At 48.3% G+C, this 104,274-nt stretch overlaps 2 protein-coding genes across 4 annotated transcripts in view; one reads left to right on the top strand and one right to left on the bottom strand.

Annotated features, from left to right (window-relative positions):
* Positions 1-2,551: 2,551 nt before the first annotated feature.
* Positions 2,552-62,113, bottom strand: LOC134983734 (oocyte zinc finger protein XlCOF6-like). Of its 2 annotated transcripts, none has more exons than XM_063949381.1 (3): positions 61,923-62,113; positions 38,541-38,847; positions 2,552-5,802 (listed from the first exon to the last, which is right to left on the bottom strand). In XM_063949381.1, the coding sequence occupies exons 2-3, from the start codon at positions 38,827-38,829 to the stop codon at positions 4,157-4,159; spliced, it is 1,935 nt and encodes a 644-aa protein (XP_063805451.1). In that variant the 5' UTR covers positions 38,830-38,847; positions 61,923-62,113; the 3' UTR covers positions 2,552-4,156. The 2 variants fall into 2 exon arrangements, with proteins under 2 accessions (XP_063805451.1, XP_063805450.1); XM_063949380.1 differs by having other exon boundaries at positions 2,552-5,805.
* Positions 62,114-97,747: 35,634 nt separating this feature from the next.
* Positions 97,748-104,274, top strand: part of LOC134983726 (zinc finger protein 605-like) — a 52,043-nt gene continuing 45,516 nt past the window's right edge. For both annotated transcript variants that reach the window (XM_063949372.1, XM_063949373.1), the window contains exon 1: positions 97,748-97,851. In XM_063949372.1, the coding sequence (XP_063805442.1) occupies positions 97,754-97,851 (98 nt within the window). In that variant the 5' untranslated portion in view covers positions 97,748-97,753. The remainder of the gene's footprint in view (positions 97,852-104,274) is intronic.

Consider the following 104,274-nt stretch of genomic DNA (forward strand, 5'->3'; position numbering starts at 1 on the left):
GACGTCTCGAATTCCAATCTGTACCCCTGGGAAACTACCTGTAGGATCCAGGGGTCCACTTGCGAGTGAGCCCACTGCGCGCTGAAACTCTTGAGACGACCCCCCACCGCACCTGAGTCCGCTTGTAAGGCCCCAGCGTCATGCTGAGGACGTGGAGGGCTTCTGTTCCTGGGAAGGGGCTGCCTGCTGCAGTCTTTTTCCCTTTCCTCTACCCCAGGGCAGATATGACTGTCCTTTTGCCCGCTTGCCCTTATGGGGACGAAAGGACTGAGGCTGAAAAGACGGTGTCTTTTTCTGCTGAGAGGTGACTTGGGGTAAAAAGGTGGATTTTCCAGCTGTTGCCGTGGCCACCAGGTCCGATAGACCGACCCCAAATAACTCCTCCCCTTTATACGGCAATACTTCCATGTGCCGTTTGGAATCCGCATCACCTGACTACTGTCGTGTCCATAAACATCTTCTAGCAGAAATGGACATCGCACTTACTCTTGATGCCAGAGTGCAAATATCCCTCTGTGCATCTCGCATATATAGAAATGCATCCTTTAAATGCTCTATAGTCAATAAAATACTGTCCCTGTCAAGGGTATCAATATTTTCAGTCAGGGACTCCGACCAAGCCACCCCAGCGCTGCACATCCAGGCTGAGGCGATTGCTGGTCGCAGTATAACACCAGTATGTGTGTATATACTTTTTAGGATATTTTCCAGCTTCCTATCAGCTGGCTCCTTGAGGGCGGCCGTATCTGGAGACGGTAACGCCACTTGTTTTGATAAGCGTATGAGCGCCTTATCCACCCTGGGGGGTGTTTCCCAACGCGCCCTAACTTCTGGCGGGAAAGGGTATAATGCCAATAATTTCTTAGATATTAGCAATTTTTTATCGGGGGAAACCCACGCATCATCACACACTTCATTTAATTCATCTGATTCAGGAAAAACTACGGGTAGTTTTTTCACACCCCACATAATACCCTTTTTTGTGGTACTTGTAGTATCAGAAATATGCAACTACTGGAAAATACGTTTGTTTCTTCACCGTCGACACTGGAGTCGGTGTCCGTGTCGACCGACTGAGGTAATGGGCGCTTTAGAGCCCCTGACGGTGTTTGAGACGCCTGGACAGGCACTAACTGATTTGCCGGCTGTCTCATGTCGTCAACAGTTTTTTGTAAAGTGCTGACACTATCATGTAATTCCTTAAATAAGACCATCCAGTCAGGTGTCGACTCCCTAGGGGGTGACATCACTAATACAGGCAATTGCTCCGCCTCCACACCATTTTCCTCCTCATACATGTCGACACACGAGTACCGACACACAGCACACACACAGGGAATGCTCTGATAGAGGACAGGACCCCACTAGCCCTTTGGGGAGACAGAGGGAGAGTTTGCCAGCACACACCCAGCGCTATATATGTATAGGGACAACCTTATAATAAGTGTTTCTCCCTTTATAGCTGCTATTGTAGTTTATCTAGCCAAATTAGTGCCCCCCCCTCTCTTTTTTACCCTGTTTCTGTAGTGCAGGACTGCAGGGAAGAGTTAGGGAGACGTCCTTCCAGCGGAGCTGTGAGGGAAAATGGCGCTTGTGTGCTGAGGAGATAGGCTCCGCCCCCTTCACGGCTGCCTTTCTCCCGCTTTTTATGAGGAAAAATGGCAGGGGTTAAATACATCCATATAGCCCAGGAGCTATATGTGATGTATTTTTAGCCACAGATAGTGTTTACATTGCGTCTCAGGGCGCCCCCCCCAGCGCCCTGCACCCTCAGTGACCGGAGTGTGAAGTGTGCTGAGAGCAATGGCGCACAGCTGCAGTGCTGTGCGCTACCTTTATTGAAGACAGGATGTCTTCTGCCGCTGATTTCTGGACCTCTTCACTCTTCTGGCTCTGTAAGGGGGCCGGCGGCGCGGCTCCGGGACCCATCCATGGCTGGGCCTGTGATCGTCCCTCTGGAGCTAATGTCCAGTAGCCAAGAAGCCCAATCCACTCTGCACGCAGGTGAGTTCGCTTCTTCTCCCCTTAGTCCCTCGCTGCAGTGAGCCTGTTGCCAGCAGGACTCACTGAAAATAAAAAACCTAAGTCTAACTTTTACTCTAAGCAGCTCAGGAGAGCCACCTAGATTGCACCCTTCTCGGCCGGGCACAAAACCCTAACTGAGGCATGGAGGAGGGTCATAGGGGGAGGAGCAAGTGCACACCACCAAGTCCTAAAGCTTTTACTTTTGTGCCCTGTCTCCTGCGGAGCCGCTAATCCCCATGGTCCTGACGGAGTCCCCAGCATCCACTTAGGACGTCAGAGAAAACCTATCTAAAATACTTTTCTCACAAACTCAGGAGAGCTCCTGTAATTGCACCCATCTCCTCTGGGCACAGTAATAAACTGAGGTCTGGAGGAGGGGCTTAGAGGGAGGAGCCAGTGCACACCCATAGTCTAAAGTCTTTTCTTAGTGCCCATGTCTCCTGCAGAGCCCGTCTATCCCCATGGTCCTTACGGAGTCCCCAGCATCCTCTAGGACTTTAGTGAAATAAAAGCTATAAAGCAATAATAAGCTGCAAACAAAAGCTTTTATTATGAAATCATACAGGGGAGTATCTGCACCATATAGATGTAACATACAACAAACCACTGCAGATGGAACCCGGGTGACTCTAATGCAAATGGTAATGTATATATGGATAGGATCTTGTATCCATCAACACTCATCATCAAGATGATCAGATAAGAATGGGAAATTAGAAGTGGAAACACGTTCCTATGGCCGCCATATTGTCATGCTGCAATATAGATAGTACAGACTGGCATTACACATCACACAAAGCACAAGATACAAAATAAACAACTGACCAAAGGACTAAGCATGTGGGATATATGTAAGAACTAGAGGTGCATTAATGAAATGAGTAACAGGCCAGTCATCAGCCTGTTTGTGAAAGTCTCCATCGAGTGGAGGTCTCTTGGACTGTGTGAGGCAGCAAGTTCTATGGTCAGGGCTACAAAGCTAAAAGTTTGACCCCCAACTGCATTATGGGAGTTTCCTGGTACTGCTGGTAACAGTCCTTTATCTGCAGAAATAAACAAGCGAGGCAGTAAGGAGGCAGAAGCTGCTTCTGGTACCTTGGACCATTTCATGTTGGGCTGGGAAAGTCAATAAGCCAATTATGAAATAGATTTCCCATCTTACAGGCAGTCAGTGGAGGGAGTAGAGAATGGGTGAACAGCCTGGCTGCTGCATTCTGTACAAGCCACAAGTGGTGCAATTCTTTTGCTGGGAGACCCAGGTAGAGGACATTGCAGTAGTCTATGTGTGATGATACAAGTGCATGTATGACTGTAGGCAGATCTTCTGAGGGAATCAAGTGCTGGAGTCTGGCTATGTTCCTCAGATGAAAGAACGAGGATTTGAATGTGGCGGATACCTGATGTCTGTGTCAGCCACAATCCAGGACAACACAAAGATTCCACACATGATCAGCATTTTGTAACTCTGAAGACCAAAGCTTAAGTCCAGATGGTTGGCAAAGCTGTAGTCTTGTCCTTTGTTGGTGAGCTTCTATTATGTTTCACTAAGACTGAGTCACAGCCAACTAGCATCATCCACCCCTGGAGCTTAGCTAGACAACCATTTAGGGTGGGATGTAGTTAATATCCTGGCGTTCTGGATCCCGACGCTGAAATCCCAACAGCCGGGAATGTCGACAGCACTCGCCTGTTATTCTCACTTGTAAGTGTCCACAACAGCCATAGAGTGGGCATAAAACCTGTGGTGAGCGCAGCAAGGGACTGCGCCGGCAGCGTGGCCAGCTCAGGGAGCCCGCAAGGGAACTCTTTGCGCTTGCCCCTCTGCCAGTAGGAATGCCGCTGTTGGTATATGTACAGCCGGCATTCCGTCCACTGGGATATCATTACCATCCCATTTAGGATTAGTGTTGGGTTCTCAGTAGATGGAGCAAAAGACAAGTCATATGCATAGCAGTGGAAGGCCAGTGGTAGCATGTAGATTGCAAAAAGTATAGGAGATAGGACAGCACCTTGAGGAACAATGCATGACAATGATGATTATACTCCAGAAGATTAAAATGGTTCCTCACTTGAGTAATGTCTAATCTGTTCAACAAGAGCGGATTTATTTCTCACACTCTGGGGATGGAAATTACTTTGCACCTGTGTGAGTTCTCTGATGTGTAACAAGATGTGCTTTACGTAAAAAACATTTCCCACACTCAGAACATGGAAATGGCCTCTCACCTGTGTGACTTCTCTGATGTCTAACAAGATGTGCTTTACTTAAAAAACACTTCCCACACTCAGAACAAGGAAATGGCTTCTCACCTGTGTGACTTCTCTGATGTGTAACAAGATTTGATTTACTTACAAAACATTTCCCGCACTCACAACAGCAAAATGGCTTCTCACCTGTGTGAGTTCTCTGATGTGTAACTAGATGTCCTTTATTTAAAAAACATTTCCCACACTCAGAACAGGAAAATAGCTTCTCACCTGTGTGACTTCTCTGATGTCTAACAAGATCTGATTTCTGAAAAAAACATTTCCCACACTCGGAGCATGGGAATGGCTTTTCACCTGTGTGACTTCTCTGATGTGTAACAAGATTTGATTTACTTAAGAAACATTTCCCACACTCAGAACAGGAAAATAGTTTTTCACCTGTGTGATTTCTCTGATGTCTAACAAGATCTGATTTCTGTAAAAAACATTTCCCACACTCCGAGCATGAAAACGACTTTTCACCTGTGTGACTTCTCTGATGTCTAACAAGACAGACTTTACTTAAAAAACATTTTCCACACTCAGAACAGGAAAATGGCTTCTCACCTGTGTGTGTTCTCTGATGTCTAATCATATTTGATCTCTGTGTGAAACATTTCCCACACTCAGAACAGGAAAATGGCCTCTCACCTGTATGACTTCTCTGATGTGCAACAAGATCTGATTTCTGTGCAAAACTTTTCCCACACTCAGAACATGGAAATAGCCCCTCACCTGTGTGACTTCTCTGATGAATAACAAGAGCTGATTTCTGGGTATAACATTTCCTACACTCAGAACATGAAAATGGTGATGCACCTGTGTGACCCCTCTCATGTGCATCAAGAGTTGATTTATACGCAAACCATTCCCCACACTCAGAACAGGAATATGGTTTCTCACCTGTGTGACTTCTCTCATGTACAACAAGTTTTGATTTCTCTGTAAAACATTTCACACACTCAGAACATGAAAATGGCTTCTCACCTACGTGACTTCTCTGATGTCTAAAAAGATATGATTTCCGTGTAAAACATTTCCCACGTTCAGAACATGGATATGGCCTCTCACCTGTGTGACTTCTCTGATGTATAACAAGATACGACTTGTATGTAAAACATCTCCCACACTCAGAACATGAATATGGTTTCTCAACTGTGTGACATCTCTGATGTGTAAAAAGATTTGATTTCCGTGTAAAACATTTCCCACACTCAGAACATGGAAATGGCCTCTCGTCTGCCGTAGCTGGCTGATGGGTAATACGCTTTGTGTTCTGTGTAAAACATGTGGCATCTATAGAACAGGGAAACTCTGTATCTACTGTCGGAGCTGGAACAGATGCACCAATATCAGAGTGATCAGGAGAACATTCCCCAGGATCAGAGGGATCAACGGATAGAGCTGGATGTATAACTGGGGTAATGGGATTATCTCCTGGAGAATCCTGTCTACTGTCATTATCTTTTATGTCACAGTCCGGGGATAACATTAGATGTCCTTCTGAGATATTCCTGCTTGTGTGTCCATCTGCTGGAAATAAAATACATTATGGAAATACAAATTGGCAAATAACTATAAAATGAGTAGAAAAGATCCAGGATGGTATAGGGTACAATTTATAAATCTAGAACGGACATTGTAATCCTTACTATAGTTCTGGCTTTGTTTTTATGTTTAAAAAAAAAAACTAAAATGCTTGGACTGGAGTTTGATCAACGCTGAACGCTCATGTGGGTTTACTAAAGGTGACACGGACGCTCATGTGGGATTACTGGAGGTGACCTGAACGCTCATGTGGGATTACTAGAGGTGACCTGGACACTCATGTGGGATTACTAGAGGTGACGTGGACGCTCGTGTGGGATTACTAGAGGTGACCTGGGCTCTCATGTGGGATTACTAGAGGTGACACGGACGCTCATGTGGGATTACTAGAGGTGACACGGACGCTCATGTGGGATTACTAGAGGTGACACGGACGCTCATGTGGGATTACTAGAGGTGACATGGATGTTCATGTGGGATTACTAGAGGTGACATGGACGTTCATGTGGGAGGTGACCTGGGCTCTCATGTGGGATTACTAGAGGTGACACGGACGCTCATGTGGGATTACTAGAGGTGACACGGACGCTCATGTGGGATTACTAGAGGTGACACGGACGCTCATGTGGGATTACTAGAGGTGACATGGATGTTCATGTGGGATTACTAGAGGTGACATGGACGTTCATGTGGGATTACTGGAGGTGACATGGATGCGCATGCAAGATTACTATAGGTGACACGGACGCTCATGTGGGATTACTAGAGGTGAAATGGACACTCATGTGGGATTACTAGAAGTGACCTGGACGCTCATGTGGGATTACTAGAGGTGACCTGGACGCTCATGTGGGATTACTAGAGGTGACCTGGACGCTCATGTGGGATTACTAAAGGTGTCACGGACACTCATGTGGGATTACTAGAGGTGACACAGACGCTCATGTGGGATTACTAGAGGTGACACGGATGCTCATGTGGGATTAATAGAGGTGACATGGACGCTCATGTGGGATTACTAGAGGTGACATGGATGCGCATGCAAGATTACTATAGGTGAAACGGACGCTCATGTGGGATTACTGGAGGTGACCTGAACGCTCATGTGGGATTACTAGAGGTGACCTGGACACTCATGTGGGATTACTAGAGGTGACGTGGACGCTCATGTGGGATTACTAGAGGTGACCTGGGCTCTCATGTGGGATTACTAGAGGTGACACGGACGCTCATGTGGGATTACTAGAGGTGGCACGGACGCTCATGTGGGATTGCTAGAGGTGACACGGACGCTCATGTGGGATTACTAGAGGTGACACGGACGCTCATGTGGGATTACTAGAGGTGACACGGATGTTCATGTGGGATTACTAGAGGTGACATGGACGCTCATGTGGGATTACTAGAGGTGACATGGATGCGCATGCAAGATCACTATAGGTGACACGGACGCTCATGTGGGATTACTAGAGGTGAAATGGACACTCATGTGGGATTACTAGAAGTGACCTGGATGCTCATGTGGGATTACTAGAGGTGACCTGGACGCTCATGTGGGATTACTAGAGGTGACCTGGACGCTCATGTGGGATTACTAAAGGTGTCACGGACACTCATGTGGGATTACTAGAGGTGACACAGACGCTCATGTGGGATTACTAGAGGTGACACGGATGCTCATGTGGGATTAATAGAGGTGACATGGACGGTCATGTGGGATTACTAGAGGTGACATGGATGCGCATGCAAGATTACTATAGGTGAAACGGACGCTCATGTGGGATTACTGGAGGTGACCTGGACGCTCATGTGGGATTACTAGAGGTGACCTGGACGCTCATGTGGGATTACTAGAGGTGACCTGGACACTCATGTGGGATTACTAGAGGTGACGTGGATGCTCATGTGGGATTACTAGAGGTGACCTGGGCTCTCATGTGGGATTACTGGAGGTGACCTGGACGCTCATGTGGGATTACTAGAGGTGACCTGGACACTCATGTGGGATTACTAGAGGTGACATGGACGCTCATGTGGGATTACTAGAGGTGACATGGATGCGCATGCAAGATTACTATAGGTGACACGGACGCTCATGTGGGATTACTAGAGGTGAAATGGACACTCATGTGGGATTACTAGAGGTGACACGGACGCTCATGTGGGATTACTAGAGGTGACACGGATGCTCATGTGGGATTACTAGAGGTGACATGGACGCCCATGTGGGATTACTAGAGGTGACATGGATGCGCATGCAAGATTACTATAGGTGACACGGACGCTCATGTGGGATTACTAGAGGTGAAATGGACACTCATGTGGGATTACTAGAGGTGACACGGGCGCTCATGTAGGATTACTAGAGGTGACATGGGCGCTCATGTGGGATTACTAGAGGTGACACAGACGCTCATGTGGGATTACTAGAGGTGACATGGATGCGCATGCAAGATTACTATAGGTGACACGGACGCTCATGTGGGATTACTAGAGGTGAAATGGACCCTCATGTGGGATTACTAGAGGTGACATGGACGCTCATGTGGGATTACTAGAGGTGACATGGACGCTCATGTGGGATTACTAGAGGTGACATGGACGCTCATGTGTGATTACTAAAGGTGACATAGACGCTCATGTGGGATTACTAGAGGTGACATAGACGCTCATGTGGGATTACTAGAGGTGACATGGACGCTCATGTGGGATTACTAGAGGTGACATGGACACTCATGTGGGATTACTAGAGGTGACGTGGACACTCATGTGGGATTAATAGAGGTGACACGGACGCTCATGTGGGATTACTAGAGGTGACACGGATGCTCATGTGGGATTACTAGAGGTGACATGGACGCTCATGTGGGATTACTAGAGGTGACATGGATGCGCATGCAAGATTACTATAGGTGACACGGACGCTCATGTGGGATTACTAGAGGTGACATGGGCGCTCATGTGGGATTACTAGAGGTGACACGGACGCTCATGTGGGATTACTAGAGGTGAAATGGACCCTCATGTGGGATTACTAGAGGTGACATGGACGCTCATGTGGGATTACTAGAAGTGACCTGGACACTCATGTGGGATTACTAGAGGTGACCTGGACGCTCATGTGGGATTACTAGAGGTGACCTGGACGCTCATGTGGGATTACTAGAGGTGACCTGGACGCTCATGTGGGATTACTAGAGGTGACATGGACGCTCATGTGGGATTACTAGAGGTGACACGGACGCTCATGTGGGATTGCTAGAGGTGACACGGACGCTCATGTGGGATTACTAGAGGTGACACGGACGCTCATGTGGGATTACTAGAGGTGACACGGATGTTCATGTGGGATTACTAGAGGTGACATGGACGCTCATGTGGGATTACTAGAGGTGACATGGATGCGCATGCAAGATCACTATAGGTGACACGGACGCTTATGTGGGATTACTAGAGGTGAAATGGACACTCATGTGGGATTACTAGAAGTGACCTGGATGCTCATGTGGGATTACTAGAGGTGACCTGGACGCTCATGTGGGATTACTAGAGGTGACCTGGACGCTCATGTGGGATTACTAAAGGTGTCACGGACACTCATGTGGGATTACTAGAGGTGACACAGACGCTCATGTGGGATTACTAGAGGTGACACGGATGCTCATGTGGGATTAATAGAGGTGACATGGACGGTCATGTGGGATTACTAGAGGTGACATGGATGCGCATGCAAGATTACTATAGGTGAAACGGACGCTCATGTGGGATTACTGGAGGTGACCTGGACGCTCATGTGGGATTACTAGAGGTGACCTGGACGCTCATGTGGGATTACTAGAGGTGACCTGGACACTCATGTGGGATTACTAGAGGTGACGTGGATGCTCATGTGGGATTACTAGAGGTGACCTGGGCTCTCATGTGGGATTACTGGAGGTGACCTGGACGCTCATGTGGGATTACTAGAGGTGACCTGGACACTCATGTGGGATTACTAGAGGTGACATGGACGCTCATGTGGGATTACTAGAGGTGACATGGATGCGCATGCAAGATTACTATAGGTGACACGGACGCTCATGTGGGATTACTAGAGGTGAAATGGACACTCATGTGGGATTACTAGAGGTGACACGGACGCTCATGTGGGATTACTAGAGGTGACACGGATGCTCATGTGGGATTACTAGAGGTGACATGGACGCCCATGTGGGATTACTAGAGGTGACATGGATGCGCATGCAAGATTACTATAGGTGACACGGACGCTCATGTGGGATTACTAGAGGTGAAATGGACACTCATGTGGGATTACTAGAGGTGACACGGGCGCTCATGTAGGATTACTAGAGGTGACATGGGCGCTCATGTGGGATTACTAGAGGTGACACAGACGCTCATGTGGGATTACTAGAGGTGACATGGATGCGCATGCAAGATTACTATAGGTGACACGGACGCTCATGTGGGATTACTAGAGGTGAAATGGACCCTCATGTGGGATTACTAGAGGTGACATGGACGCTCATGTGGGATTACTAGAGGTGACATGGACGCTCATGTGGGATTACTAGAGGTGACATGGACGCTCATGTGTGATTACTAAAGGTGACATAGACGCTCATGTGGGATTACTAGAGGTGACATAGACGCTCATGTGGGATTACTAGAGGTGACATGGACGCTCATGTGGGATTACTAGAGGTGACATGGACACTCATGTGGGATTACTAGAGGTGACGTGGACACTCATGTGGGATTACTAGAGGTGACACGGACGCTCATGTGGGATTACTAGAGGTGACCTGGACGCTCATGTGGGATTACTAGAGGTGACACAGACACTCATGTGGGATTACTAGAGGTGACCTGGACGCTCATGTGGGATTACTAGAGGTGACACAGACACTCATGTGGGATTACTAGAGGTGACACGGATGCTCATGTGGGATTACTAGAGGTGACATGGACGCTCATGTGGGATTACTAGAGGTGACATGGACGCTCATGTGTGATTACTAAAGGTGACATGTACGCTCATGTGGGATTACTAGAGGTGACATAGACGCTCATGTGAGATTAGTGGAGGTGACATGGGCTTTGCAATATTAAAACACCAAAGAAGAGAAAGTGCTGTCCTGTGTGCGCACTAATAATCTATAACCTTTATTAAGTACAGTAAAGTATGTAAGATAAATCAGTGATATATTAAACGGAAAGGTAAGTGTATAGCAAGGTGAATAAAGTAATTTAAAAAAAGTGTGTTTATTTGTTGTTAATCAATGGCATGTATATTATATTGGTGTAAATTGATTCAGTGCTTGTAATCCAGTTCAGTAACAATATATTACACCCAATACATCTTATTATTCATACCAGGATGGGCTATATTACACGTTAAATTCTATTGTGGCAGATTTTCCTCCAGCGGTAATCGCAATGTAACGTCATATGTATAAACACTTTATGGGGGAATTCAGTTGTCACAAAAACTCCCTATTCAATTATCCGCAAAAAGTTATTAGTGATAATTCCTCAAAGGTTTTACTGCAAATGTCTGCGTACTGTGCAACTGTGTGGTGTTAGAGGGATCTCATTTGAAAGGGCTTTTAGATTGTTTCCTACTGTATTGTCTTACTGACCTATAGTTTCTTATTGTATTGTCTTACTGACCTATAGTTTCCTACTGTAGTCTTACTGACCTAGTTTCTTACTGTATTGTCTTACTGACCTATAGTTTCTTACTGTACTGTTTTACTGAGTCAGTGTCTTACTGACCTATAGTTTCTTACTGCATTGTCTTACTGACCTATAGTTTCCTACTGTATTGTCTTACTGACCTATAGTTTCTTACTGTATTGTCTTACTGACCTATAGTTTCCTACTGTATTGTCTTACTGACCTATAGTTTCCTACTGTATTGTCTTACTGACCTATAGTTTCTTACTGTATTGTTTTACTGACCTATAGTTTCTTACTGTATGGTCTTACTGACCTATAGTTTCCTACTGTATGGTCTAACTGACCTATAGTTTCTTACTGTATGGTCTTACTGACCTATAGTTTCCTACTGTATTGTCTTACTGACCTATAGTTTCCTACTGTATTGTCTTACTGACCTATAGTTTCTTACTGTATTGTCTTACTGACCTATAGTTTCCTACTGTATTGTCTTACTGACCTATAGTTTCTTATTGTATTGTCTTACTGACCTATAGTTTCCTACTGTAGTCTTACTGACCTAGATTCTTACTGTATTGTCTTACTGACCTATAGTTTCTTACTGTACTGTTTTACTGACCCAGTGTCTTACTGACCTATAGTTTCTAACTGCATTGTCTTACTGACCTATAGTTTCCTACTGTATTGTCTTACTGACCTATAGTTTCTTACTGTATTGTCTTACTGACCTATAGTTTCTTACTGTACTGTTTTACTGACCTATAGTTTCCTACTGTATTGTCTTACTGACCTATAGTTTCCTACTGTACTGTTTTACTGACCCAGTGTCTTACTGACCTATAGTTTCTAACTGCATTGTCTTACTGACCTATAGTTTCCTACTGTATTGTCTTACTGACCTATAGTTTCTAACTGCATTGTCTTACTGACCTATAGTTTCCTACTGTATTGTCTTACTGACCTATAGTTTCTTACTGTATTGTCTTACTGACCTATAGTTTCTTACTGTACTGTTTTACTGACCCAGTGTCTTACTGACCTATAGTTTCTAACTGCATTGTCTTACTGACCTATAGTTTCCTACTGTATTGTCTTACTGACCTATAGTTTCTTACTGTATTGTCTTACTGACCTATAGTTTCCTACTGTATTGTCTTACTGACCTATAGTTTCTTACTGTATTGTCTTACTGACCTACAGTTTCCTACTGTACTGTCTTACTGACCTAGTTTCTTACTGTATTGTCTTACTGACCTATAGTTTCTTACTGTACTGTCTTACTGACCTATAGTTTCTTACTGTATTGTCTTACAGACCTATAGTTTCTTACTGTACTGTCTTACTGACCTATAGTTTCTAACTGCATTGTCTTACTGACCTATAGTTCTACTGTATTGTCTTACTGACCTATAGTTTCTTACTGCATTGTCTTACTGACCTATAGTTTCCTACTGTATTGTCTAACTGACCTATAGTTTCTTACTGTATTGTTTTACTGACCTATAGTTTCTTATTGTATTGTCTTACTGACCTATAGTTTCCTACTGTATTGTCTAACTGACCTATAGTTTCTTACTGTATGGTCTTACTGACCTATAGTTTCCTACTGTATTGTCTTACTGACCTATAGTTTCCTACTGTATTGTCTTACTGACCTATAGTTTCTTACTGTATTGTCTTACTGACCTATAGTTTCCTACTGTATTGTCTTACTGACCTATAGTTTCCTACTGTATTGTCTTACTGACCTATAGTTTCTTACTGACCTATAGTTTCTTACTGTATTGTCTTACTGACCTATAGTTTTCTACTGTATGGTCTTACTGACCTATAGTTTCTTAATGTATTGTCTTAATGACCTATAGTTTCTTACCGTATTGTCTTACTGACCTATAGTTTCTTACTGTATTGTCTTACTGACCTATAGTTTCTAACTGTATTGTCTTACTGACCTATAGTTTCTTACTGTATTGTCTAACTGACCTATAGTTTCTTACTGTATTGTCTTACTGACCTATAGTTTCTTACTGCATTCTTACTGACCTATAGTTTCTTACTGTATTGTCTTACTGACCTATAGTTTCCTACTGTATTGTCTTACTGACCTATAGTTTCCTACTGTATAGTCTTACTGACCTATAGTTTCCTACTGTATTGTCTTACTGACGTATAGTTTCCTACTGTATTGTCTTACTGACCTATAGTTTCCTACTGTATGGTCTTACTGACCTATAGTTTCTTACTGTACTGTCTTACAGACCCATAGTGTCTTACTGACCTATAGTTTCTTACTGTATTGTCTTACTGACCTATAGTTTCTTACTGTATTGTCTTACTGACCTATAGTTTCTTACTGTACTGTCTTACTGACCCATAGTGTCTTACTGACCTATAGTTTCTAACTGCATTGTCTTACTGACCTATAGTTCTACTGTATTGTCTTACTGACCTATAGTTTCTTACTGCATTGTCTTACTGACCTATAGTTTCCTACTGTATTGTCTAACTGACCTATAGTTTCTTACTGTATTGTTTTACTGACCTATAGTTTCTTATTGTATTGTCTTACTGACCTATAGTTTCCTACTGTATTGTCTAACTGACCTATAGTTTCTTACTGTATGGTCTTACTGACCTATAGTTTCCTACTGTATTGTCTTACTGACCTATAGTTTCCTACTGTATTGTCTTACTGACCTATAGTTTCTTACTGTATTGTCTTACTGACCTATAGTTTCCTACTGTATTGTCTTACTGACCTATAGTTTCCTACTGTATTGTCTTACTGACCTATAGTTTCTTACTGTATTGTCTTACTGACCTATAGTTTCTTACTGTACTGTCTTACTGACCCATAGTGTCTTACTGACCTATAGTTTCTAACTGCATTGTCTTACTGACCTATAGTTCTACTGTATTGTCTTACTGACCTATAGTTTCTTACTGCATTGTCTTACTGACCTATAGTTTCCTACTGTATTGTCTAACTGACCTATAGTTTCTTACTGTATTGTTTTACTGACCTATAGTTTCTTATTGTATTGTCTTACTGACCTATAGTTTCCTACTGTATTGTCTAACTGACCTATAGTTTCTTACTGTATGGTCTTACTGACCTATAGTTTCCTACTGTATTGTCTTACTGACCTATAGTTTCCTACTGTATTGTCTTACTGACCTATAGTTTCCTACTGTATTGTCTTACTGACCTATAGTTTCCTACTGTATTGTCTTACTGACCTATAGTTTCTTACTGACCTATAGTTTCTTACTGTATTGTCTTACTGACCTATAGTTTTCTACTGTATGGTCTTACTGACCTATAGTTTCTTAATGTATTGTCTTAATGACCTATAGTTTCTTACCGTATTGTCTTACTGACCTATAGTTTCTTACTGCATTCTTACTGACCTATAGTTTCTTACTGTATTGTCTTACTGACCTATAGTTTCCTACTGTATTGTCTTACTGACCTATAGTTTCCTACTGTATAGTCTTACTGACCTATAGTTTCCTACTGTATTGTCTTACTGACGTATAGTTTCCTACTGTATTGTCTTACTGACCTATAGTTTCCTACTGTATGGTCTTACTGACCTATAGTTTCCTACTGTATTGTCTTACTGACCTATAGTTTCTTACTGTACTGTCTTACAGACCCATAGTGTCTAACTGACCTATAGTTTCTTACTGTATTGTCTTACTGACCTATAGTTTCTTACTGTACTGTTTTACTGACCCAGTGTCTTACTGACCTATAGTTTCTTACTGCATTGTCTTACTGACCTATAGTTTCCTACTGTATTGTCTTACTGACCAATAGTTTCTTACTGTACTGTCTTACTGACCTACAGTTTCCTACTGTATTGTCATACTGACCTATAGTTTCTTACTGTATGGTCTTACTGACCTATAGTTTCTAACTGCATTGTCTTACTGACCTATAATTCTACTGTATTGTCTTACTGACCTATAGTTTCTAACTGCATTGTCTTACTGACCTATAGTTCTATTGTACTGTCTTACTGACCTAGTTTCTTACTGTATTGTCTTACTGACCTATAGAGTTCTACTGTACTGTCTTACTGACCCATAGTGTCTTACTGACCTATGGTTTCTAACTGCATTGTCTTACTGACCTATAGTTCTACTGTATTGTCTTACTGACCTATAGTTTCTTACTGCATTGTCTTACTGACCTATAGTTTCCTACTGTATGGTCTTACTGACCTATAGTTTCCTACTGTATTGTCTAACTGACCTATAGTTTCTTACTGTATGGTCTTACTGACCTATAGTTTCCTACTGTATTGTCTAACTGACCTATAGTTTCTTACTATATGGTCTTACTGACCTATAGTTTCCTACTGTATTGTCTTACTGACCTATAGTTTCTTACTGTATTGTCTTACTGACCTATAGTTTCCTACTGTATTGTCTTACTGACCTATAGTTTCTTACTGCATTGTGTTACTGACCTATAGTTTCATACTGTATTGTCTTACTGACCTATAGTTTTCTACTGTATGGTCTTACTGACCTATAGTTTCTTAATGTATTGTCTTAATGACCTATAGTTTCTTACCGTATTGTCTTACTGACCTATAGTTTCTTACTGTATTGTCTAACTGACCTATAGTTTCTTACTGTATTGTCTTACTGACCTATAGTTTCTTACTGTATTGTCTTACTGACCTATAGTTTCTTACTGCATTCTTACTGACCTATAGTTTCTTACTGTATTGTCTTACTGACCTATAGTTTCCTACTGTATTGTCTTACTGACCTATAGTTTCCTACTGTATAGTCTTACTGACCTATAATTTCCTACTGTATTGTCTTACTGACGTATAGTTTCCTACTGTATAGTCTTACTGACCTATAGTTTCCTACTGTATTGTCTTACTGACCTATAGTTTCCTACTGTATGGTCTTACTGACCTATAGTTTCTTACTGTACTGTCTTACTGACCCATAGTGTCTAACTGACCTATAGTTTCTTACTGTATTGTCTTACTGACCTATAGTTTCTTACTGTACTGTTTTACTGACCCAGTGTCTTACTGACCTATAGTTTCTTATTGTATTGTCTTACTGACCTATAGTTTCTTACTGTACTGTTTTACTGACCCAGTGTCTTACTGACCTATAGTTTCCTACTGTATTGTCTTACTGACCTATAGTTTCTTACTGTACTGTCTTACTGACCCATAGTGTCTTACTGACCTATAGTTTCTAACTGCATTGTCTTACTGACCTATAGTTCTACTGTATTGTCTTACTGACCTATAGTTTCTAACTGCATTGTCTTACTGACCTATAGAGTTCTACTGTACTGTCTTACTGACCCATAGTGTCTTACTGACCTATAGTTTCTAACTGCATTGTCTTACTGACCTATAGTTCTACAGTATTGTCTTACTGACCTATAGTTTCTTACTGCATTGTCTTACTGACCTATAGTTTCCTACTGTATGGTCTTACTGACCTATAGTTTCCTACTGTATTGTCTAACTGACCTATATTTTCTTAATGTATTGTCTTAATGACCTATAGTTTCTTACCGTATTGTCTTACTGACCTATAGTTTCTTACTGTATTGTCTAACTGACCTATAGTTTCTTACTGTATTGTCTAACTGACCTATAGTTTCTTACTGTATTGTCTTACTGACCTATAGTTTCTTACTGTATTGTCTTACTGACCTATAGTTTCTTACTGCATTCTTACTGACCTATAGTTTCTTACTGTATTGTCTTACTGACCTATAGTTTCCTACTGTATTGTCTTACTGACGTAGTTTCCTACTGTATAGTCTTACTGACCTATAGTTTCCTACTGTATTGTCTTACTGACCTATAGTTTCCTACTGTACGGTCTTACTGACCTATAGTTTCTTACTGTACTGTCTTACTGGCCCATAGTGTCTAACTGACCTATAGTTTCTTACTGTATTGTCTTACTGACCTATAGTTTCTTACTGTACTGTTTTACTGACCCAGTGTCTTACTGACCTATAGTTTCTTACTGTACTGTCTTACTGGCCCATAGTGTCTAACTGACCTATAGTTTCCTACTGTATGGTCTTACTGACCTATAGTTTCTTACTGTACTGTCTTACTGGCCCATAGTGTCTAACTGACCTATAGTTTCTTACTGTATTGTCTTACTGACCTATAGTTTCTTACTGTACTGTTTTAGTGACCCAGTGTCTTACTGACCTATAGTTTCCTACTGTATTGTCTTACTGACCTATACTTTCTTACTGTACTGTCTTACTGACCCATAGTGTCTTATTGACCTATAGTTTCTAACTGCATTGTCTTACTGACCTATAGTTCTACTGTATTGTCTTACTGACCTATAGTTTCTAACTGCATTGTCTTACTGACCTATAGAGTTCTACTGTACTGTCTTACTGACCCATAGTGTCTTACTGACCTATAGTTTCTAACTGCATTGTCTTACTGACCTATAGTTCTACTGTATTGTCTTACTGACCTATAGTTTCTTACTGCATTGTCTTACTGACCTATAGTTTCCTACTGTATGGTCTTACTGACCTATAGTTTCCTACTGTATTGTCTAACTGACCTATAGTTTCTTACTGTATTGTTTTACTGACCTATAGTTTCTTACTGTATGGTCTTACTGACCTATAGTTTCCTACTGTATTGTCTAACTGACCTATAGTTTCTTACTGTATGGTCTTACTGACCTATAGTTTCCTACTGTATTGTCTTACTGACCTATAGTTTCCTACTGTATTGTCTTACTGACCTATAGTTTCTTACTGTATTGTCTTACTGACCTATAGTTTCCTACTGTATTGTCTTACTGACCTGTAGTTTCTTACTGTATTGTCTAACTGACCTATAGTTTCTTACTGTATTGTTTTACTGACCTATAGTTTCTTACTGTATGGTCTTACTGACCTATAGTTTCCTACTGTATTGTCTAACTGACCTATAGTTTCCTACTGTACTGTCTTACTGACGTATAGTTTCCTACTGTATTGTCTTACTGACCTATAGTTTCCTACTGTATTGTCTTACTGACCTATAGTTTCTTACTGTATTTTCTTACTGACCTATAGTTTCTTACTGTGCTGTCTTACTGACCCATAGTGTCTTACTGACCTATAGTTTCCTACTGTATTGTCTAACTGACCTATAGTTTCTTACTGTATTGTCTTACTGACGTATAGTGGCTTACTGTATTGTCTTACTGACCTATAGTTTCCTTCTGCATTGTCTTACTGACCTAGTTTCCTACTGTATTGTCTAACTGACCTATAGTTTCCTACTGTATTGTCTTACTGACCTATAGTTTTCTACTGTATGGTCTTACTGACCTATAGTTTCTTAATGTATTGTCTTAATGACCTATAGTTTCTTATTGTATTGTCTTACTGACCTATAGTTTCTTACTGTATTGTCTTACTGACCTATAGTTTCTTACTGTATTGTCTTGCTGACCTATAGTTTCTTACTGACCTATAGTTTCTTACTGTATTGTCTTACTGACCTATAGTTTCCTACTGTATTGTCTTACTGACCTATAGTTTCCTACGGTATTGTCTTACTGACCTATAGTTTCTTACTGTATTGTCTTACTGACCTATAGTTTCTTACTGTATTGTCTTACTGACCTATAGTTTCTTACTGTATTGTCTTGCTGACCTATAGTTTCTTACTGACCTATAGTTTCTTACTGTATTGTCTTACTGACCTATAGTTTCCTACTGTATTGTCTTACTGACCTATAGTTTCCTACGGTATTGTCTTACTGACCTATAGTTTAAGTCTTTCAAATACTGACGTTATGGAGAATGAGAATAATTACACCGTCCCATTCACCAGAGAATTTTAGTATCACCTAATTTGTCTCCAGAAGCTATTGCCCCTAATAAATGGGATATTAGCCAAGTATTTTATTTGACTAAGCATTTGCTGCCCAGGGGCCTATAGCCAGGTCGTTTCCGTAGCCCAGGGGCCTATAGCCAGGTCGTTTTCGTAGCCCAGGAGCCTATAGTCAGGTCGTTTCCCTAGCCCAGGTGCCTATAGCCAGGTCGTTTCCCTAGCCAAGGGGCCTATAGCCAGGTCGTTTCAATAGCCCAGGGGCCTATAGCCAGGTCGTTTCTGCAGCCCAAGGGCCTATAGCCAGGTCGTTTCTGCAGCCCAAGGGCCTATAGCCAGGTCGTTTTAGTAGCCCAGGAGCCTATAGCCAGGTCGTATCCGTAGCCCAGGGGCCTATAGCCAGGTCATTTTCGTAGCCCAGGGGACTATAGCCAGGTCGTTTCCCTAGCCCTGGGGCCTATAGCCAGGTCGTTTCCGCAGCCCAGGGGCCTATAGCCAGGTCATTTCCGTAGCCCAGAGGCCTATAGCCAGGCCCTTCCAGTAGCCACTCTAGCTGATGCTGTAGACCTGAAAATACAAGGTGCTCAAAGAAACCGCTAACAAGAATTCTCTCCCTCTTTACATGATCCCCACTCTGTACACAGGGACTGGATACCTTCTCCAGGACATCCGTACAGAATACCCATAATCATTGGTTTCCTCATGAATTATGAAGCAAATCTCTATCTATGAGGTCTGTATACTAACAATGCCAGTACCAACCTTACGGACCAATTTTGTATTTCTTCATCCTTAAACGTATACAGATGTTACATACAGGTGTTATGATTCCAGCACTCCTGGCCAGAGGAGATCTTATGACAATGACCAGAGCACTGGAATGGAATGTTGGTAACGGGAGCAGGAAAGAATAATTGCCCCTGGCGCCCTAACTCTGTTGTCTCACCCGTGCTATCGGAAATCCCTTGCGAGACTATGGTTTCTTGAGCCCCTGGCAGCCACGTTTGAAGGGCGGATTATGTCTGCCCAACTCCGGTGCCCCCCGGTCTTAATGAGAGACAAAGGGAAATCCGAGGCAGGATGATAACAAGAGGACCTCTGACTAACAAACAGGCCAGGGGCAACAAGCTAACTAACAAAACCTGAAGTATGCGCGGAAAAACCGCCAGGGAAAAGGACAACCAAAATCCACTTGTCCAATACTCCTACCCAGCACCGCCGGATACCAGAGTGGACCTGTGGAAGCGGAACCCTCCGCAAAATGCTCCAAAACACAAATAATAAAGGGTAAAGCGGCCAAGCCGCTACACATGGCAAAGCCGCGACTCACGAACACCACTGGATGTTAAACAGTGATCAGTCAGGACTCCAGGGACGAGATGACAACTCCCGAGTACAGGACTTTAGAAGACTGGAACGACCGGATACAGCAAAACTGTAAACAGACTCTTAGCAAACAAAGACAGCATGCAGGAAGCTATTACCGGCGTCTGTGAGAAGCCCTGAGAGTGCATATAAACAGGAGTCCTCCAATCAGCTGCTGACAGGGCTGATTACATAAATGCCGTGCAGCTGCCTTGCTGCACGGCCAGAGAACAGGTGCACTATAATTTTAAATGGACCCAGCAACGGGGAACGCGGTCCGCCAGTGGCGTCCCCGTTGCTAGGGTTCGTGCGGCTCAGTGCGCCCGGCGTTGCCAGGGAGCCGGCGGCTGTACGCGTACGGCGTCCCTAGTTGCTAGGCGCCGGGCCGCACAGCCGAGCGGACCCCGGCGCCTAACAGTACCCCCCCCTTGAGGAGGGGTCAAGGAACTCCTAAAGCCAGGTTTCCGAGGAAATTCCCGAAAAAATGCCCTCTTGAGCCTCGGGGCATGAAGATCCTTATCCAGGACCCAAGACCTTTCCTCTGGACCATAGCCTCTCCAGTGAACCAGAAAATAAAGCCGGCCCCGGGACAATTTGGAATCGAGAACCTTCTCCACCAAGAACTCCTGTTGTCCCTGTACATCCACCGGAGATCTACCCTGAGAGATCTTCCGAGGAAATCTACTGGAAGAAACGTATGGTTTCAACAGGGAGCAATGAAACGTATTTCCAATCCGGAGAGATCTTGGTAAACGTAACCGGAAAGCAAGGTGCACTTTTTTCCAAATGGCTCTGAGATGGGAGGTTAAGGTTAGCGAGGAAACTGAGGAATGTTGAAAAAAAGAATTAGCTCTGGGGTGAAAACCAAAAACTGAAAAGAATGGAGACACATTAGTGGAGGAATGACAAGAATTATTGTAAGCAAACTCCGCCAACGGAAGAAACTCGGACCAATCATTCTGGAGTTTGGCAGAGTACAAACGCAAATACTGTTTCAATGATTGGTTAACTCGCTCGGTTTGCCCGTTGGATTGTGGGTGGTAACCGGATGTTAATGACAATCTCATCTTTAATGAAGCACAAAAACACTTCCAGAATTGTGCAATGAATTGTGGACCCCGATCAGAAACAATATCAGTGGGCAACCCATGAAGTCTGAAAACATGGCGGAGAAACAAAACTGCCAATCCTTGGGCAGATGGCAGTCGGGGAAGAGCAATGAAATGAGCCATCTTGCTAAAACGGTCCACTACCACCCATATGACTCGGAATCCGGCTGAAAGGGGAAGGTCTACCACAAAATCCATGGAAATATGAGACCATGGCCTGAGAGGGACATTTAAGGGCATAAGTTGCCCGATAGGCAAGGAACGGGGAACCTTATGCTGTGCACAAACCTGACATGAAAAACCAAACTCCTTAACGTCTTTAGAAAGACCAGGCCACCATACTGAGCGGGAGACTAACTCCAAAGTCTTAGAGATCCCCGGATGCCCGGAAACTTTGTTATCATGGAACTCAGTCAAAACAGTAGCTCTCAAAAACTCAGGGACGTAAAGACGACCAGCAGGAGTATTTCCAGGAGCTTGGTGTTGAAGCTGTTTTAACTGGGTAAATAAATCTTGTTTGAGGCCTGCCCAAATGACTGAAGATGGAAGTATGGGAGTAACAGGACTGTTATTGTGAACCGGAAGAAAACTGCGTGACAGGGCATCCGCCTTGGTATTCTTGGAACCTGGCCTGAAAGTGATAATAAATTTGAAACGAGTAAAGAATAAAGCCCAACGAGCCTGCCGGGCATTCAGCCGCTTAGCTGATTCGATGTATTGCAGGTTTTTATGGTCAGTCAATACTGAAATAGTATGTGTTGCTCCCTCCAGCCAATGCCTCCACTCCTCGAAAGCCCATTTTATTGCCAGTAACTCCCGGTTACCAACGTCATAGTTGGATTCAGCAGAGGAGAACTTCCTGGACATAAAGGCACAAGGATGTAGTTCCAGAGACTCCGGATCCTTTTGAGATAGGATAGCCCCCACTCCAACCTCCGAGGCATCAACCTCCACAACGAAGGGCAATTCCGGATTGGGATGTCTGAGGACTGGAGCAGAGACAAAGGCTTGTTTCAAGGCCCGAAAGGACAACTCAGCTTCACGCGACCAGTTGGTAGGATCCGCTCCTTTCTTTGTCAGAGCTACAATGGGAGCAACCAGGTCAGAAAAAGAATGAATAAACCTCCTATAATAATTCGCGAACCCTAAAAAGCGCTGAATTGCTTTTAAATTGGTGGGTTGCGCCCAACTAAGGATGGCCTGGAGCTTCTTAGGTTCCATGAAAAATCCCAGAGGGGAAATAATGTACCCTAAAAAAGATACCTCCGTGACATGAAACTCACATTTCTCCAGCTTGGCATATATATATGATTCTCACGTAACTTTTGAAGAACCTGACGCACCTGGGTAACATGTTGTTCAATTGATTCAGAATAAATCAGGATGTCGTCTGTCACAACTGAGGGCCTGAGCTGACGGGAGGCAGCCTCAGTTGTAGGGGCTGAGATGTAACGGAACCTGGGAGGTTGTATCAGACCCCTAGACATGTAAGTAACATGTAGAATAACTGCCCGAAGGCGTGACCACGACAACCAGGATAAAAGTCAATGATGTTTATTATGACAAACTCCGTAACACAGCAGCAGTAAAGGAAACATAAAAGTCAACAGAGGATAAATACAATTCCTGGGTACTACAGGGTGGCAAGGGCCACAGGCACTGGTAGTGTGAGACAGTTCTTATAATCTTCTAGTTGGAAAGTCCTTACCAGACCTGACTGTAGCAATGGAGAGAACCCAGGATCGTACCAGCTGGTGTTCCAGGAAAGGCTGGGCTGCTGAAGATAAAACGGCTGCTGTGGATACTGGCTGGAACCAGACTGTTGTTGGTACGGAGTGGATACTGGCTGGAACCAGTTAAATAATAAACGAACTTGAGAGCGATGAAATAATAATGAAGTTTGGAGTTTGAGAGCGGTGAAATAATAATACCGGTGGAGAGTGGTAAACTGCAGAAAGGACACCGGCCCTTTAAGAGAAGCTGTACACTGTTGGAAGCTGGGCTGGAAGCAGGTGATTGATAATGAAGTTTGGAGTTTGAGAGCGGTGAAATAATAATACCGGTGGAGAGTGGTAAACTGCAGAAAGGACACCGGCCCTTTAAGAGAAGCTGTACACTGCTGGAAGCTGGGCTGGAAGCAGGTGATTGATAACTGGAAACAGGTGAGTCCAGAATGGATCGGAGAGTCAGGCTACACCGCAGATGGAATGCTGGTGCGGGTCTCTATAGCAGAAGTCTGGAGACAGGAGCTGGAACCTGGAAGACAACCACAGGAGAGAGACAAACTGGAACTAGGTTAGACAACCAAAGCACTGACGCCTTCCTTGCTCAGGCACAGCTTACTTATACCTGCAGCAAGGAAGGGGTTGGCTAGGCAATTATGCAAATCAACAATACAGACAGCAGATTGGTGGAAATGATCAGATGACAAAATCCAAGATGGCTGCGCCCATGCAGACACTTGGAGGGAAGTTTGGTTTGTAATCCATGTGAGAATTGAAACAGTAATGGCGACGCCGGCCACAGGAGACAGGAGACGCCAGACTGACAAGCGCACATTTAACCACGCGGGCACAGCGGAGGCCGCGGCTGATGAAATCACCACTCTGACATTCTGCATGTGGAAACTCAGGAACAGCGGGATCCGGTCCTGGAACGCTGAGCCAGCCTTAGGAGGCATCTGAAGGGTAAGTAATGGCGTCCAGATACCCGGATCGTGACAGCACCCCCCCCCCCTTTAGGAGTGGCCCCAGGACACTTCTTAGGCTTTAAAGGAAACTTTGCGTGGAAATTTCGGACCAAGGCAGGAGCATGGACGTCTGAGGCATTGGTCCAAGAGCGTTCTTCAGGACCATAGCCCTTCCAGTCAATGAGGTATTGTAACTGACCGTAACGGAAACGTGAGTCCAAAATCTTGGTCACCTCGTACTCGACTCCCCGTTGAGTCTGAACTTTGGGAGCTGGAGGAAGTGCGGAATGAAACCGATTCAGGATCAGCGGTTTCAACAAAGAAACATGAAATGTCCTGGGTATTTTCAAGAAGGATGGTAACTGTAACCTGTAGGCAACAGGATTGATGACTTGTTCAATCTTGAAGGGTCCGATGTAGCGAGGTGCAAATTTCATGCTGGGAACTCTCAACCTCAAATTCTTCGTGGACAGCCACACACGATCACCCACCTTGAGAGCAGGAACCGCTCTACGCTTCCTATCGGCAAACTTCTTATACCTGAATGAGGCTTTAAGCAGGGCTGCGCGGACGTTCCTCCAGTTATTTGAAAACTGACGCAAGGTGACATCCACTGCTGGAACAGAAGTTGCGGGAAGCGGTTGGAATTCTGGGACTTTAGGGTGGAATCCATAATTAATGAAGAATGGTGTAGAAGAAGATGAGGAATGGTATTGATTGTTGTGGCTGAACTCGGCCCAAGGAAGGAGTTGAACCCAGTCATCTTGAGAGGAAGACACATATATACGGAGGAAGGCCTCCAAGTCCTGATTCACCCTCTCGGTTTGACCATTGGTCTGAGGATGGTAAGCCGTGGAAAACTTTAACTTGACTTGGAGGGCTTGACACAAACTTCGCCAAAATTTGGCTACAAATTGTACTCCACGATCCGAGATGATCTCTTCAGGAAGACCGTGAAGTCGGAAGATCTCTTGTATAAACACTTGAGCCAACTTGGAAGCTGACGGAAGACCGGTGAGAGGGATGAAATGTGCCATCTTGGTGAACCGGTCAACTACCACCCAGATGGTATTAAACTTGTTGCAGATAGGTAGATTGGAAACAAAGTCCATCGACAAATGGGTCCAAGGTCGACGGGGAACAGATAATGGAACCAGTTGCCCCGCAGGCGACTGGCGGGAGACTTTGTGTTGGGCACACTTTGGGCAGGAGGCAATAAATTCCATAACGTCCTTCTTCAGAGTTGGCCACCAGTTGGACCTAGAAATAAATTCAAGGGTTTTCTGAATGCCTGTATGTCCAGCAAAACGGGAAGCATGGGCCCAATGCATGAGCTTCTTCCTTAGAACTGGCTTAACAAAACTTTTCCCTGGTGGAGGCGTAGAGTCCATCCCTACCGTGGAGAATGCCAACGGATTAATAATAGGATGCTTGTCTGCAGACTCGGACTCATTTTCTTGCTCCCATGAGCGGGAAAGGGCATCGGCCTTACGATTCTGAGAACCCGGACAGAACTGGAGTTTAAAGTCAAACCTAGAGAAGAAAAGTGCCCATCTGGCCTGACGAGGATTCAGACATTGTGCGCCTTTGAGATATAAAAGATTTTTGTGGTCGGTAAGAATGGTGATTGAGTGGGAAGCTCCCTCCAACAGGTATCTCCACTCCTCCAGAGCGAGCTTGATGGCTAGCAACTCCTGATCGCCAATGGCATAGTTGCGCTCAGCTGGGGAGAACTTCCGGGAGAAGAAACTGCAAGGATGTAGATGTCCATCTTTGGCCCTCTGGGATAACACTGCTCCTACTCCAACGGAGGAGGCATCTACCTCTAAGATAAAAGGAGAGTCGGTGCCGGGCTGTTTCAGAATTGGTGCAGAGATGAACCGTTGCTTCAGAAGGTGAAAGGCCTGTGTAGCTTCCTCGGACCACTTGGACGGATTAGCACCTTTCTTGGTTAATGCAGTGATAGGCGCCACAATGGTGGAAAAGTCTCGTATAAATTTTCTATAATAATTGGCGAACCCTAAGAACCTCTGGACCCCTTTGAGGCTTAAGGGTATAGGCCAATTCTGGATTGCTTGGAGTTTCTCAGGATCCATCTCTAGTCCGGAACCGGACACAATGTAACCTAGAAACGGAATGGTTTTAACTTCAAACACACACTTCTCCAATTTACAATAGAGGTGATTGACACGGAGACGGGAAAGAACCTCTTTTACCCAGAAACGATGATCTTCGAGATTATTAGCAAAGATGAGGATGTCGTCTAGATAAACCACGACATGGCGGTACAAGATGTCCCTGAAAATCTCATTCACGAAGTGCTGGAAGACTGCTGGAGCATTGCTCAATCCGAAGGGCATGACGAGGTACTCATAATGTCCGTCACGGGTGTTAAAGGCGGTCTTCCACTCGTCACCCTCACGGATTCGGATGAGATTGTAGGCACCCCTCAAGTCCAGCTTTGTGAAAATAGTTGCACCACTAACTCTATCAAAGAGCTCGGTAATCAGGGGTAAAGGGTATCGGTTCTTGACGGTAATGTCGTTCAGACCTCTGTAGTCGATGCACGGACGCAGACCACCGTCTTTCTTCTTAACGAAGAAGAAGCCTGCGCCGGCTGGAGAAGAAGATGGTCGGATGAAACCCTTCGCCAGGTTCTCTTTGATGTACTCTTCCATGGAGTGTGTCTCAGGCAGAGACAACGGATAAGTTCGGCCTCGCGGTGGAACCTTCCCTGGAATGAGGTCGATTGGGCAGTCCCATTCTCTATGAGGAGGAAGGATATCAGCAGAGGCTTTACTGAACACGTCCGTGAAGTCTTGATATGGAGGAGGCGGAACATCAGATGACCTGGGGAAGGAAGAACAAACAGGAAGAACTTTGGCTAAACAAGTCTCAGCACAGGAGGGACCCCATGCCAGTATTTGCGTAGTCGTCCAGTCAATTGATGGGTTGTGGAGACGGAGCCATGGAAGGCCTAAAACCACTGGATGTGTGGCTCTTGGAATCACTAAAAAAGAAATATACTCAGAATGAAGAACTCCCACTCTCAGACGAACTGGAAGAGTCCTTAAGGAAATGACTGCGTCAAAAATCTTGCTGCCATCCACGGCAGTTAAAGAGATGGACGAGGACAGTCTCTCGGTGGGTAGGGACCACCGTTTAACATAAGCTTCGGTTATGAAATTCCCAGCTGCTCCGGAATCAAGGAGGGCAATGACGTTCCTGTAACGTTGAGCAATTTGGAGCGACACTGGGAGGTTACAGTCATGAGGAGATGGAGAGGAGATCATTACTCCTAGCCGGCCCTCTCCTTGGCGAGCTAGGATCTGGAGTTTCCCGGACGTTTGGGACAGGCATTGATAGTGTGCGACGGAGCTGCACAGTAGAGACAGAGAGACTCAGAGAGACGTCTTCGGCGCTCAGCGGGAGATAGACGAGAACGACTAATTTGCATAGGCTCATCCTTGGATGGAGATGGTTGACGAGGAGGAGGAGCAGAAGATTTAGGAGTAGATGATCTTCCTCGCTCAGTTGCTCTCTCTCTGAAACGTAGATCAACCTTCGTGCAAAGAGAAATTAGCTCATCCAACTTAGAGGGCAAGTCTCTGGTAGCTAACTCATCCTTGATGCGTTCTGATAAGCCATGCCAGAATGCAGCATACAGGGCCTCGTCGTTCCATGCCAGTTCGGATGCCAGGATTTTAAACTGTATAAGATACTGTCCCACAGTACGTGTTCCCTGGCGTAAACGGAGAATCTCAGATGAAGCAGATGTTATCCGGCCTGGCTCGTCGAAGATGCGCCTGAATGTAGCTACAAAGTCAGTATAGGAGGATAGCAGGGGATCAGACTTCTCCCATAAAGGTGATGCCCAGTCAAGGGCTGAGCCACTGAGAAGGGAGATGATATAGGCAATTTTGGTACGGTCACTGAAGAAATTGCCAGGTAGAAGCTCAAAGTGGATTTCACATTGATTGAGAAATCCCCTGCAGAACCTTGGAGATCCATCAAATTTTGCTGGCGTTGGAAGATGAAGATGTGGACTGGAAATGGGTAAGGTGGGTGGGGTTACAGCTGGTGTCACTGTAGTGGACGCACCGGACGTGCCAGGTCCACGGAGGGTCGTTTGAATCCCATCCAGCCGTGTAGAGAGATCCTGGAGACAGCGGATGATGTGGCCCTGTGCAGCCTCCTGATGTTCAAGTCGGGCTGCCAGTTCTTGCATTGGCCTGGCCGCTTGATCCTGGTCTCCGGCTGGATTCATTAGGTCAGTGCTTACTGTCACAACTGAGGGCCTGAGCTGACGGGAGGCAGCCTCAGTTGTAGGGGCTGAGATGTAACGGAACCTGGGAGGTTGTATCAGACCCCTAGACATGTAAGTAACATGTAGAATAACTGCCCGAAGGCGTGACCACGACAACCAGGATAAAAGTCAATGATGTTTATTATGACAAACTCCGTAACACAGCAGCAGTAAAGGAAACATAAAAGTCAACAGAGGATAAATACAATTCCTGGGTACTACAGGGTGGCAAGGGCCACAGGCACTGGTAGTGTGAGACAGTTCTTATAATCTTCTAGTTGGAAAGTCCTTACCAGACCTGACTGTAGCAATGGAGAGAACCCAGGATCGTACCAGCTGGTGTTCCAGGAAAGGCTGGGCTGCTGAAGATAAAACGGCTGCTGTGGATACTGGCTGGAACCAGACTGTTGTTGGTACGGAGTGGATACTGGCTGGAACCAGTTAAATAATAAACGAACTTGAGAGCGATGAAATAATAATGAAGTTTGGAGTTTGAGAGCGGTGAAATAATAATACCGGTGGAGAGTGGTAAACTGCAGAAAGGACACCGGCCCTTTAAGAGAAGCTGTACACTGCTGGAAGCTGGGCTGGAAGCAGGTGATTGATAATGAAGTTTGGAGTTTGAGAGCGGTGAAATAATAATACCGGTGGAGAGTGGTAAACTGCAGAAAGGACACCGGCCCTTTAAGAGAAGCTGTACACTGCTGGAAGCTGGGCTGGAAGCAGGTGATTGATAACTGGAAACAGGTGAGTCCAGAATGGATCGGAGAGTCAGGCTACACCGCAGATGGAATGCTGGTGCGGGTCTCTATAGCAGAAGTCTGGAGACAGGAGCTGGAACCTGGAAGACAACCACAGGAGAGAGACAAACTGGAACTAGGTTAGACAACCAAAGCACTGACGCCTTCCTTGCTCAGGCACAGCTTACTTATACCTGCAGCAAGGAAGGGGTTGGCTAGGCAATTATGCAAATCAACAATACAGACAGCAGATTGGTGGAAATGATCAGATGACAAAATCCAAGATGGCTGCGCCCATGCAGACACTTGGAGGGAAGTTTGGTATGTAATCCATGTGAGAATTGAAACAGTAATGGCGACGCCGGCCACAGGAGACAGGAGACGCCAGACTGACAAGCGCACATTTAACCACGCGGGCACAGCGGAGGCCGCGGCTGATGAAATCACCACTCTGACATTCTGCATGTGGAAACTCAGGAACAGCGGGATCCGGTCCTGGAACGCTGAGCCAGCCTTAGGAGGCATCTGAAGGGTAAGTAATGGCGTCCAGATACCCGGATCGTGACAGTCGTCTAAGTAAACGACCACGAATTTCCCTAGGAAGTCACGGAGCACATCGTTAATGAGGTCCTGGAAAACTGCTGGAGCGTTAGACAAGCCGAACGGCATCACCAGGTACTCGTAGTGACCCGACTGAGTACTGAAGGCCGTCTTCCACTCATCTCCAGACTTGATTCGGATGAGGTTATACGCTCCTCTTAGGTCAATTTTAGAAAAAATCACAGCCGAACGTAACTGATCCAAGAGGACAGAAATCAGCGGCAGAGGATAAGTATTTTTAACTGAGATCTTATTCAGGGCTCTAAAGTCAATGCAAGGTCTAAGCGAGCCATCCTTTTTCTCCACAAAGAAGAAGCCTGCACTTAAAGGAGATTTTGATGGCCTAATAAATCCTTTCCCTAGGCTCTCCTTAACATAATCATTCATGGCCGCAGTTTCTGGCCCGGATAAAGCATATAACCTTCCCTTTGACAATGCGGCACCAGGAATTAGCTCAATAGCACAATCATAAGGCCGATGGGGAGGCAGAATGTCCGCATTGCCCTTGGAGAACACATCAGCAAACTCCTGGTATTCCACGGGAATGAGTTCAGGAATGGCAGCTGCTATTCTGACTGGAAACGTAATACATTCCTTATCACAGAAGGTACCCCATTGTGAAATCTCCCCCGACCGCCAATCAATGGTGGGATTATGAAAGGCCAGCCAAGGGTGACCCAGAACTACTGGAACTGCTGGGCAATGAGTAAGGAAGAACTCGATTTTTTCAGAATGAAGAGCTCCTACTGTAAGTAATACAGGGGGTGTACAGAGGGAAATAACCCCATTGGACAGTGGACTCCCATCTAAGCCATGCATGGTGACACACCTACCCAAAGATAACTGAGGAAGGCCTAAGGCCTCAGCCCAAGTTAAATCCATAAAGTTTCCTGCAGCTCCACTGTCAACAAAAGCCGACACCGAAGAACTGAGGCTGCCAAAGGAAACCTTAGCTGGGACTAAAAGGGAGTTATTTGAGGAGATAAGCTGCAGACCTAGGTGAACCCCCTCACAATTCACCTGGTCAAGGCGTTTCCCGACTTGTTCGGACAATTACGAGCAAAATGTCCCTTACCCCCACAGTACAGACAAAGACCAGAGTTTTGCCTTCTGGCTCTTTCTTCAGGAGACAGCCGGGAGAGACCCATCTGCATGGGCTCCTCTACGTCCTCAGGAATGGAATATACACATGGAGTTGACCTGACAGGTGCTCCTTTTTCAGCCCTCCGCTCTCTGAGACGACGATCAATCTTAATAGAAAGCTCCATGAGTTTATCGAGAGTCTCAGGAGCGGGATACTGAAGGAGACTGTCTTTTATAGACTCTGATAAGCCGAGGCGAAACTGACTGCGCAGGGCTGGGTCATTCCAGCCACAGTCGTTCGACCAACGGATTTCTACCCTGTCTGAGAGCGCGCAACTGACTTTCAGCGGATGCCTCTCTATCAGGGTCATCATACAACAGCCATAAACACCCCAAAAAAGCGTCCACTGACAACAACGCCGGATCCTCTGCTTTTAAACCAAATGCCCAGGTCTGAGGATCCCCCTGGAGCAAAGAAATAATAATCCGACCCGCTGAGATTCAGTACCCGAGGAGATCGGTCTTAAACGAAAATAAAGTTTACAGGATTCTTTAAAATTAAAAAACTCTTTCCTATCACCAGAAAAACGGTCAGGCAAATGCATCTTTGGTTCAGGGACTACCCTCGGGGAAGTTCGCAAAAGATCTTCCTGCGACTTCACCCGAAGAGAAAGATCCTGAACCATCTGAGTAAGTTCTTGAATCTGGCTGACTAAGAGCTGACCAGGATTTGGCCCTAAACCTGTTGGATTCATGAGGCCGATAAACTCTTACAACACTGAATGAGAAAAAAATGAAACCCCGTTTAATTTTAAGTTTTGGTATGCGCCGGTAATAATGTTATGATTCCAGCACTCCTGGCCAGAGGAGATCTTATGGCAATGACCAGAGCACTGGAATGGAATGCTGGTAACGGGAGCAGGAAAGAATAATTGCCCCTGGCGCCCTAACTCTGTTGTCTCACCCGTGCTATCGGAAATCCCTTGCGAGACTATGGTTTCTTGAGCCCCTGGCAGCCACGTTTGAAGGGCGGATTATGTCTGCCCAACTCCGGTGCCCCCCGGTCTTAATGAGAGACAAAGGGAAATCCGAGGCAGGATGATAACAAGAGGACCTCTGACTAACAAACAGGCCAGGGGCAACAAGCTAACTAACAAAACCTGAAGTATGCGCGGAAAAACCGCCAGGGAAAAGGACAACCAAAATCCACTTGTCCAATACTCCTACCCAGCACCGCCGGATACCAGAGTGGACCTGTGGAAGCGGAACCCTCCGCAAAATGCTCCAAAACACAAATAATAAAGGGTAAAGCGGCCAAGCCGCTACACATGGCAAAGCCGCGACTCACGAACACCACTGGATGTTAAACAGTGATCAGTCAGGACTCCAGGGACGAGATGACAACTCCCGAGTACAGGACTTCAGAAGACTGGAACGACCGGATACAGCAAGACTGGAAACAGACTCTCAGCAAACAAAGACAGCATGCAGGAAGCTATTACCGGCGTCTGTGAGAAGCCCTGAGAGTGCATATAAACAGGAGTCCTCCAATCAGCTGCTGACAGGGCTGATTACATAAATGCCGTGCAGCTGCCTTGCTGCACGGCCAGAGAACAGGTGCACTATAAATTTTAAATGGACCCAGCAATGGGGAACGCGGTCCGCCAGTGGCGTCCCCGTTGCTAGGGTCCGTGCGGCTCAGTGCGCCCGGCGTCTAGCGTTGCCAGGGAGCCGGCGGCTGTACGCGTATGGCGTCCCTGGTTGCTAGGCGCCGGGCTGCACAGACGAGCGGACCCCGGCGCCTAACAACAGGTCCCATTACTCTGCTTTAGAAACTGGTTACTATGAAGCGGTTCTGGGTCCTATCTACGGTATGGTACCCTAAAGCCAGTGACCTCCCATGGTGCATTGCACATGCATGCGTAGAATACCGTTGGCAACATCCAGGACTGATACAAAGAGCAGACTGGTGATCTCCGGTAGTGAGCTCAGTTCTCAGTTTGCCTTCATGTGGCTGAGAACCAACAAGTAAGCTACAGAGAGTTATTGTAATACTTACCTTTGTTAACTCTCTTTCTTCGAGGTCCATAGGGATTACAATGGTGAAGGACTTAGGCACAAACAGTTTGGTATCCCAAGATGCATTGGTCCTTCCCCCCTATACCACACCTCCATGCTCAGGCATGCTCAGTTTTTCCAACAAGCCCAAGGGAGGAGCAGGACATGAGAGAATGAAGATTGAGGCACACACAAGAACACACACTCTGACAAGAGTAGGGAACCGGTGACCAAGAAGGGTCACCTATAGAAGCCAGGTGCATCAGGATGAGCACCCTGTGGACCTGATCAGCCTCAAAGAAAGAGAGTTAACAAAGGTAAGTATTGCCATAACTCTTAATCTTCTTCTTTGGGTTCCATAGGACTCCACATGGATTACCATGGGGAGATCCCAAAGCAGTTATTTAAGGGAAGGGATGCTCCTCAGCGGATAGAAGAATCTGGTATCCAAATTAAGCATCTTGGGAAGTGATTGTATCAAAGGCATAGAACCTAAGAAAGGTGGGAAAAACCATGAAGCCACCTTGCACAGTTGTCCTGCAGACACGCCACGGTGTGCTGCCCACGAAGGACCCACAGAGTGAATAGAATGAGGTGAAACTGTACGCCGGGACAGGAAGGTCAGCCTGAGTGCACACTCGTGATATAGTCATACGAATCCATATGGCCAGAGTCTGTCTGCTGGTCACCCACTCTTTTTGAGGCCACAAAGGACAAAGAGGAAGTCTGATTTACGAAGGGAACTGGAACGATCCACATAACTCCTCAGAGCACCGACCACATCAAGGGAGGGCTCCCCAGTCGAAAGTTTGGAGAGAGGAAGGCCACTACCACAATTACCTCATTAATATGGAACTGGGACTAGTATGTAGAACAACCCTGTCCCTATAAAAAATTAGAAAGGGGAAGCGACAAGACAGCGCTCCCAAATCGGATATTCTGCGGAAGCAATAGCTAGCAGGAACACGGCTTTTGTTTTCGTTAACCACTTTAGATCCACTGATTCCGGAGGTTCAAATGGAGGCTCCTTAAGAGCTCTGAGGACCACTGATAAATCCCATGGAGCTACCACAGTTGCATATGGAGGTTGAACATGGAGTACACCTTGGAGAAAGGTACAAACATCCAGTAGGTAAGTCATTTTTTGTTGGAACCAGGTGGAGAGCGCCGAGATGTGCACTTTCAACTTTGCCAAGCAAAGTCCAGCTTGGAGGAAGGCGAGAATCCTAGATATTCAAAAAAAAACTGTTGGTTATAGGACATTGTAGAGTACCACAGAAGGTATGTATGCCACACCCGATAATAGATACGGGCAGATTCCCGGTTTCTCGCTTTAAGCATTGTCTGGACAACCGACCGTGAGAATCCCTTTGCCCTTAGTATTGCGATCCGGGTAACTGGACGTTATTTTTTTACCAGTTAGATGTCTCCTGAGATTGGCTCAGCGTGCCAGGGCTGGGTCATAACTATGTTTTGTTCTACAGTTCATTGTTGGGTTACCCGCAGCGCTGGCTCAGCGGCCTTCTTAGTGTGTTTCACTTAGCTTAGTTTCACTTAGCTTAGTGTGGCACTCTCAGCCCCGTCGCGGCCGTCACCGCCGCACCCGTGATCTTGCCGCCTGGAAGCTGTGTGGCGACCTCTGTGTACTGGTCTTAACTCAATTGGAATTCAGAGACACTCTTTGATGGTTATTGTCTTATCGCACCTTCTATGACTCTTATTATTTAATAAAAACCTTAAAGTCCCCTCCACTTGTCGTGGTCACGCCTTCGGGCAATGGTGCTACAGTTCCTGTGCATGTCTAGGAGTCCCATCTCACCTCCTAAATTCCGGTAACCGTCACCTCCTACAACAGAGGCTTCCCGCTACCAACACCAGCCCTCAGTTGTGACACTTAGGATGGACGACTCAAGAGCCACACCGTCAAATATAGATGAGCTAGGTCTGGATGTAGACAGGGACCCTGAGACAAAAAGTCTGGTCGTTGGGGAAGTGAAAAGGGAGCATCTATGGATAGGTACTGTAGATCGGAGAACCAATGACATCTGGGCCCTGTCAGGACTACCACTATGATGGCACCTCCTTCTTGTTTGAACTTCCAAAGACCCTCAGAAACGTGAAACCAGAAGGAAAACATAAGGCAGATGGAAGGTCCACTGCATTGCCAGGGCATCCATGAAGGCTTCTTCGGGAACTCTTGTCCTGGACACATATACTGGAACCTTGTTGTTGTATCTGAAGGTCATGAGATCCACATCTGGTTGGCCCACTTGTCAAACAGGAGCTGGAAAACCACTGGGTGTAGGGACCACTCTCCAATGTGTACATCGTAATGGCTGATGAAGTCTGCTTCCTAGTTTAGAACTCCTAGGTCATTTACGAGGGGACTGGAAATAACGTGGAGTCATTATGGGTTGAGATTTTGAGTTGGGGGTAAAGATACAAGAAAGCTTTTAATAGGGACATGCTTCAAACCGCCAGATATTAGTGTGTCTGATGAACTTACAGCAAATCAAAAAGGCGGCAGGAATGGGGGAGGTCATTATCATTGGGGACTTTAAATACCTGGACATAAATTGAAACACCGAAATAGTAAATACAGCAAAGGGTAACAGGTTCTTAAACATGCTAAAAGATCATTACTTGTCCCAGGTAATCGAGGATCCAAATAGGCATTGGACTATACGGGACCTAGTACTAATAATGAGGAGATAATATCAAATACTAAAGTGGTGGAGACTTTGGGAAATAGTGATCATAATATGATCACATTAGATCACATTAGATATCAGCTTCCAAAAACAACACTATAAGGGTCTAACTAAGACTTTAAACTTTAGAAAAGCTAATTTCAACTTGCTGAAACAAGCAATGAAGGACATCAGTTGGGAAATTGTATTTCATGGTAAGAATACGGCTGAAATGTGGGCTGTTTTTACAACTGTGCTCAATAAGTACACTTATTTGTTCATTCCCAAGGTCAACAAAAACTGGCTTAATAAGGTGGTCAAGGAACAAATGGTTAAAAAGAGGCGAGCTTTCAAAGCAGTTAAGTCTGATGGGAACGCGGAACCATTCCAGTTCTACAAGGAATGTAACAAACAATGCAAAAAATAATCAAAGCAGCAAAAAACAGAAAACAAAAAACAAATTGCAAAGGAGAGTAAAACAAGCCCCAAAAAGCTCCTTAAATATATAAACGGTAAAGGGTTAAAAAACGAGATTTATTGTAAGAACTTACTGTTGTTAAATCTATTTCTGCGAGGTACACTGGGCTCCACAAGGAATAACATCGGGGTGTAGTGTAGGATCTTGATCCGAGGCACCAACAGGCTCAAAGTTCTGACTGTTCCCAAGATGCACAGCGCCGCCTACGTACACAGGAGCTCAGTTTCGTTAACCAGCCCAATGCAGTAGCTGGTACTAGAGACGACAATCGCTCGTAGCCAATTACACCATACACTCACCACAGGAGAGGGTGTCAGCGGCTAATGCCACACCAACCCAAAGAAGCTAAGTACGTCAGGGTGGGCGCCTTGTGGAGCCCAGTGTACCTTGCAGAAAGATTTAACAACGGTAAGTTCTAACCATAAATCTAATTTTCTGCTGCTGGGTTGTTAGGGTCTCCTGCCCTGTGCTGCCACGTTGTCATGGCAACCGGGAGACAAGTGCTAGCGGAGTAACCTGAGCGCAGCTGATACTCCGGTTCGGGTCTTTTGCTGTGCAGTGGTTACAGGCTCTGTGCACGGCAGGGGATCCGGTGTTGGTTTTTGTGCTCACAGTCTGTGAGGTCTGAGTGGGGCGTGGACAGCACCTGCTTTATAAGGCCTCTTCTCAGGTTAAGCAGATGCTGCTGAATCTTTGTTGGTTAGTCAGTTCCTGAAAGTTAGCCAGTACTGTGTAGCTTTGTATTTGTTGTTGCTTACTGCAAATAGGCCTGGGGATTTGGTACTACACTCTGCCAATCCAGACCTAGCAGTAAGACTGGAGTCAGTCGTTTAACTTGCTGGGGTTCTTTTGCTACTCTGTGAACTTAGCAAGTTTGCGGCTGTATTCTCAGACTTGCCTGCCTAAATCCTGTCTCACTGTGCAAGGTGTTCAGGTATTCAGTTTAGTGGCAGTAAGCTGAAGCTGTGCACTGCAAGTGAGGATTAGGATTGTGGAGACTCTCCTTGTGTCTATCATTCCATCTCTGACCAAGGACTTTACTGCCACACCCGTTGGTAACCCTTTAGGGTTTTTCTGTTGCCCTTAGCAACAGCATTTCGGGTTCTCTACGTATTAAAACACAACATCTTGCTTTTTCCATCTGAGCATTACTAATACTAGGGAGACACCCAGTTTCTTAGCCTCTGGGCTTCTCTGTTCACTTTGTGTTTATTTTGTTACCCTATCACCTTCTGTGTACGTAATGTCATATTCCCCAGTCTGTCTGTGAGTTCATTTGTTTTGCATCCCTATCCGTTCAGACACCAGTACATTCCTGCAGGCACTGGTGTGCATAACAGTTCAAACACCAGTACATTCCTGCAGGCACTGGTGTGAATAACAGTTCAGACACCAGTACATTCCTGCAGGCACTGGTGTGCATAACAGAGGTACACTGGGCTCCACAAAGAATAACATTGGGGATGACCTAAAGCAGTTCCTTATGGGAGGGGACGCACTGTAGCGGGCACAAGAACCCGGCGTCCAAAGGAAGCATCCTGGGAGGCGGAAGTATCGAAGGCATAGAACATTATGAATGTGTTCACCGAGGACCACGTAACCGCCTTGCACAATTGCTTAAGGGTCTCACCACGATGGGCCGCCCAAGAAGGTCCAACAGGCCGAGTAGAATGGGCCTTGATAGTAGCTGGAAGACCAGCCTGTACATAAGCATGTGCAATCACCATTCTAATCCATCTGGCCAGGGTCTGCTTATTTTAAGAGATTTTGTCTTCGGATATATATTTCTCTACACGTGTGTGTTACACCGTTACCTGCGCACTTCTGCATCCGCTACTATATATAAACCTTAATAATAAACTTCTGCTTATTTTTTATAACATTATAGTGATGTGTGTAATAACTCTCTTCATGTGATATTCGTTATGGTTAACCTTCTGTTATAAACACCCAACTGAGAACAGGGCTGATGGCGGAGGAGGGTGTAGGATAAGAGATTGCTGTAGTGACTGCGCAAGGAGAATATGTGACTCTTTTCTGTAATAAGTGTTTATTACTCACCTGTGCTGATATCTGTAGGGATTTCCTCCTCCTTACACTGCTGATCACCCCTCACATACGTCTCCTCTTCTTCTCCCTCCGTATCTTCTGCCTTTATATCAGTCACACACGTCTCCTCTTCTCCCTCTATATCTTCTGCCTTTATATCAGTCACATACGTCTCTTCTTCTCCCTCTAGATCTTCTGCCTTCATATCAGTCACATATGTCTCTTCTTCTTCCTCTATATCTTCTGCCTTCATATCAGTCACATACGTCTCTTCTTCTCCAGATATATCTTCTGCCTCCATCTCAGACAGACGTTCTATCTTAATAACCCAAAACACAGTATCATGACATTTGCATAGTGTTACAGTGAGATGAAACAGTATAATATCAGTGTATAAGACACACAGCTCCTCTACAGATCATATAGTGACAGTCACTTTGGTATATTGGCGAGACCCTAAATCCCACCTACCTGATCCTCCAGTGGGGTCCTGTGATTCTCCTCCGTAAAATCCTGTACAAAGCCTCCCAATAAGCTGTTTCTGTTTCAGTTAATTACTGTGTTTCAACCAACATATGAAAATGATGATCATTTTCATTTGTTTGGTATGAATGGTTAATCATACACCTGACTATAAGCCTACAAAAGCTGACTTTGTGCAAGTGTACCTAGAGGAATTGATGCTGTTTTCAAGGCAAAAAGGTGGTCACACCAAATACTGATTTTAGCTGTCTCTTTTTGGTCATTCACTTTCCAGTTTATTAACTGATAAAAACAAACTATTTACACTAGTGTCACAGTGACGTCACATATCTATAGTAATAACACAGGGGACTTCCGGTGGGCGGTGCACATGAAAGTGGCTGCATTTTTGGAAAGGGCCAAGCTGTGTCATCTTTGAAGGTAGCAAGCCAAGGAATGCTACCACCAGCCTGACCCTGAAGTGGGGCTCGAGGAGGTAAATTGACCCGGAGCATGGTCCATGCAAGGACCGTCGACTACTACAAAGGGAGACCGAAGGTGAAGGGACTGTTGAAGTGGCTGCAGGTGATAAGCGAGCAGTTCCTCTCACAAAATCTGCCACGCTTCCTTAGTCTGCTTTATTCCCATGGCCCCGTACTGCCAGATGTCCATCGGGTACAGAGGTTGCAGTGGACGGTCAAGTGCAAGTGGATTCCCGTGGCGGAAAATGGTGTCCTGTGCAATAAAGAACACAAGGGCCTAGCTCAGGCATGCCCAACCGCGGTCCTCAAGGCACACCAACAGTGCAGGTTTTAGTGATATCCAGGCTTTAGCAGGGATGGTTAAATCAAAATAACTGAGGTACTAAATAAGTCACCTGTGTTCAAGCCTAGATATCACTAAAACCAGGACTGTTAGTGTGCCTTGAGGACCGAGGTTGGGAAACACTGGCCTAGCTACAAGTGGTGGCTTTAATGGCCCCTGTGAGAGGGGAGGAACATCTGTCCAGGAGAGCAAGGAAAGAACAATCCACGCGGCTGGCTGGAGAACAACGCTGCTTGGGGAGGAACATCTGTCCAGGAGAGCAAGATAAGAACAATCCACGCAGCTGGCTGGAGAACAATGCTGCTTGGAGAGGAACATCTGTCCAGGAGAGCAAGGAAAGAACAATCCACGCGGCTGGCTGGAGAACAACGCTGCTTGGGGAGGAACATCTGTCCAGGAGAGCAAGATAAGAACAATCCACGCAGCTGGCTGGAGAACAATGCTGCTTGGAGAGGAACATCTGTCCAGGAGAGCAAGATAAGAACAATCCATGCAGCTGGCTGGAGAACAACGCTGCTTGGAAAGGAACATCTGTCCAGGAGAGCAAGATAAGAACAATCCACGCGGCTGGCTGGAGAACAACGCTGCTTGGAGAGGAACATCTGTCCAGGAGAGCAAGATAAGAACAATCCACGCAGCTGGCTGGAGAACAACGCTGCTTGGAGAGGAACATCTGTCCAGGAGAGCAAGATAAGAACAATCCACGCGGCTGGCTGGAGAACAACGCTGCTTGGAGAGGAACATCTGTCCAGGAGAGCAAGATAAGAACAATCCACGCGGCTGGCTGGAGAACAACGCTGCTTGGAGAGGAACATCTGTCCAGGAGAGCAAGATAAGAACAATCCATGCAGCTGGCTGGAGAACAACGCTGCTTGGAAAGGAACATCTGTCCAGGAGAGCAAGATAAGAACAATCCACGCGGCTGGCTGGAGAACAACGCTGCTTGGAGAGGAACATCTGTCCAGGAGCGCAAGATAAGAACAATCCATGCAGCTGGCTGGAGAACAACGCTGCTTGGAGAGGAACATCCGTCCAGGAGAGCAAGATAAGAGCAATCCACGTGTCTAGCTGGAGAACAATGTTGTTTGGGGGAGAGCGGAACTGAGGTTATTCTCCAGGAAGTTAGGCCCAAGCCGGGTGTCGCTAATATTACAGGAGGGAGAGCCCAGGCAATGGTAAGAATCTCTGGCCATGACAGTCCCTGATCCCCTCGTTTGGTGGCTATAAATCACTGTGGTATAACGGGTCAGAGATGGAGGCTGTCCCCGATAACAAACCCTCGCAGGAGTGCAGCGATGGGCAGTGAGAGAAGTAAGCAGCAGATCCAGCAAGCCCACGGGGAGAAGGGAGGGCAGTGGCTGAATCGCCATAGTTCTGAAAGGGGCAGAAGATACAGTGACCCCTGAGAGTGGAGGAAGGTGATAATAACATTTTACTCACCGGTAAATCTATTTCTCGTAGTCCGTAGTGGATGCTGGGGACTCCGTAAGGACCATGGGGAATAGCGGCTCCGCAGGAGACTGGGCACATCTAAGAAAGCTTTAGGCTATGACCCTCCTCCAAGCCTCAGTTAGGATACTGTGCCCGGAAGAGCTGACACAATAGGGAAGGATTTTGAATCCCGGGTAAGACTCATACCAGCCACACCAATCACACCGTATAACTCGTGATATTATACCCAGTCAACAGTATGAACATAACAGAGCCTCTCAACAGATGGCTCAACAATAACGCTTTTAGTTAACAATAACTATATACAAGTAATGCAGACAAACCGCACTTGGGATGGGCGCCCAGCATCCACTACGGACTACGAGAAATAGTTTTACCGGTGAGTAAAATCTTATTTTCTCTGACGTCCTAGTGGATGCTGGGGACTCCGTAAGGACCATGGGGATTATACCAAAGCTCCCAAACGGGCGGGAGAGTGCGGATGACTCTGCAGCACCGAATGAGAGAACTCCAGGTCCTCCTCAGCCAGGGTATCAAATTTGTAGAATTTTGCAAACGTGTTTGCCCCTGACCAAGTAGCAGCTCGGCAAAGTTGTAAAGCCGAGACCCCTCGGGCAGCCGCCCAAGATGAGCCCACCTTCCTTGTGGAATGGGCATTTACAGATTTAGGCTGCGGTAATCCCACCGCAGAATGCGCCAGCTGAATTGTGCTACAAATCCAGCGAGCAATAGTCTGCTTTGAAGCAGGAGCACCCAACTTGCAGCTGTCCTGGAAACATACATTTTCAGGGCCCTGACTACGTCCAGTAACTTGGAATCCTCCAAGTCCCTAGTAGCCGCAGGTACTACAATAGGTTGGTTCAAGTGAAAAGCTGACACCACCTTAGGGAGAAACTGAGGACGAGTCCTCAATTCTGCCCTATCCATATGGAAAATCAAATAAGGGCTTTTACATGACAAAGCCGCCAACTCTGATACACGCCTGGCCGAAGCCAAGGCCAATAACATGACCACTTTACACGTGAGATATTTTAGATCCACGGTTTTCAGTGGTTCAAACCAATGTGATTTTAGGAAACTCAACACCACGTTGAGATCCCAGGGTGCCACTGGAGGCACAAAGGGGGGCTGAATATGCAGCACTCCTTTTACAAATGTCTGAATTTCAGGTAGTGAAGCTAGTTCCTTCTGGAAGAAAATCGACAGAGACGAGATCCGTACCTTAATGGAGCCTAATTTTAGGCCCATAGTCACTCCTGCCTGTAGGAAGTGTAGAAATCGACCCAGTTGAAATTCCTCTGTTGGGGCCTTTCTGGCCTCACACCAAGCCACATATTTTCGCCATATGCGGTGATAATGCTTAGCAGTTACATCTTTCCTGGCTTTAATCAGCGTAGGGATGACTTCTTCCGGAATGCCATTTTCCTTCAGGATCCGGCGTTCAACCGCCATGCCGTCAAACGCAGCCGCGGTAAGTCTTGGAACAGACAGGGCCCCTGCTGCAGCAGGTCCTGTCTGAGCGGCAGAGGCCATGGGTACTCTGAGATTAACTCTTGAAGTTCCGGGTACCAAGACCTTCTTGGCCAATCCGGAACAACGAGTATCGTTCTTACTCCTCTTTTCCTTATTATCCTCAGCACCTTGGGTATGAGAGGAAGAGGAGGGAACACATAAACTGACCGGTACACCCACGGTGTCACTAGAGCGTCCACCGCTATCGCCTGAGGGTCCCTTGACATGGTACAATATTTTTCTAGTTTTTTGTTGAGGCGGGACGCCATCATGTCCACCTGTGGTCTTTCCCAGCGGTTTACCAGCATTTGGAAGACTTCTGGATGAAGTCCCCACTCTCCCGGGTGGAGGTCGTGCCTGCTGAGGAAGTCTGCTTCCCAGTTGTCCACTCCCGGAATGAACACTGCTGTCAGTGCTAACACGTGATTTTCCGCCCATCGGAGAATCCTTGTGGCTTCTGCCATCGCCGCCCTGCTTCTTGTGCCGCCCTGTCGGTTTACATGGGCGACCGCCGTGATGTTGTCTGACTGGATCAGAACCGGTTGGTTTTGAAGCAGGGCCTTTGCCTGACTCAGGGCATTGTAAATGGCCCTCAATTCCAGAACATTTATGTGTAGGGAAGTCTCGTGACTTGTCCAAAGTCCTTGGAAGTTTCTTCCTAATGTGACTGCCCCCCAGCCTCGAAGGCTGGCATCCGTGGTCACCAGGACCCAGTCCTGTATGCCGAATCTGCGGCCCTCCACGAGATGAGCACTCTGCAGCCACCACAAGAGAGACACCCTGGTCCTTGGAGACAGGGTTATCAGCCGATGCATTTGAAGATGCGATCCGGACCATTGGTCCAAGAGGTCCCACTGAAAAATTCTGGCATGGAACCTGCCGAATGGGATCGCTTCGTAGGAAGCTACCATCTTTCCCAGGACTCGGGTGCAGTGATGTACCGACACCTGTTTTGGTTTTAGGAGGCCTCTGACCAGAGATGACAGCTCCTTGGCTTTTTCCTCTGGAGAAACACTTTTTTCTGGACTGTGTCCAGAATCAGTCCCAGGAACAGTAGGCGTGTCGCAGGAACCAGCTGTGACTTTGGAATATTCAGAATCCAACCATGCTGGTGTAGCACCTCTTGAGATAGTGCTACGCCCACTAACAACTGCTCTCTGGATCTCGCTTTTATCAGGAGATCGTCCAAATATGGGATAATTGAAACTCCCTTTTTTCGAAGGAGTATCATCATTTCGGCCATTACCTTGGTAAATACCCTCGGTGCCGTGGACAGGCCGAACGGCAACGTCTAGAATTGGTAATGACAATCCTGTACTACAAATCTGAGGTACTCCTGGTGAAGATTGTAAATGGGGACATGTAGGTAAGCATCCTTGATGTCCAGAGATACCATGTAATCCCCCTCTTCCAGGTTTGCAATCACCGCCCTGAGCGATTCCATCTTGAACCTGAATTTTTTTAGATATGTGTTCAAGGATTTTAAATTTAAAATGGGTCTCACCGAACCGTCCGGTTTCGGTACCACAAACATTGTGGAATAGTAACCCCGTCCTTGTTGAAGTAGGGGCACTTTGACTATCACCTGCTGGGAATACAGCTTGTGAATCGCCTCTAACACAGCCTCCCTGTCTGCGGGAGTCGTTGGTAAGGCAGATTTGAGGAAACGGCAGGGGGGGGTAATGTCTCGAATTCCAGCTTGTACCCCTGAGATACCACTTGAAGGATCCAGGGGTCCACCTGTGAGCGAGCCCACTGATTGCTGAAATGTTTGAGACGGGCCCCCACCGTACCTGTCACCGCCTGTTGAGCCCCAGCGTCATGCGGTGGATTTAGCTGATGAAGCGTGGGAGGACTTGTGTTCCTGGGAACTGGCTGAATGCTGCAGCTTTTTCCCTCTACCTCTGCCTCTGGGCAGAAAGGACGCGCCTCTACCTCGCCTGTTCTTTTGGGGACGAAAGGACTGCACCTGATAATACGGTGCTTTCTTTGGTTGTGAGGGGACATGTGGTAAGAAAGCTGACTTCCCAGCCGTTGCTGTGGACACTAGGTCCGAAAGACCATCCCCAAACAACTCCTCACCCTTGTAAGGCAAAACTTGTCAATGTTTTCTGACAGGGATTCCGACCACGCCGCTGCAGCACTGCACATCCAGGCTGAAGCAATAGCTGGTCTCAGTATAACACCAGTGTGTGTATATATAGCCTTCAGGAGAGCCTCCTGCTTTCTATCAGCAGGCTCCTTTAGGGCAGCCGTATCCGGAGACGGTAGTGCCACCTTTTTTGACAAACGTGTGAGCGCTTTATCCACCCTAGGTGGTGTTTCCCAACGTGACCTATCCTCTGGCGGGAAAGGGTACACCATTAGTAATCTTTTTGAAATCACCAATTTTCTATCGGGGGAAGCCCATGCTACCTCACACACATCATTTAATTCTTCAGAAGGGGGAAAGACTACTGGAAGTTTTTTCTCCCCAAACATAATACCCTTTTTTGTGGTACCTGGGGTTACATCAGAAATGTGTAAAACATTTTTCATAGCCTCAATCATATAACGAGTGGCCCTAGTGGACATTACGTTTGCGTCATCGTCGTCGACACTGGTATCAGTATCTGTGTCGACATCCGTGTCTGCCATCTGACGTAGCGGGCGCTTTAGAGCCCCGGATGGCCTTTGAGACGCCTGGGCAGGCACGAGCTGAGAAGCCGTCTGTCCCACATTTGGCATGTCGTCAAATTTTTTATGTAAGGAGTCGACTCTTTCGCGTAATTCCTTCCACAAGTCCATCCACTCAGGCGTCGGCCCCGCAGGGGGTGACAACACATTTCTAGGCACCTGCTCCTCCTCCACAACAAACATGTCGACACAGCCGTACCGACACACCGCACACACACAGGGAATGCTCTGATAGAAGACAGGACCCCACAAAGCCCTTTGGGGAGACAGAGTGAGAGTATGCCAGCACACACCAGAGCGCTATATAATACAGGGATTAACTAAATTATATCCCCTTATAGCTGCTATACACTTATATTGCGCCTAAATTTGTGCCCCCCCCTCTCTTTTTTACCCTTTCTGTAGTGTAGTCTGCAGGGGAGAGCCAGGGAGTTTCCTTCCAGCGGAGCTGTGAGGGAGAAATGGCGCCAGTGTTCTGAGGAAGATAGCTCCGCCCCCTTTTCGGCAGACTTTTCTCCCGCTATTTTCTGTATTCTGGCAGGGGTAATTATCACATATATAGCCTCTGGGGCTATATATTGTGATATTTTTGCCAGCCAAGGTGTATTTATTGCTGCTCAGGGCGCCCCCCCCCCCCTAGCGCCCTGCACCCTCAGTGACCGCAGTGTGAAGTGTGTAATGAGTAGCAATGGCGCACAGCTGCAGTGCTGTGCGCTACCTTGGAGAAGACTGATGTCTTCTGCCGCCGATTTTCCGGACTCTTCTTGCTTCTGGCTCTGTAAGGGGGCCGGTGGCGCGGCTCCGGGACCGAACATCAATGGACGGTTCCATGCGGTCAATCCCTCTGGAGCTAATGGTGTCCAGTAGCCTAAGAAGCCCAAACTACCCACAGTTAGGTAGGTTCGCTTCTTCTCCCCTTAGTCCCTCGGTGCAGTGAGCCTGTTGCCAGCAGGTCTCACTGTAAAATAAAAAACCTAAAATATACTTTCTTTTCTAGGAGCTCAGGAGAGCCCCTAGTGTGCATCCAGCTCGGCCGGGCACAAGATTCTAACTGAGGTCTGGAGGAGGGTCTTAGTGGGAGGAGCCAGTGCACACCAGGTAGTCCTAAATCTTTCTTAGATGTGCCCAGTCTCCTGCGGAGCCGCTATTCCCCATGGTCCTTACGGAGTCCCCAGCATCCACTAGGACGTCAGAGAAAATTCATAACAGGGTCCCGAGCAAACAGGAGGGACAAGGAAAATGCTCCAGACACCGCTGACAATGCTGCAAAACGTTATTTAGAGCGAGGGGGGATTACCATAGTCAGATAGTGGAAGAATCCATGTGGGAGATACAGGCCGGTTCTGGGACAGGACCACCATCAGGAGAACACTGGGTGGTAACGTATACATGTAACGCTGATGTGACTGGTTCTCTGATGAACTATACTAGTCAGACAGCAGAAGAATCCATGTGGGAGATACAGATCTGTTCTGGGACAGGACCACCACCAGGAGACCACTGGGTGGTAACGTATACATGTAACGCTGATGTGACTGGTTCTCTGATGAACTATACTAGTCAGACAGCAGAAGTATCCATGTGTGAGATACAGGCCTGTACTGGGACCTGACCACCATCAGGAGACCACTGGGTGGTAACGTATACATGTAACGCTGATGTGACTGGTTCTCTGATGAACTATACTAGTCAGACAGCAGAAGTATCCATGTGTGAGATACAGGCGTGTACTGGGACCTGACCACCATCAGGAGACCACTGGGTGGTAACGTATACATGTAACGCTGATGTGACTGGTTCTCTGATGATCTATACTAGTCAGACAGCAGAAGAATCCATGTGGGAGATACAGGCCTGTTCTGGGACAGGACCACCATCAGGAGACCACTGGGTGGTAACGTATACATGTAACGCTGATGTGACTGGTTCTCTGATGAACTATACTAGTCAGACAGCAGAAGAATCCATGTGTGAGATACAGGCCTGTTCTGGGACAAGATCACCATCAGGAGAACACTGGGTGGTAACGTATACATGTAACGCTGATGTGACTGGTTCTCTGATGATCTATACTAGTCAGACAGCAGAAGACTCCATGTGGGAGATACAGGCCTGTTCTGGGACAGGACCACCATCAGGAGACCACTGGGTGGTAACGTATACATGTAACGCTGATGTGACTGGTTCTCTGATGAACTATACTAGTCAGACAGCAGAAGAATCCATGTGGGAGATACAGGCCTGTTCTGGGACAGGACCACCATCAGGAGACCACTGGATGGTAACGTATACATGTAACGCTGATGTGACTGGTTCTCTGATGTACTATACTAGTCAGACAGCAGAAGAATCCATGTGGGAGATACAGGCCTGTTCTGGGACAGGACCACCATCAGGAGACCACTGGGTGGTAACGTATACATGTAACGCTGATGTGACTGGTTCTCTGATGAACTATACTAGTCAGACAGCAGAAGAATCCATGTGTGAGATACAGGCCTGTTCTGGGACAGGATCACCATCAGGAGAACACTGGGTGGTAACGTATACATGTAACGCTGATGTGACTGGTTCTCTGATGAACTATACTAGTCAGGCAGCAGAAGAATCCATGTGGGAGATACAGGCCTGTTCTGGGACAGGACCACCATCAGGAGACCACTGGGTGGTAACGTATACATGTAACGCTGATGTGACTGGTTCTCTGATAAACTATACTAGTCAGACAGCAGAAGAATCCATGTGTGAGATACAGGCCTGTTCTGGGACAGGACCACCATCAGGAGAACACTGGGTGGTAACGTATACATGTAACGCTGATGTGACTGGTTCTCTGATGATATATACTAGTCAGACAGCCGAAGAATCCATGTGGGAGATACAGGCCTGTTCTGGGACAGGACCACCATCAGGAGACCACTGGGTGGTAACGTATACATGTAACGCTGATGTGACTGGTTCTCTGATGAACTATACTAGTCAGACAGCAGAAGAATCCATGTGTGAGATACAGGCCTGTTCTGGGACAGGACCACCATCAGGAGACCACTGGGTGGTACAGTATACATGTAACGCTGATGTGTCTGGTTCTCTGATTAACTATACTAGTCAGACAGCAGAAGAATCCATGTGTGAGAAACAGGCCTGTACTGGGACCTGACCACCATCAGGAGACCACTGGGTGGTAACGTATACATGTAACGCTAATGTGACTGGTTCTCTGATGAACTATACTAGTCAGACAGCAGAAGTATCCATGTGTGAGATACAGGCCTGTACTGGGACCTGACCACCATCAGGAGACCACTGGGTGGTAACGTATACATGTAACGCTGATGTGACTGGTTCTCTGATGAACTATACTAGTCAGACAGCAGAAGAATCCATGTGTGAGATACAGGCCTGTTCTGGGACCTGACCACCATCAGGAGACCACTGGGTGGTAACGTATACATGTAATGCTGATGTGACTGGTTCTCTGATGATCTATACTAGTGAGACAGCAGAAGAATCCATGTGGGAGATACAGATCTGTTCTGGGACAGGACCACCATCAGGAGACCACTGGGTGGTAACGTATACATGTAACGCTGATGTGACTGGTTCTCTGATGAACTATACTAGTCAGGCAGCAGAAGAATCCATGTGGGAGATACAGGCCTGTTCTGGGACAGGACCACCATCAGGAGACCACTGGGTGGTAACGTATACATGTAACGCTGATGTGATTGGTTCTCTGATAAACTATACTAGTCAGACAGCAGAAGAATCCATGTGTGAGATACAGGCCTGTTCTGGGACAGGATCACCATCAGGAGAACACTGGGTGGTAACGTATACATGTAACGCTGATGTGACTGGTTCTCTGATGATCTATACTAGTCAGACAGCAGAAGAATCCATGTGGGAGATACAGGCCTGTTCTGGGACAGGACCACCATCAGGAGACCACTGGGTGGTAACGTATACATGTAACGCTGATGTGACTGGTTCTCTGATGAACTATACTAGTCAGACAGCAGAAGAATCCATGTGTGAGATACAGGCCTGTTCTGGGACAGGACCACCATCAGGAGAACACTTAGTGGTAACGTATACATGTAACGCTGATGTGACTGGTTCTCTGATGAACTATACTAGTCAGACAGCAGAAGAATCCATGTGTGAGAAACAGGCCTGTTCTGGGACAGGACCACCATCAGGAGACCACTGGGTGGTAACGTATACATGTAACGCTGATGTGACTGGTTCTCTGATGAACTATACTAGTCAGACAGCAGAAGAATCCATGTGTGAGATACAGGCCTGTACTGGGACCTGATCACCATCAGGAGACCACTGGGTGGTAACGTATACATGTAACGCTGATGTGACTGGTTCTCTGATGAACTATACTAGTCAGACAGCAGAAGAATCCATGTGGGAGATACAGATCTGTTCTGGGACAGGACCACCATCAGGAGACCACTGGGTGGTAACGTATACATGTAACGCTGATGTGACTGGTTCTCTGATGTACTATACTAGTCAGACAGCAGAAGAATCCATGTGGGAGATACAGGCCTGTCCTGGGACAGGACCACCATCAGGAGACCACTGGGTGGTAACGTATACATGTAACGCTGATGTGACTGGTTCTCTGATGAACTATACTAGTCAGACAGCAGAAGAATCCATGTGTGAGATACAGGCCTGTACTTGGACCTGACCACCATCAGGAGACCACTGGGTGGTAACGTATACATGTAACGCTGATGTGACTGGTTCTCTGATGAACTATACTAGTCAGACAGCAGAAGAATCCATGTGGGAGATACAGGCCTGTTCTGGGACAGGACCACCATCAGGAGACCACTGGGTGGTAACGTATACATGTAACGCTGATGTGACTGGTTCTCTGATGAACTATACTAGTCAGACAGCAGAAGAATCCATGTGTGAGATACAGGCCTGTTCTGGGACAGGACCACCATCAGGAGAACACTGGGTGGTAACGTATACATGTAACGCTGATGTGACTGGTTCTCTGATGATCTATGCTAGTGAGACAGCAGAAGAATCCATGTGGGAGATACAGGCCTGTTCTGGGACCTGACCACCATCAGACCACTGGGTGGTAACGTATACATGTAACGCTGATGTGACTGGTTCTCTGATGAACTATACTAGTCAGACAGCAGAAGAATCCATGTGTGAGATACAGGCCTGTACTGGGACCTGACCACCATCAGGAGACCACTGGGTGGTAACGTATACATGTAACGCTGATGTGACTGGTTCTCTGATGAACTATACTAGTCAGACAGCAAAAGAATCCATGTGGGAGATACAGGCCTGTTCTGGGACAGGACCACCATCAGGAGACCACTGGGTGGTAACGTATACATGTAACGCTGATGTGACTGGTTCTCTGCTGTACTATACTAGTCAGACAGCAGAAGAATCCATGTGGGAGATACAGGCCTGTACTGGGACCTGACCACCATCAGGAGACCACTGGGTGGTAACGTATACATGTAACGCTAATGTGACTGGTTCTCTGATAAACTATACTAGTCAGACAGCAGAAGACTCCATGTGGGAGATACAGACCTGTTCTGGGACAGGACCACCATCAGGAGACCACTGGGTGGTAACGTATACATGTAACGCTGATGTGACTGGTTCTCTGATGAACTATACTAGTCAGACAGCAGAAGAATCCATATGGGAGATACAGGCCTGTTCTGGGACAGGACCACCATCAGGAGACCACTGGGTGGTAACGTATACATGTAACGCTGATGTGACTGGTTCTCTGATGAACTATACTAGTCAGACAGCAGAAGAATCCATATGGGAGATACAGGCCTGTTCTGGGACAGGACCACCATCAGGAGACCACTGGGTGGTAACGTATACATGTAACGCTGATGTGACTGGTTCTCTGATGAACTATACTAGTCAGACAGCAGAAGAATCCATATGGGAGATACAGGCCTGTTCTGGGACCTGACCACCATCAGGAGACCACTGGGTGGTAACGTATACATGTAACGCTGATGTGACTGGTTCTCTGATGATCTATACTAGTGAGACAGCAGAAGAATCCATGTGTGAGATACAGGCCTGTTCTGGGACAGGACCACCATCAGGAGACCACTGGGTGGTAACGTATACATGTAACGCTGATGTGACTGGTTCTCTGCTGTACTATACTAGTCAGACAGCAGAAGAATCCATGTGGGAGATACAGGCCTGTACTGGGACAGGACCACCATCAGGAGACCACTGGGTGGTAACGTATACATGTAATGCTGATGTGACTGGTTCTCTGATGAACTATACTAGTCAGACAGCAGAAGAATCCATGTGTGAGATACAGGCCTGTTCTGGGACCTGACCACCATCAGGAGACCACTGGGTGGTAACGTATACATGTAATGCTGATGTGACTGGTTCTCTGATGATCTATACTAGTGAGACAGCAGAAGAATCCATGTGTGAGATACAGGCCTGTTCTGGGACAGGACCACCATCAGGAGACCACTGGGTGGTAACGTATACATGTAACGCTGATGTGACTGGTTCTATGCTGTACTATACTAGTCAGACAGCAGAAGAGTCCATGTGGGAGATACAGGCCTGTACTGGGACCTGACCACCATCAGGAGACCACTGGGTGGTAACGTATACATGTAATGCTGATGTGACTGGTTCTCTGATGAACTATACTAGTCAGACAGCAGAAGAATCCATGTGTGAGATACAGGCCTGTTCTGGGACAGGACCACCATCAGGAGACCACTGGGTGGTAACGTATACATGTAACGCTGATGTGACTGGTTCTCTGCTGTACTATACTAGTCAGACAGCAGAAGAATCCATGTGGGAGATACAGGCCTGTACTGGGACCTGACCACCATCAGGAGACCACTGGGTGGTAACGTATACATGTAACGCTAATGTGACTGGTTCTCTGATAAACTATACTAGTCAGACAGCAGAAGACTCCATGTGGGAGATACAGACCTGTTCTGGGACAGGACCACCATCAGGAGACCACTGGGTGGTAACGTATACATGTAACGCTGATGTGACTGGTTCTCTGATGAACTATACTAGTCAGACAGCAGAAGAATCCATATGGGAGATACAGGCCTGTTCTGGGACAGGACCACCATCAGGAGACCACTGGGTGGTAACGTATACATGTAATGCTGATGTGACTGGTTCTCTGATGAACTATACTAGTCAGACAGCAGAAGAATCCATGTGGGAGATACAGGCCTGTTCTGGGACAGGACCACCATCAGGAGACCACTGGGTGGTAACGTATACATGTAACGCTGATGTGACTGGTTCTCTGATGAACTATACTAGTCAGACAGCAGAAGAATCCATGTGTGAGATACAGGCCTGTTCTGGGACAGGACCACCATCAGGAGAACACTGGGTGGTAACGTATACATGTAACGCTGATGTGACTGGTTCTCTGATGAACTATACTAGTCAGACAGCAGAAGAATCCATGTGTGAGATACAGGCCTGTACTGGGACCTGACCACCATCAGGAGACCACTGGGTGGTAACGTATACATGTAACGCTGATGTGACTGGTTCTCTGATGATCTATACTAGTCAGACAGCAGAAGAATCCATGTGGGAGATACAGGCCTGTTCTGGGACAGGACCACCATCAGGAGACCACTGGGTGGTAACGTATACATGTAATGCTGATGTGACTGGTTCTCTGATGAACTATACTAGTCAGACAGCAGAAGAATCCATGTGTGAGATACAGGCCTGTTCTGGGACAGGACCACCATCAGGAGAACACTGGGTGGTAACGTATACATGTAACGCTGATGTGACTGGTTCTCTGATGAACTATACTAGTCAGACAGCAGAAGAATCCATGTGTGAGATACAGGCCTGTACTGGGACCTGACCACCATCAGGAGACCACTGGGTGGTAACGTATACATGTAATGCTGATGTGACTGGTTCTCTGATGAACTATACTAGTCAGACAGCAGAAGAATCCATGTGGGAGATACAGGCCTGTTCTGGGACAGGACCACCATCAGGAGACCACTGGGTGGTAACGTATACATGTAACGCTGATGTGACTGGTTCTCTGATGAACTATACTAGTCAGACAGCAGAAGAATCCATGTGTGAGATACAGGCCTGTTCTGGGACAGGACCACCATCAGGAGAACACTGGGTGGTAACGTATACATGTAACGCTGATGTGACTGGTTCTCTGATGAACTATACTAGTCAGACAGCAGAAGAATCCATATGGGAGATACAGGCCTGTTCTGGGACAGGACCACCATCAGGAGACCACTGGGTGGTAACGTATACATGTAACGCTGATGTGACTGGTTCTCTGATGAACTATACTAGTCAGACAGCAGAAGAATCCATATGGGAGATACAGGCCTGTTCTGGGACCTGACCACCATCAGGAGACCACTGGGTGGTAACGTATACATGTAACGCTGATGTGACTGGTTCTCTGATGATCTATACTAGTGAGACAGCAGAAGAATCCATGTGTGAGATACAGGCCTGTTCTGGGACAGGACCACCATCAGGAGACCACTGGGTGGTAACGTATACATGTAACGCTGATGTGACTGGTTCTCTGCTGTACTATACTAGTCAGACAGCAGAAGAATCCATGTGGGAGATACAGGCCTGTACTGGGACAGGACCACCATCAGGAGACCACTGGGTGGTAACGTATACATGTAATGCTGATGTGACTGGTTCTCTGATGAACTATACTAGTCAGACAGCAGAAGAATCCATGTGTGAGATACAGGCCTGTTCTGGGACCTGACCACCATCAGGAGACCACTGGGTGGTAACGTATACATGTAATGCTGATGTGACTGGTTCTCTGATGATCTATACTAGTGAGACAGCAGAAGAATCCATGTGTGAGATACAGGCCTGTTCTGGGACAGGACCACCATCAGGAGACCACTGGGTGGTAACGTATACATGTAACGCTGATGTGACTGGTTCTATGCTGTACTATACTAGTCAGACAGCAGAAGAGTCCATGTGGGAGATACAGGCCTGTACTGGGACCTGACCACCATCAGGAGACCACTGGGTGGTAACGTATACATGTAATGCTGATGTGACTGGTTCTCTGATGAACTATACTAGTCAGACAGCAGAAGAATCCATGTGTGAGATACAGGCCTGTTCTGGGACAGGACCACCATCAGGAGACCACTGGGTGGTAACGTATACATGTAACGCTGATGTGACTGGTTCTCTGCTGTACTATACTAGTCAGACAGCAGAAGAATCCATGTGGGAGATACAGGCCTGTACTGGGACCTGACCACCATCAGGAGACCACTGGGTGGTAACGTATACATGTAACGCTAATGTGACTGGTTCTCTGATAAACTATACTAGTCAGACAGCAGAAGACTCCATGTGGGAGATACAGACCTGTTCTGGGACAGGACCACCATCAGGAGACCACTGGGTGGTAACGTATACATGTAACGCTGATGTGACTGGTTCTCTGATGAACTATACTAGTCAGACAGCAGAAGAATCCATATGGGAGATACAGGCCTGTTCTGGGACAGGACCACCATCAGGAGACCACTGGGTGGTAACGTATACATGTAATGCTGATGTGACTGGTTCTCTGATGAACTATACTAGTCAGACAGCAGAAGAATCCATGTGGGAGATACAGGCCTGTTCTGGGACAGGACCACCATCAGGAGACCACTGGGTGGTAACGTATACATGTAACGCTGATGTGACTGGTTCTCTGATGAACTATACTAGTCAGACAGCAGAAGAATCCATGTGTGAGATACAGGCCTGTTCTGGGACAGGACCACCATCAGGAGAACACTGGGTGGTAACGTATACATGTAACGCTGATGTGACTGGTTCTCTGATGAACTATACTAGTCAGACAGCAGAAGAATCCATGTGTGAGATACAGGCCTGTACTGGGACCTGACCACCATCAGGAGACCACTGGGTGGTAACGTATACATGTAACGCTGATGTGACTGGTTCTCTGATGATCTATACTAGTCAGACAGCAGAAGAATCCATGTGGGAGATACAGGCCTGTTCTGGGACAGGACCACCATCAGGAGACCACTGGGTGGTAACGTATACATGTAATGCTGATGTGACTGGTTCTCTGATGAACTATACTAGTCAGACAGCAGAAGAATCCATGTGTGAGATACAGGCCTGTTCTGGGACAGGACCACCATCAGGAGAACACTGGGTGGTAACGTATACATGTAACGCTGATGTGACTGGTTCTCTGATGAACTATACTAGTCAGACAGCAGAAGAATCCATGTGTGAGATACAGGCCTGTACTGGGACCTGACCACCATCAGGAGACCACTGGGTGGTAACGTATACATGTAATGCTGATGTGACTGGTTCTCTGATGAACTATACTAGTCAGACAGCAGAAGAATCCATGTGGGAGATACAGGCCTGTTCTGGGACAGGACCACCATCAGGAGACCACTGGGTGGTAACGTATACATGTAACGCTGATGTGACTGGTTCTCTGATGAACTATACTAGTCAGACAGCAGAAGAATCCATGTGTGAGATACAGGCCTGTTCTGGGACAGGACCACCATCAGGAGAACACTGGGTGGTAACGTATACATGTAACGCTGATGTGACTGGTTCTCTGATGAACTATACTAGTCAGACAGCAGAAGAATCCATGTGGGAGACACAGGCCTGTTCTGGGACAGGACCACCATCAGGAGACCACTGGGTGGTAACGTATACATGTAACGCTGATGTGACTGGTTCTCTGCTGTACTATACTAGTCAGACAGCAGAAGAATCCATGTGGGAGATACAGGCCTGTACTGGGACCTGACCACCATCAGGAGACCACTGGGTGGTAACGTATACATGTAACGCTAATGTGACTGGTTCTCTGATGAACTATACTAGTCAGACAGCAGAAGAATCCATGTGTGAGATACAGGCCTGTTCTGGGACAGGACCACCATCAGGAGAACACTGGGTGGTAACGTATACATGTAACGCTGATGTGACTGGTTCTCTGATGATCTATACTAGTGAGACAGCAGAAGAATCCATGTGGGAGATACAGGCCTGTTCTGGGACAGGACCACCATCAGGAGACCACTGGGTGGTAACGTATACATGTAACGCTGATGTGACTGGTTCTCTGATGAACTATACTAGTCAGACAGCAGAAGAATCCATGTGTGAGATACAGGCCTGTACTGGGACCTGTCCACCATCAGGAGACCACTGGGTGGTAACGTATACATGTAACGCTGATGTGACTGGTTCTCTGATGAACTATACTAGTCAGACAGCAGAAGAATCCATGTGGGAGATACAGGCCTGTTCTGGGACAGGACCACCATCAGGAGACCACTGGGTGGTAACGTATACATGTAACGCTGATGTGACTGGTTCTCTGATGAACTATACTAGTCAGACAGCAGAAGAATCCATGTGTGAGATACAGGCCTGTACTGGGACCTGACCACCATCAGGAGACCACTGGGTGGTAACGTATACATGTAACGCTGATGTGACTGGTTCTCTGATGAACTATACTAGTCAGACAGCAGAAGAATCCATGTGGGAGATACAGGCCTGTTCTGGGACAGGACCACCATCAGGAGACCACTGGGTGGTAACGTATACATGTAACGCTGATGTGACTGGTTCTCTGCTGTACTATACTAGTCAGACAGCAGAAGAATCCATGTGGGAGATACAGGCCTGTACTGGGACCTGACCACCATCAGGAGACCACTGGGTGGTAACGTATACATGTAACGCTAATGTGACTGGTTCTCTGATAAACTATACTAGTCAGACAGCAGAAGACTCCATGTGGGAGATACAGACCTGTTCTGGGACAGGACCACCATCAGGAGACCACTGGGTGGTAACGTATACATGTAACGCTGATGTGACTGGTTCTCTGATGAACTATACTAGTCAGACAGCAGAAGAATCCATATGGGAGATACAGGCCTGTTCTGGGACCTGACCACCATCAGGAGACCACTGGGTGGTAACGTATACATGTAATGCTGATGTGACTGGTTCTCTGATGATCTATACTAGTGAGACAGCAGAAGAATCCATGTGTGAGATACAGGCCTGTTCTGGGACAGGACCACCATCAGGAGACCACTGGGTGGTAACGTATACATGTAACGCTGATGTGACTGGTTCTCTGCTGTACTATACTAGTCAGACAGCAGAAGAATCCATGTGGGAGATACAGGCCTGTACTGGGACCTGACCACCATCAGGAGACCACTGGGTGGTAACGTATACATGTAATGCTGATGTGACTGGTTCTCTGATGAACTATACTAGTCAGACAGCAGAAGAATCCATGTGTGAGATACAGGCCTGTTCTGGGACCTGACCACCATCAGGAGACCACTGGGTGGTAACGTATACATGTAACGCTGATGTGACTGGTTCTCTGCTGTACTATACTAGTCAGACAGCAGAAGAATCCATGTGGGAGATACAGGCCTGTACTGGGACCTGACCACCATCAGGAGACCACTGGGTGGTAACGTATACATGTAACGCTAATGTGACTGGTTCTCTGATAAACTATACTAGTCAGACAGCAGAAGAATCCATGTGGGAGATACAGGCCTGTACTGGGACCTGACCACCATCAGGAGACCACTGGGTGGTAACGTATACATGTAATGCTGATGTGACTGGTTCTCTGATGAACTATACTAGTCAGACAGCAGAAGAATCCATGTGGGAGATACAGGCCTGTTCTGGGACAGGACCACCATCAGGAGACCACTGGGTGGTAACGTATACATGTAACGCTGATGTGACTGGTTCTCTGATGAACTATACTAGTCAGACAGCAGAAGAATCCATGTGGGAGATACAGGCCTGTTCTGGGACAGGACCACCATCAGGAGACCACTGGGTGGTAACGTATACATGTAACGCTGATGTGACTGGTTCTCTGCTGTACTATACTAGTCAGACAGCAGAAGAATCCATGTGGGAGATACAGGCCTGTACTGGGACCTGACCACCATCAGGAGACCACTGGGTGGTAACGTATACATGTAACGCTAATGTGACTGGTTCTCTGATAAACTATACTAGTCAGACAGCAGAAGACTCCATGTGGGAGATACAGACCTGTTCTGGGACAGGACCACCATCAGGAGACCACTGGGTGGTAACGTATACATGTAACGCTGATGTGACTGGTTCTCTGATGAACTATACTAGTCAGACAGCAGAAGAATCCATATGGGAGATACAGGCCTGTTCTGGGACAGGACCACCATCAGGAGACCACTGGGTGGTAACGTATACATGTAATGCTGATGTGACTGGTTCTCTGATGAACTATACTAGTCAGACAGCAGAAGAATCCATGTGGGAGATACAGGCCTGTTCTGGGACAGGACCACCATCAGGAGACCACTGGGTGGTAACGTATACATGTAACGCTGATGTGACTGGTTCTCTGATGAACTATACTAGTCAGACAGCAGAAGAATCCATGTGTGAGATACAGGCCTGTTCTGGGACAGGACCACCATCAGGAGAACACTGGGTGGTAACGTATACATGTAACGCTGATGTGACTGGTTCTCTGATGAACTATACTAGTCAGACAGCAGAAGAATCCATGTGTGAGATACAGGCCTGTACTGGGACCTGACCACCATCAGGAGACCACTGGGTGGTAACGTATACATGTAACGCTGATGTGACTGGTTCTCTGATGATCTATACTAGTCAGACAGCAGAAGAATCCATGTGGGAGATACAGGCCTGTTCTGGGACAGGACCACCATCAGGAGACCACTGGGTGGTAACGTATACATGTAACGCTGATGTGACTGGTTCTCTGATGAACTATACTAGTCAGACAGCAGAAGAATCCATGTGGGAGATACAGGCCTGTACTGGGACCTGACCACCATCAGGAGACCACTGGGTGGTAACGTATACATGTAACGCTGATGTGACTGGTTCTCTGATGTACTATACTAGTCAGACAGCAGAAGAATCCATGTGGGAGATACAGACCTGTTCTGGGACAGGACCACCATCAGGAGACCACTGGGTGGTAACGTATACATGTAACGCTGATGTGACTGGTTCTCTGATGAACTATACTAGTCAGACAGCAGAAGAATCCATGTGGGAGATACAGGCCTGTTCTGGGACAGGACCACCATCAGGAGACCACTGGGTGGTAACGTATACATGTAACGCTGATGTGACTGGTTCTCTGATGAACTATACTAGTCAGACAGCAGAAGAATCCATGTGGGAGATACAGGCCTGTACTGGGACCTGACCACCATCAGGAGACCACTGGGTGGTAACGTATACATGTAACGCTAATGTGACTGGTTCTCTGATAAACTATACTAGTCAGACAGCAGAAGACTCCATGTGGGAGATACAGACCTGTTCTGGGACAGGACCACCATCAGGAGACCACTGGGTGGTAACGTATACATGTCACGCTGATGTGACTGGTTCTGTGATAAACTATACAAGTTGGTGGGACATAAGGGACTTTCTGATTACATGTTATGATGATATCCCCCCCCCTCACCTTCGTGTATAGTAGAAGAGGGGAGGTGGCGAGGAGGTCACTGCCTTCTAACCTTTACAATGTGGTACTGAAGCCAGTAATATATGGAGCATCTTTAAAGGTCCACAAGACCTTCTCCGTTGGGACTACAGATACAAGACTGTAATATAACTTGTGCTGACGCAGTGGATGTAAGAGGTGATAATATCAGTAGATTCTTCATACGACGCAGTAGCGCCCTATTTACTGACTACAGATAACATATATTACAATATATTATGGGTAAGCGGTAGGAGGGCACAACTGGGGGGGGGGGGTGTATCTCCATCACAGAGTGATAATTATCTCGTCACTGGACCAATCTTATTAAATATGAGTCTAACAGCATCTCCAGATAAAAGGGGAGGGGGGCTATGGGAAGGTGGCAGGGGCAGAAATGCTCCTTGTGTGTATACCACCCCCTATGTGTGTATTGCGCCTCCTATGTGTGTATACCGCCCCCTATGTGTATACACTGCCCCCTATGTGTGTATACCGCCCCCTATGTGTGTATACCTCCTCCAATGTGTGTATAGCGCCTCCTATGTGTATATACCGCCCCTATGTGTATATAGCTCCTCCTATGTGTGTATACCTCCCCCCTATGTGTATATACAGCCCCCTATGTGTGTATAGCGCCCCCTGTGTAGCGCCCTCTATGTGTATATACCGCCCCCTATGTGTATATATCTCCCCCCTATGTGTATATACTGCCCCCTATGTGTGTATAGCGCCCCCTATGTGTGTATAGCGCCCCCTATGTGTATATATCTCCCCCCTATGTGTATATACCTCCCCCTATGTGTGTATAGCGCCCCCTATGTGTATATACCGCCCCCTATGTGTGTATACCGCCCCCCTTTGTGTATACCGCCCCCCTATGTGTATATACCGTCCCCCTATGTGTGTATAGCGCCCCCTGTGTGTGTATAGCGCCCCCTATGTGTATATATCTCCCCCCTATGTGTATATACCTCCCCCTATGTGTGTATAGCGCCCCCTATGTGTATATACCGCCCCCTATGTGTGTATACCGCCCCCCTATGTGTACATACCGCCCCCTATGTGTGTATACCACCCCCTATGTGTGTATTGCGCCTCCTATGTGTGTATACCGCCCCCTATGTGTGTATACCGCCCCCTATGTGTATACACTGCCCCCTATGTGTGTATACCGCCCCCTATGTGTGTATACCTCCTCCAATGTGTGTATAGCGCCTCCTATGTGTATATACCGCCCCTATGTGTATATAGCTCCTCCTATGTGTGTATACCTCCCCCCTATGTGTATATACAGCCCCCTATGTGTGTATAGCGCCCTCTATGTGTATATACCGCCCCCTATGTGTATATATCTCCCCCCTATGTGTATATACTGCCCCCTATGTGTGTATAGCGCCCCCTATGTGTATAGCGCCCCCTATGTGTATATATCTCCCCCCTATGTGTATATACCTCCCCCTATGTGTGTATAGCGCCCCCTATGTGTATATACCGCCCCCAATGTGTGTATACCGCCCCCCTATGTGTATATACCGCCCCCTATGTGTGTATACCGCCCCCCTCTGTGTAAATACCGTCCCCCTATGTGTGTATAGCGCCCCCTATGTGTGTATACCGCCCCCCTATGTGTATATACCGCCCCCTATGTGTGTATACCGCCCCCTATGTGTAACACCCTGTATGAGCAGTGACATCAGTGTGTGCAGTGATGTGTGTGTATGACACGGGTAATATACTCTCCATGCACCACACACTGCAGCACATACACCCTGCCCGGCAGGAGAGGGGGCGGCGGCCATTACCTGGAGGAGACCGGGGGCGGAGCTCTGTGTACAGGAAGGGGCGGGGCGGTGTTTCCGGGTCACCGTCTCACGTAGCGCATGGGATTATGGGAAGGGACAGGCGCCGTCACTCAGCAACCAGCAGCAGCCCCGCCCACTCTCCCGCCATAGGCCGCAGTGTCCCGTCACTCATGAATCAGCCCCGCCCTCTCTCGCCCCCGTTTCCCGCCAATGGTCGCAGCGTCCCGTCACTCAGTCACCCTCTCACGCGTTCTAAAAATACGCAGCCCCGACCAGTCTCCTTCCCATAGGCCGCAGCATACGTCTGTCACTCAGCCACAGCCAGTCCGGTCCGCTCTCTCTCCCATAGGCAACAATAACCCGTCAGTCAGCCAGCCCCGCCCCTGTCTCCCGCCAATTGTCGAAAATACCCGTCACTCATTCTCACACACCCGCCCATAGGCCGCAGCACAGTCCCCGCCCTCCTCTGCCTTCCGGTCACTGTATACGTCATTATCTGCTGCTCCCACAGACTAAGCCAAGATGGCGGCGCCCATAGGGAGCCAGCAACATGGCGCCTGCCCCCTCCTGATGCTGTGCTGTGTGTGTATGATGTGTACAGATCCCCTGTAGGGGCAGGAGGCGCTGATATGGGGGGGAGGAAAGTGATACTATGCTGGTGCTAATGCCCAGTGACAGGGGAGGAGGACAGAGGTAACAGTGATCACCTCACCTGGGTACATGCCCCTCACCCATACTTGCCTGCCCTACATTTGAAAAAGCATTTGAGGGAGATTGCAAAAGTAACACCTATGTGCGCGGGCGTGTACTGCTACATCGGAGAGGCGTGTCATGAAAATGACTTCCAAATGTACACGAGCCCCAAAATTTGTAAGATTTATTTGTTGAAGAAAAGACACTGATACAGTATGTTGCAGGATTTGTTTGTGTATTGTGTAAGCTTATTTAAAAGACATGTAGCCATAGGGATCATTGTGCCTTATAACCAATGCAGGGAAATGGCGCTGATGAGCCCATCTGAGTGTATGTATCTCTGACATCTGTTTTCCCCCAAGAATGTAACAGCTATATAATGGTGATAAGGTGCAATCAGGGAGATTGCTGGATTATTCAGGGAGTGAGGGAGATTGCTACTGTTTCAGGGAGTCTCCTGCAGAATGAGGGAGGGTAGGCAACTATGCCCTCACCCTGTCTCCCCCTCTCACACCTCACCTGGGTACATGCCCCTCACTGCCCACTAGGGATGTCCATCACTGTGTTACCTGTGTAATACCCCCGCCCTGTCTCCCCATCTCACACCTCACCTGGGTACATGCCCCTCAGTGCCCACTAGGGATGTCCATCGCTGTGTTACCTGTGTAATGCCCCCGCCCTGTCTCCCCCTCGTGCCCCTCACTGCCCACTAGGGATGTTCATTGCTACGTTACCTGTGTAATACCCCCGCCCTGTCTCACCCCTCACACCTCACCTGGGTACATGCCCCTCACTGCCTGCTAGGGATGTCCATCGCTGCGTCACCTGTGTAATACCCCCTCCCTGTCTCCCCCTCTTACACCTCACCTGGGTACATGCCCCTCACTGCCCACTAGGGATGGCCATCGCTGCTTTACCTGTGTAATGCCCCCCACCCTGTCTCCCCCCTCTCACACCTCACCTGGGTACATACCCCTCACTGCCTGCTAGGGTTGTCCATTGCTGTTACCTGTGTAGTGCCCCCGCCCTGTCTCCCCCTCTCACACCTCACCTGGGTACATGCCCCTCACTGCTCATTAGGGATGTCCATCACTGTGTTACCTGTGTAATGCCCCCGCCCTGTCTCCCCCTCTCACACCTTACCTGAGTACATGCCCCTCACTGCCCACTAGGGATGGTTATCACTGTGTTACCTGTGTAATACCCCCACCCTGTCTCCCCCTCTTACACCTCACCTGGGTACATGCCCCTCACTGCCCACTAGGGATGTCCATCGCTTTGTCACCTGTGTAATGCCCCCCCCGCCCTGTCTCCCCTCTCACACCTCACCTGGGTACATGCCCCTCACTGCCTGCTAGGGATGTCCATTGCTGCGTTACCTGTGTAATACCCCCTCCCTGTCTCCCCCTCTTACACCTCACCTGGGTACATGCCCCTCACTGCCCGCTAGGGATGTCCATCGCTGTCTTACCTGTGTAATGCCCACGCCCTGTCTCCCCCTCTCACACCTCACCTGGGTACATGCCCCTCACTGCCCACTAGGGATGTCCATCGCTGTGTTACCTGTGTAATGCCCCCGCCCTGTCTTCCCCTCTCACACCTCACCTGGGTACATGCTCCTCACTGCCCACTAGGGATGGCCATCACTGCTTTACCTGTGTAATGCCCCCCTCTCACACCTCACCTGGGTACATGCCCCTCACTGCCTGCTAGGGATGTCCATCGCTGCATCACCTGTGTAATATCCCCTCCCTGTCTCCCCCTCTTACACCTCACCTGGGTACATGCCCCTCACTGCCCGCTAGGGATGTCCATCGCTGTGTTACCTGTGTAATGCCCCCGCCCTGTCTCCCCCCTCTCACACCTCACTTGGGTACATGCCCCTCACTGCCCACTAGGGATGTCCATCGCTGTGTAATGGGCATTACGCTGTGTAATAATGTGTAATGGGCATTACGCTGTGTAATAATGTGTAATGGGCATTACGGTGTGTAATAATGTGTAATGGTCATAACGGTGTGTAATCATGTGTAATGGGAATTACGCTGCTGTGTAATAATGTGTAATGGGCATAATGGTGTATAATAATGTGTAATGGGCATTACGGTGTGTAATAATGTGTAATGGGCATTACAGTATGTAATAATGTGTAATGGGCATTACGGTGTATAATAATGTGTAATGGGCAGTACGGTGTGTAATAATGTGTAATGGGCATTACGGTGTGTAATAATGTGTAATGGTCATAACTGATAAAGCTGATTATTTACCTTATAACATTCACTATATGTGGGTCAGTACGCAATTGGTGTATGGGGTACCGTAAGGGTACGCAATTAGCGTAGCGGACGCTTAGCCGTGGTCGAGACGCACGAGTGGCACGCTCGCTCACAGCTTTACACTTGGTATCGAGCACGCTATAGGCGACCGACTACCGTAATGCTACGCTACTAGCGTAGCGGACGCTGTGACCACGAGAGGAACACGAGCGGCGCAGACGCTCACGGGATGACACTCAGTAAACCTTGTTAGAAACACACTAAAGGGATATACTTATTTTGTAAACCTTAACACTGAAATACTGTAGCGATATAACGCTTCTTAACCTTTTTAATATAAAAGCTGCTTGAGCGATTGAGACGCTCCGAATACCCTCAGCAATGTAATAAACACACAATACCTTGCTAAGGCTCCAAAACCTTTACTAACGAGATTTAGTTATATCAAAAGGGAAAATACAGTTAACATCTTATACACTACAGGCTAACATCAATATCTAACAGAATAACTACACATAAATATACAATAGCGGCACAATCGCAAACAATAACATACAATGAGAGAGAGTAAAAGAGAGAACGTGGCAAAATACAGTCAGAGAATAAAGGTGGTCACAGAGAGAAACTTACACACTGGGGAATGATTCGCTGCGCAGTCCTGGTCACCAGCTCTCGAGTTAGTCAATGATGAAAACCTTTTGTGGAGAGTAGACTGAGCTGGCCCAGCCTGGCTGTTTCTTATATACCCTGCATACAGTACACTACAAAGGGACCTATAATCTCATTGTTCATTGGACACAGGAATGTCTCCCCGCATTATAACAAAAGGTCATAGGTTGGTTTGAACAGGTGGGCTGTGACTATATCGAACTGCTCAGGTGGGAGGGAATCTCAGGATTCCCGCCGCATGGATAATGAACCGCAAATACAGTAAATGTCCAGAAACTACTAATAGACATAACTATACGCAGGAGCGATTAATCTTTACCTAACCAGCACCGGATTGTTCCTAATAAAATGTTCTTTAGTTAGGTACCAAACACCACCGCTCAGACCCTATCTGACCCTTCGTATAATGCAAAGAGGAATTTCTCTGTCCAGGGACCAGTTACATTAAACAAACTTACAGTTATTATTAAGGGGAACATTACCTATAAAACATACTATTTGGATTTACTATGTAACGATTGAGTCGCCCGCCAGACGCACACAAACTCTACTGTAAATGCACATACCACGCGCCCGAGCGCATGGCCGTGGAGGCGCCGTCACGCAACTGCGAGTATGCGTACGCACGGGAGAGAATGTGCACGTGCAGCGGGCAAGCGCATGGGGTGAATATATGGCAACGTGTAGCATGATATTTTTCGACTTTGACAGTCCACCCTTTGGCAGTCACCAATAACTGCCACTTCCTAAAACAGTTCAAAAAGAGAAAAATATATGTCATCATGTAAATACCTTTTTATGATTGGGTAAAGGGAGGAGAGGAGAAGGTGGGAAAAGTATGACCTAGTGAGATAGTAGAAGCATGTGTGTATGAATCCATGTTTGGGGGGTCATGTATCATCGTGCCGTACGTGTTTTAAATCAAGCTTCGAGGTATTGCGAAGTATACATTTGAATCCTTCTTATCCCGTATTAAGGGTCTGTGGATGGGCTGTCAAACTTTACCAAGCTCTTTTCGGCTTTTGGTTGCAACAAATGGGGGAGCACATTTAGTTGATGATACATGAATGGGGGGGTATGTGAGTGCTGATATCTGTTTCTATATTCCCTATCGACTATGTGTGTCATTACCTGAAGGTTGTAGAGGTGAAGATAAGAAGCAATTATTATAAATGCAGTCATAAACTATGTGAGTTTAGTATGCATTCGCCGATTGAGGTCTTGTCTTGTGTATTGTCTTGATGTACATGTTGTCTGATGTCTCTCGATGCTTTTGCTATAAATGGCGACAAAAGCTTTTCGATTGTCCAGAAAGTTACAGTCACTAACGTATTTGGGCTTTCGTAAAAATTTAAAGTCACTAGGGATATTGGGGGTCTGTGACATAGTTCATCAATGGTCTGTATAAAAGAGGTTGTCAAATTCTTCTTCCAAGTGGATGTCTTTGTACCTTGGAGAAAAACAAAGGAGAAACGGGTGAAAGAAACGGACCGTGGAATCACATTTTCATCACAACATTGTCTCTATCGTTGGGTCATAAATCAAATTTGTTGTTGTTATTACAGTGTCCTCGCTCCTCAGACTCATCACTCTGGTATTACCTTTACACTTCGTTAAAGTCGGAACGCATCTATATATCAGGCCAACCAATATGACGACTCCCAGAATACACAAGATAAATTTCCCTACATGCATAATAATACCTTGGGCCCATTCTCCTAAACCAGAGAACCAATTTCGTGGGTTCAACCATGACACCCAACCGGTCAGCTCATTACCCATAGCAGCGAGAGTGAGATTATGTCTCCTTCGGAACTCCCACTTCAATTGTAAAATGTCATCCATCTTTTGGTCTATGACCTCGGCCGGGTCCTCAGTGCTGTTTGTGATGTACGTGCAGCACTTTATTCCATATTGAGTTGCTAGGGTAACACAATACCCACCTGTCACAGCTGTGAGGTAATTGAGAATCATCCTATGCTGAACCAGATCTGTTTTGTAGGCTTGTAACTCTCTCCCAGTATACCTGAATGTGTCGTCATACATTTCGGTGATATTGTCTAACAAATTTGCTAGCGCAGATATATATCTATAATTTATCACTCCTCTGGCGGTACAAGTGATATCTAACGCGAGTAGGACTTGAATCCCGGTGGATTCATGGATCAGGTCAGAGGCCGGATGCTCTGTTCTTTCTATCAGGTGCCGTTTAACGACGTGCTCATAATGAGTGTGAATATAAGGAGCTTGGGCACCGCGGTGAATGTCTTTCATTTTGATATGGGATACAGTCATTACTTCAGGCAGTACTTTTCCAATGTAACACAATCCTTCTGAGTTTGGGGCAAGCCACTTATACGCCTTTCTCCCGCATATGAAATTTGCATCATCGGGGAGAACATATGGGACGGAGTATGACATTACCATGTTACAAATTTTCCATGTGAAATCTCCTAACCCTAATTCTCCCATCTGTCTAGTACATGTATCTGGTTGTACGATATGTGCACAGTATCCTGGTGATACTTCTCCAACTCGCTGTTACGCACACCAGTGCTAACAGGAGTATACCGGTGTATAAACAGAGAGGGATGCGAAGCAAACGAACTCACAGACAGTATAACATAACATACACAGGAGGTGATGGAATAACTAATAATCACAAAGTGAACGGAGAAGCCCAAGGGCTCAGGAACTGGGTGTCTCCCTAGTGTCAGGAATGCTCAGATGGAATAGAGCGGACAATGAAGCGAGATGTAGTGATTTAACATGTGGAGCACCCGAAATGATGTTGCTAAGAGCAACAGAAAAAACCCCAAAGGGTTACCAACGGGTATGGGAATAAACTCCTTGGTCAGAGATAGAAATATAGACACAAGGAGAGTATCCACAATCCTAACCCCCAATTGCAGGGCACAGGTTAAGCTTACTGCCACTAAACTGACACCTGGACGCCCTGCACAGTGAGGGAGGATTAAGCAAGCAGGTCTGAGCGTACAGCCGCAAACCTGCTGAGTTCGCAGAATAGCAAAAGAACCCTAGCAGGTTAAACAACTGACTCCAGTCTTACTGCTAGGTATGGATTGGCAGAATGAAGTACCGAATCCCAAGGCCTATTCGCAGTAAGCAACAAGTAAATGCAAAGTCACACAGTACTAGCTAACTCTCTGGAACTGACTAACAAACAAAGATTCAGCAGCATTTGCCTAGCCTGAGAGGATGGTTTATATAGCAGCTGTCCATGCTCCACTCAGACCTCACAGACTGTGAGCACAAAACCAGCACCGGATTCCCTGCCGTGCACACAGCCTGTAATCACTACACAGTAAAAACCCGGACCGGAGTATCAGCTGCGCTCAGGTTACTTCGCTAACACTTGCCTCCCGGTTGCCATGGCGAGGTGGCAGCACAGAGCAGGAGATCCTAACAGTACCCCCCCTCTGACGAGGGGTCAAATAACCCCTACCACCGGGTTTATCGGGGAACTGCGAGAAGATAGAGCGTATCAGTCTGGGGGCATGAAGATCACAACTGCGCACCCACGACCGCTCCTCCGGGCCATACCCCTTCCAGTGCACCAAAAATGACAGCCGGCCCCGAACCATCTTGGAGTCAAGAACCCTTTCAACCACAAACTCCCTCTGACCCCGTATCAGAAGAGGAAAAGGTCTTCCACTGGAAGAAGGATTACTAACCGCCAGTTTTAAAAGGGAACAATGAAATGTTTTATTGATACCCAATGAACGGGGCAGATCTAACTGAAATGCCACCGGATTGATAACCCTGGTGATCTTATAAGGGCTGATGAACCGGGGGCCTAATTTATGAGATGGCTGTCTCAACTTCAAATTCTTGGTGGATAACCAGACGAAGTCTCCTAATTTGAAGCTGCAGGGTCTTCTTCTCCGCTTATCAAAAACCCTTTTGGTCACTAATGACACAGACACAAGGGCTTTCTTCACTTTCCTCCAAATACCCCTAAGGGCCGAAACCACAGAGAAACCACCAGGCGTGGAATCCAGGGAGTCAAAAGAATTGGCCTTAGGATGATGCCCATACACACAAAGGAAGGGAGAGATCCCTGTAGCAGAGTGAGCCGCGTTGTTATAGTCAAACTCTGCCATGGACAGATGAGCAACCCAGTCAGTATGACACTTGAAGACATAACACCTGAGGAACTGCTCCAAGGACTGGTTCACCCTCTCAGTCTGCCCATTAGACTGTGGATGGTAGCCTGACGACAAGTTCACAGAAATCTGGATATCAGAGCAAAATGCCCTCCAGAATTTGGCCACAAACTTGGATCCACGGTCAGAGACCACATCAAGTGGCAACCCGTGGAGGCGCACAACATGCTGCATAAATAACTCAGACAGGCGTCTGGCCGATGGCAACACAACCAGTGGAACGAAATGCGCCATCTTCGAAAACCTGTCAACGACAACCCAAATGGCTGTCATCCCCGAGGATTTGGACAAGTCCACCACAAAATCCATGGAAATGTGGGTCCATGGCTTAGATGGAATAGAGAGTGGATGTAATGGGCCGACAGGAACCCCTCTAGGAGTTTTATTTCGGGCACAAACGTCACATGCCCGAACCCACTGATCCACATCCCTAGCCACCGAGGTCCACCACACCGCCCTAGACAGCAACTCCCGAGTTCTGGCAATACCCGGATGCCCTGCCGACCTCTTGGCATGGAATTCCAGGAACACTCGCTGTGTTAACTTAGGAGGCACAAACAAGAGACCTACCGGAAGGTCTGGAGGAGCCTGCTCCTGTGCTCTAAGGACAAATGACAAGAGATCCTGGGTAATGCCCACTTTAATACATGATGGGGACACAATGGGCAATGGCTCCTCGGTGGTCTCTTGGACTGGAGCAAAACTCTGCGAGAGCGCATCAGCCTTGATGTTTTTTGACCCAGGGCGATATGTTATCAAAAAATGAAAGCGAGCAAAAAACAAAGCCCATCGTGCCTGCCTGGCATTGAGACGCTTCGCTGACTCTAAATATGCCAGATTCTTATGGTCAGTGAGAATTGAGACCACAAACTTAGCCCCCTCAAGCCAGTGTCTCCACTCCCCGAGTGCATCCTTTATAGCCAACAATTCCCGGTTACCCACATCATAATTCATCTCGGCAGACGAAAATTTATGGGAAAAGTAAGCACAGGGATGAAGGCGATTATCAGACACCCCCATCTGAGAGAGCACTGCCCCAATACCTAACTCAGAGGCATCCACTTCTACCACAAAAGGACGCTCTGGATCTGGGTGTCGCAGCATCTTGGCCGAGACAAATGCCCTTTTGAGACGGGAAAAGGCCGCTTTGGTCTCACAAGACCAGTGAGCAACATCCGCCCCTTTCTTAGTGAGTGCCACCAAAGGGCCCACTATAGACGAAAATCCAGCGATAAACTGTCTATAAAAATTCGCAAAGCCCAGAAAACGCTGAAATGCCTTCAAACTAGTGGGCTGCGCCCAATCCAGGACTGCCTGTACCTTAGAACCCTCCATTTGGAAACCTTCTGAGGAGATAATATACCCTAGAAATGCGATTTGCTGGACTTCAAATTCGTACTTCTCCAGCTTCGCCCCAAACTGGTGGTCTCTGAGTTTCTGGAGGACTAAGCGTACATGCTTCCGATGTTTCTCCAGGGAATGGGAGAAGATTAGGATGTCATCTAAATATACAACTAAGAATCTATCCAAATATTCCCTGAGCACATCATTCATGAAATCCTGGAAGACTGCCGGGGCATTACAGAGCCCAAAAGGCATCACCAAATATTCATAATGCCCTGAGTGGGTATTAAAGGCAGTCTTCCATTCATCCCCCTCTCTTATTCGGATTAGATTGTACGCACCGCGTAGGTCAATCTTAGAAAAAATGGTGGCAGTACGAAGCTGGTCAAACAAGACCGAAATGAGAGGCAGTGGGTATGAGTTTTTAATCGTGATACGGTTCAATTCCCTGAAGTCGATGCAGGGTCGCAACGAACCGTCCTTTTTACCCACGAAGAAGAACCCCGACCCAACTGGAGACTGTGAAGGTCTGATAAATCCCTTAGCCAAGTTCTCCTGAATGTACTCTGCCATAGCCTGAGTCTCAGGACGTGACAGGGAGTACAACCTGCTCTTGGGAAGCTTAGCATTTGGCAACAAATCAATGGCACAGTCATAGGGGCGATGGGGAGGTAGTACCTCTGCAACTTTTTTGGAGAACACGTCCGCAAAATCTGCATAACACCCTGGCAATCCTGGCAAACTTAGCTGCGAGAGCCTGACTGGAAGGCTCAAGCAACTCCTGAAACAATCAGTACCCCAACTAAGAATCTCCCCAGAGACCCAGTCAAATTGAGGATTGTGGGCCCTTAACCAGGGTAACCCCAACACCAATGGGGCAAAAGTACAGACAGTCACATAAAAGGACAATTTTTCAGAGTGTGTGGCTCCAATAAACAAAGAAATCTGGCTAGTGCAAGAGGTAATTTTACCTTGGGATAATGGTTCCCCGTTTAACCCACAAATCTCAATTTCCGATGCCAAGGGTACTAAGGGAACAGAATGTTTCAGGGCGAATTGGCGGTCCATAAAAACCCCGTCGGCCCCACTGTCCACAAAGGCCTCAGTCTTGACAGTTTGACCGAGGATCTTCAAGGTCACCGGAATGATAAAAGTCTTCTTGGGAAATTCTGACTTCTGGCCTGACAGGATATTTCCCATCACCCTCAGGCCCTGAAGTTTTCCGGCTTTTCTGGGCATGATACTACCACATGACCTTTATTCCCACAGTACAAACACAACCCCTGCTGTCTCCTCCGCGTCTTCTCACGCGAGGAGAGGCGGGTAGCCCCAATCTGCATAGGCTCCTCAGAAAATTCCTCAGAGTCTGAGGTTCCCTTGGGAAGGAAGGAAATCTCAGTCTCCCTTTCAAGCCTACGCTCTCTCAGCCGTCTATCCACCCGGATGGATAACTGCATGAGCTGATCCAAGCTATCAGGCAAGGGATATTGTACCAGTTGGTCCTTTATCTGGTTAGAAAGACCTCTTCGGTACTGGTGTCTCAGGGCTGGGTCATTCCACTGGGTATCATGGGCCAACCTCCGAAACTCCGTACAGTAAACCTCAACTGGCCTTCGCCCTTGCTTAAGGATCGATATCTGAGCCTCGGCTGAGGCCGTCTTGTCAGGGTCATCATACAACATGCCCAGTGCCGTAAAAAAAGCATCAACACTTTTAAGCGACGGACAGTCAGGCTGCAACCCATATGCCCAGACCTGTGGGTCTCCTTGTAGCAAGGAAATCACTATGCCCACCCGCTGAATCTCCGACCCAGAAGACTGAGGCCTAAGCCGGAAGTATAGCTTGCAGCTCTCCTTGAAACAAAAGAACTGCGAGCGATCTCCAGAAAAACGATCCGGGAGATTTACTTTCGGCTCCTTAACCCCTGCAGGTGCTGCTGCTGCGGGAGCTCCGCCAGCAGCCTGGGAGGTGTGCATTTTAATGGACAAATCATTAAATTGTCGAGTCAGGACCTGCACCTGATCGACCACCTGTTGCAACGTATTTTGAGGGGTATGCTCCATATTCCCACAAAATTTCAACAGGAGTATTGGGCTGCTGAATATGTTATGCACACCAGTGCCTGCAGGAAAGTACTGGTGTCAGGACTGTTATGCACTCCAGTGCCTGCAGGAATGTACTGGTGTTTGAACTGTTATGCAAAACAAATGGACTCACAGACAGACTGGGGAAAATGACATAACGTACACAGAAGGTGATAGGGTAACAAAATACACACAAAGTGAACAGAGAAGCCCAGAGGCTAAGGAACTGGGTATCTCCCTTGTATTAGAACTGCTCAGATGGGAAAAGCAAGATGTTGTGTTTTAATACGTAGAGAACCCGAAATGCTGTTGCTAAGGGCAACAGCAAAACCCTAAAGGGTTACCAACGGGTGTGGCAGTAAACTCCTTGGTCAGAGATGGAATGATAGACACAAGGAGAGTCTCCACAATCCTAATTCTCACTTGCAGTGTACAGGTTCAGCTTACTGCCACTAAACTGACCCCTGACACCTAGCACAGTGAGACAGGATTAGACAGGCAAGTCTTAGAATACAGCCGCAAACTTGCTAAGTTCACAGAGTAGTAACAGAACCCCAGCAAGCTAAACGACTGACTCCAGTCTTACTGCTAGGTCTGGATTGGCAGAGTGTAATACCAAATCCCCAGGCCTATTTGCAGTAAGCAACAAACAAATACAAAGCTACACAGTACTGGCTAACTTTCAGAAACTGACTAACCAACAAAGATTCAGCAGCATCTGCTTACCCTGAGAAGAGGCCTTATAAAGCAGGTGCTGTCCACGCCCCACTCAGACCTCACAGACTGTGAGCACAAAAACCAGCACCGGATCCCCTGCCATGCACAGAGCCTATAACCACTGCACAGCAAAAGACCCGAACCGGAGTATCAGCTGCGCTCAGGTTACTCCGCTAGCACTTGTCTCCCGGTTGCCATGACGACGTGGCAGCACAGGGCAGGAGACCCTAACACTCTGTGGGCCCTATCGAAAGTAATGATGTCGTTGTGGTCGTTGCCCAGGATCTCGTTAAAGATTTTTGTGAGGGCATCTATTAGACCCGTCTGGGGGACATCCTCCGGTAGACCCCGTACACGGATATTGTTTCTTCTCCCTCTGTTGTCCAAATCTGTCAATCGTGTTTGGAGTGAACGGATCTCTGTGGACTGAGCTTCAATGATGGTTGTCAACGACTTTAGAAATGTGGCGGAGGAGTCCTGGTGATCTTCTAAGCTCGTCACCCGGTCTGAGATGTGAGAGATATCTTGTCTCACGGCCGCCAGCTCCTGTTGCACTATATCTTGCAGATCTTTCTTAGTGGGTAGGTTTTTTATGTAAGCTAGGATATCTTGTAGATCTTTACTTCCTGGGGAGCAAGCGTGTGGTGTTTCCACACCTGGAGGAGATGGGTGAGAGATCTGTGGGGGGCGGGGGAATCCGCACCAGAAGGGTTATCAACCAGGGCAGGTGGGGTGGGTTGTAGAAAGGATCTCATAGCGGATTGTGACATATTTCCTCGGGGGGTTGACGTGTCAGCCTTTTTAGTAGGTCTTTTGTTCCTGGTCATCACTCAACCAGCGGAGGGGGATTTAAATTCCCTGAAATCGGATTAACGAGGTTGAATTTGTTTACATAGATCGCATAAGAATGCCTTCAGCAGAGCAGCTCCCTGTGGTTTAGCATCAGCAGTGCATTACGGTATCAGTAGCAACAACAGCCAGATGTGGTGCATGACTGGTAGCGTCGTTTACTCAAAGTTACAAAAAGACATGCAAATGGTTTCACTTGAGTGGGTTTAAATGCACTTCTTTGGTGAATTATCTTGAAGTAGCCACCAGGGGGAGTTTTCTGTGTGAGCAATGTCTCAGGATTTATGAGAGAGCCTTTCTCGGGCGCAGTAAATAATTGAGTCCCCGGCTTCTGAAGAGGGGCTAGGCCGCAACCAGCAGGAGGGTTTTAAGGCCCCCCCCCCGGCTCTGTGAACCCAGTTCTTATTATGCAAATAATACCCCTGTAGTAGTAGGGTATGAGTGGGAGCTGGGGTAAATGGAGAGTGTGGGGATAGTGACAATCCCACCGAAGCTTCTGCCTCGTGTAACAGGGTGAGGCCTCCTGGAGTGGTGCAACCCAGGGCTGAGGGGAGAGCTCTAGCGTCTGTAGGACGTAGGGGGAGCGAGTGCTGCCAGCCGTCAGCGAGGTCGCCAGGCGGTCCGTGTAGCGGAGCGCGCAGTGCTGCTCTGCAGGGCCGCGGATGGAGCAGCGGGAACACGGGGGTCACGGCCGACGAGGACCGTCACATCAGTCACAGCCCGAGCTCCGTGCGTGGAACGGACTTACCCCCGGATGCAGGACCCGTCTTCTGCTCCTCAGCCGAGGCTTGGTGAGTCCGAGTGGTGTGGTGGGAACCGCCGGGCGCCCTCACGTAGCGGAGGTCCACTTCCGTATGGAGCGATCCGGGCTCCCCTTCAACTCTAGGCCCCGGCTTCCGTCCGGGGAGAAGGCCGCAGTCCGCAGAAGCGCTTAAAAGCGCTTCCCGACTCCGCGGGACTCCCCAGGCTGTGGTAGTGGGGTAAAGGGGTCTGCTGGGTTGCCTCTTGGCTGTATATGGGATAGGTAGAGGGGTTATAAGGGCTTTGGTCGCGTGTTCACCAGAGGAGCTAAGGTGAAACACAGCCACCTTCCCTGCTAGCCAAACCACGCCCCCGGCCATATCCTTTTGACCTCCAGACTGCCTTCTCTTGTGGTGAACACAACTGTTGCATTTCACACAATTTCTATGTGTTGACAGTATTGAATACCATCAGTTGTGTGATGTCTGTCTGTATGGGGGTACCGGCTGCTGATTTAGCAGCTTCGTCTGCTCGGCTGTTACCAAGTGATACCGGGTCTTGGCTATAGGTGTGAGCTTTACACTTGATAACAGCCACTCTGTCGGGTTCCTGTATCGCTGTTAGAAGTCTTTTGATGTGGGCTGCATGCGCTACAGGTGTGCCAGCTGCCATCATGAAATTTCTGAGGCGTACATAGGGCCCCAAAATCATGGACTACTCCGAAGGCGTACCTAGAATCTGTGTAGATATTGGCTGACTTGCCCTTAGCCAATTCACATGCTCTGGTTAGGGCAACCAGTTCAGCAACTTGTGCTGAGTGTGGTGGGCCTAGCGGTTCTGCTTCTATGGTACCTTGGTCATCTACGACTGCGTATCCAGTACACAAGTCTCCCGAGTCTGTCTGTCTGTGACAACTACCGTCCGTGTAGAAAGTAAAATCTACATCTTCCAGTGGGTTGTCACTGATGTCAGGCCTTGCCGTGAAATTTTGGGTCAAATATTCCATACAGTCATGTGTGTCATTGTCCTTACTAAATTCTCCTTCACCATCACTCTCATCCTCCACCCTTTGTGGCTGTCCAGGCACACCTGGGAGATATGTTGCAGGATTTAGTGTGCTGCATCTTTTTATAGTAATGTTTACCGGGGCCATTAATACCAATTCCCATCTTGTAAACCGTGCTTATGAGACGTGCCTGGTTTGGGCAGAATTCAGTAAAGCTGACACTGCATGTGGTGTATGAATTGTGAGGTTGTGTCCTAGCACTACATCTTCGCTTTTATTTACTAGCAATGCTATCGCTGCAACACTTCGCAAGCATGTGGGGAGGGATCGCGCTACCGTGTCTAGCTGAGCGCTATAGTAGGCTACGAGCCTGCTGGCATCACCATGCTTCTGGGTTAATACACCTGCTGCGCACCCAGCACTCTCTGTTCCGTACAGCTCAAAGGGCTTTCCATAATCTGGCATACCTAATGCCGGTGCCTGCATTAGGCACTGTTTAAGTCTCTCAAATGCCATCTCAGACTCGTCTGTGTGCGAAATCCGATCGGGTTTGTTTGATGAGACCATCTCCTGCAAAGGTAATGCTAGAATGGAAAACCCTGGGATCCAGTTACGGCAATACCCACACATTCCTAAAAACGTTCTGATCTGTTGCTGGGTTTGTGGCAGTGTCATGTCTCTAATTGCTTGGATTCTATCAGCGGTGAGGTATCTCAGTCCTTGTGTCAGACAGTGTCCCAAATACTTCACCCTGGTCTGGCATAATTGTAACTTATCTTTGGAAACCTTGTGTCCGGTGTCTGAAAGATGAAACAGGAGTTGTTTCATATCTCTCAGGGACGATTCCAGTGAATCTGAGCACAGCAGTAAGTCATCTACGTACTGTATTAATATTGATCCGCTCTCAGGTTGGAAAGACTGTAAACAATCATGCAAGGTCTGTGAGAAAATACTTGGACTGTCTATGAAACCTTGTTGTAAACGAGTCCAGGTGTACTGAACTCCTCTGTATGTAAATGCGTATAAGTATTGACTGTCAGGGTGCAGAGGTACCGAGAAGAAGGCGGAGCAGAGGTCAATCACAGTGAAAAATTTGGCAGTGGGAGGGATTTGCATAAGGATGACAGCTGGATTTGGCACTACGGGGAATTGACTCTCAACTATTTTGTTGACCCCTCTTAGATCCTGTACTAGTCTGTAACCCCTCCCCCCACTCTTTTTAATAGGAAAGATGGGACTATTGGGAGTGCTGGACGCCCTTACCAGAATGCCCTGTTGTAGCAAGCGCTCTATTACAGGGTAAACTCCTAACTCCACCTCTGGCTTCAGAGGGTATTTTGGGATTTTTGGAGCTATCCTACCATCTTTTACTTGTACAACTGCTGGGGCTACATTTGCCATTAATCCAGTGTCTTGTCCATCCTTGGTCCAAAGTGATTCCGGTATCTGGGAAATCATATGACAATTATAACAAATTACCACATTTGACTTACCCACAGGGGTCTGAGATTTATGCTGAGGTGGCCTTGTGGTTAGGGCCTGTATACTTACGGCCATCAGCTTATCACTCTGCGACTCCCTGTGTCTGGTGATGTTCCGATCATGATCAACAGCGGCCTCTATCAAAGTAGCCACAGACAAACCTCGCCAACATGGTTGGGTGGTCTGGACCCTAGTCTTCAATACTTCCTTTAAACCATCCATTAACACAGATACTGCTACTTCTCTATGATTCACATTTGTTTTAATGTCTTCTATCCCTGTATACTTAGCCATTTCCTGCAATGCCCGATGGAATAATCAGCAGCTGTTTCTCCCTCTTTTTGTTTGATGGAGAAAATTTTGTTCCATTTGACAACAGCTGGGAAATACTCTCCTAACTGTAAATTGATTCTTTTTACATTATCTTGGTTGTACACATCCGTAAGGGGTACCTCTTCGTCTAATTTACAGTCAGCGATAAATTTCACTGAGTCGACATTGGGGGGTAAACATGCCCTCAGCAATGTCCGCCAATCTTTGTTAGTGGGCTCTGCAGAGTTACCTAGCTCTCTAATGTATCTCTGGCTTGCAACTAGATCTTTCCTAGGATCAGGGAATTCAGACATCATTGATTTTAATTCTGTTCGGGAAAAAGGGCAGTGCATGGCGATGTTCCTGACGGGAGTGGCTCCTGAAGTGTCAGTTTTCCCATTTGGTACTGCAATTACCCTAACGGGATTAAGTCCAATAACATCATTCTGAGTAGATTCTACAAAATGTGGTGAAATGGTTTCAGCATAGTGTATGGTGCCGTACTTGCCAGTTGATACGACCTCACCTGTCCCTCCGCTAGGGCCCTTTGATACTAATCTTACGGGTTGGGCCGTGCCCACTGTTGTTTCTGCTATGGTGGCTGCTAGAGAGAGTGCCGATATTGTTGTGGGCTCATCCTCTTGATCTCACTCCTGGGGAAAGTTTAAAACAGGGTACAGCTTGCACGGGTTAGTATTAGCATCAACAATCTTAGTTACATTATTCTTTACATCTATACATTTACTAAGTGCATGTTTATCATACACCAGTGTGCCACTCTCTGTAACCACCCTCTCTCCCGTCATGTATGGTGGTGGTGGTGCGGTGGCTATCAGTTTCTTAATAGGGTTAGATCCAGCCGCTTGAGCCAATCCTCTTTGTATTTCACCCTCCAGTTGCCATAACTATAAATAGTCATAATGTCGGATCCGTCTCTTTGCAGATTTAATGAGACATATCTTTCTCCTTAGATTTAGTAACTCCTCTGGGCTAAAACTGCCTACCCGTGGGAACTTTTCCCCGTCATGCACAGTCATTCTTTCCCATTCATCGCACAAAACCTCTGTGTGTGAACCGTATTTCTCACACATGATATACCTTGCCGACCCTATTGGCCGGTTTACTAAATCAACCTGAACCAAGGTTGATCGCCCCCTACCTGAACAACTGGCCCCCATCTTTGCAGGTGTTGCTTTCACTACCTCTGACCTTCAAATCAGGGTCTTCAGCGAAACCTTACAAAAACCAAGATGTCCGGGGTAGGCCGACGATGAAAGTTTACCGAGTACCTTCACACACTCTCCCACGTCGACCAATATGCCACACGCTGCCCTAGCGCTGGCATACTCAACCCAGGGCCCCTGCGACCTGAACCTCTATTTACTGGAACATGTGGGTGTGATCCGAAGAGCACTTACCCTTCCCAGTAACTATTGGTTGTTAGAGAATTCCAGAGTGACCAGCGAACCTCCCTTAAAATAAAAAAAATTACACAAATCACGTTAGAATGTACAAATAGCGTTTATGACCCCTCTAGCGTACGCAAACGGTACTGGGTCAAATTACAAACTAATGCACACAATTACATGCGGTACAATCGTACTGCACATAAGCAACTAATCTTATGTGCGGAACGACCAGTGGAATCAAAAATTACACAGCCAGAGCTTGATGGCCTATATGGGTACTGCACCAACCCTCCTGTGGTTGTGCTTCTTGACTCTATCTATAGCGGACTTCCTAGTCTGCTGTACCTAGACCTCCTGGTCTGTCTCTCTGGACCTCCTGGTCCGTGACCTCCTGGTCTGTGTCTACAGTATACCTCCTAATCTGCTATACTCTAATGCTCTTATTTCAATATTTAACAAGCCACCACGCGCCGTCACTTTCACGGATGTACCTCACGAGAACTCGACTTCTAGGTTCCAACCAAAAATGAGAAACATATATATATATATATATATATATATACATACACACACTCTTTCACCTCATATACTCTTTACTTTCGTTTCTGTAATGCTCAGATGGAAAAAGCAAGATGTTGTGTTTTAATACGTAGAGAACCCGAAATGCTGTTGCTAAGGGCAACAGCAAAACCCTAAAGGGTCCTTGGTCAGAGATGGAATGATAGACACAAGGAGAGTCTCCACAATCCTAATCCTCACTTGCAGTGCACAGGTTCAGCTTACTGCCACTAAACTGACACCTGAACACCTTGCACAGTGAGACAGGATTTAGGCAGGCAAGTCTGAGAATACAGCCGCAAACTTGCTAAGTTCACAGAGTAGCAAAAGAACCCCAGCAAGTTAAACTACTGACTCCAGTCTTACTGCTAGGTCTGGATTGGCAGAGTGTAGTACCAAATCCCCAGGCCTATTTGCAGTAAGCAACAACAAATACAAAGCTACACAGTACTGGCTAACTTTCAGGAACTGACTAACCAACAAAGATTCAGCAGCATCTGCTTAACCTGAGAAGAGGGTTTATAAAGCAGGTGCTGTCCACGCCCCACTCAGACCTCACAGACTGTGAGCACAAGATCTATGTAGTGTGCGGCTGAGCAGATCTATGTAGTGTGTGGCTGAGCAGATCTATGTAGTGTGTGGCTGAGCAGATCTATGTAGTGTGTGACTGAGCAGATCTATGTAGTGGGTGGCTGAGCAGATCTATGTAGTGTGTGACTGAGCAGATCTATGTAGAGTGTGACTGAGCAGATCTATGTAGAGAGTGGCTGAGCAGATCTATGTAGAGTGTGGCTGAGCAGATCTATGTAGTGTGTGACTGAGCAGATCTATGTAGTGTGTGACTGAGCAGATCTATGTAGAGTGTGGTTGAGCAGATCTATGTAGTGTGTGACTGAGCAGATCTATGTAGTGTGTGACTGAGCAGATCTATGTAGAGTGTGGCTGAGCAGATCTATGTAGAGTGTGGCTGGGCAGATCTATGTAGTGTGTGGCTGAGCAGATCTATGTAGTGTGTGACTGAGCAGATCTATGTAGAGTGTGGCTGAGTAGATCTATGTAGTGTGTGACTGAGTAGATCTATGTAGTGTGGGGCTGAGCAGATCTATGTAGTGTGTGGCTGAGCAGATCTATGTAGTGTGTGACTGAGCAGATCTATGTAGTGGGTGGCTGAGCAGATCTATGTAGTGTGTGACTGAGCAGATCTATGTAGAGTGTGACTGAGCAGATCTATGTAGAGAGTGGCTGAGCAGATCTATGTAGAGAGTGGCTGAGCAGATCTTTGTAGAGTGTGGCTGGGCAGATCTATGTAGTGTGTGGCTGAGCAGATCTATGTAGTGTGTAACTGAGCAGATCTATGTAGAGTGTGGCTGAGTAGATCTATGTAGTGTGTGGCTGAGTAGATCTATGTAGTGTGGGGCTGAACAGATCTATGTAGTGTGGGGCTGAGCAGATCTATGTAGTGTGTGACTGAGCAGATCTATGTAGAGTGTGGCTGAGCAGATCTATGTAGTGTGTGGCTGAGCAGATCTATGTAGTGTGTGACTGAGCAGATCTATGTAGTGGGTGGCTGAGCAGATCTATGTAGTGTGTGACTGAGCAGATCTATGTAGAGTGTGACTGAGCAGATCTATGTAGTGTGTGACTGAGCAGATCTATGTAGAGTGTGGCTGAGCAGATCTATGTAGAGTGTGGCTGAGCAGATCTATGTAGAGTGTGGCTGAGCAGATCTATGTAGAGTGTGGCTGAGCAGATCTATGTAGTGTGTGGCTGAGCAGATCTATGTAGTGTGTGACTGAGCAGATCTATGTAGAGTGTGGCTGAGTAGATCTATGTAGTGTGTGGCTGAGTAGATCTATGTAGTGTGTGACTGAGCAGATCTATGTAGTGTGTGACTGAGCAGATCTATGTAGTGTGTGACTGAGCAGATCTATGTAGAGTGTGTGGCTGAGCAGATCTATGTAGTGTGTGACTGAGCAGATCTATGTAGTGTGTGACTGAGCAGATCTATGTAGTGTGTGGCTGAGCAGATCTATGTAGAGTGTGGCTGAGTAGATCTATGTAGTGTGTGGCTGAGTAGATCTATGTAGTGTGTGACTGAGCAGATCTATGTAGTGTGTGTGGCTGAGCAGATCTATGTAGTGTGTGACTGAGCAGATCTATGTAGCGTGTGGCTGAGCAGATCTATGTAGTGTGTGGCTGAGCAGATCTATGTAGAGTGTGGCTGAGCAGATCTATGTAGTGTGTGGCTGAGCAGATCTATGTAGAGTGTGGCTGAGCAGATCTATGTAGTGTGTGGCTGAGCAGATCTATGTAGAGTGTGGCTGAGCAGATCTATGTAGAGTGTGTGGCTGAGCAGATCTATGTAGTGTGTGACTGAGCAGATCTATGTAGTGTGTGGCTGAGCAGATCTATGTAGTGTGTGGCTGAGTAGATATATGTAGTGTGTGGCTGAGTAGATCTATGTAGTGCAGGGCTGGCCAAACCAGTCCTCGAGATCTACCAACAGTACACATTTTCCAGATCACCTAGCTGATGCACAGGTGTAGTCAGTACTAATTAAGATGTGCTGCATTCATTCCTAACAGACAATTCTACAGGTCTCCAGGAGGCCTGGAAAACATGAACTGTTGGTAGATCTCGAGGACCGGTTTGGCCAGCCCTGATGTAGTGTGTGACTGAGCAGATCTATGTAGTGTGTGGCTGAGCAGATCTATGTAGTGTGTGGCTGAGCAGATCTATGTAGTGTGTGGCTGAGCAGATCTATGTAGTGTGTGGCTGAGCAGATCTATGTAGTGTGTGGCTGAGCAGATCTATGTAGTGTGTGACTGAGCAGATCTATGTAGTGTGTGGCTGAGCAGATCTATGTAGTGTGTGACTGAGCAGATCTATGTAGTGTGTGGCTGAGTGGATCTATGTAGTGTGTGACTGAGCGGATCTATGTAGTGTGTGGCTGAGCAGATCTATGTAGTGTGTGGCTGAGTGGATCTATGTAGTGTGTGGCTGAGCAGATCTATGTAGTGTGTGGCTGAGCAGATCTATGTAGTGTGTGGCTGAGTGGATCTATGTAGAGTGTGGCTGAGCAGATCTATGTAGTGTGTGACAGAGCAGATCTATATAGTGTGTGACAGAGCAGATCTATGTAGTGTGTGACTGAGCAGATCTATGTAGTGAGTGGCTGAGCAGATCTATGTAGTGTGTGACTGAGCAGATCTATGTAGTGTGTGACTGAGCAGATCTATGTAGTGAGTGGCTGAGCAGATCTATGTAGTGAGTGGCTGAGCAGATCTATGTAGTGTGTGGCTGAGCAGATCTATATAGTGTGTGGCTGAGTGGATCTATGTAGAGTGTGGCTGAGCGGATCTATGTAGTGTGTGACTGAGCAGATCTATGTAGAGTGTGGCTGAGTGGATCTATGTAGTGTGTGGCTGAGTAGATCTATGTAGTGTGTGACTGAGCAGATCTATGTAGTGTGTGGCTGAGCAGATCCATGTAGTGAGTGGCTGAGCAGATCTATATAGTGAGTGGCTGAGCAGATCTATGTAGAGTGTGGCTGAGTGGATCTATGTAGTGAGTGGCTGGACCCCTACATAGATCTGCCTAGTTGCAACGGTTTTGTTGTAGCTCCATATAGTTAGAATGAGAGATGAGTGGTTTCGGTTTTACTCGGATTTCAAAGCGGCATCTTATTTGCTCACGGATTATATATAGGGGGGGACCAATATTTTTCTTGCCTACGGGCAACTGGGACAAACTTTCGCCACTGGTTTGACTACAGAATTTCTGTAGTTTCCACTTGCGTGGCTAGGGTAGAACTTAATGTCCCGCACAGATCAATCCTGAATTCTTTATCCACACTCAGCTGGAGATTGTGTGTGACAGAGCAGATCTATGTAGTGTGTGACTGAGCAGATCTATGTAGTGTGTGACTGAGCAGATCTATGTAGTGTGTGACTGAGCAGATCTATGTAGAGTGTGGTTGAGCAGATCTATGTAGTGTGTGACTGAGCAGATCTATGTAGTGTGTGACTGAGCAGATCTATGTAGAGTGTGGCTGAGCAGATCTATGTAGAGTGTGGCTGGGCAGATCTATGTAGTGTGTGGCTGAGCAGATCTATGTAGTGTGTGACTGAGCAGATCTATGTAGAGTGTGGCTGAGTAGATCTATGTAGTGTGTGACTGAGTAGATCTATGTAGTGTGGGGCTGAGCAGATCTATGTAGTGTGTGGCTGAGCAGATCTATGTAGTGTGTGACTGAGCAGATCTATGTAGTGGGTGGCTGAGCAGATCTATGTAGTGTGTGACTGAGCAGATCTATGTAGAGTGTGACTGAGCAGATCTATGTAGAGAGTGGCTGAGCAGATCTATGTAGAGAGTGGCTGAGCAGATCTTTGTAGAGTGTGGCTGGGCAGATCTATGTAGTGTGTGGCTGAGCAGATCTATGTAGTGTGTAACTGAGCAGATCTATGTAGAGTGTGGCTGAGTAGATCTATGTAGTGTGTGGCTGAGTAGATCTATGTAGTGTGGGGCTGAACAGATCTATGTAGTGTGGGGCTGAGCAGATCTATGTAGTGTGTGACTGAGCAGATCTATGTAGAGTGTGGCTGAGCAGATCTATGTAGTGTGTGGCTGAGCAGATCTATGTAGTGTGTGACTGAGCAGATCTATGTAGTGGGTGGCTGAGCAGATCTATGTAGTGTGTGACTGAGCAGATCTATGTAGAGTGTGACTGAGCAGATCTATGTAGTGTGTGACTGAGCAGATCTATGTAGAGTGTGGCTGAGCAGATCTATGTAGAGTGTGGCTGAGCAGATCTATGTAGAGTGTGGCTGAGCAGATCTATGTAGAGTGTGGCTGAGCAGATCTATGTAGTGTGTGGCTGAGCAGATCTATGTAGTGTGTGACTGAGCAGATCTATGTAGAGTGTGGCTGAGTAGATCTATGTAGTGTGTGGCTGAGTAGATCTATGTAGTGTGTGACTGAGCAGATCTATGTAGTGTGTGACTGAGCAGATCTATGTAGTGTGTGACTGAGCAGATCTATGTAGAGTGTGTGGCTGAGCAGATCTATGTAGTGTGTGACTGAGCAGATCTATGTAGTGTGTGACTGAGCAGATCTATGTAGTGTGTGGCTGAGCAGATCTATGTAGAGTGTGGCTGAGTAGATCTATGTAGTGTGTGGCTGAGTAGATCTATGTAGTGTGTGACTGAGCAGATCTATGTAGTGTGTGGCTGAGCAGATCTATGTAGTGTGTGTGGCTGAGCAGATCTATGTAGTGTGTGACTGAGCAGATCTATGTAGCGTGTGGCTGAGCAGATCTATGTAGTGTGTGGCTGAGCAGATCTATGTAGAGTGTGGCTGAGCAGATCTATGTAGTGTGTGGCTGAGCAGATCTATGTAGAGTGTGGCTGAGCAGATCTATGTAGTGTGTGGCTGAGCAGATCTATGTAGAGTGTGGCTGAGCAGATCTATGTAGAGTGTGTGGCTGAGCAGATCTATGTAGTGTGTGACTGAGCAGATCTATGTAGTGTGTGGCTGAGCAGATCTATGTAGTGTGTGGCTGAGTAGATATATGTAGTGTGTGGCTGAGTAGATCTATGTAGTGCAGGGCTGGCCAAACCAGTCCTCGAGATCTACCAACAGTACACATTTTCCAGATCACCTAGCTGATGCACAGGTGTAGTCAGTACTAATTAAGATGTGCTGCATTCATTCCTAACAGACAATTCTACAGGTCTCCAGGAGGCCTGGAAAACATGAACTGTTGGTAGATCTCGAGGACCGGTTTGGCCAGCCCTGATGTAGTGTGTGACTGAGCAGATCTATGTAGTGTGTGGCTGAGCAGATCTATGTAGTGTGTGGCTGAGCAGATCTATGTAGTGTGTGGCTGAGCAGATCTATGTAGTGTGTGGCTGAGCAGATCTATGTAGTGTGTGGCTGAGCAGATCTATGTAGTGTGTGACTGAGCAGATCTATGTAGTGTGTGGCTGAGCAGATCTATGTAGTGTGTGACTGAGCAGATCTATGTAGTGTGTGGCTGAGTGGATCTATGTAGTGTGTGACTGAGCGGATCTATGTAGTGTGTGGCTGAGCAGATCTATGTAGTGTGTGGCTGAGTGGATCTATGTAGTGTGTGGCTGAGCAGATCTATGTAGTGTGTGGCTGAGCAGATCTATGTAGTGTGTGGCTGAGTGGATCTATGTAGAGTGTGGCTGAGCAGATCTATGTAGTGTGTGACAGAGCAGATCTATATAGTGTGTGACAGAGCAGATCTATGTAGTGTGTGACTGAGCAGATCTATGTAGTGAGTGGCTGAGCAGATCTATGTAGTGTGTGACTGAGCAGATCTATGTAGTGTGTGACTGAGCAGATCTATGTAGTGAGTGGCTGAGCAGATCTATGTAGTGAGTGGCTGAGCAGATCTATGTAGTGTGTGGCTGAGCAGATCTATATAGTGTGTGGCTGAGTGGATCTATGTAGAGTGTGGCTGAGCGGATCTATGTAGTGTGTGACTGAGCAGATCTATGTAGAGTGTGGCTGAGTGGATCTATGTAGTGTGTGGCTGAGTAGATCTATGTAGTGTGTGACTGAGCAGATCTATGTAGTGTGTGGCTGAGCAGATCCATGTAGTGAGTGGCTGAGCAGATCTATATAGTGAGTGGCTGAGCAGATCTATGTAGAGTGTGGCTGAGTGGATCTATGTAGTGAGTGGCTGGACCCCTACATAGATCTGCCTAGTTGCAACGGTTTTGTTGTAGCTCCATATAGTTAGAATGAGAGATGAGTGGTTTCGGTTTTACTCGGATTTCAAAGCGGCATCTTATTTGCTCACGGATTATATATAGGGGGGGACCAATATTTTTCTTGCCTACGGGCAACTGGGACAAACTTTCGCCACTGGTTTGACTACAGAATTTCTGTAGTTTCCACTTGCGTGGCTAGGGTAGAACTTAATGTCCCGCACAGATCAATCCTGAATTCTTTATCCACACTCAGCTGGAGATTGTATATACCACTTACATTTTATAAGTTGTAGCTTGTATTCAATTAGAAATAGTGACTGCTGCAGCACTATTTTCCCTTAATCCGATTTTAATAAACAGACTGTTACTGACCTTTATATTAGCAGACTTAGGTTAGCATGTAGAGAAATTTTCTCGTCCGTGGGCACATAAGGTGTCGCGTGTCGAACAACAATGGAAATTATGTCAATTAAAGAACTGGATCTCACCTCGCCGCGGCCCAGGTAGTAATATCCTTACTGGTAGAAAATGCCCACGGCCGTGGCGGCGTGCCGCTGTATTTTCTCTGCTGCAGCCACCTGTCTTCTCCTTCCTGAGGCTTATGCAGACAGAGCGTAGTATATCAATATGTGTAGCAATATGTGTAGCACCCAACTGCGGTGGCTGCTGCTGAATTTCCCCTGCTGGAGCCGTCCAGCTTCTCCTTGCCGGAACCTAGGCAACCGAGGTGTGGTGTATATATGGAAAGTGGCACCCAGCTACATGCCCATTGCACATTATTACACACCATAATGCCCATTAAACATTATTACACACCGTAATACCCATTACACATTATTACACACCGTAATGCCCATTGCACATTATTACACACCGTTATGCCCATTACACATTATTACACACCGTAATGCCCATTGCACATTATTACACACCGTTATGCCCATTACACATTATTACACACCGTAATGCCCATTACACATTATTACACACCGTAATACCCATTAAACATTATTACACACCATAATGCCCATTACACATTATTACACACCGTAATACCCATTAAACATTATTACACACCGGAATGGCCATTACACATTATTACACACCGTAATTCCCATTACACATTATTACACACCGTAATGCCCATTACACATTATTACACACCGTAATGCCCATTGCACATTATTACACACCGTTATGCCCATTACACATTATTACACACCGTAATGCCCATTGCACATTATTACACACCGTAATACCCATTACACATTATTACACACCGTAATACCCATTAAACATTATTACACACCATAATGCCCATTACACATTATTACACACCGTAATACCCATTAAACATTATTACACACCGGAATGGCCATTACACATTATTACACACCGTAATTCCCATTACACATTATTACACACCGTAATGCCCATTACACATTATTACACACTTAATGCCCAATACACATTATTACACACTGTAATGCCCATTACACATTATTACACACTTAATGCCCATTACACATTATTACACACTGTAATGCTCGATACATATTATTACACACCATTATGCCCATTACACATTATTACACACCGTAATGCACATTACACATTATTACACACCATAATACCCATTACACATTATTACACACCGGAATGGCCATTACACATTATTACACACCGTTATGCCCATTACACATTATTACACACCGTAATGCCCATTACACATTATTACACACTGTAATGCTCGATACATATTATTACACACCATTATGCCCATTACACATTATTACACACCGTAATGCCCATTACACATTATTACACACCGTAATTCCCATTACACATTATTACACACCGTAATGCCCATTACACATTATTACACACTGTAATGCTCGATACATATTATTACACACCATTATGCCCATTACACATTATTACACACCGTAATGCACATTACACATTATTACACACCGTAATACCCATTAAACATTATTACACACCGGAATGGCCATTACACATTATTACACACCGTTATGCCCATTACACATTATTACACACCGTTATGCCCATTACACATTATTACACACCGTAATGCCCATTACACATTATTACACACCGTAATACCCATTAAACATTATTACACACCGTAATGCCCATTACACATTATTACACACACCGTAATGCCCATTACACATTATTACACACCGTAATACCCATTACACATTATTACACACTGTAATGCCCACTGCACATTATTACACACCGTTATGCCCATTACACATTATTACACACCGTAATGCCCATTACACATTATTACACACCGTAATGCCCATTACACATTATTACACACCGTAATACCCATTACACATTATTACACACCGTAATGCCCATTACACATTATTACACACCATAATGCCCATTGCACATTATTACACACCGTTATGCCCATTACACATTATTACACACCGTAATGCCCATTACACATTATTACACACCGTAATGCCCATTACACATTATTACACACCGTAATACCCATTAAACATTATTACACACCGTAATACCCATTACACATTATTACACACCGTAATGCCCGTTACACATTATTACACACCGTAATGCCCATTACACATTATTAAACACCGTAATGCCCATTACACATTATTACACACCGTAATGCCCATTACACATTATTACACACCGTAATACCCATTACACATTATTACACACCGTAATGCCCATTACACATTATTACACACCATAATGCCCATTGCACATTATTACACACCGTTATGCCCATTACACATTATTACACACCGTAATGCCCATTACACATTATTACACACCGTAATGCCCATTACACATTATTACACACCGTAATACCCATTAAACATTATTACACACCGTAATACCCATTACACATTATTACACACCGTAATGCCCGTTACACATTATTACACACCGTAATGCCCATTACACATTATTAAACACCGTAATGCCCATTACACATTATTACACACCGTTATGCCCATTACACATTATTACACACCGTAATACCCATTACACATTATTACACACCGTAATACCCATTACACATTATTACACACCGTAATGCCCATTACACATTATTACACACCATAATGCCCATTGCACATTATTACACACCGTTATGCCCATTACAAATTATTACACACCGTAATGCCCATTACACATTATTACACACCGTAATGCCCATTACACATTATTACACACCGTAATACCCATTAAACATTATTACACACCGTAATACCCATTACACATTATTACACACCGTAATGCCCGTTACACATTATTACACACCGTAATGCCCATTACACATTATTAAACACCGTAATGCCCATTACACATTATTACACACCGTTATGCCCATTACACATTATTACACACCGTAATACCCATTACACATTATTACACACCGTAATGCCCATTACACATTATTACACATGTTATGCCCATTAAACATTATTACACACCGTAATACCCATTATACATTATTACACACCGTTATGCCCATTACACATTATTACACACCGTAATGCCCATTACACATTATTACACACCGTAATACCCATTACACATTATTACACACCGTAATACCCATTATACATTATTACACACCGTTATGCCCATTACACATTATTACACACCGTAATGCCCATTACACATTATTACACACCGTAATGCCCATTACACATTATTACACACCGTAATACCCATTAAACATTATTACACACCGTAATACCCATTACACATTATTACACACCGTAATGCCCATTACACATTATTACACACCGTAATGCCCATTACACATTATTACACACCGTAATACCCATTAAACATTATTACACACCGTAATACCCATTACACATTATTACACACCGTAATGCCCATTACACATTATTACACATGTTATGCCCATTAAACATTATTACACCCCGTAATGCCCATTACACATTATTACACACACCGTAATGCACATTACACATTATTACACACCGTAATGCCCATTACACATTATTACACACCGTATTACCCATTACACATTATTACACACCGTAATGCCCATTACACATTATTACACACCGTAATACCCATTACACATTATTACACACCGTAATACCCATTAAACATTATTACACACCGTATTACCCATTACACATTATTACACACCGTAATGCCCATTACACATTATTACACACCGTAATACCCATTACACATTATTACACACCGTAATACCCATTAAACATTATTACACACCGGAATGGCCATTACACATTATTACACACACCGTAATGCCCATTACACATTATTACATATCCGTAATGCTCGATACATATTATTACACACCATTATGCCCATTACACATTATTACACACCGTAATGCCCATTACACATTATTACACACCGTAATACCCATTAAACATTATTACACACCGTATTACCCATTACACATTATTACACACCGTAATGCCCATTACACATTATTACACACCGTAATACCCATTAAACATTATTACACACCGGAATGGCCATTACACATTATTACACACACCGTAATGCCCATTACACATTATTACATATCCGTAATGCTCGATACATATTATTACACACCATTATGCCCATTACACACCGTAATGCCCATTACACATTATTACACACCGTAATGCCCATTACACATTATTACACACCGTAATACCCATTAAACATTATTACACACCGTAATACCCATTACACATTATTACACACCGTAATGCCCATTACACATTATTACACACCGTAATACCCATTAAACATTATTACACACCGTAATACCCATTACACATTATTACACACCGTAATGCCCATTACACATTATTACACATGTTATGCCCATTAAACATTATTACACCCCGTAATGCCCATTACACATTATTACACACACCGTAATGCACATTACACATTATTACACACCGTAATGCCCATTACACATTATTACACACCGTATTACCCATTACACATTATTACACACCGTAATGCCCATTACACATTATTACACACCGTAATACCCATTACACATTATTACACACCGTAATACCCATTAAACATTATTACACACCGTATTACCCATTACACATTATTACACACCGTAATGCCCATTACACATTATTACACACCGTAATACCCATTACACATTATTACACACCGTAATACCCATTAAACATTATTACACACCGGAATGGCCATTACACATTATTACACACACCGTAATGCCCATTACACATTATTACATATCCGTAATGCTCGATACATATTATTACACACCATTATGCCCATTACACATTATTACACACCGTAATGCCCATTACACATTATTACACACCGTAATACCCATTAAACATTATTACACACCGTATTACCCATTACACATTATTACACACCGTAATGCCCATTACACATTATTACACACCGTAATACCCATTAAACATTATTACACACCGGAATGGCCATTACACATTATTACACACACCGTAATGCCCATTACACATTATTACATATCCGTAATGCTCGATACATATTATTACACACCATTATGCCCATTACACATTATTACACACCGTAATGCCCATTACACATTATTACACACCGTAATACCCATTAAACATTATTACACACCGTAATGCCCATAACACATTATTACACACCATAATGCCCATTACACATTATTACACACCGTAATACCCATTAAACATTATTACACACCGTAATGCCCATTACACATTATTACACACACCGTAATGCCCATTACACATTATTACACACCGTAATGCCCATTACACATTATTACACACCATAATACCCATTAAACATTATTACACACCGTAATGCCCATTACACATTATTACATATCCGTAATGCTCGATACATATTATTACACACCATTATGCCCATTACACATTATTACACACCGTAATGCCCATTACACATTATTACACACCGTAATACCCATTAAACATTATTACACACCGTAATGCCCATAACACATTATTACACACCATAATGCCCATTACACATTATTACACACCGTAATACCCATTAAACATTATTACACACCGTAATGCCCATTACACATTATTACACACACCGTAATGCCCATTACACATTATTACACACCGTAATGCCCATTACACATTATTACACACCATAATACCCATTAAACATTATTACACACCGTAATGCCCATTACACATTATTACACACACCGTAATGCCCATTACACATTATTACACACCGTAATGCCCATTACACATTATTACACACCGTAATACCCATTAAACATTATTACACACCGTAATGCCCATTACACATTATTACACACACCGTAATGCCCATTACACATTATTACATATCCGTAATGCTCGATACATATTATTACACACCATTATGCCCATTACACATTATAACACATCCATAATGCCCATTACACATTATTACACAATGTTATGCCCATTACATATTACATATTATTACACAGCCTTATGCCCAGCGATGGCCATCCCTAGCGGGCAGTGAGGGCATGTACCCAGGTGAGGTGTGAGAGGGGGGCATAACACAGGTAACACAGTGATGGACATCCCTAGTGGGCAGTGAGGGGCATGTACCCAGGTGAGGTGTGAGCGGGGGGGAGACAGGGAGAGGGTATTACACAGGTAACACAGTGATGGCCATCCCTAGCGGGCAGTGAGGGCATGTACCCAGGTGAGGTGTGAGAGGGAGGAGACAGGGCGGGGGGCATTACACAGGTAATGCATCTATGGCCATCCCTAGCAGGCAGTGAGGGGCATGTACCCAGGTGAGGTGTGAGAGGGAGGAGACAGGGCGGGGGGTATTACACAGGTAACACAGCGATAGACATCCCTAGCGGGCAGTGAGGGGCATGTACCCAGGTGAGGTGTGAGAGGGGGAGACAGGGCGGGGGGGGGGGGTATTACACAGGTAACACAGCGATAGACATCCCTAGCGGGCAGTGAGGGGCATGTACCCAGGTGAGGTGTGAGAGGGGGAGACAGGGCGGGGGGTATTACACAGGTAACACAGTGATGGACATCCCTAGTGGGCAGTGAGGGGCATGTACCCAGGTGAGGTGTGAGAGGGAGGAGCTAGGGCGGTGGGCATTACACAGGTAACAGCGATGGACATCCCTAGTGGGCAGTGAGGGGCATGTACCCAGGTGAGGTGTGAGAGGGAGGAGATAGGGCGGTGGGCATTACACAGGTAACACAGCGATGGACATCCCTAGCGGGCAGTGAGGGGCATGTACCCAGGTGAGGTGTGAGAGGGGGGAGACAGGGCGGGGGTGTGTGTATTACACAGGTAACACAGCGATAGACATCCCTAGCGGGCAGTGAGGGGCATGTACCCAGGTGAGGTGTGAGAGCGGGGAGACAGGGCGGGGGGGTGTGTATTACACAGGTAACATAGCGATAGACATCCCTAGCGGGCAGTGAGGGGCATGTACCCAGGTGAGGTGTGAGAGGGGAGGAGACAGGGCGGGGGGGGGAGAGGGTATTACACAGGTAACACAGCGATAGACATCCCTAGCGGGCAGTGAGGGGCATGTACCCAGGTGAGGTGTGAGAGGGGAGGAGACAGGGCGGGGGGGGGGGGGGGGGTATTACACAGGTAACACAGCGATAGACATCCCTAGCGGGCAGTGAGGGGCATGTACCCAGGTGAGGTGTGAGAGGGGGAGACAGGGCGGGGGGTATTACACAGGTGACGCAGCGATGGACATCCCTAGTGGGTAGTGAGGGGCATGTACCCAGGTGAGGTGTGAGAGGGGGAGACAGGGCGGGGGCATTACACAGGTAACACAGCGATGGACATCCCTAGTGGGTAGTGAGGGGCATGTACCCAGGTGAGGTGTGAGAGGGAGGAGATAGGGCGGGGGCATTACACAGGTAACACAGCGATGGACATCCCTAGTGGGTAGTGAGGGGCATGTACCCAGGTGAGGTGTGAGAGGGAGGAGATAGGGCGGGGGCATTACACAGGTAACACAGCGATGGACATCCCTAGTGGGTAGTGAGGGGCATGTACCCAGGTGAGGTGTGAGAGGGAGGAGATAGGGCGGGGGCATTACACAGGTAACATAGAGATGGACATCCCTAGCGGGCAGTGAGGGGCGTGTATCCAGGTGAGGTGATCACTATTACCTCCGTCCTCCTCCCCTGTCACTGGGCATTAGCACCAGCATAGTATCACTCCCCCTCCCCCCTACATCAGTGCCTCCTCCCCTACAGGGGGATCTGTACACATCATACACACACAGCACTGCATCAGGAGGGGGCAGGTGCCATGTTGCTGGCTCCCTATGGGCGCCGCCATGTTGGCTTAGTCTGCGTGAGCAGCAGAAAGTGATGTATACAGTGACTGGGAGGCAGTAGGCAGCTGTCTGTGGGGACTGTCCTGCAGCCAGTTGGAGAGAGATGGCGGGGACTGTGCGGGCTCTCTCCGCGCTCTTCTCCTGTGCGGGCTCTCTCCGCGCTCTTCTCCTGTGCGGGCTCTCTCCACGCTCTTCTCCTGTGCGGGCTCTCCCCGCGCTCTTCTCCTGTGCGGGCTCTCTCCGTGCTCTTCTCCTGTGCATGCTCTCTCCGCGCTCTTCTCCTGTGCGGGCTCTCTCCGCGCTCTTCTCCTGTGCGGGCTCTCTCCGCGCTCTTCTCCTGTGCGGGCTCTCTCCGCGCTCTTCTCCTGTGCGGGCTCTCTCCGCGCTCTTCTCCTGTGCGGGCTCTCTCCGCGCTCTTCTCCTGTGCGGGCTCTCTCCGCGCTCTTCTCCTGTGCGGGCTCTCTCCGCGCTCTTCTCCTGTGCGGGCTCTCTCCGCGCTCTTCTCCTGTGCGGGCTCTCTCCGCGCTCTTCTCCTGTGCGGGCTCTCTCCGCGCTCTTCTCCTGTGCGGGCTCTCTCCGCGCTCTTCTCCTGTGCGGGCTCTCTCCGCGCTCTTCTCCTGTGCGGGCTCTCTCCACGCTCTTCTCCTGTGCGGGCTCTCCCCGCGCTCTTCTCCTGTGCGGGCTCTCTCCGTGCTCTTCTCCTGTGCGGGCTCTCTCTGCGCTCTTCTTCTGTGTGGGCTCTCTCCGCGCTCTTCTCCTGTGCGGGCTCTCTCCGCGCTCTTCTCCTGTGCGGGCTCTCTCCGCGCTCTTCTCCTGTGCGGGCTCTCTCCACGCTCTTCTCCTGTGCGGGCTCTCCCCGCGCTCTTCTCCTGTGCGGGCTCTCTCCGTGCTCTTCTCCTGTGCATGCTCTCTCCGCGCTCTTCTCCTGTGCGGGCTCTCTCCGCGCTCTTCTCCTGTGCGGGCTCTCTCCGCGCTCTTCTCCTGTGCGGGCTCTCTCCGCGCTCTTCTCCTGTGCGGGCTCTCTCCGCGCTCTTCTCCTGTGCGGGCTCTCTCCGCGCTCTTCTCCTGTGCGGGCTCTCTCCGCGCTCTTCTCCTGTGCGGGCTCTCTCCGCGCTCTTCTCCTGTGCGGGCTCTCTCCGCGCTCTTCTCCTGTGCGGGCTCTCTCCGCGCTCTTCTCCTGTGCGGGCTCTCTCCGCGCTCTTCTCCTGTGCGGGCTCTCTCCGCGCTCTTCTCCTGTGCGGGCTCTCTCTGCGCTCTTCTCCTGTGCGGGCTCTCTCCGCGCTCTTCTCCTGTGTGGGCTCTCTCCGCGCTCTTCTCCTGTGTGGGCTCTCTCTGCGCTCTTCTTCTGTGTGGGCTCTCTCCGCGCTCTTCTCCTGTGCGGGCTCTCTCCGCGCTCTTCTCCTGTGCGGGCTCTCTCCGCGCTCTCCTCTGGTGCCGTTGTCCCTAGATTTTCCCGGGAACCCTCAGACCTTATTACTCAGCAATGGCTCCATCACATGCAGCCGTCCCTGCCGGGTTATCCCTGCCAGGCGTGGATCATTGGGTCGACGCTGTCTAGGTCGACAGTAAGTAGGTCGACACTGACTGAAGGTTGACACATGACTAGATTGTTGCTAACTAGACCATGTTGCCGTTTCATACCTGATGACCTAGTCATGCGTCGACCTTCAGTCAGTGTCGACTTAGAGAGGGTTGACCTAAAGACCGGATACCATCCCTGCCATAGTAACGTGCACACCGGGGCGCCAATACCCACAATGCCTCTGGAGGGAATCACACTGACAGGGTCCCCACCTGGGGAGCACATACACACTCCACACAGACAGGGGGTCTGTACACATCATACACACACAGGACAGCATCAGGAGGGGGCAGGCGCCATGTTGCTGGCTCCCTATGGGCGCCGCCATATTGGCTTAGTCTGTGTGAGCAGAAGAAAATGACGTAAACAGAGACCGGAGGGGGGTGGGGGGGGGGGGGGGGCGGGAGGCAGAGGAGGGCGGGGACTGAGCTGCAGCTAATGGGGGAGAGAGTGGGGCGGTACTGTACTGCGGCCAATGGGAGGTAGAGGAGGCGTGGACTGTGCTGCGGTCTATGGGCGGGAGATTGTGTGAGTGACGGGCAATTTCGACCATTGGTGGGAGGCAGGGGCGGGGCTGGCCGAGTGACGGTTTACCGCTGTCAATGGGCGAGGGACTGGGCGGGGCTTCGGCTTATGGAAAGAACAGACGGCGGTTCTGAGTGACGGAAGCTTCGGCCTATGAACGGTAGAGTGAGCGGAACTAGAGGTGAGTGATGGTTGTCTGCGGCCTATGGGCAGTGAGTGGGCGTGTCTATTCCTGGTTGCTGAGTGACTGCGGATGTCCCTAACCATAGACCCGGAAATACTGCCCCGCCCACTTCCTGTACACAGTGCTCCGTCACCGGTCTCCTCTGCTGCTGCCGCCTCCTCCACCAGGTGACCCCCCAGTTGCACCCCCTTACTGACTGCCCCCTGCCTGTCATACCCCCCACCTCTGCTGCCCCCTGCCTCTCATACCCCACTCCCCTGCTGCCCCCTGCCTCTCATACCCCCTTCCTCTGCTGCCCCCTACCTGTCATACCCCCCACTCCCCTGCTGCCCCCTGCCTCTCATACCCCCCACCCCTGCTGTCCCCTGCCTCCCATACCCCCCTCCCCTGCTGCCCCCTGCCTCTCATACCCCCCACCCCTGCTGTCCCCTGCCTCTCATACCCCCTTCCTCTGCTGCCCCCTACCTGTCATACCCCCCACCTCTGCTGCCCCCTACCTGTCATACCCCCCACCTCTGCTGCCCCCTGCCTCTCATACCCCCAACCCCTGCTGCCCCCTGCCTCTCATACCCCCATCCCCTGCCTCTCATACCCCCCTCCCCTGCTGCCCCCTGCCTCCCATACCCCACTCCCCTGCTGCCCCCTGCCTCTCATACCCCCCACCCCTGCCTCTCATACCCCCTTCCTCTGCTGCCCCCTACCTGTCATACCCCCCACCTCTGCTGCCCCCTACCTGTCATACCCCCCACCTCTGCTGCCCCCTGCCTCTCATACTCCCAACCCCTGCTGCCCCCTGCCTCTCATACCCCCATCCCCTGCCTCTCATACCCCCCTCCCCTTATGCCCCCTGCCTCCCATACCCCACTCCCCTGCTGCCCCCTGCCTCTCATACCCCCTTCCTCTGCTGCCCCCTACCTGTCATACCCCCCACCTCTGCTGCCCCCTGCCTCCCATACCCCACTCCCCTGCTGCCCCCTGCCTCTCATACCCCCTTCCTCTGCTGCCCCCTACCTGTCATACCCCCCACCTCTGCTGCCCCCTACCTGTCATACCCCCCACCTCTGCTACCCCCTGCCTCTCATACCCCCTGCCTCTCATACCCCCATCCCCTGCCTCTCATACCCCCCTCCCCTGCTGCCCCCTGCCTCTCATACCCCCAACCCCTGCTGCCCCCTGCCTCTCATACCCCCATCCCCTGCCTCTCATACCCCCCTCCCCTGCTGCCCCCTGCCTCTCATACCCCCATCCCCTGCCTCTCATACCCCCCTCCCCAGCTGCCCCCTGCCTCTCATACCCCCCTCCCCTGCTGCCCCCTGCCTCTCATACCCCCATCCCCTGCTGCCCCCTGCCTCTCATACCCCCATCCCCTGCCTCTCATACCCCCCTCCCCTGCTGCCCCCTGCCTCTCATACCCCCCTCCCCTGCTGCCCCCTGCCTCTCATACCCCCATCCCTTGCTGCCCCCTGCCTCTCATACCCCCATCCCCTGCCTCTCATACCCCCCTCCCCTGCTGCCCCCTGCCTCTCATACCCCCATCCCCTGCTGCCCCCTGCCTCTCATACCCCCATCCCCTGCCTCTCATACCCCCCTCCCCTGCTGCCTCCTGCCTCTCATACCCCCCTCCCCTGCTGCCCCCTGCCTCTCATACCCCCATCCCCTGCTGCCCCCTGCCTCTCATACCCCCATCCCCTGCTGCCCCCTGCCTCTCATACCCCCCTCCCCAGCTGCCCCCTGCCTCTCATACCCCCCTCCCCTGCTGCCCCCTGCCTCTCATACCCCCATCCCCTGCTGCCCCCTGCCTCTCATACCCCCATCCCCTGCCTCTCATACCCCCCTCCCCTGCTGCCCCCTGCCTCTCATACCCCCCTCCCCTGCTGCCCCCTGCCTCTCATACCCCCATCCCTTGCTGCCCCCTGCCTCTCATACCCCCATCCCCTGCCTCTCATACCCCCCTCCCCTGCTGCCCCCTGCCTCTCATACCCCCATCCCCTGCTGCCCCCTGCCTCTCATACCCCCATCCCCTGCCTCTCATACCCCCCTCCCCTGCTGCCTCCTGCCTCTCATACCCCCCTCCCCTGCTGCCCCCTGCCTCTCATACCCCCATCCCCTGCTGCCCCCTGCCTCTCATACCCCCATCCCCTGCTGCCCCTGCCTCTCATACCCCCATCCCCTGCCTCTCATACCCCCCCTCCCCTGCTGCCCCCTGCCTCTCATACCCCCATCCCCCTGCCTCTCATACCCCCCTCCCCTGCTGCCCCCTGCCTCATACCCCCCCTCCCCTGCTGCCCCCTGCCTCTCATACCCCCATCCCCTGCTGCCCCCTGCCTCTCATACCCCCATCCCCTGCCCTGCTCTCATACCCCCCTCCCCTGCTGCCCCCTGCCTCTCATACCCCCATCCCCCTGCTGCCCCCTGCCTCTCATACCCCCATCCCCTGCCTGCTCATACCCCCCTCCCCTGCTGCCTCCTGCCTCTCATACCCCCCCTCCCCCTGCTGCCCCCTGCCTCTCATACCCCCATCCCCTGCTGCCCCCTGCCTCTCATACCCCCATCCCCTGCTGCCCCCTGCCTCTCATACCCCCATCCCCTGCTGCCCCCCTGCCTCTCATACCCCCCATCCCCTGCTGCCCCCTGCCCCTCTCATACCCCCCTCCCCAGCTGCCCCCTGCCTCTCATACCCCCATCCCCTGCTGCCCCCTGCCTCTCATACCCCCATCCCCTGCTGCCCCCTGCGTCTCATACCCCCATCCCCTGCCTCTCATACCCCCCTCCCCTGCTGCCCCCTGCCTCTCATACCCCCCCTCCCCTGCTGCCCCCTGCCTCTCATACCCTCATCCCCTGCTGCCCCCTGCCTCTCATACCCCCATCCCCTGCTGCCCCCTGCCTCTCATACCCCCATCCCCTGCCTCTCATACCCCCCTCCCCTGCTGCCCCCTGCCTCTCATACCCCCATCCCCTGCTGCCCCCTGCCTCTCATACCCCCATCCCCTGCTGCCCCGTGCCTCTCATACCCCCCCCTCCCCTGCTGCCCCCTACCTCTCATACCCCCCTCCAGTGCTGCCCCCTGCCTCTCATACCCCACTCCCCTGCTGCCCCCTGCCTCTCATAACCCCCTCCCCTGCCTCTCATACCCCCCTACTCTGCTGCCCCCTACCTCTCATACCCCCCCTCCTCTGCTGCCCCCTACCTCTCATACCCCCCCACCTCTGCTGCCCACTACCTGTCATACCCCCCACCTCTGCTGCCCCCCTGCCTCTCATACCCCCCTCCCCTGCTGCCCCCCTGCCTCTCATACCCCCCTCCCCTGCTGCCCCCTGCCTCCCATACTACCCCCCTCCCCTGCCTCTCATACCCCCATCCCCTGCCTCTCATACCCCCCTCCCCTGCTGCCCCCTGCCTCTCATACCCCCATCCCCTGCTGCCCCCTGCCTCTCATACCCCCATCCCCTGCTGCCCCGTGCCTCTCATACCCCCCCTCCTCCCCCTGCTGCCCCTACCTCTCATACCCCCCTCCAGTGCTGCCCCCTGCCTCTCATACCCCACTCCCCTGCGGCCCCCTGCCTCTCATAACCCCTTCCCCTGCCTCTCATACCCCCTCCTCTGCTGCCCCCTACCTCTCATACCCCCCTCCTCTGCTGCCCCCTACCTCTCATACCCCCCCACCCTCTGCTGCCCACTACCTGTCATACCCCCCACCTCTGCTGCCCCCTGCCTCTCATACCCACCCTCCCCTGCTGCCCCCTGCCTCTCATACCCCCCCTCCCCTGCTGCCCCCTGCCTCCCATACCCCCCTCCCCTGCCTCCCATACCCCAATCCCCTGCTGCCCCCTGCCTCTCATACCCCCCTCCCCTGCTGCCCCTGCCTCTCATACCCCCCTCACCCTGCCTCCCATACCCCCCATCCCCTGCTGCCCCCTGCCTCTCATACCCCCCCTCCCCTGCTGCCCCCTGCCTCTCATACCCCCTCCCCCTGCCTCCCATACCCCCATCCCCTGCTGCCCCCTGCCTCTCATACCCCCCTCCCCTGCTGCCCCCTGCCTCCCATATCCCCCTCCCCTGCCTCCCATACCCCCCCTCCCCTGCTGCCCCCTGCCTCTTATACCCCCCTCCCCTGCTGCCTCCCCTGCCCTCTCATACCCCACTCCCCTGCTGCCCCCTGCCTCTCATACCCCCCACCCCTGCTGTCCCCTGCCTCCCATACCCCCCTCCCCTGCTGCCCCCCTGCCTCTCATACCCCCCACCCCTGCTGTCCCCTGCCTCCCATACCCCCCTCCCCTGCTGCCCCCTGCCTCTCATACCCCCCACCCCCTGCTGTCCCCTGCCTCTCATACCCCCTTCCTCTGCTGCCCCCCTACCTGTCATACCCCCCACACTCCCCTGCTGCCCCCTGCCTCTCATACCCCCCACCCCTGCTGTCCCCTGCCTCCCATACCCCCCTCCCCTGCTGCCCCCTGCCTCTCATACCCCCCACCCCTGCTGTCCCCTGCCTCTCATACCCCCTTCCTCTGCTGCCCCCTACCTGTCATACCCCCCACCTCTGCTGCCCCCTACCTGTCATACCCCCCCACCTCTGCTGCCCCCTGCCTCTCATACCCCCAACCCCTGCTGCCCCCTGCCTCTCATACCCCCATCCCCTGCCTCTCATACCCCCCTCCCCTGCTGCCCCCTGCCTCCCATACCCCACTCCCCTGCTGCCCCCTGCCTCTCATACCCCCCTTCCTCTGCTGCCCCCTACCTGTCATACCCCCCACCTCTGCTGCCCCCTACCTGTCATACCCCCCCCACCTCTGCTGCCCCCTGCCTCTCATACCCCCCATCCCCTGCCTCTCATACCCCCCTCCCCTGCTGCCCCCTGCCTCTCATACCCCCAACACCTGCTGCCCCCCTGCCTCTCATACCCCCATCCCTGCCTCTCATACCCCCCTCCCCTGCTGCCCCCTGCCTCTCATACCCCCATCCCCTGCCTCTCATACCCCCCTCCCCTGCTGCCCCCTGCCTCTCATACCCCCCTCCCCTGCTGCCCCCTGCCTCTCATACCCCACTCCCCTGCTGCCCCCTGCCTCTCATACCCCCCACCCCTGCTGTCCCCCTGCCTCCCATACCCCCCTCCCCTGCTGCCCCCCTGCCTCTCATACCCCCCACCCCTGCTGTCCCCTGCCTCCCATACCCCACTCCCCTGCTGCCCCCTGCCTCTCATACCCCCTTCCTCTGCTGCCCCCCTACCTGTCATACCCCCCACCTCTGCTGCCCCCCTACCTGTCATACCCCCCACCTCTGCTGCCCCCTGCCTCTCATACCCCCTGCCTCTCATACCCCCATCCCCTGCCTCTCATACCCCCCTCCCCTGCTGCCCCCTGCCTCTCATACCCCCAACCCCTGCTGCCCCCTGCCTCTCATACCCCCATCCCCTGCCTCTCATACCCCCCTCCCCTGCTGCCCCCTGCCTCTCATACCCCCATCCCCTGCCTCTCATACCCCCCTCCCCTGCTGCCCCCTGCCTCTCATACCCCCCCCTCCCCTGCTGCCCCCTGCCTCTCATACCCCCATCCCCTGCTGCCCCCTGCCTCTCATACCCCCATCCCCTGCCTCTCATACCCCCCTCCCCTGCTGCCCCCTGCCTCTCATACCCCCCTCCCCTGCTGCCCCCTGCCTCTCATACCCCCATCCCTTGCTGCCCCCTGCCTCTCATACCCCCATCCCCTGCCTCTCATACCCCCCTCCCCTGCTGCCCCCTGCCTCTCATACCCCATCCCCTGCTGCCCCCTGCCTCTCATACCCCCATCCCCTGCCTCTCATTCCCCCCCTCCCCTGCTGCCTCCTGCCTCTCATACCCCCCTCCCCTGCTGCCCCCTGCCTCTCATACCCCCATCCCCTGCTGCCCCCTGCCTCTCATACCCCCATCCCCTGCCTCTCATACCCCCCTCCCCTGCTGCCCCCCTGCCTCTCATACCCCCCTCCCCTGCTGCCCCCTGCCTCTCATACCCCCAACCCCTGCTGCCCCCTGCCTCTCATACCCCCATCCCCTGCCTCTCATACCCCCCTCCCCTGCTGCCCCCTGCCTCTCATACCCCCATCCCCTGCCTCTCATACCCCCCTCCCCTGCTGCCCCCCTGCCTCTCATACCCCCCTCCCCCTGCTGCCCCCTGCCTCTCATACCCCCCTCCCCTGCTGCCCCCTGCCTCTCATACCCCCCATCCCCTGCTGCCCCCTGCCTCTCATACCCCCATCCACTGCCTCTCATACCCCCCTCCCCTGCTGCCCCCTGCCTCTCATACCCCCATCCCCTGCTGCCCCCTGCCTCTCATACCCCCATCCCCCTGCCCCCTCCTCATACCCCCCCATCCCCCTGCTGCCCTCCTGCCTCTCATACCCCCCTCCTCTGCTGCCCCCTGCCTCTCATACCCCCATCCCCTGCTGCCCTCCCCTGCCTCTCATACCCCCATCCCCTGCTGCCCCCTGCCTCTCATACCCCCCATCCCCTGCTGCCCCCTGCCTCTCATACCCCCATCCCCTGCTGCCCCTGCCTCATACCCCCTCCCCAGCTGCCCCCTGCCTCTCATACCCCCATCCCCCCTGCTGCCCCCCCCCTG

Source organism: Pseudophryne corroboree (assembly GCF_028390025.1).
Source record: "Pseudophryne corroboree isolate aPseCor3 chromosome 3 unlocalized genomic scaffold, aPseCor3.hap2 SUPER_3_unloc_22, whole genome shotgun sequence".
Lineage (NCBI taxonomy): Eukaryota > Metazoa > Chordata > Amphibia > Anura > Myobatrachidae > Pseudophryne > Pseudophryne corroboree.

Bases quoted from the DNA above. Each gene is read 5' to 3' on its own strand.
- LOC134983734 (XM_063949380.1), bottom strand. From the start codon at position 38,829: ATGGAGGCAGAAGATATATCTGGAGAAGAAGAGACGTATGTGACTGAT. The intron at 5,806-38,540 runs GTGAGTAATAAA...TTTTATTTCCAG, and splicing joins CCCTACAGATATCAGCACAG to CAGATGGACACACAAGCAGG.